Source organism: Mauremys reevesii, linkage group 5 (assembly GCF_016161935.1).
Source record: "Mauremys reevesii isolate NIE-2019 linkage group 5, ASM1616193v1, whole genome shotgun sequence".
NCBI classification, from domain to species: Eukaryota; Metazoa; Chordata; order Testudines; family Geoemydidae; genus Mauremys; species Mauremys reevesii.
In genome coordinates this window covers 44,558,829-44,694,250 of record NC_052627.1, presented here as the reverse complement: position 1 = coordinate 44,694,250, position 135,422 = coordinate 44,558,829, and the positions used below count along the sequence as shown (strand labels likewise).

Sequence of the window (135,422 nt, the reverse complement as noted above, 5' to 3'; positions counted from 1 at the left end):
ATTTATTGCAACATAATATAATTTATATAACAATCCAGTATAATTACTGTTAATTATTCATCTAAGTATGATTAATGTGATTTTATGTGTCATCATTAATTATGATTAATATATAGGTTCGTACTACATAGCCACCTTTCATCTGAAGATTTCAAAGTGTTTATCCAATGTCAATTCGGTTTAGATTCGCAACACCTTTGCAAAGTACAATAGGTAAGTATTTAGTCCCTACTTTACCCATGAGACACAGAGAAGTTATGTGCCCAAACCTGTAAGGTACTGAGCATCTCCTGTAAGATTTAGAGCATTCTCATCTCCAACCAAAGCCAATGAGACTTTAGGAATCTCAGCACATTTCACGATGGGGTGCGTCGGGCTGTAGCTCTCTCTGATTGAGAAAAGCACTTAAGCATGTCTGTAAATGCTTTGCTGAATCAGGGCCTAATTCCCGCTCACCTTACTCATATAAGTGACTCACTGTCTTCAGTTAATCTGTTTGTGAAAGAAAAGCAGGGAAGCCCAATTTAGCTCTTAGAGAGATAGCACCATGCGGTCAGCAGCTGCAACCAATTTAAAATTCATATGCATTGGTTCATATGTTGCATAAACCACCACTTCTGCTAGCATCATATAGAAGCCCATCATGTGTATGTGTATAATCACTGTATAGATATATATGTCCACTAATGTGCCTCAATGCTGTCTGCAGGAATCCTCATTTCCATAAATATTTGTTTAGTTGTTCATTTTGTTCAGACTTCAAACAATTCACTCCATTTTAGTGATGGTTTTGTGATCTGTGCTATCAAATCATATCATGTTTGGCCACTAACTTTACTTGCTCATTAAACTTAGTCATATAACACCACATTTTGGTCAGTGTGCCTGACAATTATGGAAAACTATTTGCAGTCTGGAAGCATTTCAATGCCCAAATTGTTACCTCCTTTGTTGTTTTCCTTTTCTATATAGGGAGTGGGAGACTGCATATCCATATAATGGGTACCCTTTTATGTTTTTTCTGGGATTACTTCAGTTGTGCAGGGCAATTCCAAATCCTGCAAATTTTATTTATAGGATGGTAAAGTCCATAAATATCTTTCAGGTCCTGAAAAATGTCACCTCCTTCTGACATAAAAACCATTATGATATTTTGACACAATGTGATGTTTCAATGTGACACTATGATGCGCAAGTTTGTCCTACTAGAAAACCTCCAAATAAATAGAAACAACTTTGTGTCCCAGTCAGTGATTTGATTATCCTTCCCCACCGACCCTTGCCCATCTTCCTCTGCTTTATATCCCACCTGTGTTCTGCACCACAATCTGTGTCCTCCTGGTCAAGGAGGACTGGATACCAATTATTTTTTAACCCTTCAGTATGTCGCCATAAGCAATCAGAGCTCACTGTTGGGCTTAAGCTAGTATGGTGTCACTGCTCAAGTAAAACAAGCTGCTGCTTTTGGCTAGCTTCAGCAATTCATGGCCCAATTTCCCTTTCTGACAGCAGGATCAGACATCTCTAGCAGCTAGACTGAAAGGGGAGGCTATTCACAGTTCAGTTTCTCCTTCTGGCTGCTTTAGGCCTGAGAAATCGTAGGATTGGTCCTGAATGACTCAAGAAACTGCTGCTGTGCATAAAACCTCTGCAGTACTCCCAATTGGCTGCCTACACAAGGCTTGGGAAACTGAGGCCAAAATCAAACCCAAGTCTTCTGTGTAGCAGTCCACAGCCTGCTATTAGGCCAACGCCAGAGGGAACCATGCAGCCTGGCAGAAGGGAGTCAGGCATCACTGCAGACAGGGGCGGCTCTAGACATTTCGCCGCCTCAAGCATGGCGGCATGTCGCGGGGGGCGCTCTGCAGGTTGCCGGTCCCGCGGCTCCGGTGGACCTCCTGCAGGCATGCCTGCGGAGGGTCCGCTGGTCCTGCGGCTCCGGGCACGCCTGCGGGAGGTCCACCGGAGCCGCGGGACCAGCAGACCCTCCGCAGGCATGCTGCTGAAGGCTGGCTGCCTGCTGCCCTCCCGGCGATTGGCAGAGCACCCCCCGCGGCATGCCGCCCCAAGCACGCACTTGGTGTGCTGGGGCCTGGAGCCACCCCTGATTGCAGAGGTGTAAGCACATGACACTTGTAGCTTCCTTTCTCCATGGATCCTCAGGGCAAAACTATCCCAATGTCTTCTGACCTGTCAAAAAACTACCTAGCACACTCTTGGTTCTCTCTCTATACGCACAAAATATCAATATAATTAATAACCTGACCCTCAGAGTCTCTAAGACTGATGAAAGATGATCTTACTGCAGAGAAATTAGAATGGTTTGGATAGACAGTGAAAGTTGCTGGTTTTGAATCACCGTATGATTAATGTAAAAGTGAATTTATAGTGTTTTATTCTGAGAATGCTAATAAGAATGCCATTTAAGATTGGGTTGGGGGTGCAGGAGAGGGTGAGGGGTGCAGGGTCTGGGATGGAGTTTGGGTGCAGGGTGGGGGTGTAGGTTCTGGGGGGGGGTGCAGTGCTTACCTGGGCCCCTAGGCAGGGCAGGGCAGGCCATGCCAGGGGGCCTCCGTGCGCTGCTACTCCCAGGCACTGCCCCCACAGCTTCCTATTGGCAGCAAGGGCACTTGGGGCAGGAGCAGCACGTTTGAAATTGCCTGTTGAGTTGGGGTGCAGGGCTTCCCCAGGAGCCCCACCTGTAGGGGCTTGCAGTGGGAAACGCAGTGTGAAAAGGGGATGCTGAATACTCCAAGGTCAGACCCAGGAAGGTTGAAGCTGTGTAAGCGTCTTGCCCTAGAGACAGTATACTCAAAGAGAAGAGACATGCTCCCCCAGAGTCCTGACTGGCTTCGTATGGAGTAGTTTCAGAGCATCGCCCGGTGACTCCATGACAACTGGTGGTAAAGGTGGGATCAAACTGCACCCCGTGGACAGAGCATCCTGAAGTGACAGGGGAGCAGTAAAACAAAGGGGGATTAGCGAGAGATGGGCATGCTGGAGGCTCCGAGAGATGCAATTCCAGGAGGCAGAGGAGCCTATGGCTTAACCCCCAAAAGAGAGTGGACCCCCAAGAAGGGCTGTTGCACTGAAGGGGTTCCTTCCAGGGATTGTGGGGAGCTGTGTGCGCACAGGCCTGTGAGTCCAGGACCCCTTGGGAACAGCATGGAGGTGGCCTATAACCATCTCCTTAAGAAGGACATTGTAGAGCTGTGCAGAGAGAGAGAGAGAGGGCTGTGCATTGGAAAAATTCACCAAGGCGCAGCTGATTGCCCAGTTGGAAGAGCATGATCGCTCTAAGGAGCCAGTTCCTGAGCCAGCTGGGGCCATGAGAGAGGCCCGGAGCAGCCAAGCAGCACCAGGGTTCCTCCAAGCCACTGACCCAACTGGGAATGTGAGAGGGGCTGAAAGCAGCCAGGCAGCCCCAGGATCCACCTACCCAACCAGCAGGGGATCTTCCTGACTGAGTTCCCCATTGGTGGAGCTGAGACAGTTGGAAATGGGACTGAAACTGAAAGAGTTGGAGGACTGTGAGAAGGAACAGCAGGACCGTGAGAGACAGAGGCAGCATGAACTGGTGATGGTGGAGCTGAGAAGCAGAGAGACCCCTACCCTGGGCACAGAGTGGCTAAGCCCACAGGGAACTCTGATATCAAAGTGCTGCCTCAGTTTAAGGAAGGGGATGATACAGATACCTTCCTTGCTTCCTTTGAGAAGGCCTGCAATGTGCACCAGGTTGACCCTGCAGACAGGCTTTGGCATCTCACCCCCTTACTGAGTCCCAAAGACCATAGAGATGTTCAACCAGATGGATGAGATGGAAGCAGGGGACTATGAAGAGTTCAAACAAGCCCTGCTGTGCAAGTTTGAGCTGACCCCTGAGGCATATAGGAAAAGGTTCCAGAGTGTGCAGAAGACCCAGGGGGATGACCTATCTGGAACTGGTCATGCTGATGGGGGAAATACACCCGCAAGTGGCTGAATGGGGCCTCCCCCGATGGAAAAATCAGAGCTGGAATATGTACCGACTTTATGGGAAAAGCTTGCTGGGCTCATGGACTTGGCTGAGGAGAATTTAGCCAGGGCCCAAGCAGGGGCGGCTCTACATATTCGGCCGCCCCAAGCAGTCATGCGCGGGAGACGCCCCGGAGCCCCGGGAGCAGCGGACCTCCCGCGGGCATGACTGCGGAGGGTCCACTGCTCGCGCAGCTCAGCTGGACCTCCCGCAGCTGCGGACGGTTGGCTGGTCCGGCGGCTCCAGTGGAGCTTCCGCAGTCATGCCTGCGGGAGGTCCAGCCGAGCCGCGGGACCAGCGAACCGTCCGCAGTCATGCCTGCGGAAGGTCCGGTCGTCCCGGGGTTCCGGTGGACCTCCCGCAGGCATGACTGCGGCAGGTCCACCGGCCCAGCCTGCTGCCCCTGCCGGCAAATACCGCCCCACGCGCGTGCTTGCCGTGCTGGGGTCTGGAGCCGGCCCTGGGCCCAAGGGAAGCAAAAGGTCTGGTACAACCACTCAGAACGTGCCCACTCCTAAGCTACCAGGGACCAGGTGATTGTTCTTTCTCATGAGAATGAGAACAGACTACAGGTTGCCTGGGATGGGCCCTTTAAGGTCATCAAGCAGCTGAAGGAGGTAAACTATGTAGTGAAACCCTTGCGGCCAGAGTCGGGCACTGGTACAATGAGAGTCCATGAAAATGTTACATTTCTTCTGGGACGATTAGAGCCTCAATAGCTGAACACATCTTTATGAAACTTATTCGACATAAGAATGGCCATTCTGGGTCAGACCAAAGATCCATCTAGCCCAGTACCCTGTCTTCCAACAGTGGCAAATGCCAGCTGCTTCAGAGGGAATGAACAGAATAGGGAATCACCACATGATCCACCCCATCGCCCATTCCCAGCTTCGGGCAAACAGAGGCTAGGGACACCATCCCTCTTTCCAACAGATTTTGCCATTTAAAGCGGATTCACCCAGTCCTTTAACTGTCATCATAAAGACATGTACATATGCTGGACATGGACATTAAAGAAGCAATCTGCTACAAATAAGTGGAACAACTTTTACATTTCTACCTTTCTTGTATGACTCTCAGGGCCAAATGTTTAACAGACCTCCTTAAAGGCTTTCTCAACATTTGTAGGCAGTTTTATTTGCATGGCAAATTGGTCAGTTACATGTAGTTTCTGGATTTGCATAAGACTTTGTGCAAATGCCAAGGTTTGGCCCTAAAAGATTTGTTAGCTAGCATGCAAACAGGAAACTAAAACCTACTTCTAAAGCAGATAGGCAATTTATTTACTGGCTTTGAAATATTGGCTGAATCTCTTCAGTATCTACTGCCTGTCCATTAGTCCTTCCCAGAAGGTCAGTAACAATAATATCTACTTTTATAAATAAAATATTTGCATGCCAAGAAGGGACACCATCAAGGTGAGTTGTCCTAACTCCCTACAACAAGTTGAGAGGAAAATAATCGGTAAAGAAAGTTTTGTTTTATACTTCCAGGTATTAACAACAGAAGAGGGAAACAACTCCCCTGCCCAATCCAGATGAAGCCCTGGCTGCAGAGATACATGCCTTTACCTTCCACTCTACTACTTCACTCAGCCCAGTCTAGACGAAGCTTCAACTGGTCCAGCATGCTGGAACAACTCCTGACAGCATCACCTTGGCTACAGCTTATTATACCATGTTCAATGCACTGCAGTGTCTCCCCAGTGCAGGATTTGCTTTGAGGTCCTATCCCTAATCTATAAAGCCCCAATAATGTGAGCTAGATCCAGTTCTGGCTTTAAGGCGATTCAGCTGATTCCCTGGAATCAGGCCCCACGCCCCTAATAGGGCCCCGCAATGTCCCGAAGGAGCTGCTGCTGAAGTCCCGCCACTGTCTTTGGCGACAGCTCAATCACTGCTGCGGAGGAAGGACCCTCCGCCAAAATGCCGCCAGAGGCACTGGCAGCAGATTGAGCTACCGCCAAAGCCCAGGCACTGTCGGCGGCAGCAGCTCAATCGTTGCCACTGTCTTTGGTGGCATTCCGGCGGAGAGTCCTTCCTCCATGGCAGCGATTGAGCTGCCGCCGAAGACAATGGTGGGACTTTGGTGGCAGCTCCTTCAAATTGGGTTCTGTGGTGTCTAAAGCTGGCCCTGGCTAGATCAGGGGCTCTGTGCAACCCTTCAAGAATACAAGGAATATGGCTGACAGAGCTGGGGAAGAGAAGAGGGGAGGGGGGACAAAAAACACCACACTCACTGCTCAAGTTATAGTTCCCTCTGGAGCTGAGAGCCCTTGCCTGTGGAGCATCCCTCTGATGGAGATCAGGAAAAGCCCATATATTTTACAAAATAAAATGCTGGAACATCCTTGAAGGCCTGCCCCCAATAGAGGACAATGGGGCAAACTTCAAAATGTGTCCCATTCCATAAATACACTACATACCATAGGGCTCATTTTCTATACACCAATGAACAATTTTTTTTTAAATAATGGTGTTAGCCACCTATATAAAGTACTACTGTGATGGTTGTTTTACTCATGGCTAGGGTAGCTACATACTCTGCAGCAGTTGGACACAGCCTCAGCTGCACAATTACCTACCTAGTCTTCTATTTTGTGAATTAGACTGGGGGGGGATGTGATCCTTTATTTGGGTTTATTTTCTTGTTTGGGGAATCACGGCTTGCTATGCCAGTGAGCAAATGAGTCAGGTGATCTCAGGTTCCTGTGTGTGTATGGAATAGGTACATGCATGTATACAAATGAACTGATGTTTGCATGGATATGTTCTGCTTCACTCCACTCCACTCCTACTTTTTGGCTGTCCAACATCTTGATACTTAGCATCTTGAGAGTGACAAACACACAAGCAATCCTGAACCATGCAGGTCATGACCTCAGTCAGGTAGCAAGCTGGTGAAAAAGGAGTACAAGAAAGCATATCATTACAGGGAAATTTAAATTACACAGTTTTTGGAGGGAGTAGCTAAATCGGGGCTAATGAAACTGAGTCATTTAGACATACATGTGTACCTGGTTGGATGGTCTCCCCACTATGCTATTTAAGACCCTCTAGCAAGACTTCCCAGGTATAAATGCCAAGCTCTGGAAAGAGGAAGAGTTCGGATCTTAGGTTGAAATAATCTTGGGAAATGTAGTTCAGCAAGTGACTACAATCATTTTGATTAGCTGAATTGCAGCATCAAGTCTTCTATTATCCTGAGCTACGTCTCAGAACTACTCTACCCACACATTCCTTCTGCCTTTGAAGAACACAATTAGGGCACCGACAAACACTTAGCATCAGATTTTCAAAAGGCTAGAATGGTAGGGGCTGGCAGGTATGAAGCACTTTTGAAAGTCTGGCCACTTCACTAAAGCACCCAAATGGGAACTGAACTCTTGAAAATGTGGCAACAAGGCATCAATTCTGCTATAGCACTCACTTTTAGTATCTTATTAGTAAAGTTTCCCATGGAAATCAGGGGGACAACTCATGGAATAAAAGTACTGCTCAGTGAAAGTAAAGGAGAGAGGAAGCCAGCCCTTAATGCACGGAATGTGCCTTTTCTAGTTTAGAGTTTAATTTGTTGTTCCAAGGAGGCACAATCTATGTAGAACAAAAAACCCCCACAAAAACAAAAACAAAACAAAAAAAAAAACCCCACACAAACAAACACACACAGCCCAATTTGGGCAAGGCCAGAAGCTAAGTAAATTCAAATCTTAGCAGCACAATTAGTTCAATGACTTACCAGCAATACTTATCCCATCCAAAAAAGAAGTTGTAAGAAATCTTTGATTTCATTTTGTATGACATTTCTTCCAAAGGAATTATGGAATATGGAAGTAAAGATCTCAAAAGCAAGTGCAATCTGGAGTGATTCCCCCACTCCCTTAACCTTGTGTCCAATATGGACAAAGTAAACCACTTCATGTTAATTTGCTGCGGAAAGAATCCCTTCTGCAGATAGGGGGTCTGGCAGCACACGTTTTCACGCAATATAAGAGTGGCCAAGGACAGTCATTCATTTACTGTTTGCCAAAGGTGCTATCATCAGTGAGACTGCCTTTGAAGGAAGAAGGAGCTGGATGTAGACTAGGACTGAGATACAGTGCCTGCCATAAGGTGTAGGAAAAGAGAGCGTGAACAAGGAAAACTACAAAAATATAGTTTCAGACATGCTGCAGTTAAAGTAATGTAAGGAAAAACATTGTAACTGTATACTCACCACTATGCACTTCCTCATGGCCAGACATGACATCACAGTGTCCTTATGGGTAGCAGCCCTTGTCAACAGTCACTCTGGGGCTGTGGTGGTTTCTTTCAGATAACTCATCCCTCCAGCCAGGGTACAGTCTTTAGTTTGGATAGATGACCCTGGAAGGAATGGGCTAGAGTTCAAAGCTATCTTAGCAGAAATAAAAAGCTTCCACCTTCTCCACAGCTCTTCTTCAGCAAGATCACATTCAGCCTTCAGTCCCACTCGCTGGGGTCAGCTGCCCTTGTACACTACTTCCTTGGGGCTGGTAGGGGAATCCAGTCCCAACCTCAGTTCTGGGTTACAGCCCAGGGTCTGTACTGTACAGCTAAGTCAAATCCTCTACCCATATTGCAGTTTTCCCTGCACTATTTCCTTCCTCACCTCTTTACTTCCCTTCTAGGTCTCCCAATCTGTTCCCTGGCTATTCAGGGTGCCTCCCTGCTCACTCGAGACCCTGAAGGCACCTTTTGACTCCCTGCATTCTCTTTCCTCCAGCCCTTCCTCAACTGGTCCCATTCAATAGTTAAACCTGGAATCACCTAATTTCTCTCAGGTGGGGCCCATTCTGTAATCAGGGCTGGCTTAGTCAATCATCCCTGTGGCAGGGCAAAGACACACCAGCACAGCACCTCCTGCTGGTTGTCTCGGGAATTAGCTCTTTCCAGCCCAGAGCACCCTTTGCAGGCCAGTGACTCACCTGCTGCTGGCACTCCATGTCCCTCCCAGACTCTGGTGTCCTTTGTTCAGGGATTCTGCCCACTGCAGTACCCCCTCTCTCTGGGTCTCCCCTCCCCAGGGAACCCCCAACCCCTTATCCCCACCTTGCCTCAGTGGCTACTCTCAGTCATTGTCTAGCCCCTGCTTTCTGGGGCAGACTGCTGTCTATAAACCACTCATCATTGGCAAGGGAGGTTGGACCAGCGGCCTCTGCCTATATCTGGGAGGCTCCTCTGCAGCCCTAGTACCCTCTTGTGGGCCCTTAGCTTGGCCTGCAGCTTTGCTAGGCTGGAGATCCCCAGCTCCCTCTGCCCTTCCCCAGCTCTGCTCCAGCCTTGGTACCCTCCTCAGCTTCCCGGGCAGCCAGGTCCTCCTCTCCCTGAAAGAAAGAAAGAGAGAGAGAGAATGTGTCCTAGTCTCTGGCCTTCAGCCCTCTGATAGGACCAGTTGTGGCCTGATTGGGGCATGGCCTCATCTGTGACTGCTTCCCCCAATCAGCCTAGCTTTTCCCCCACCACAGCCCTCTGCAGGGCAGTTTTTGACCCCTTCAGGGCTGGAACGGGGTGACCACCCCGCTACACATCCTCCCCCTTAAGAGCTCCCACCGGGGGGGTTTCTACCTGCCCAGTTTCTCCCTCAGCTGGGCCAGCAGGACATCCCTTTCCTGCCACAGGTTCTCCAGTGTGAGGAGCAACCGACCTCCCTCCTGAAGGGTTTGGGTGCCCACTGTAACCTGCTCAGCTCCCACGTGGGTTTCCCTTCCTGTCTGGGTCTCACCCATGGCCTGTCTCACCCCCACGTGGATTCCCCTTTTGATCTGGGGCCCCTCTGCCTCAGACCCTCTGCCTTCTGGAGCCTTGGTCCTTACCACCCCCTCCTTCGGGGCAGTTTCAGACCCAGCCTGATCTTCTGGCCTCTCCCTCCTTCTCTGGGGGCAGTGCCTTTTTAAATGCCCCTTGGTGTGGCAGTGGAAGCACCTCCTGTGCCTTCCCTTTGCCATGGCCCTCCCACAGTTTGTTGCAGGCTTAGCCCTTCCTTCAGGGCTAGCCTCAGCCCTGCAAGTCCCCTGCGGGCACTCTTTCCTTATGTGCCCGGGCTCCTTACAGGCCCAACATGTTTGAGCCCCCCTGTTGCCCTCACAGGGGGTGTTTTCTGGGTGGGGCCTCCTTGCTCCATCCTAGTAGGGACACTTCCTCTTGTAGTGGCCCAGTCACCCATAGGAGAAACAGTTTTTAGGCCCCCGCACTGGCCTCCAGTCCCTTGATGAGGTCCATGTGCCCTCCCCCACAGCAGCTGAAGCAGTTCCACTTGCTGCTTAGCGAGACAGGCCACACAGGCTCTCCAACCGTAGTCCACCATTTTCTCCACCTTCAAGTCCTCCATTCTCAGATGTAGTGGCCCGGTCACCCATAGGTGAAACAGTTTTTAGGCTCCCGCACTGGCCTCCAGTCCCTTGATGAGGTCCATGTGCCCTCCCCCACAGCAGCTGAAGCAGTTCCACTTGCTGCTTAGCGAGACGGGCCACACAGGCTCTCCAATAGTAGTCCACCATTTTCTCCACCTTCAAGTCCTCCATTCTCAGATCTGGGCAACAGTCCCACAGTCCTTGCCCTGCCCCTTGTATCAGGGGAGGACATGTGCCCACATTCTCCACCACTTGTGGCAGGGTGAAGACTTACCGGTGCAGGGCCTCCCGCTGTTCATCTCGGGAATTAGCTCTTTCCAGCCCAGATCATCTTCTGCAGGCCGATGGCTCACATGCTGCTGGCCCCTCGTGTCCCTTCCAGACCCCGGTGCCCTTTTCTCAGGGATTCTGCCCACTACAGTACCCCCTCTCTCTGGGTCTCCTCTCCCCAGGGAACCCCCGACCCCCTATCCTCACCTTGCCTCAGTGGCTCCTCTCAGTCATTGTCTAGCCCCTGCTTTCTGGGTCAGACTGCAGTCTATAAACCATCATTGGCAAGGGAGGTTGGACCAGCGGCCTCTGCCTATATCTGGGCTGCCCCTCTGCAGCCCTAGTACCCTCTTGTGGGCCCTTAGCTTGACCTGCAGCCTGAGGCTTTGCTAAGCTGGAGCTCCCAAGCTCCCTCTGCCCTTCCCCAGCGCTGCTACACCCTAGGTACCCTCCTCAGCTTCCCAGGCAGCCAGGTCCTTCTGTCTCTGACAGCTAGAGAACAAATGTGTGTCCTAGTCTCTGGCCTTCAGCCCTCTTATAGGGCTAGCTATGGCCTGTTTGGGGCATGGCCCCAGCTGTGGCTGCTTCCCCCAATCAGCCTAGCTTTTCCCCGCCACAGCCCTCTTTAGGGCCGGAGCGCGGTGACTACCCCGCTGCAACCCCACTAGATATAAAATTGTTCTTTTGTGAAAGGTGTTGTGCTGAAGGGTGCCACGTTGTCAGAAGTTCAGACAAATATACTGAATAGCAAAAGTCCCAGTACAGATCCATGAGGGGATCCCACCATTTACTTCTGTCCACTGTGAAAAATGACCATTTATTCCTACCCTTTGTTTCCTATTTTTTAACCAGTAATTGATCCATGAAAGCACCTTCTTTCTTATTCCATGACTGCTTACTTTGCTTAAGAGCCTTTGGTGAGGGACCTTATCCAAGGCTTTCTGAAAGTGCTCATATACTACAGCCACTGGATTACCCTTGTCCACATGCTTGTTGACACTCTCAGAGAATTCTAATAGATTGGTGAGGCATGATTTCCCTTTACAAAGACCATCTTGACTCCTTCCCAACAGATATGTTTGATTGGTTTATCTTTCTCATATAGTGAGGACTGACATCTGAATTTATCTTTGTTGCTTGACTTTTGTTTTAAATTAGTGTTGAAAGCATGAAGTGCCTTGGATAAGTGCCTTTTTACTTTTTTTGTACATCTAAATAAGTAAATAAAATAGATGACTATGCCACAAATTTTCAAGTTTCAGCATAAAAAAAGAGTACTTCTTAAAACTGTTGCTTTTCTTTTTTAGAAAGGAGAAAAGCCATACAAAATTTTAGCAGATTGTAAGATTTGATTCTTGAAGTCTGAGATCTGAGTCTGCATATGACCTATGAACATTTTCAATATATATTTTAGGAAATGACTTTACCTTGGGTTGTAGTCTTAGTAAAGACTTCTGGCAAAGTCCTTTACCTTGCAACCTTCATACTAAGGAGGGGTCCACCATTCTTATATTTGCATGTGTATGTAATATGTTACTACAGCAGGATTTCAACAGAAACCCAGCTTTGTGAGAGATTATCATTATGACAATCTGGTTTATTTGATTTTGCCATTTCCAATCATTCACATGAGCAGTTTCTCTTCTTACTACTATGACAGTTCTTATTTCATCATCCCTGAATCAATTTTCTTTGCCTGCAGCTCCACTGGGAAGAACTGGTTGTACCTTGTAATTCACAGCTATGGCATCATTTTACATATATTCTATTGTTTAAAATTCCAATGGTATTTGGAACATGCCATATGTAACTATATTGCATCAAAAGCAAATCAACTCTGTCTGATTCACCTGTGCGTAGGTTTCTGAAAGGAAAAGATAGAGGCAAAGTGCAGTAGAAAAGTGATATGCTTGTGGCGACATTTGTCTGGGAGGCAACCATGTTTTCCCAAAGACATTGCTGCAATTATCACAGAAAGTAGAATAGTGCTAGTTTACTTAGAAGGAAATATATTATCTCTACAAATCCCTGCTTTTGGTCACATTCTGTATCATGTACATTCAAAACCACAAAAATTCATAAAGCTTATTACTGGAGCAGATACAATTTTACATATGTTTCCTTTCCTTTTAAAGAAAAAGTGTAATTCAGTGCAAAAAGTGATCTTGTTAATGCAGTGTTATAGATGGGTGAGATTCATCCCTACCGAGGCAGAAAGGTGCAATATAAAAGGACTTATAGTATTTCCAATTGACAAACTGAAGTCAATGGGATTATCCATATCTTAAAGTTAGGCATGCACAGAAGTGCTTTATGGCACCAGGCCATACAGTCAGACATTAAGTATAATGCCATGTACAGTCATACATAATAAAACCATGTGCAAGAGGGAGTTACACTTGAAGAGTATCAGAGGGGTAGCCGTGTTAGTCTGGATCTGTAAAAGCAGCAAAGAGTTATAGACTAACAGACGTATTGGAGCATGAGCTTTCGTGGGTGAATACTGCATGCATCCGACGAAGTAGGTATTCACCCATGAAAGCTCATGCTCCAATACATCTGTTAGTCTATAAGGTGCCACAGGACTCTTTGCTACTTTTACACTTGAAGAAATAATTATAACTTTCAATTTCTAGATTTCTTTGCATTCAAATTGTAAATCATAATATTGTATTAACATATTTTGAATTGACTCAGTTGTAGTCTGATGCTGCTGTTTGCTGCTGCTAAAGAAAGCCTAATAACTACATGGACAAAATTCTTTTCATGAGCTTCAAAATAAACACTTTTGCCCAGATCATCTTCTGAGGATTCACACGCAGAGAGGTCATCTGGGTGGGACTTCCTCCTTTTCACATGGAAGAGGAGACATCCCATTCCCTCCCTGGCCCTTCACAGAGACTCCTACTCAGGAGCTTTAGGGATTTTTGGGGTGTGAGGCACTGGAGCAAGGGAGGAGGTGCTCTCTACAGCAAGCTTCTCTCCGCTCTATGCTCAGATTTCCATGTGGAAGTCACAGTCAGATTACCTATGAGATCAACCCCCTTCTCATTAGTCCTACATGAAACTTCAGTTGAGCAGCAATTGGATCTAGATCAGAGATTATTTAAAAAAAATTAAACAGTAAAAGAGATCCAACCTTTCCTGGTGTTTTTCTAAAAGTTAATGGGCTCATTTCGTCCTCACCATCTCACAGATATAATTTGCATTCCCCTGCACCACTGGAAAAACTCACCCAGAAGAGAAGGGCAGATTTAAGGGCAACACTGCCCTTCACCAAGGAAGGGCAGATTTCAATTCTTTCAGAAGCTGTACAGAAAGATGCTGTAGTTTGCCCAGGAGAATTAACAGACACATCTTCTGTATGTCTCGCCACAACCCATCCCAGAAAGCTGTGCCCCCTTTGTGAGCTGTGCCAGCCAGCTCTGACACACGGGAGAGTATCAGATGTAAAGCTATTAGCACTGTTGCAAACCTACTCCTCCCTTGGCATTCTTTCCTTCATTGGAGGCCTACAAGCAGAACCAGGGAGGCAACAAAGCTCATTAAATGTAGCATTTAATTGCATCCGACGAAGTGGGTATTCACCCACAAAAGCTCCTGCTCCAAAACGTCCGTTAGTCTATAAGGTGCCACAAGACTCTTTGCTGCTTTTACAGATCCAGACTAACACGGCTACCTCTCTGACATTTAATCGCAGTAATTATTCTTTGATGACAGAGGGGCATCCTGAAATATCTATATTTCATAGGTGATTATCTTTTTTGTGTATCATGCATGTTTTATTTCTCATTATAAAAATTGAAAGTTCAGTATTTTAAACAAAAGAGCACAATATGCACAATGATTTGGGGGAAAACAAATAACTCTTCAGTTTTTATTACAGCATTAACAGCACAATAGTGAACTACTAACATGTCATCCAAATGATGAGACTTATATCATTATATGTTATACAGGCAAAATAGATTCTTATCCATTATTTTAGTCAGATGATGAACTCTTTGAAATATCCAAATTGAAAAGTTCCTTAATTTTGTCATAAAGCACCAGCACTAATGCACCTCCAGTTCCACGAAGGACATTGGAGAAGGCTCCCCGAAAGAAAGCTTTAAGTCCCTCTTGTTTGTATATCTTGAAAAAGCAGTCAATAGTTCCTTTATATTGACGTTCAACTTCTCCACTCTGAATGCAAATAATAAAAACAAAACATTCATGCAATACAGTGAGGAAAATGTATATGCTTAGCACACTGCAAATGTGTTTTTTTCTTCCCTTGCTAGTAATGAACATTTAAGTATGATAGTTTGGGAACACCTTTTCCTCAGTTTGCATCCTGTCAAATGTGAGAACTTGAATTACTAAATACTTCTTTGATTTAGTGCTCATTTAGCTAGTTCTCAACAGCTACATTTAGAAAGGCTGCAATCTTTCTTGTGATGCTTCATTTCAGGTTTAGTAGGCAAGTGGCTAGCTTAGGAGTTAAATGAGGTCACTCCTATCCTAAGGGTGCCTTGAACCACTCTGATGCTATCAAAACTTCTGCATCACATCTTTTTTTTTCTCCTTTAGTGCCACTGATTTATTGTATAGCAAGAAGATCTCAATTCTCTATCAATTAACAGAGTTCATTCAGTGTATATATATTTACACATAATTCCTTTAAAAGAGTGCTAAGGTTCTGACTTACACAAAAACCCAGAACCACAGGGCAGATGACGAGGAGTGGAATCCTGCTCCTGTGGCTCTGGCTGTCAAAGGGTGGAGGATTGAGTCAATATATGCCCATTCTCCAACCCTACAAAAATCCCTCTACACAAACTCAATATGATCAGGCTCTCATGAGCTTCATGGGGTGAGGGCATGGGTGGTGGAGACAGAAAACAGCTGATTCAGTATCCCCTGAAAAACCACAGGGATTTACTGGCCTAAGGGATAGACCCTGTAGAGGGACAGACCTGGAAAAGTGTAATCTAAACATGAGTCATGCAGTACAGCTTGCTTCTCTTCATATAGGTGCCGTAACATATGAAAGTGACGCATAAAGGAAGACTTGTTAAAGGTTTCCAGAGGCCCCAGTGCCACCTTCACTGGAGCTAGTTACAAGTGCTTACAGCTGAAGGAAAAAGCCTCTGAGCAGAGAGAGATCACATAAATTTGTCCACCTGCTTGTTCACCTGTAAGTAGTGACATGCATAACTCTCCCTGTATCTTCCCTAAGTGTCATCATAATAGAAAATCATAGAAGTTTACTGATCAAGAAAGCATACCATGCAGATGTTGTGCTTCTCCATCTGATGGGAATGTTAATATAAGTTGTGGACTGGCTGCAATATAATAGATGTAGCAGGAGGTACAATAGACTAGCAAACACTGTTGAACTATTTGTACAGGATCTGAATCTACTGCAATACATTTAAAGGATGTTGTTGGAGGATATTGCTGTTGAGGTAAGAATTCTTCTAATTTTTAATAAAAGAACTAACTCGCATTGGAAGCAGTAATAGTACTGTCCCCTAGTCCCCTCCAGGAAGTTGCCTTCAGAGCCAAATTTATTATTGGCTGGAGAAACAGAAAGTGTTGTATCAAATGCTTGGCATCAAATTCTGCATGCATGTTGTTAATTTCACTATCACAAAAATCATCCATAGCAGCAACTGTACTTGTAGCTGTATCTGCAAAACCACATTAACTTTTTCTAAAAAAAGAACAACCACCACCACCACCACCACCACCGAAGGACACCATAAGTAGAATATCTTCTAGTCCAATAGTTTTATGCACAGCAAGTGCATAGATTCTTCCGAATTACATTACTTGATCTCTGTTTCTTCTGTGTCAGTAAAATCACTGGATGATTCTTCTGCTGGTCCTCTTTGGCAGTGCGCATTTCCTTGTGGGTGGAATTACCATTCCTACCATCATACTCATCATTTTTTAAACTACCTACATTATCTTGAATATTTCTATAGCTACTAAGAACCACTTGGCCCCTACCTTTTGCCCTAATGGTAGGAGTTACTGAATTACAACCAATAATTGTCATTCTTGGTGAGAACAACCTCAATAAGCACAAGTACATATTAGCAAAGACAGCATAAATAATAAGCTTATATGACAATCAGGCATGTTAAGCAGGATCTGAAGACATGGCAAGCATGTGACCAGGGGCGGCTCTAGACATTTCGCCTCCCCAAGCATGGCGGCATGCCGCGGGGGGCGCTCTGCCAGTCGCCGATCCCGCGGCTCCGGTGGACCTCCCGCAGGCGTGCCTGCGGAGTGTCCGCTGGTCACGCGGCTCCACTGAAGCCGCGGGACCAGCAGACCCTCCGCAGGCATGCCTGCAGGAGGTCCACCGGAGCCGCAGGACCAGCGGAACCTCCGCAGACAGGCCGCCAAAGGCGGAGTGCCTCCTGCGGCATGCCGCCCCAAGCACGCGCTTGGTGTGCTGGGGCCTGGAGCCGCCCCTGCATGTGACAGTCCAAAAGGGAGAGGTTAGCATTGATAGGGGATGCTATCTACTCCACACCTCAGGAATTTCTGGTGACTGAAGGCTAGATTTTCAGAGATGCAGAGAAGTTATTAGTGGGATGTTCTGAAGTGCCCAAGCAGGTTAGGTGCCTAACTCCCATTGATTTTTGATGCATCAAAAGTTTTCTTTGATGCTATGAAAAGAGTAAGTACTCTTTAAATGAAATTTACGGAAACCTTTTTGGAACTGCCATCTTCTGTTCTAATACCAGATGGTCAAAGCTTCCCCAAAGATCTAGGGAAAGAATTCCTGTTTTGTCAGGAGCATATTTAAGGTTTTTACTTTTTGGTTGAGGATAATTCCTGATAGTGAGGATTTGTTCTCTGAAGCATCCTTAAGAATTTACTTCAATGTCTTAAAACACCTGGGCTCCAAGGAGGAAAGAGAACCAAGTTTACTAGAAAAACTTTAACCATGGTCTGCACCAAACTATCTCGAATTATAATATATTTTGCCTGGGTAATCACAAATACTTTGAAGGAATCAATCACTACATCTCAGGTATGTTAGGTCAGTAAGAGGGAGTAGTCAAACTTTTTCTTCAGTTCTCTGTGAGCTGTCTCATTGACTGCAGCTGATAAGAGATTTTTTACCTCAGATGAAGAGTGTGATAAAGTCATGTAATAGTGACATACCAGATTCTTTTAATCCAACATGATTTTCAAAAAAAGAATAGCAAAATATATTGCTTACCTGCATCATCATGCGTCTTCTGACAGTGTCAAAGGGATAAGACAGTATCCCAGAGAATGTAGTCACAGCTTGGGCAATGAAAAAGGACAAAATGAATGGTGTTTGTTTTGGATTTGGCAATAGCCCCTATAAAGAGAAAGCCAACAGATGACCCTGTCATTTCTGATCATCTAAAGTTAATGTCAAAATCAGGAGGTGCAAAGTGTCATTTTCCTAGCTTTCTTTTGTAATTACCAGAGAAAGATTATTTGAAATTTTATACTTCCTTTGTAATTAAAAAAATATATACTTTTGAGTATTTAAAATTAAAGACAAAGAAAAAATTAACATTTTTATTAATTCCTGATGAATACTTAAAATATCTGATAAGCATGTGCTTTTATCCACAAGAGTTACCTTAATGGTGTCATAACATCCAAAATAGGAAGCTCGGTACACAATGATTCCCTGTACTGAAACACTAAACCCCTGGTACAGGCCAACAAGTCCGTCTGACCTTGCAATTTTAATAATACAGTCACCCAGGCCTTTGAACTGTCGCTCAGCAAGACCTAATATAAAAGAAGTTTTCTATTAAACAACATGCATATTTGTGTCTTTGTCAGCACTGCTTTAAAAGAATAAAATTTGCATCATTTTGGGCCAAAAGACATTGCTATACAGGAGAATCCATTAAATTTCTCTTACACACAGTAGAAGAACAGAGTGCTGACAGGACAGGAGAAGGAAAAAGTACTCTTCCTCTGCCGATATTCATCACTATCTAGAAAATGGCACAATAATATCTTCAAAGTTATCCAAACTTCCCAATCATTAATTAAAGTTAGCTGATTCTAACTGTTTCGTCCACAAATTCAATATTTGATCAGGGCACACAGGAGAATGAAACAGACCCAGGGATAGATTTAAAGCAGCAGGCAACAACTTTATTACATTTTAAATTTAATGGGAAGAGGGCTACCCCTCCTCTCCAAAAAAATCAGCCACTGACTTGTGTTAAATGGGCTTCATGCCAAATACTCAATATTCAAGGTTGGCCCTTTTCAGGCTAACCCTAGGATTCAGCCCACTCTGAATCCTCTTGCCCTTTCCCTGCTGGTGGCTGTTGCCCTGTGAAGTCTATGCCATTAGAGTCATATGATTACAATTAAAAATAAGATCCTACAATTGTTGGCATTTATATCTGGCAAAATCTAGTGGAGTAGCTTAATGTAAATGTGAAAAATTAAGCTATATATATGAAGAAATGTAAGAATTATGCTCTGTAGTTGTCTCCAAAGATTTCCATCTCCACACACTTTCTTTCTCTCATTTTTAATAAAGATCATACTATCCTTAAATATATTTTTATGACTTTTTAACTGCTTGGGGCATTTTTCTAAGTAACGCAAAGAACTCTAATGCACATAGCTGAGTATTGATTTGGTTGTAATATACGGATATATATAAATAATCTGAAACACATCTAGGGAAAAATTAGAAGGGTAATTTAAGAGACTTCACTACCTTTCCCAATGTCAGCAGCTAATCGAGTTCGTGCAAAGTCTAGTGGATATACTACACACAAAGATGTTGCTCCAGCCGCTCCACCAGAAGCTAGGTTTGCAAAAAACCATTTCCAGAACTGAAATACAAAAATTACTTTATACAGTTATGAAAATATAGAATTACAACCCCATCATACTGATCTCCCCTACGGTTATTTAAAGAATTAATGAAAATTATTAGGGCTGTCAATTAATTGCAGTTAACTTATGCGAATAACTCAAAAAATGAATTGTGATTAATCGCACTTATAGCAATAGACTACCAATTGAAATTTATTAAATATTTTTGGATGTTTTTCTACATTTTCAATATTGATTTCAATTACAACACAGAATACAAAGTGCACAATGCTCACTTTATATTATTATTTTTTATTACAAATATATGCTCTGTAAAAATGATAAACAAAAGAAATAGTATTTTTTCAATTCACCTTTACAAGTTCTGAAGTGCAATCTCTTTATCGTGAAAGTGTAACTTACAAATCCAGATCTTTTCTGGTTACATAACTGCACTCAAAAACAAAACAGTGTAAAACTTAAGAGCCTAGAAATCCACTCAGTCCTACTTCTTATTCTGCCAATTGCTAAGACAAACAAGTTTGTTTACATTACAGGAGATACTGCTGTCTGCTTATTTACAATGTCACCTGAAAGTGAAAACAGGCATTTGCATGGCAATTTTTTTGCAGCCGGTGTTGCAAGGTATTTACATGCCAGATATGCTAAACATTCATATGCCCCTTCCATGCTTCAGCCACCATTCCAGAGGACATGCTTCCATGCTGATGAGGCTCATTAAAATAATAATGCATCAATTAAATTTGTGACTGTACTCCTTGGGGGGAGAATTGTATGTCTCCTTCTCTGTTTTACCTGCATTCTGCATATATTTCATCTGATAGCAGTCTCGGATGATGACCCCTCACATGTTGTTTGATTTAAGAACACTTTCACAGCAGATTTGACCAAATGCAAAGAAGGTACTGATGTGAGATTTCTAAAAATAGCTACAGCACTTGACCCAAGGTTTAAGAATCTGAAGTGCCATTCAAAATGTGAGAGGGATGAGGTGTGGAGCATGCTTTTAGAAGTCTTAAAGGAGCAACACTCTGATTTGGAAACTATGGAACCCAAACCACCAAAATAGAAAATGAATCTTCTGCTGGTGGCATTTGACTCAGATGATGAAAATAAACATGTGTCAATCCGCACTGCTTTGGATCATTAACAAACAGAACCATCATCAGCATGGAAGCATGTCCTCTAGAATGGTGGTTGAAGCATGAAGGGACATATGAATCTTCAACACATCTGGCACATACAAATCTTGCAACCCCAGCTACAACAGTGCCATGTGAATGCCTGTTCTCACTTTCAGGGTGACATCGTAAACAAGAAACAGGCAGCATTATCTTCTGCAAATTGTAATCAACCTTGTTTGTCTGAGTGATTGGCTGACCAAGAAGTAGGACTGAGTGGACTTGTAGACTCTATAGTTTTACATTGTTTTATTTTTGAATGCAGTTTTTTTTGTACATAATTGTACATTTGTAAGTTCAGCTTTCATGAAAGAGATTGCACTACAGTACTTGTATGAGGTGAACTGAAAAATATATATTTTTTGTTTTTTACAGGGTAAATATTTATAATTAAAAATAAATATAAAGTTAGCACTGTACATTTTGTATTTTGTGTTGCAATTGAAATTAATATATTTGAAAATGCAGTAAACATCCAAAAATATTTAAAATAAATCATATTCTATTGTTGTTTAACAGCATGATTAATCGTGATTAAGTTTTTTAATTGCGCAATTAATCATGATTAATTTTTTTAATTGCTTGACAGCCCTAAAAATTATCTAAAGAATCAGATAATGTTACAAATTAACATATAATAAATGTTCATGCAAGGCTCAGAGAGTATGTGTAGTAGTATTTCATCCATATCTATTTGACAAGATTCCCTTTCTGTCCTAAGATTCACTACAAAACATTTGTCAGGCCTTCCCCTACTCTATTTTTAAATTATAAAGAGCTTTTGTAATTCTCAAGAGCAAGCAAAAAACACTTTATAATACATTAGAATATGGCTCTAGTCAATGATTCTCCAAACCCACATTACTGCTGGCCTGTTGGGACTTTTTGATGATGTTACAACTGTGCACCAACTCCAGTGGTGTTCAGTTGGCACTACAACAGAAAAAAAGTCCCTATGTCTCATGGACCAAAGCCAATGGACTTACATCGATGATGGATTTGGCTCAGAGTGTTTAAGAGGCGCAAGGAAAAAGCAAACAGGAGGGGAACAGATTAAAACATTTTGCGTCAGATTCCCAGCCGGTGAAATTGGCTTAATTCCATTGATTTCTATGGAGCTACAGCTAACGATCTAGCACTTTAATTCCCACAACCTCTTTTATTGCTTTTAATTGATATATACATATTTTAGCAGGTTTTAGCTAGCAAGGGAACTATAGCTTGTAACCTCATTCCTCTTTAGATTTTCCGACAACACAAAACATATACAAGGGCATCCCAATGGACTGAGCTTCAAAAAAAGAACAAACTGATTGTTTAAAAATGTCCTAATTTTTAGAGAATTGAATCCTGAGCATTGTTTCATTTATAGAACATTTGTAAAATTTGAGTCCCAAAAACATGCAAATACATCCCAGCTGGGTACATTTTTATGAGAAGGAAAAGAGATTTAAAGAACTGTGAATTCAATTCCAAGAATAGCCCATTTTTTCCATTGTAAAAAGGTGAACTTGAAAAGTGAAATTGCTTAAATATATATTTATTTTGAACAAAAGGGACCAGATTAAGAATTAGCATGCAATACAAAGAGACGAATCAGAGAATAGTGAATGTCAGGGTTCTTTCGGGTCAGTACCAACAGGAAAGCCTGAAGCAGTAGGACATATATATCTTCCTACTGTATTTTCCACTACATGCATCTGATGAAGTGAGCTGTAGCCCACGAAAGCTTATGCTCAAATACGTTTGTTAGTCTCTAAGGTGCCACAAGTACTCCTGTTCTTCTTCCTGGAAGCTTTTTCTTCAGTGCCAGCAACAATTCCTGCTTCAGGCTTTCCTGTTGGTACTGACCCGAAAGAACCCTGACATTCACTCTCTCTCTCTATATATATAACAATGGGTGTTACCATACACACTCTAACTAGAGTGATCAGTTAAGGTGAGCTATTACCAGCAGGAGAGAAAAAAACATTTTGTAGTGGTAATCAAAATGGTCCATTTGCAGCAGTTGACAAGAAGTTGTGAGGAACAGTAGTGGGGGGGAATAAACATGGGGAAATAGTTTTGCGGATACAGACTAACGGCTGCTACTCTGAAACCTTCCAGGAAGAGAAGCAGAGAACACCACATTCTTTTGAAATTACAGCAACCCACCACAGAAATCCTAAAAAGATAATGTAAGACAGATATAGATAAAGGGATAATTTCTTGTCAAACATTTTGATTTAATCAAATCAGCATTCTCCACTGGAAAATTTTCAACTCGCACTAGCCCATACCAAAACAAGTTTACTTATTAAAGTGATCAAATCTGCTAGAGCACATTCACCTGTTTGTCTTTATCCACTCCAGACATGAAAATCTGTTTGTATTTGTCCTTAAAAGCAAAGTTTAGAGCCTGTGTTGGAAAATATCGGATAACATTTGCCAAATTGCCACGCCAGAAGCTCAAAAATCCTGTAGGAGAAAACAGATTATTAAATTACATTTACAATGTTTGTATTATATTACCCTGAAGTTTATATTACATTACTGTTGTTTCTAGTTTATGATGAGTTGTAAAAGTGGCCAAAAAAATTCCTATGGCACTGGAAATCTGAATTTTTTTTCTAACACTAACCAACAGATGTCTGTATTAGTATCCAACAATGAGAAATCTCAACTCTTGAGACCATAAGAGAAATGACAGTAACTCTCAGAAATGGTGAAGGTTCCTAACTTCCTTACCTCTTAAATAAAGTTTGTGATACATGTTTTTAATGTATGTGAAAAAATCTCCTAACTCTTCACTGGGATATATATAGCAATCATGTTCTTTATCTCATTTAAGTGTGGCTGCACATGTATTTTAATCACTACAGAAGGAGCTCAGGCTTTCTATACATAAAATGATGAAATGTTTATGAAACATAGTGGGAACTCAGCATGTACAATGACCTTTTATCATTAGATTCTTGTATACATTAAAAAATATCCCTTTGGACAATATAATTAAGTTGTTAAGGAGACAGGCGAGTGTGTCAACTTACAGCACCATCAAGGTGCAAATTCCATCTGTATGTATGGAATTCTATTTGATATGTGGAGAAGTTTGCATGGAGTCCATTTGTACAATGAGTTTCTCTAACCAGTGCTGTTAGTTTTCTCAGGGCAATACTGCCAAAATGACTCCCCAATATCAAGATAGTGTCCAGCAGAATGAAGCCACAATATTCACTGAGGCTTTTGGGAGCTACTGTAATACAAATAAAATAATGATAACAATAGCAATAACCTTCTTGATAAGAAGGCATGTAAATAACCTACTGGTGGGTTTTTGTGGTAGCAGGATCACTCTGGGTGAGCTTCCTAACAAAAACTCCTGTAACACCAAAATTTTTTCTGGGAAGGCTGTCAGTGGAGCCCATCCCATAGCAAGAATATACATGTGCACTTTAGCTACCTAACTGGTGGGCACAAAATCAACTGACTTACTTAAGGCTGATGAATGGGAAGCTGTCTCTGGTAAGGGAGGGACATAATCCTCCATTTCTGCAGCATTTAAGCCGTAACTTTACGTTTCTAACTTTCCAATTGTGAACTAAATGTCATTATTGTCTTGCTGATAACCTGGATTACTCCTGACTGTTGCAGTTCCACAGAACACTTTAGGGTGGAATGGGACAAGCCATCATATTACCAGCTTCAAGCATTCAAAAATCATGAGTCAGGCCCCAAAACTTCATGAGATTGGCTTAAAAATCATGAGAAAGAGACAGGGAGAGGGGAAAGACCCCCCCACTGCTTGTCCCTCGCAGCCGCCACCTTTCCACTACCTTCAGTGGCCCACAGCTCCCAAAGAGGCTCCAAGCAGGTGTGAAGCAGAGTGAATGTAATGTCTGGAAACTGGGCTGTTAGTGAAGACAGCTTGTATCTGAATGTAATGATTTTAATACACTGTAATTCATGATAATGTAACGATGTAGTTCATTATTATTTTAATGATGATGTTAAGATACCAATGATAGACACACATTCAATAAGTAGAATATGAAAAGTGCATAAATATGCTGAAAATTGCCAGATGGTGGGAGCTGAGCCCCCCCCAAACACACACACACCTCGACCTTAAGGCAGGAGGGGTCAGAAAGGAGTGAGTGGGAGGCCCTCAGGGGAGGGGATTTAGGGAGAGGGGGCAAGAAGGGGTGGGGTGGAGTGGGGCCAGAGCCCTGGGGAAGAGGGCAGAGCCGGGATGGGGCACCCACTGGCAAAACCAAAAGTCAGCACCTATGATGGGATGGGGAAGAGAAGGGTATAGGGGAAGTGGGGGCCCAGCATGTGGATCCCCTTGGCAGCAGCTGGGGCTCCCCTGCTAAGCAGACCCATCAAACCCTCACCCTGACAAGCCCCATCTCCCCTGCATCTGTACCACCCTGATGAGCCCCCTCAGACACCCTCCCCACTGAGCCGCAGCCAACTACCCCTCCCCCCAAGCTCCAACCACTTTCACTTGGTCCCCCGTGTAGAATCCCATTGCCCCTGCACCTGGAACCTCCCTGTGCATCCAGATCCCCCACTGAGCTGCCTGCACTCAGTCTGCCCCACACAGAACCCTCTTACCCCCATCGGGATCCCCGCACACTAAGTCCCTCTGGATCTTGCTGTCAGGCTGAGCCTCCCTGCCCACATCTGGTGTGCCTGGCGCAAAAGGGACAGGGCCCCAGTGTGTTTCTGTGGCAGGCACGGCCCTTGTGCTGTGTCAGGTCAGGTTCAGCCTCACTGCCACAGGGGGGTGGGAGAGACTGTAGGGTATTCTCCCACCTCAGTGGCCTGTGCTCCCCACTGCCATGGTGGAGCTTCCACATTTATTTATTGTAAAAAAAAATTTGCAGAATTTTAAAATATTATGCACAGAATTTGAGCAGAATTCCCTCAGGAATATGGGGCGCTGGACAGCTGTGATGGTGGGACTGTGAAGGGAGTGCTGGACAGTAGGGGATCTGTGGGTGGGGAGCTGGGCAGGGGGTATAGTGTGCAGGGTGCTGTGCAGTTGTGGTGGGAGGTCAGCAGGGGGTGTCTCTGGGCAGGGGGTGCTGGGCATAGGGATCTGTGGGGGAGTCTCTGGGTGAAGGGGCAACCCATAAATATGTGAACACACACTTTTGCCAGTACAGCATGTGAAGACGTGTCTGTAGATTAAACAAAGTGTCACTTCTGATTTTCTATTATTTTTTGATTTATAAAATACACTCAATTAAAATTGCTGAGCGTATGTACATAATTTTGTACACAACAGTGTTTCCTCAGAAAAATGTAATAGTAGTAATCAATTGAAAAAGGACAGTCAGTGAGGGAATCCTCAACTTCATTCCAGCAAGAAAAACAGAAGTCAAAGTAGGACATGTTGAACTGAGGCCTGCTGGAAAAGGAAGAGTGTGTGGGGGGCAACAAGATGTGGGTGGGTTTGGTGAAGAGGTGCTTGGAGTGAGGGGACTGGTGGTGAAGTGGGTGAGGTGGACCCTGGAGCAGCAGGGAAGGACTGTCAGTGCTCTCTTCTGACCTTGTATTGTGGCTGCTGCCTGCTCCTTTAAGGGAGCAGAGGAAGAGAAGGCAGCCTGCACACCAGGCATCACATCCTCATCTAGTGTCAGGAGGCTGAGCTACCAGGGAACCCCTGCCAAATATCTTCAACTACACCTCTACCTCGATATAACGCGACCCGATATAACATGAATTCGGATATAATGCAGTAAAGCAGCGCTCTGGGAAGGTGGGGCTGCGCGCTCCGGCGGATCAAAGCAAGTTTGATGTAACGTGGTTTCACTTATAACGCGGTAAGATTTTTTGGCTCCCAATGACAGCGTTATAGCAAGGTAGAGGTGTATGCTGGATGTATGAAATGCCAGTAGAAATAATTGCATGACATGAGTGATAAATGCAGGAGTGTAATGCGAGATGCATGACTCCTGGAAACCCTAGAATTGGAAGAGGGTGTGGATAGAACAAAATTGTGTGTGGGGAACGTATGTGGTGCTCTATGTAGATGCACACAAAGTAAAGCGTTATGAGGAGGGGGGGGGTTACATACCCTGCTCATTGGGGATGTGCATGAAGCAGGGGGGCAGAGGTTGCTGGGGGTCCAATCCTGCTCGTTGTGGATGCGCATGAAGCAGGGGGAAGGGGTTGCCGGGGGTCCATACCCTACTCTTTGAGGATGCGCACGAAGCAGGGGACAGGGGTTGCCGGGAGTCCATACCCTGCTCCTTGGGGATGCGCACGAAGCGGGGGGCAGGGGGCGCCGGGGGTCCATCCCCTGCTCCTTGGGGATGCGCACGAAGCGGGGGCAGGGGGCGCTGGGGGTCCATACCCTGCTCCTTGGGGATGCGCACGAAGCGGGGGCAGGGGGCGCTGGGGGTCCATACCCTGCTCCTTGGGGATGCGCACGAAGCAGTCTATCATGCCCTTGTACTGCTGGTCAGCACGGATCTGCTTGGATGAGGCCTGCACCTGCAGCAGCAGCTTCACCCGCTCGATGGGCGCAACCGTGGTCTTGGAGACGGCGGCCGCGATGCCCCCAGCCATCAGGTCGGCCCCGAAGGAGATGGGGTCGAAGAGCTGCTGGTTCTCCGAGGCCTGCATGGCGCGGAGAGGAGAGAGCAATGGCACTGGCTGGGATGGGGCAGGAGCTCCAGGCAGCAGGCTCCTCCCTGGCCAACTGCCACTGCTCAGAACCCGCCCCTGCAGGTCACATGAGCTAACCACACTGCAGCCAGCGGCCTAGGGCTGGAAAGGGAGCCAGGGAGAGGGGCTGGAGCTAGGTGGCTGGGCCTGAGACCTGGAGCCTGGATGGGAGGAATTGGAGTTGGGTTGGCCGCAGGCTGGAGCTAGGCAACAAGGACTGAGGAACCAGGGCTGGGGAGCTCCTGAAATGATCAAAGTCGTGCTGGGAAAACCTTTTCCTGCCCAGCAGAGAAAGTGTCAACCAATGATCAAGGGTTCCCTGGACAGCACAATGCTTCTCATGTGAAGCTGCAGGAGCCAGGCATCATGTTAACTCAGAGATTTACAAAGATCCAGCACCCAAAGAACCTTATCTCTGCTCCTGAATTTGTGTTCCTGTTTTACTGCCTGATCCAATTCCCATGAAAATCAATGACTTTGACTTTACACTGCAGCAGTGTTTTTGTGGAGTACTCTGGAGCCTGCTGTGATAGTACAATGATCTCACCAGATTAATAGAAAAGCTCAGAAATAGATGGAGTGTAGGGAATTTGTCACCCTTTAAAAAAGTTCTTAAATGCAGCAGAAGTGGAATGTGAAGCAGATTAAAGGCAATTTCTAAATCTTGGGCAGGAATCAATTGCAATTTGGGTGCCTATCTATGGGCTCAAGTGGACGTTGAACACACAGGAATTTTCAAAGCTGGTGTTTGTCTGCATCCATGTTGCCTGAGCAGAAGGGACTAGATTTTTAAAGGCCCCCTAAACGTGCTGCTTTTGAAAACCCCATTAGGCACTTGTGTGCATCTTTAGGCACCTACATACCTTTTACAAATCTGTCCCCTTGTGCTCAGTGGGATTTTCAGAAGCACCCATGCAAATTTCCTAGATGCTCTGAGCTGAGGAGCAATGCCAATTAGGTGCATTTTAGCATAGGTAAAATAGCACTTTTCATATGCTAATTACACATGGGTGCCCCATAGTGAAAAGTGTAAAAGCAGGCTATTTTCAGACACTACTGGGATGTGAGCAAAGTCACCTTGTGAATATCAAACATAATAATAATAATAGGCTGCCATTGGAGTCAGGATACTGGACAAGCTGGTCAGAATCCATTATGTTTGTATCACATGCTATTCTGAAAGCTCAAGATCACTTTCTTAATGATCCCTAGGTTTTAGGCTTTTCAGATATGATTGTCTCTATACCGACATGAAACCATAATCCTTTCGTAGTGTTACAATTTTGCTCCTGAAAGGGCCTGTTTGTAAGGTACTTTCCTTGTGTTTCAAACGATAATTGGTTTGCTGCATTTTCATTACAAGTCTCTGAATATGGGGCAGTTTGGGCGGCTTTATGTCATTCCTGAGGTGTATGATCCATTTCTATTTTGCTGTCAGTTGGTTATAACTATGAAACTTCTTAGTACACATAAGCCTATCATTTGCATAGCTTGTGCAATAGAAACTAAGCAACATTCTTAATGTTCTGAGACTTTTCACGGAGGTATCCCTGGGAGCTTTGAAGTTTATGACTGGACTAGAAAAAACACATCCTAATTCACTGATTAAAATTTGCATTAACTGGATACACCCATGTTATGAATTGTCATTTTCCATAGATTAGAATTGGTATACCACTATATTATTCAATGAGCTTTAATTAACTAAGCCTTATATTCTTGCTTACAACAGTCTCAAATAGCATTAACATATACTTATATGCCTTCATATTTATAACTTCCAATAGTGTATGCTTCATAAGTTCTATGAAATATTGCAGGTGCAGCACTGACACCAAATGATAATTTGTGAGAGGAAAAAACTTCATCAAATGGTATTTTGAATGTGTAAATCTTGACCCTTTGATTATTGAGCTTCAACTGCTAAAGCCACACAATGTCTCTCTTTCAAAAGTAACAAGCACCTGCCATTTCATTCACTAGCAGTATGTCTTTTATTGTCTCTACAGCATGGCATGCTTTACAGACAAATAAGGCAGATATGTACCCCAAGCAATTTGCAGTACAAAAGCAACTCCAGCAAGGGATTGAAATGTGGAAGTTGCACAGTAGTTACTGGGAGTTCCTGTGTGGAAGCTTTGCAGAAGCAGGCATCCCATCAGACAGCAAGGACTACCACAGTAAAAGACTCTATGTGTCATGCTCCTGTTACTAATGCACCTTGATACCTTGTGTGTGTGTAAAGAATATTTAGCTACGGTAGTTTGAAACGTTAATATGTTTGTAGAAGGATTGAAGTCCAGCAAGAGGGTGGGAATGGGCAACAGGTCAGCAATGGAAAGTGAGTCTTGTGGATGGTGGAGAGTGAGGTTATATGGTACATAGGATGAGGATATGGTTAGCCCTGCACCTTAGGATCTTGGGTATGTACATGAGCAGCTGCTGTGGCCTCACTGCTATCGTTACTCACTCTAGCTTTGATAGCTCAGGTATGGCTATACAGACTGCAATCATGCCCCTTGATTGCTATGCAGACATACCCTATCTCTGCTCTTCTCCTTGCTGACTCTATGTGCTGACAATGTGACAGAAGACAAAGAAAATGGGCTGTGTCTCCCATCATGCCTCTGACCTGCTTGAAGTGAGAGTGGTGAAGTAAGTAAATCCATTTATTCATGTCTGAACATTGGTGACATAACAGAATTTAACATTTAGCCTCTGTTCTGCCATAGTTCTCATGGGAGAAAAGTACAGAGGGTGGTTGCCTATTGCCTTCCTCCGGTTGGTGGCTGCTGTGTGGTAGATCTATGATTTAACTCTTTTGCCATTTGATAGCATTTCCTCCATCAAGGGTTCCACTACCCTTCTCATCTTCCCAAAGCCATTGGCACTTCCTGAGGTTTGCCAAGTTACTTGAACACCACTCAGCCAGTTGCAGGTGCTACCATCTACTGCTATTATGGTAGCAGGCTTAAATTCAGCCTACCCTGATATGGGGAAAGAGGATGCCAAATCCCCTGCTTGGTGGGAGAGAGAAGACATGGACACACTGCTGCATTTCCTCTCCTCCTTCCTCATAATAGCACAAAAGGTTGGTAGTGAAGAGAAGAGAGGTAGATAGGCAGGCTTGGCAACAGGGTCAAGGGAACTGGAAAACCAGTATGTCGCGGCCCACTAATCTCTGCAGCAGAACTCTGCCCTATGAAGCATGCAAGAAAGAGAGACTGCAGTTGGGAACCTCAAGATATAATGGAACAGGGAACAATGCAATGCTGTGTGTATTGATCCACTAACAAATAATGCTGGGCTGAATAACATGGAAGAAAGGCTGTTAAATCTCTACCCCCATTCTGGGCTAGCCTATAATCATTTTAATCAGCAAGTGGACTTCCCAGCAACTCTCTGAAAGCTGTTGAAAGCTGTCTACCTCCTGCTACCAGAAAGCAGGGAGTAACAGCTCAGAAAACCAATGTTGCTGTCTGAGCTGTTTGTCAGGTTCTTTCACACTTTCACAACCAGCTGCTCATATAAACATTGCTTCACTTATATCTATTTCAATTTACAAGCCTGACATATCTAGTCCGCTTAGGTTTACTATTCGTAAAGCAAGATTTTTAAAAGTGATTTTTACTACCTTTTCCCCCAAGTTCCTGAAACTATTCTGGCTGATGAATGTATCAACCAAAGGGGAACCACCATGCTTTTTTTTTTTTTTTTTTAAACAGTCAAACATTTTGCTTGTTTATGGATTTAAATACTATTTCTAAATTCTGACTCTTTCTTTTCTACTTCCTATATTTTCTTGAAATTTAATCATTTAAACCCTGGCACTGCACCAAATGGTTGCATACCTGCTCCCCTGTAAAGATTTCTATAAGAAATTGTATAAAGGCAATGAGGGAGGATCACATTTCTATTGTGGCATGAAACTTGAGTTCTGACTCCTTTAGTAGCTGCTTTCCATTTCTTTTCCTTTTGTCATCAACTTCATGTACCCTGATTCATAGCTAGAAATTTCCCCACAGTTACAAAAGTCAAGAGCTGCACTGAATATATCTGATAAAGATCTTCCCTGCTGTGTTCTATAGGAAATTATATCTTCCCCTCCTTTAGGGCCCTCCTTAAAACATGCTTCTAAAAATCTACAAAACCTAGTTCTGTACTTAGAGCAGTATTAACAAATAAGCAATAAAAACTCTCTAACAAAAAATGAGAATTTAACAAGTTCCATACTAATTTCAGCACTCAATCACATACTTGCTGTTGCATTCCACCTCCTTGTCCCCCTTGTCTGCACAAGGTCTGTTTAGATTGCACACTCTTCAGAGCAGAGACTTTGTCTGAGTCTTCTAGAGCACTTAGCACGCTTTGGGTGCTATGAAACCCCATCCTTCATAAGGGAGAAATATGATGTAAATATCAGCAACAATTCCCTTGTTTAACTGCCATTTTCAGCTTTTCTGAGTGTGCAGATGACTGAAAATGCCTTTTAACTTGTGAGTGTACACAGGATGCTGGTTTTAATTTGTCATATTCTTCACTAGTCCTGGAATAGGTAGAGATTAACTATTTGGTTCCGGTATGTTATCTAGGTAAACTATACTATTATCACCCTTACTTCTTTGCTGCAGAGACAAAGCTGAGTATTATCTACTGCAACATAGGGGGCACATCTATTCTTTAACTGGAATGTTGTGGCTAGGATTTTTCCATACTATTTCTTTTTGAATTTATCTAATTAGTTTGTAGGAAATGCCTATAACTGACTGGTATTTTCAGCAGGATAGACATTTTACATCAACAATTTACACCAATAGTTTAGGGGTATCATAGTGCAGTTAATTATTATACAATTATTAAAACAGTCCAGAGCTCCATATGGCTTTCACTTCCATCTCCAACAGATACCAAAGGTGATACATATGCCAACTTAAGCAAACTTTCATTCTAACACAAAATCTTAACAAGTATTAAAGCAAAGTAACTTCTAAAATGCATGGAATGTGAAAAGCATCTGAGGTCACAGTTAAGGTTCCGCATTACAGTGCATGGTTGCTGAAGCTGGGGTATTTACTGCCTAGAGGTATCTGCTGGGGAAGGAAGTGAAAGCTTTATGGAACACTGGAGTTCGGTATTGACAGTGCTGTAGCTAATATGAAGGTAGAAAGGAATGCAGCGGTCTCTCTTTAACTTATTTCCATGCTTTTAAACGTTTTCAAGATGGCCACTTTCACAAGTATCACTTACATCTAGCAAAGACATGCTTCTGTTTGTACCCCTTTTATTTCAGCATACAAGTGCCTTATCTTGCCTAATATGAATCGATTTAGTTAAATTGGTACAATTTTCATAAGCAGACAAGACCTAAGAAATATATTTGAAAGTGACAGTCAACTGCAATTACCTTTGATTTCTTCAACATTTTTCTTCAGCTTGAGTTATCCAACCATACAGCTTAAAATGCAACTTTAAGTTTAATCATGCACTTTAATAGCTTGCATTCTCTTGCTGGGCAAACCAAGAAAAGCAACCAACGATGACAGAACCAGAAAGAACAGTTCAACTGTTGACATGGAATGTGATGAGATGCTCCCCAAGAAGCCAGCACCAAGTGTTTGGGTTGGGGGCGGGGCGGGGAGACAAGGGGACTAAAAATATACATTCTAAATAACACCGCTTTTAAGAAAGATGTTGAAAATAGCAGGCCCGTGGATTACAAAACTTCCAACAGTTTGTAGGAAAGATGGACTTTGTAGAAGACACCTTGATTTTGCAAGTGTTTTGTTTCCATTTGCCTCATATGAATTTTTTTATAGGATAGGTATATGACGAAAAATATCTTACTGTAAACCATAACAAGGCTAACCAAACTAATACTGCCTAATGTGGCAAACCAGAAAATAGATGAGTGTGTACAAAAAATATAGAAGGCACAGTTTTCCCCCTACAAATATACAAATTTCTTTATTATAACAGCATCAACATCATATAAAAATATTTATGTTCGTGCCTAGCTTTCAGAAACAAAACTGCCAGTTAAAGCCTTTTTTCACATACTTTCATACCTATTATACTTTCATAAAGATCAAAATTACTCTATAACAAATATAGTACTTTGTTATTTACAATGCTATTCATGAAATCTATTAAAATATCATTATTATAGCCCTTGGCTGCATGAAAGATCACAATGGATAAAAAAGATAACATGCTAATTGTGTGCATTTTGTAGCCCCTAATCCAGATGCTGTTGGTTTTCCTTTCATTTTGATTAACAGAGGAGTACTAAAACCATCCACCAATTGTTCATGCCTTCAGAGCTTCATGTGCTCAATTACCAGGGAAAGTTATGTTTTTTCCACTGCTGACTGCCATACTGTCTAGATATTTATCAAGTGTAATATCTTGCACTTGATATTAAACATTGGACATTACTGGAATGTACATGTTATGCTAATATTTTATGTAGTAAAGCTACACTCAGGGTAAATAATTCCATCTTTTTATTCATCATGATCCATTTGACTGTATCTAAAATTAGTGTTTTTTGCTTCTCCCAAAAACATCATCTCTCGTAGGTAGCTGATGATGTAGTAAATCAGCAATAACGTGTTACTTCAGTGTTTAACTGAGCTAGTTCACAAGGCAGAATTTTGTTTTAAAGCACTTCAAAAGAACATACAGAAGGATGTCACAATTTACTCAGTTTCTGTTTATATTTAAGTGCTTTAGATGGATTCCAGCACTGTTCAGGACTGCTGCTTAGTCAGGAAGCACATCTATGTAGCTAAGCCAAAGGACAGTTTAAAAGCCAGTTCAACAGCAACTTCTGTGACTGAATCATGAAAACAGACATAAAACTCCTGAGGTTTTGGATGTAGGAAGAGTCTCCTGGAGAAAAACAAGAATCCAGTGTCAGAGAGAGGCGGTCACCATTCTAGAAATTCTATTTGTGTTTTACAAGATTTCAATAGCAAGTTAAAAGTATTTGCAAACCAAGACTAATAGCAGATTTCCACAGTTCTGGAAATCTTTTAGTTCCCATTTATTGGATATTTAAAACAATTTAAATGTCACCTCTACTCAGTTTTCTTCAAGACTCTATAGGGCAAAAGTTCTTCATGTTCTCAATATTCATTCCCATGAAACTGGGTACTCTGCAGTATTTCAAATCTCTGTGCTCTCAAGCTACACTCACAAGAGTGCTTGAGAAGAAAACTATATAGTATTCACATCCTTTTAAATGTAATATTGTTTTTTTTCAGCAGGTACATTCCTACATGTCAGCTCTCTGGTTGCCTACCAGGTGGGAACCAAAACCATTAAGTTATTAATATCTGAGCACAGTAGTTTTCTCCACAAGTGGTGCTGAGTTTCACCTGATGTCACACATTGAGCATGCTGAGACTGGAAAACTGAAGATTTTCATAACAGGGCCAGTAACAGTTTAAACAGTACCCAGGATTTTAACCTTTTTGATCTTAATAGCATTATAGCATTATAGATGCTCACACAAAGTAGTTACATACACTTATTTGACTTTAGCTTTATATAGGAACTTTTTTTTTTAAATATTTGAGTTGAAGGGAAATTGGCAGTACTATAATCGACATACTTTGTAATAGAGATGAGAGTGGTTCAGGTGATCATAAGAATTTCTAAAATTATGATTCCAGACCAAATCCATTATTTATTAATTATTATTAGGTTATATTCACTCTAAATGCTTTAGAAACAAGAGTTTGTGCCACATACTGAAATGCGGTGTTGGGAAGATTATTCAATGGTAAGTCCATTTGTGGTCGTCTTCTCTCAAGTTAGCTGGGCAAAAGCCTTTACTATTGGCTTTATAGCTCCAAAATTGAGGACACAACTTCAATGAATCAATCACTTACAGTAAATAAACTCGAAGCCAGCCCCCTGCCCTTAATAATTTGCTGCTGGCACATTGAAATTATGGTTCAATGGGAACCTCAGTCTTCCTTCTTTTTCTGTCCTTCTAAGAAGGACACCAAAAATAGAATGAAAGAGACAAAGAAGGAAAATTACTGTTGTTGATTAACAGATCGTGAGCCTACTTTCTGATTACTGAAGCTATAATGCTGACAGTAAAGGCTGTGGCCTGCTAGGGTGGGAGAAGAAGGATGTAGACAAGTGGTGGTTATAGAATATGGCCTAATGCTGAGGACCTAAACAGTTATAAAATTTGCTACAGTCATAACTGTTCAAGTTACACTATAATTATCTTCCCACTATAGAGTAGGTTTGATGTTTAATATTTACTTCTCAAACTCTAGCATTGTGTGATGCCAGGCTATACAAAAAAGCATGTGTCGGTTGTGCAATAAGGACCATACCCACCCAGAACCCAACTGAAGATCAATTTGAAGATCACTTAAGAAAAAATAATTAACACTTAATATAACCAACAGAAAAGTAATTATAATCCATTTACAATGATAATGGCAGAGTTTAATTTCACGTGTTTGTATTTGAAAGCACATTGAAATAAAGACTGCTTTACAAAATGTTGCAAGTGGATTGGTAGTATAATATCTCAAATATGTTCTCCCCAATAGTAGTTAAATTTGTTCACTTCTCTTTTCATCCCCTCTGAATTTTATGCATTTCTATCGTTCATTTCCCCATACCACTGAATAAGAGTTGTGTGCTGGAAGAGCAGCACAGGTATGAATCACTTGCAAAGTGGGGACAGTGCAGAGGTCTGAGAGGTTAGAAGGAGAACAAAGTAAACACAAGACAGTGCAAGATACCAGAATATCAACACATAGCTACGATAGTGGTGGCTGCTATAGAAAACTCTATGATAGATAATACATCTGAATTTAAACCTGAGTAAGTTTCTTTCTACTTACCCTACCACCCAGTAAGTCATAGTTGGTGGTGGTTTCTTCTGGTCAGTCCAGTTATCAGGGGAACACTCAAACAAAACCCCATGTTCTCTCACTAGATTGAGGTCAGAACTTGCTTTTCTGGAATCTAAATTGCTCCTACTGTCTGCATTTTTCTTTTTCTGTAAAATAGCAAATTAAATGTTAATATAGCGTGAAGTATTTTTTCTGCATAAACAGAAGGCTAATGAACTGCAGTGTGATTCATTTGGGAGGAACAGGGAAGTTGCTGGTTCTGTGTGGGAGGATCTTGATATCACAATTACTATGTCCTGTAAAACAAGATTTGGAAGGTAAAATTAATTTCCTAATGTGTAGTTTTATTTTCTCCAAGTGGCTACACACAGTTCTGTTAGTTTGATAGAGATGGTCTTTCAGAGTTTGTTCCACATATTGGAGAAGGATACAAGCTCTCTTTTGTGATTGTTTTTCCTCTCCAAACTGAATGCTCAGTCTCCCTGCTAACACATATGAGGTAACACAGCCACACTGAGAAGCAAAGCATGCTGCCATAGCTAAGGAGAAGCAAGAACAAAAAAAATGTGACAAAACAAATAATAAAAGTTAACGTTGACCAGAAAGGGATATTGGAATGAACTTGCTTAGACAGGAGTTTCTTTTTTAAATAAACAATTGAAATAGGCAGCAGTTTTAATAGGCAGCAAGTTTAAAACAAACAGGAAGTATTTTTTCCACACAGTGCACAGTCAACGTGTGGAACTCCTTGCCAGAGGATGTTATGAAGGCCAAGACTATAACAGAGTTCAAAAAAGAACTAGATAAATTCATGGAGGATAGGTCCATCAATGCCAGAAGCTGGGAATGGACGACAGGGGATGGATCACTTGATGATTACCTGTTCTGTTCATTCCCTCTGGGGCACCTGGCATTAGCCACTGTCAGAAGACAAGTATCAGAGGGGTAGCCGTATTAGTCTGGATATGTAAAAGCAGCAAAGAATCCTGTGGCACCTTATAGACTAACAGACGTTTTGGAGCATGAGCTTTCGTGGGTGAATACCCACTTCGTCGGATGCAAGTAGTGGAAATTTCCAGGGACAGGTATATATATGCAAGCAAGAAGCAAGCTAGAGATAACGAGTTTAGATCAATCAGGGAGGATGAGGCCCTGTTCTAGCAGTTGAGGTGTGAAAACCAAGGGAGGAGAAATTGGTTCTGTAGTTGGCAAGCCATTCACAGTCTTTGTTTAATCCTGAGCTGATGGTGTCAAATTTGCAGATGAACTGAAGCTCAGCAGTTTCTCTTTGAAGTCTGGTCCTGACATTTTTTTGCTGCAGGTTGGCCACCTTAAGATCTGCTATTGTGTGGCCAGGGAGGTTGAAGTGTTCTCCTACAGGTTTTTGTATATTGCCATTCCTAATATCTGATTTGTGTCCATTTATCCTTTTCCTTAGAGACTGTCCAGTTTGGCCGATGTACATAGCAGAGGGGCATTGCTGGCATATGATGGCATATATTACATTGGTGGACGTGAGGTGAATGAACCGGTGATGGTGTGGCTGATCTGGTTAGGTCCTGTGATGGTGTCGCTGCTGTAGATATGTGGGCAGAGTTGGCATCGAGGTTTGTTGCATGGATTGGTTCCTGAGCTACAGTTACTATGGTGCGGTGTGCAGTTACTGGTGAGAATATGCTTCAGGTTGGCAGGTTGTCTGTGGGCGAGGACTGGCCTGCCACCCAAGGCCTGTGAAAGTGTGGGATCATTGTCCAGGATGGGTTGTAGATCCCTGATGATGCGTTGTAGGGGTTTTAGCTGGGGACTGTATGTGATGGCCAGTGGAGTCCTGTTGGTTTCTTTCTTGGGTTTGTCTTGCAGTAGGAGGCTTCTGGGTACACGTCTGGCTCTGTTGATCTGTTTCCTTATTTCCTCATGTGGGTACTGTAGTTTTGAGAATGCTTGGTGGAGATTTGTAGGTGTTGGTCTCTGTCTGAGGGGTTAGAGCAGATGCGGTTGTACCTCAGAGCTTGGCTGTAGACAATGGATCTTGTGGTGTGCCCGGGATGGAAGTTGGAGGCATGAAGGTAGGCATAGCGGTCGGTAGGTTTTCGGTATAGGGTGGTGTTAATGTGACCATCACTTATTTGCACTGTGTTGTCTAGGAAGTGGACCTCTCGTGTAGATTGGTCCAGGCTGAGGTTGATGGTGGGGTGGAAGCTGTTGAAATCATGGTGGAATTTTTCCAGAGTCTCCTTCCCATGGGTCCAGATGATGAAGATGTCATCAATGTAGCGTAGGTAGAGAAGGGGCGTGAGTGGACGGGAGCTGAGGAAGCGTTGTTCCAGGTCGGCCATGAAAATATTGGCATATTGTGGGGCCATGCGGGTGCCCATAGAGGTACCACTGATCTGAAGATATATATTGTCATCAAATTTGAAATAGTTGTGTGTGAGGATAAAGGCACAGAGCTCAGCAACCAGTTGTGCTGTGGCATCATCAGGGATACTGTTCCTGACAGCTTATATTCCATCAGTGTGTGGGATGTTTGTGTAGAGAGCCTCTACATCCATGGTGGCTAAGATGGTGTTTTCTGGAAGGTCACCAATGCATTGTAGTTTCCTCAGGAAATCAATGGTGTCATGGAGGTAGCTGGGAGTGCTGGTGGCATAGGGTCTGAGTAGAGAGTCCACATATCCAGACAGTCCTTCAGTGAGAGTGCCAATGCCCGAGATGATGGGGCGTCCAGGATTTCCGGGTTTGTGGATCTTGGGTAGTAGTAGAATAACCCTGGTCGGGGCTCTAAGGGTATGTTGATTTGTTCCGGTGTTAGTGTAGGGAGTATCCTGAGTAGAGGTTCAGTTTCTTAGTGTATTCCTCAGTGGGATCTGAGGGATGTGGCCTGTAGAATTTGGTATTGGAGAGTTGTCTGGTGGCCTCCTTTTGGTAGTCAGACCTGTTCATTATGACAACAGCACCTCCTTTATCAGCCTCTTTGATTATAATGTCAGGATGGTTTCTGAGGCTGTAGATTGCATTGCGTTCTGCACGAAACTGCGTTCTAGCAGTTGAGGTGTGAAAACCAAGGGAGGAGAAACTGCTCTTGTAGTTGGCTAGCCATTCACAGTCTTTGTTTAATCCTGAGCTGATGGTGTCAAATTTGCAGATGAACTGGAGCTCAGCAGTTTCTCTTCGAAGTCCGGTCCTTCTCTTTGAAGTCTGAAGGACCAGAAATAGTCCAAACTTGTCTTCCCGAGAACATAGCTTTCCAAATGCCAAGCAGACAGCTACAGCATATGTTGCTGGACCAAATGCACAAAAACTGTCTGTAAATTTTCTCACAGGAATAGTCTGGTTATCCAGTCCCAAAATGTTATAAAACTTGTTTACACATGTGTGCCTGATTCTCCTCAACAAGAAAATCTTTGTTCTCCATAGTATATTCATCAGTTCTTTTTGACCTACAGGGCATTGTGAGCTCAGCTGGCATCCACTGTAATGATATGTGGCTGAAACAGGCACAAAGGGTGCATGCTGATGTGGCTGTGGCCATTACAGATGTTTTCACTTTCAGACGTATGTATCCAATTTTTATTGGTTACACCTGGAAATGCCTACGCATGTGTCAGTGGTTTCTTTATTCAAGTACTTTTGGTGTAAACTAAAAATTGGAAACCTGATGTACTTGTTAGTTGTGACCAAAGGCAATCTGAACTTAAAAGAAAAGGTTTTTTAACTTGTGTTATTTTAACTGCTTATATGCAAAACCAAAATTCTCCTTTTTTCAGCTTTTGGATTTCTATACCTCCCTATAGGAGTACTAAAGGTATAAACTAATTTGCAGCCAAGATTCCAGTGAACAGAGCCTCAATTTATGTAGAGTTGATGAAAAAATTCTCACTATTTGGTATTTTTCTAAGTATTAAGCAATCCTAACAGATTTATGTCTGGAGTAACAGTCCAATCTAAAAAGACCTCTTAGGTACACACGCCTCACACCTCCAAACTACCAACAAACTTGAAGGAAGACTTCACTGCTGTTTGCAAACTGCATTCATTCAATCTGTACCAGTGCTTTCCATTCCTCACCATTTGAGAGAATTAAAGTACAGTTTTGCCTACAGGCTGCAGGGTGAGGGAATGCCACCTGGTCAATAGCTGGGAATTACTTCCTTCTCACTAACTGCTCTGTCTGCTACTTCTAAGATCTTAAAAAAATGGTATACAACATCCACAGATATTTATGACAAAATGTAAAGTTTTTGCCCCCAAAAGAGTTGGAAAGTTCAAGGAATTAGTCATGGATTATCAGCTATTTGGTTCAAGTCAGTAATGACTAGCAGTTGCTACAAACAAACCAGGACTGTAGAAAAAAATTGTATTGGACACACATCAGTGGATCTATTTAAAATCCAAGTCTCTAAAGATGTGACATTCATTTATTTAGGGTTTTTTTGTGTATGCATCTACTATTATCTTGCATCTAGATGAATTACATACAAAGTAAAACTAGGGCTGTCAAGCGACTAAAAAAATGAATTGTTAAAGAAGAGAATGCCATTTATTTTAAATATTTTTGGATGTTTACTAAATTTTCCAATATGTTAATTTCAATTACAACACAAAATACAAAGTGTACAGTGCTCACTTTATTTTTTATTACAAATATTTGCACTGTAAAAAACAAAAGAATTAGTATTTTTCAATTTACCTCATACAAGTACTGTAGTTCAGTGACAAATTTAATTAACACATTTTTTTAAATGAGCGTCATCAGCATGGAAGCATGTCTTCTGGAATGGTGGCTGAAGCATGAAGGGGCACACAAATGTTTAGTATATCTGGCACATAAATACCTTGCAATGCTGGCTACAAAAATGCCATGCAAATTCCTGTTCTCACTTTCAGGTGACATTGTAAATAAGAAGCGGGCAGTAGTATCTCCCATAAATGTAAACAAACTTGTTTGTCTTAGTGGTTGGCTGAACAAGAAGTAGAACTGAGTGGACTTGTAGGCTGTACAGTTTTACTTTTATTGTTTTATTGTTTGAGGGCAGTTATGTAAAAAAACCCACTACATTTGCAAGTTGCACATGCACGATAAAGAGATTGCACTTCAGTACTTGTACGAGGTGAACTGAAAAATACTATTTATTTTTCATTTTTACAGTGCAAATATTTGTAATAAAAATAATCATATAAAGTGAGCACTGTACCCTTTGTATTCTGTGTTGTAATTGAAATCAGTATATTTGAAAATGTAAAAAAGCATCCAACATATTTAATAAATTGCAATTGGTATTCTATTGTTTAACAGCGTGATTAATTGTGATTAATCTTTTTGAGTTAATCGTGTGCATTAACCGTGATTAATTGACAGCCCTAAGTAAAACAAATTTTCGATAAAATACTAAGCACACCCAGAAATTCTTAAAACGTAATATCCTCAAAAACCTTGCCAACCCTCCTGGTTTCACTGGGAGTCTCCTGGAATTACGCCCTATCTCTAAGGTTACTGCAGCCAAACCGGTAGATTTTAGGGGCTGAAAGTCTGGTGTTACAGTGGGGCTAAGGCAGGCTTCCTGCTTGCCCTGGAACTGTGCTGCTCCCAGAAGCGGGTGGCTCGTTCCTACAGGAACTGCAACCAATGGGGGGCGGTACTTGCGGGCACGGGAAGTGTGCGGAGCCTCCTCCACGCCAGGGGCCGCCGGGATGAGCCAGCTGCTTCTGGAAGTGGCGCGGGGCCAGGGAAGGCAGGGAGCCTGCCTTAGCCCCACTGCACTGCTGCCTTGGAGACGCCTGAGGTCAGTGCCTCCCAGCTGGAATCTGCACCCCACAACCCTCCTGCACCCCAACCCTCTACTCCAGCCCAGAGCTCCCTCCTGCAGCCAAACTCCCTCCCAAAGCTTGAACCCATCACCCCTCCCACACTCAAGCCCCCTCCAGCACCCATACTCCCTCCCAGAGCTCACACCCTGCACCCACTCCTGCACCCCAATCCCCTGCCCCAGGCTCAGCCCGGAGCTCCCCCCCACTCCAAACCCCTCGGCCCCATCCCCCAGAAGAGAGCCCACACTCCCTTCTGCACGCCAACCCCGTCCCAGCCTGGTGAAAGTGAATGAGGGTGGGGAAGAACGAGCAACAGAGGAAGGGGGGATGGAGTGAGGGGAGCGGGGCCTCAGAGAAGGGGCGGGGCAAAGGTGTTTGGGTTTGTGTGATTAAACAGTTGGCAACCCTGATCTTCTCCATGACTCACCGTCCAAACTTCCCACTAATCCACCACCACCAGAAAAAAGACTGGGAGAACAGGAATGTTTTGCAGCTTATCCTGATAGCCACAAAGTACAAATTCTGATGATTTAAGAGCTCATGTGATTTTCACAACCAAGGATCTGTTGCTAAAAAACACCCTGGCACCAGATTCCACCCAGATAAAGCTTGAAGTGACTCAGATAATCACAACTGCCATGATTTCACATGGCAGAGAGACAGTGTCTCAAGTGGACGAGGCCCATATGCACACAATATGATCAATGACAATTGGTGCAATGATATATAAATCTCTAGGAGTGTGTTAACAGAAAGTCTCATGAAGGGAAAAAAATCCTATTAGATATCATAATAAATGCTGCTTGCAAGAAATTGGAAGAATGTACACCTCGTGTGCCTGTCTCACACAGAGCCCTGGTCTACACTATGAAGTTAGGTTGAACTTAGCCACGTTAGGTCGATTTTATAAGCAATGCGGCTACACAACCAACCCTGTTCCGTCAACCTACTGTACTCCTCCCCGGCGAGGGGAGTAGCGCTAAAATCAACCTTCTTGGTTCGAATTTGGGGTAGTGCAGATGCAGCGTACTGCAATTCGATGGTATTAGCCTCTGGGAGCTATCCCAGAGTGCTCCAATGTGATCACTCTGGACAGCACTTTCAACTCCGATGCACTAGCCAGATACACAGGAAAAGCCCTGGGAACTTTTGAATTTCATTTCCTGTTTGGTCAGTGTGACGAGCACAGCAGCACAGGTGACCATGCAGACCCAGAATCGCAAATGAGCTCCAGCATGGAGCGAATGGGAGACACTCGATCTGATTGCTGTATAGGGAGAAGAATCTGTCCAGGCAGAACTCCGATCAAAAAGAAGAAATGCTGATATATATGCCAAAAATCACACAGGGCATGGTGGAGAGAGGCTACACTAGGGACATACAGCAGTGCTGCATGAAAGTCAAGGAGCTAAGGCAAGCCTACCACAAGACAAAGGAGGCAAACGGTCACTCCGGGTCAGAGAGCCCCATACATGCTGTTTCTATGATCAACTGCATGGCATTCTAGGGGGGGACCCTACCAGTCCCCCACCATTGTGCATAGACACCTGCAAGGGGGGAGTTTTACAGGGGGAGGGATAGCTCAGTGGTTTGAGCATTGGCCTGCTAAACCCAGGGTTGTAAGTTCAATCCTTGAGGGGGCAATTTAGGGAACTGGGGTAGAAAAAAAAAAGGAAAAAAAATCACACCTGTCCTGCCTTGAGCAGGGGGTTGGACTAGATGATCTCCTGAGGTCCCTTCCAACTCTGATATTCTATGATAACACGGAGGAGGATTTTGTGGAAGAGGACAACAACAAGAATGCACAGCAGGCAAGCGGAAAATCCATTCTCCTCAGCAGCCAGGACCCTTTCATCACCCTGGAGCCAATACCCTCCCAAGGCAGGTTCCCAGGCAGAGAAGGCACCTCTGGTGAGGGCACATTTGTAACTACACTAGAGCAGTTAAAAGCAATTGTTTAATGTTTGATTTTCCCTGAAGAATTGGGATGCATTCACAGTCAGTACAGCTATTGGAAAAGTCTGTCAACATGTCTGGGGAAGGAGCGGGAATCCTCCTGGGACATCTCCATGAAGCTCTCCTGGAGGTACTCTGAAAATCTTTGCAGAAGGTTTCTGGGGAGGGCTGCCTTATTTCATCCTCCACGGTAGGACACTTTACCACATCAAGCCAGTAGCAAGTAGCCTGAAATCATTGCAGCACAAAGCATGGCAGCGAATGGTCCTGGGTTTTGGTTGCATTCATGCAACGTTCGGTCTTTATCTTTCTGTGTCAGCCTCAGGAGAGTGATATCATTCATGGTCACCTGGTTGAAATAGGGGAATTTTTGTAAGGGAACAGTAAAAGGACCCCATTCATGCTGGGCTGTTTGCGCTTGGCTAAAAGGGATCATCCCGGAGAATAGCCACGTGGTGGGAGGAGGGGTGTGCTGCACATCCAACCCCAAACCGCAGCCCCCTCCTTTTAAATGGCAAACCCAACCGGCATTGCTTGCTATGGGAAAGGAGGGTGCTGCAGTTTGGAAACATTCCCACATGTTATGAAGGCGGAAGACGCCAACCCCGTGTACCCTTTGGCTTACCATGGCTGCCTGGAAACCAAATTCTGTTGCCCAGCCGTGTGTGATGTGTGATCATACCAGCAGGCGCTCAATACAAAAGGCAAAATGCGACCTTGTACGTAAAGCACATGTTCTGTCTGCTGTGAATTGCTTGGTTCACTGTGAAAGAGTCTCCCTTTTGTTCTCAGAAATGTATCTTCTTAAAATTTTACTCTCTCATTTTATCCCCCCTGCAGGTGCAAATGCTTCTATGCTCTCCATATCATCTCCGCCCCTGAGGTTATCGCAGATTAGAAGGTGGAAAAAAAAGCACTTGTGATGACATGTTTTCAGAGCTCATGCAGTCCTCCTGCACTGATAGAGCACAGATGAATGCATGGAGGCATTCGGTGGCAGAGGCCAGGAAAGCATTAAGTAAGTGTGATCAGAACACGCGGGAGCAGATGTTAAGGCTAATGGGGGAGCAAATGAACATGATCAGGCATCTGGTGCAGCTGCAGGAAAGGCAGCTAGAGCACAAATTGCCACTGCATCCACTGTACAACCGCCTGCTCTCCTCCCCAAATTCCATATCCTCCTCACCCAAATGCCCAAGAATGCAGAGGGGAGGCTCCGAGCACCCAGCCACTCCAGAGGATGGCCCAAGCAACAGAAGGCTGTCACTCAAACAGTTTTGATTTGTAGTGTGGCTACAATAAGCAATGTGGCCTTGTCCTTCCCTCCTCCCCCATCCCACCTGGGCTACCTTGTCAGTTATCTCACTTTTTAAAAAAAATTATTAATAAAGAATACATGGACTCAAAACAATAGGGACTTTATTTCCTTTGCCAGCTGTGGTCGAACGTGGGAGGGGGATTGGCTTACAGTGAAGTAAATTCAACAAAAGGGGCAGTTTTGCATCAAGGAGAAACACACACAACTGTCACACTGTAGCTTGGCCAGTCATGAAACTGTTTTTCAAAGCCTTTCTGATGCGCAGCGCGCCTAGCTGTGCTCTTCTAATTGCCCTGGTGTCTGGCTGTTCAAAATTGGCCACCAGGCGATTTGCCTCAACTTCTCCCCCGTACTCTCACAGATATTATGGAGCACACAGCAAGCAGCAATAACAATAGGTATATTGGTTTCACTGAGGTCTAATCTAGTCAGCAAACAGCGCCAGTGAGCTTTTAAACATCCAAAGGCACATTCTAGCACCATGCTGCACTTGCTCAGCCTATAGTTGAACTGCTCCTTACTACTGTCCAGGCTTCCTGTGTATGGCTTCATAAGTCATGGGACGAAGGGGTAGGCTGGATCCCCAATGATAACTATTTGCATTTCAACATCTCCAATGGTAATTTTCTGGTCTGGGAAGTAAGTCCCTTCTTGCAGTTGTTCAAATAGCCTGGAGTTCCTAAAGATGTGAGCGTCATGCACCTTTCCCGGCCATCCCACATTGATGTCGGTGAAACATCCCTTTTGATGAACCAGTGCTTGCAGCATCACTGAAAAGTACCCCTTGCGGTTTACATACTGGTTGGCAAGGTGGTCTGGTGCCAAGATAGGTTCCATCTATCCCCTCATCACACTTAGGGAAACCCACTGCAGCAAAGCCATCCACTATTACCTGTACATTTCCCAGAGTCACTACCCTTGATAGCAAAAGGTTAGTGATTGCATTGGCTACTTAGATCACAACAGCCCCCATGGTAGATTTGCCCACTCCAAATTGATTCTCGATTGACCGGTAGCAGTCAGGCATTGCAAGCTTCCACAGGGCTATTGCCACTCGCTTCACAGCTGTCAGGACAGGTCTCATCTTGGTATTCCTGCGCTTCAGGGCAAGGGAGAGCAACTCACACAGTTCCACATGGGAAAGTTGAGCAGCAACTAGGAATCATCCCAGACCTGCAACACTATGCCATCCCACCAGTCTGTGCTTGTTTGCTGGGCCCAGAATCGGCGTTCCACCGTATCAGCCTGCCCCACTGCCACCATGCTGTCCCAATTGCAACATCCCATGCTTTCAGGAATATCTGTGTCCATGTCTTCCTCACAATCGTCCTCGTGCTGGCGTTTCATAGCCAGGTTCTGCGCATACTGCAGGATAATGTGTGAGGTGTTTACAATGCTCACAACAGCAGCAGAGAGCTGAGCGGGCTTCATGCTTGCTGTGCTATGGCGTCTGCACAGGTAACCCAGGAAAAAAAGGCATGAAATGATTGTTTGCCGTTGCTTTCAAGGAGGGAAGGAGAACGAAAGGGAGGGGAATCTGATGACATGTACCCAAAAAGCACCCACAAAAATGTTTTTGCCCCATCAGGCATTGGGAGCTTAACCAGAATTCCAATGGGCAGTTGGGACTGTGGGATAACTACCTACAGTGCACCACTCCATGAGTCAATGCTAGCCACAGTATAGAGGACGCACTCCGCCGACCTACTGCGCTTATTGGGGACATACACGATCGACTGTATAAAATCATTTTTTAAAGATCAAATTCTATAAATTCGATCTAATTTCCTAGTGTAGACATAGCCCCAGAAGAGATTACTTGGCAACATGCTTGAAAGGAGTTGGTAGTTGCAATGTGTTTTTTACTGGACAGATGTCCACATTAAAAAACCCACCATTACAAACATTAGTGGTTGGCCAATTTGTTGGCAGTTTTAGCAGGGAGGCTAAAGAGACTGAGAATGAGCTACCTTCTCACCTTCAAAGATAGTCTCTTCAGATCAGGGTTGAAACGCAATAGCAGGGGGGTGGGGGGAAGCTTAAACTGTCACTGCACATGCCATACACTTTCTGTGAAGAAACAGAGAACTTAAATCTCCTGTGTTGTCAAGCTAGCATCTTTCAAAAGCACTAAATTAACAATCAAAAAAACAAAACAAACCTGTTTTTGTAGAAGGCAGGAGAGGGTAAATGATTTTAGTTCCTCTCTTGCCATTCTCTCCTAGAGGCCTTCTGTGAAACTCTTTACTAAATTATGGACAGGAGTCATAACACCACATTCCACAAAACAATCTAATTCTCTGATTCTCAGAGCACTCTCTTGGGGAGGTGAAGCTCTTTTAACATGCATGTTTGGCTGGACTGCCTGTCAGAGAGGCAGTCTGCCCATATAAGTAAAACATTTAGTAAATTAAAAAGAACGCTCACAAAGAATCTTCTACTGGGGGACTATTTAAATGCTGAAGTAATAGTTTTGAAAATATTAACTAGGAGATTTAAGTAAAGAAAAAAGTACAAAGCACAAAAAGTATAAATAAGAAGTACAGAAAAGTACAAGAAAACAATTGTGTTAGACAAAGTTTCTTACTTCTTTCATCACGGCCTGCTGGAAAATGGAGCGAATTGAAAGACAGCAACGATGAAAATTCTTGATTAGCTGAGGGTGGATGGATCCACTGAGCTGTTGTACTTCTTTGTGCGTAGGAGTAATAAAGATTCCTTGCATTGTTTCTAAAGAAATATAGTGGAAGAGGGTGTTCTCAGGACCAGACATCAACCTTCAAAAATTAGAGAGTAAGTGATTTTGAATGAAACCTTGGCTAGACAACATACTCTCTTACACTTGATTGCTTTCTGTTCGTGGTAACGTGGTAGGAAAATGGAACCAGACGTTGTCACGATTTTCCTATTTCTACACAAGATACATTTCCTTCTAATTAAAACTGTTAACACTGATTATTTTAAAAAACAGTGATCATGGAGGTAACTGGGAGTTGCTGCCCTACTCCAAAGAGGTAGTATTATCCAAAACAAAAGAGAAAGCATAAATAACTAGCTCACTCAAAATAGAAAAGATGTTTAAGAGTGACATATTAGTCACAAAGTCACCTCTGTGCTGTGGGTTATAAAGAACAAAGCTGTTCTTTAAACCAAACTACTGTTCTTTTTCTGTTTTTATAGCTTGAAGACAACTGCACTTCTAATGTTATTTCATAATATCACTTTAAAAATATCTCCCCCGGCACCCACCCAACTGAGAGGATGAGGCTGAATTTCCAGACAGAAGGCCAGATCTTCAGTTGACATAAACTGATGTAAATCCACTAACGTGAATAAGAGCTACATTGATTTATGCCAACAGGGAATATGACACAGAGATTCAGTTATAGTTACACTGTTAATTAGTAAAAGTACACACACTATTTAAATTATTATATACACTTGGCCAAATTCTCTAAGCACATACACAAAATTGAAAATTGTGTTAAACATACTGATTCATATTTACATTAAAATGAAAAAGATTATTTTAGATGCAAAACATCACTTATGACTTTTTTGTTTTTTAAAGACTACATTTTCCTGATCTCTCTTTTTCACCAGGACACTCCTAGGGCCAAAATCATAGTACTAATGATATAGCATGGAGTAAAAAATCATTGGAAGATGAGTAAATGGAATGTACACACTTCCTCGCAAATTTACATTTTACTGCTGGACCTTTTTAACTAGAGTGGCAGAAGAGAGAAGCTACCTGCAGTTTGGAATTTGGATTCATCTATGGAATGGAATAATCATCACGGGTGAAATTAGTCTCTGTGGAGAAGGCCAGCGAAAAGCCAGTGCGCCACTTAAGTTCTATTTTTGAGGGTTGATGTGAGACTTAAGTGGGATACTGGCATTGTCTTGGGCCTCTGCACAGAGGTGAAATTCACTCTAATAAAGGCTAGTATTCAGACTGTAAAAAATTAATGGAAGAGGTGTGGCTAAATCTCCTGCACTGCTTTGAAAACTGGGGAGGGCTATAATGAAATACCCAAAAATTCAGAGATTCACAGAGTTTAAGGCTCTACACTAGTCTGATCTCCTGCATATCACAGGAGATTTAATTTAATCCAGCAACCCCTGCACTGAGCCCAGTAATTTGTGTTTAAGTGAACTCAGGCTTGTTTGTTCCACAGGCTCAATTTTTTTTGAGAATCTGTGCCAAATACCTGCATACAGTAAGTAGCCCACTATTAATTTTGAAACATTCCTCTAGTGTGACAACTTGATTAGACGACTCCAAAATCCTTCACAATAAGAATGCACTCCTCAATTCCGCAGCTTCAGCGGTGGAGGTGGCTTTGTCTGGGCCAGCAGGGAAAAGAAAACCTGTCCCCCTCTCTAGTGAGAGCTCAGTTTCCTTGTCAGTTTGAGGAGCAGGAGTGTGGAGGGATAAAGGGAGCGTCCTAGCTCACTGCCTGGATTGAAGGGTGCAGCAGGATTAGGGGAGGGTATCACCCAGAGAAGATGGGGAGCTGGGCTGCAGTGCCTAATGTCTGGTAGGGGCAACACCTCTCCTCCCATATCCTTAACCCTCAGATGAGGGAAGGGCAGTGGGGTCACAGCAATGGTGTTGGGACCAGTTTAAAGTGTGGAAGGGAGTGTTAGGTCAGCCTTCCCCAAGATGGCAGGAATTACAGAAGGAAGAACAACCAGCACTAGATAAATTATAGCCAGGTAATTTCTCAGATATGTTAATAAAGTTGCAGCCTAGTTATCTCTCTATGTGTGGTGTTCAGAATAATGCATTATGGGAGTGGTAGTGTTCATCACTAAGCATATTTAGATATTTTGTAGGGAGTAAGGAAAACTGGGTATACAATAATGTAAAAAAACTCCAACTGTTTTCCTGCTTGACCACAGTGACTGTGTCTTCTCTGTGACACAGATACTTTGCTTTTGCAGAAGCCTTGCATTGGAAACTTTTGGCTGGTGTTATGAGCTCAAATTAAGTCAACTACACAGAACTAAGGCTACAAGTATGTCATGGAGGTTGCGTAAGTCATGGATTCTGTGACTTTCTGCAATCATCATGCTATTGGGGTTCCGCAGCAGCCCGGCTGCTGTAGCAGTGGGGGACCCCTCCGGTACCTCCCAGACACTCCGGTGCCCCCTTCCCCACTCCCAGCCCTGCAGGGTGGTAGGGGATCCCCCAGAGCTTTCCAGCTGGCAGCAGCTGTGGGGACCCCGCAGATCCCAGCCCTACTGGGTGGCAGGGGATCCACAGTTCCCAGTCGTCACAGGCAGTGGGGGCACCCTCTCCCCAGCTCCCATCCCTGCAAGGCAGCAGGGGATCCCCCAGCATCTAGCCTTGTGGTCAGGGGTCCCTCTCAACTCCCTGCCGCTGCATGCAGTGGGGCAGGTTGCTGGACCCTCCTTTCTCCCCATTTTGTCAGGGATGTTTTCAGTAAAAGTCAGGGATAGGTCAAGGCTTCTGTGAATTTTTGGTCATTGCCCGTGACCTGTTCATGACTTTTACTAAGAATATCCATGACAAAATCATAGCCTTTGGTGATTTGCATGTGTCTTTGGACAAAAATGGTGAATTTTGGTGTCTGAAAAATAAAATATTTAACAAAACCAATAATCTCTTACTTGACAGCATTATAGAGTTCCGTATCTTTCTCTGAAAGATTCTTTTTCAGGTTTCCTAAATGAAAAGGATTTGGAAGGGTATGTTTCTTTTTAGTGACCTAAAAAACAAATGGCACAGTAAACTAACAGAATAAGGACATCTAAATCAAGGACCAAAATCCAGCCAACGACATCATTTACTTAAAATGGAAGTATTAAAAAAATTAAATAGTTTCAGCAATTTTTAGAATGTATTTTATAGTGTAAAGTCTATTCCAGGCTAAAACAAACTGGTAGCATTGTTCAATTCTCCAATTACTTTTGTAGTTTTCAACACAGCTGTGCCCAATTTAATCATCAGAAGGCCAAATATTTAGAAGTGATGATGATCAAATGAAAGAAACAGGTGCTAGTTGTGGTCCTAATCCAAAGCTCACTGAAGTCAAGGAGAGTCTTTCAACTGACTTCAGTGTGCATAAGCAGCTGACTAATTTTATACATATGAGTAGTCTCACTGATAGTTTTAGTTAAGAACAGAAATTATCCTAATGAAACTCAGCAAAACCAATACTGACTTCTTAAGCAGCAGGAGTTGCATTATATAAATCCAAAACAAATAAATACATAATTATAGCACTAAACTAGCTTAAAAATAATCAAGCACAATTTGTAAAAAATAAAAAGAATTATCCTGTTTCCATTTATACAGAAAAATAATTCCCAATGAAGGAGTGGAATGCATCAGTTTTTCATAGCTGTCTCCACGGTCATAGAATGCAACTAGAATCCGCAACCTTACCGCACATTTCGTAGGCTATGTCTACACTATGCACCTTTTAGTGACACAGCTGTGCCACTACAGCCATGCCGCTAAAAGGCGTGCAGTGTAGCTGCTGTTTTTTCTCAGTGAATATCAGTCTACCTCACATTTATTAAAACATTTACCATAAGAAAAGAGGCAAACATCCAGAATAGTATTGATTAATTTCTGAACATTCCCTTGGCTGTACCTACCTTCAAAAGTTAAACAGTTTAATAAATAATACATTGTAATAACAATAATACCTTGAACAAGCTACCACTTCCCTCAGACCCGCCAAAACTTTGGGATTCTTTTCGTTCGTGCTTTCGGACCTGATCTACTGTAGCAAGTAGGTTAAGGCCTCCACCTTCTTCAGGACCTTCACTGCCATTGTCAGATCCTCCACTGCTCCTTGAGGGACTGGGCTTACGTGTCCTTAAGGAGGAGTCAGTGAAGAGTGTTCTCTTGCTTGTTGGAGATGCTGTGGTTTTGGAAGTATTTTGCAGTTTACTGAGGATTGGTGAGGTTGTAAAGCTTTCCAGTTTGTCACGTGATGCAGGAAGGAACCAGTCAGCACAAGACAGACATGGAATGGCGGGAGCTTCTAATCTTTCCTCTATGCTGGAATCTATTCCTTCCAACTGAAGTATAGTTGCTTTGACCTGATCAACATATATACAGTCCGGTCCTGGATTCCCAATGGCTTTGGAAGTGCAGCCCCCGGTCTCCAGCAAAACACACAGCATAAAGTGTCTCTGTAAAACAAATGGGTATAAAAGATTAATCTTTGATTTAAAATATTGCATATTGTAGAATCCATTCTATATTGCACTCCTTATCAAATCTAATATGGTATCTCAGCAAATTACAAAGATTTGCAAAACTGGACACATCCCCTGCCCTCCAACACGAGCCACTTTATGTCAAAATCATTCCTTAGGGTTTTTTTTTGGCCCTATTACAATCCTCATGCAAGTGAATGTTTATTTAATCACAAGTTATGAAAATTAAGTTCTGTGCATATGAGAAACTGCCTCTTAAATAGTCATTTGCTGGTTATTTTTCTGCTCAAAATGGATGAAGTATCTGACAAAAATTTCAACTGACATGAATAAAAGAGCATCAAAACCATGAAAATTTGTATTTATGCTTACTTTTATAAGCTTTCTGAATATTAATCAATTTTATTCCCCAGCTGAAAAATTCTACACCAAGCCACAGCTGCAGTAAGGATGTTTTTTAAATGATGAGATCAGTGTATGCTTAGTATTGGAAATATGTAATCACATTTAACAATGTAAAGGCAACAGCAGAACTGACAATCATAACCATGGGTGCTCTGGAAATTGTAACTTACCAAACCAACTATTAGTAAAAAGTATCTTGCTTCAGGCTCCCTGTATCCTGTAACACCTGAAGCTTCACTTGGTTGGAGGTGATGGTGTGGAAATACTTCTCGCCATATCACTAACTGACCAATCCTCTGTTCTGCTGCCAAGGGTAACAGGCAATAGTGTCGACTATATAAAGCTATATCAATAAGATCCTCCTTTGGTAAGTGATTGCCAATCAAATAGCCCTTAATTAAAGCACAAAAAAGAATGCACATTCAATAAAAATAACCATACTTTTCACTTTATAGTGTCTTTAATCTAAAGATCTCAGTGTTTTACATATTAAAATCATGAGCTCATTGGGGCAGGTAGTGGGGACTATCGTGTGTGTGTGTGTGTGTGTGGTATAGCACAATGGGATCCTGGTCCACGACTGGGGTTTTTAGGTGCTATGATAAAACAAAAACAAACAAACAAGTTATTATTCCAGTTTTACAGAGGTGTAAAACTGAGGCATACAGAAGTTAAGTGGCTTGCCAAACACCTAGTTGCAGAATCAGTAATTAACCAAAACATTTTAATTCCCAGTCCTCTGTGTAACTACCACAAAACATAGCTCTTTGACTGGAATTAATAGGTTTCCCAGACAAGGACAAGGACAGAATATACCAAAACAAGGATTTAAAATATGACCTTCATAATTGTACATCATAAAAATTACATTGTATTAATAAAGTCCTGCTATATTTCCCTTTAGATTGAACAACAGCTTAAAAGAATTGCTGCCTGAAGGCTTTATTCTGCTAGCTGCTGAGCACTCACTGCAAGGTACCGAATATCTCAACTCCTAGGTGCCCAACACCTCATAAGATTGGGACTGGAGTTTGATGGTCACTAGCTTCTCACCCAAAACAGAACTGAGATTTGTTGGCAGGTGAAGTTTTCTGCTAACACTGCCCTTTCTGTACCTCTTTTGATTTTTCACATTACATTAAAAAACACACACAGAGGAGACCAGCTGCATGAGTTTTTCTAGAGCAGGTCTAGATGACATGATGGTAACAATGCCTGTGGATGGTCTGCACTAGAGTTTGCATTATTGCTAGCATTTTGCTGGCATTGCATTGTTACACCAATCTCAGTGTAGACAGGCTTGATCCTTGTACCTTAGTCATGTGAGTAGACCTAACCCATGGGACTACCTGCATAAGTAAGGACTGGATGACTGAGACCTTAGAACATAAGCTCTGTAAAGCAGGAGTTGTATATTACTCTTTGTTTTGTATGGTTTTGAATATACTGACAATGCTCAATAAATAACATGTTTACAAATACCAGAGGCCAAGCGGAACGAAAGTTATTGATTCAGTTTTTCAAGTCTTATCTATCTGGGATAACAGTTACAATCAGAGGCCTTCAGTTAGTGACAGGGATGGGCAAAGAACAAAGCTATCAGAATACCTCACAGTAATTCTCTTATCAATTAATATGGTAATTTATCACTGACTACTGTACCTCTTCATTCATCTCTTCACACACACTTTGCAAGACTGTTGTTGTTACTGGTTTCATAAAGATATTTTGGGGCTACATATCGTACAGTAAGAATTGTTTTAAGACTTTAAATATTTTATTTGCATCTGTGAAGTTAATGGTTTTGTTCTATTCTGTGAGTTCAATTATGTCTGTAAGAAGTGTTAAACAGACAAAATATCCACACATTGTTCATATTTGTCAAGCTCAAGCAAGTGTCAATCCATGCTTGGCTTATGTTTCTGCTTGGTGCATTTTTAAAAACTCCATGCTTCACTCAAACAGTCTCACCTTATAGAAGAGACAAGAGCCCAGAATCATATACAACCGTCTTATGTCATAGTAATCTTCAGACTGCAAACAAAAATATAGTACATTTATAACTCCTGATTGTTACATGACTGAGTAAAGGCAAGTAAAACTAATTCCAATAAATGACAGTCAGTGTTATTTAATATTTCAATTATTCAGAGTGCCTTCTTTAAATATTAATTTATTAGCAGCTGAGCATCAGAGAGGTGAAGTTAGAACAAACAGCTAAATCAAATATGACACTTAGACTTTATTGTTGGTTTTCAAGTCACTGCAGTCATTTTTATAGTTATTTCCAGCACAGCATAAAAGGTACTCAGATTTCCTACTCAGTTCTAATCTATCTGTAAAGCAGATGGCTTTTTTATAGTGTTCTCTAAGGGTACGTCTTCACTACCTGCCGTATCGGCGGGTAGCAATCGATTTCTCAGGGATCGATATATCGTGTCTCATCTAGACGTGATATATCGATCCCCGAACGCGCTCATGTCGACTCCATAACTCCACCAACGTGAACGGCAGTAGCGGAGTCGACATGGGGAGCCACGGACGTCGATCCCGCGCCGTGAGAACGGTAAGTAATTCGATATCAGATACTTTGACTTCAGCTACGTTATTCACATAGCTGAAGTTGCGTATCTTATATCGATTTTCCCCCATAGTGTAGACCTGCCCTAAGTTTCACAGGTCATAACAGCCAGCTAGCTGTTGCATAGCTCTTGCCACCAGAGGGACCTCCTACAGCAAATCTAGGAAGAGATAGCAGTCTCTGTTCAGAGTACCCGGAAATATGTTACCCAACATTAACTCATTCGTTTACCTTTAAATTTAATAGACAAATGCTCTCACAATCAACACAGATCTCAACTGGGCAGCTTTAATTTTAAATGTAGTGGATACATATAGCTCTGCTCAAAAAACCAGTATTTATAAATATAATTTTCAATAATCATTAGGAAATTATTTTATTTAGGAAACAAATGGTTTGGTTCCTATTAGACACAAACAGTAAAGTTTAACAAGAAGTGGGACTAAAGACATCCATCTGCCTTGTATTTACAGTCCCAGACATTTTATTAATTTTAAAAAAAGAAAAGACAGAAGCCCAAAAATGTTCAGTGGTACATATATTCAATAATATTTTCTTTACATGTAGGCATAACAGATCCATCTATAACTTCATTTTAAAATAAATTCTTGCTCCAGAAGAAACTTTAAGAGGGACTTTCATACTGAGGAGAAAACTTTCATAAGTATAAACATATTTATCTCTCACCATTTGATATGTAGTAAAGGAAGCATACAAAAAATGATGCTTGAATGACTTGCTTCTTTCAAGTTTGTTCCAAGATAAAAATTCTTGAAAACTGTGAATGTGTATAATTGTACTGTGTAGAGAAAAGCAGCCAGTTCTGTGTACACACACACAAGCACAATTTTATGCCAATGATATATATCATCATTCTCGAACAAGTATTAGGCTTACATCATTAAGGTGTTAACAAAAATGTGGTAAGAACAATGTCTTATATTGCACCACATAGCCTTCTAGCCTTTCTGTTACTGAGACTTTTAGTTGCTTTCTTAAGATTGGTGAGTTTTGTTCTTAACGCTGTACAGCAATTTTAAGGGCTATCCATAACTACTTGAAAGAGAGAAGTTGATTTTTACTATTAACTGAAAAAGAAAATATCCCTGTTGTGGCAAAGAATGGCTTTTTAGCTGAGCTAAGCATCAGTCAAGCTTGCAATTATATCAGATCTAGTTTCCACTCAGTGTCCCTGTAGTTACTGGTGTAACTACAGAGAGAAATTCATGAAGTAAAAAGGGAAAGTTCTTTAAACTTTTACTACAAATCAAGAAAAAATATGGATGACTGTTACACCATTGTGACATAGCTTGCTTTGACTTTCAGTTGGTTAAGAAAACTAACGGGCTTTGATCCAAGGTTTCTTCAAGCTACTGAATGTGAACAGCACAAATCGCCTGCCCTATAAAAACATGCTCCTTACCAGCTCTGCAAAATCAGCTGCCTCCAAATCACTCAGTGCTGTGTCAATTTCCATCTGAAATATTGAAATGGTAGATACAAACATATTTTTCCAACAAATATACTGACAATTACAATAACGTATATGACATAGTACGGGTAGTCTCACAAGATTAAGAGTCATTATTCATTACTTTATAGGGAAATGGTAAAAAAATTGTCCATACTTTTTGCATTAATAATATCAAAGATCAAGAACATCTGAATTCTCCAAAAGATTAAAGAAAAATCTTTTCCAATTTCTGCATATTTCCCTCTTCTTGGAATGATGGAAAAAAATCACTCTGTCTGTCTGTCTCCTGAACCCACTGTTTTATATAAAGGAGATGTCAATCTTACTTTCCTCATGGACTAAAACTTGAAGGCAGGAGGCTCCCCTGAAAGCTGGCAAAGCTTTAGTATCCAACTGAGTTATTAGAAAAATCTTTTTCACTTTGGATTTACTTTTTGTCTCTATGGAAATTTCCAAAACTTTCTCACACGTTACCTTTGTTCTACTCAAACAGCAATAAGCTTGCATATTGTTTAGTTTCAGGAGCTGTTGATTAATATAAATTTTACTAAAAATACTTTTAAAGAACATAATAGCAACAACCCAGGTTCATGACAAATATGCTACTTAATGAAAAGAATTTTAAAAAAGCCATGGCACCCCTTTTGGGTTCTGTAAACAAGCTGTCTCTTACTGAGATATAGTAAGTTTTTCAGATTTATAGAAATGTCAACCATGCTGTTGGCAGTCACAAATAATCATGCCTCTCGACTTCTCTCTTGGTTTAGAACTAAATTATACATCTATCCCACATAGAACTGATATTCTTATTTTTATTATTAAGGAGGATTGCCAATCCTTCCCTAATTAAGGCGGAAACTAGCTTCCAAATATAAACCCAATTTTTAACTCACTCTCAACTTCACCAAAACCAATCCCCCAGGAATTTCAACTTGTTACACAGTATAACTTTTCTGAAAAATGTGGGCACAAAGAATTTCAGAAACATAGGGGTTTAAAAATGTCCTTATATATTTTTCCAAGATTTTCCTACTACTTTCTTGGCTTTCTCTCGCCAAAACAGAGTCAGACAGAAAGTTCAAATTTCACTTCCCCAAGAGTGTCAAACTCACAGAAATGCCTTTCATATATTTTCTTCAGGGGGACAGATGTCAGAATTAGAGATTAACATGAGAATTAAAAAAAACCCACAACTACATATACAGTGCTTGAAAAGTCTGTGGTAAGTAGCAAGCTTTCCCAAATAAGCGCCTTCATTTCTGAAGAATCCAAGCTTTTATTTAAAATAAAATAAAGCCCCAAACACACACAAATTTCTAGCCCTTACAGTTGCAAAGATAACCTTCCAAAAATGAACTGAAAGTAAGTACTGCTGTCTTCCTTAATTTTCAGACAGAAAACTACAATATGTCTGTTGCTAGTCAGAGGTTTCACAAGTTGCAGGAGAAGGAAACCTAACCAGTATATTGCCAGTTTTCACTACTGCTAATGGGAACCCAACTGGCAGCGGTGAAATTGGGAAGAATCAGGTCAGGTAAATTTCATTCTGTTGCTGCAGAGGCTGGCACTGAGCAGCAGTCAGGACTAGCAGAAACATCCCACCTTGGCTGCAGCCAGAAGGCTCTTGTGTGGGAGGGGGCAGATAGAGACTTCTCCTCCCTTTCAGAACCCCTGGAGTCTTAGGTAGGAATTCCAGCAACTGGGAAGTGGCAGAGATTGGCTTCTTAGTTAAATGTTGCTCCTGGATGGTGGATCCTCCTATGCTTTTATCAGTCTTAATTAGTAGGTTTAGTCCTCTGAGTTTTAGATGTCTGATATATTTCCAACCCTTATGTATTTCTAAGGGGGTGGTTGAGAGAGTTGATGCAGGTGTGTGTATGGGTTACGAGGATGGGAGAGAGAGACAGACTGATGGGAGACATGAGGAAAGAAGCAGGGAAGAGAGATTTTTCCAAAGACTCTGAGAGAACCTCAGAGGATTTGGAGCAATCAAATTTTTCAATTGCTCCGCTGCAGCTCTGGGCACAAACCTACTGCTCTGCGTTCCAGCTCCGGGCTCCACTCCAAAGCCCTGTACAGGGGAAAAAACCCCTCAGACCATACACCCCTCATTGTCACCTACCACTCACACTGGAACCCATATGTATCATTAAACAGTTACAACCCACACTCAGTGGAGAGCACATCTTTCCTGAACCCCTTTTTCTGGTCTTCAAACAACCCCTCCAAACTCTTTAAGCTCATTGTCAGAAGCAAGCTGCTCACAGGCCAGGAAACACCAACTCAAAGAGGCTCCAGCTCCTACCAGAACAACAGATGCAAAACCTGCAGACATATCTTCAGTGCTATGATGCTCAATACCCACCCCAACATACCCTTCAAGATCCATGGATTCTACATATGCCTATCACAACATGGGGTGCATGTCATATGGTGCACTAATTGACAACTATGTGGGTAAAACAGAACAGTCACTACATTTTTGAATGAACTCATACAAAAAAATGATAAAAGACAAAGACCACCATATCACACATGGTTTTCATCTTGCAACACCCACCCTTGTATTTAGTTGTGACACTTCTGAGTGCCTTTCCCAGACCTGAACAAGAGCTTTGTGTAAGCTTGAATGATTGTGTCTTTCACCAACAGAAACTGGTTCAATAAAAAGACATTACCTCACCCACCTTGTCTCTCTAATATCCTGGGACCAACAGGGCTACAACAACACTGCAAATAACCATTATTTATTATAGAAAAGAAAGAAAAAGTAGTGCGAAGCCTGGAAAGCAAAGGTTATAAAAACAAAAGAGATGCAATAAATTACATTTCAAAAAGTGTATTAGGTCGCTGATTGACCATGTGCTAGAACTGAATATACTACACTGGCCAGCATGTATCTATTTTTTCCCTTTAAATTACAGGGGCAGTCTTTCGGAAGTGGGCAAAGGTGTGTAGCAGCACATGTATTTTTCATTCTGGCTAACACTTATAGTTCTTGGTGTTGAACATGTCAGATAAATTTTTCACAACCTGTATATATACATACTTCAAAAGATATCTCTGTATATATTATGTGAAGTGAAATGAACAAAAAACAGGGAGAGGAATCAAATAGGTCCACTAAGCCTTACAGCTGTGCTTGGCTCATGGTATCAGACACTTCTTAAATCAAAATACAATTAAAAATTATTACAGCATACCAAATCCAGTAAAATGTGCACACTGACGAAGGTTATTTCAAGATTTTTTTCAACTAGAAATTGAACAGAGATGATAATTTCTCTACTAGCCGTAAAAAGACTGCTCCAAATTCCAGTTGTTTTACTTAAAAATTGTGCCTGTCTTTTAAAAAAACATTTATTTAATAGCCAGCTGCTTATATGGCCATATTTTTGACTCCCTGGGTCTTGACATACTTCCTACCAAAACAAAACCTACAAAGTTTGCTTGTAAAAGTGAAGAATCTTTAAATTAGTGCTATTAGGGCATGAGTGGGCTAGAAATATGCCCTGTTGTAAATATCAGAATAGGAGTTTTATTGAATTCATGCAATAAAAACCAAAACCAACAATCTTGATCTTTTGAAGTCAAAATGTCATTTTCCAAGGTAGCAAGCACCCTTCATTCTCCATTACAAAGGCTCTGTTTTGTCAAGCTGATTCAGTGAAAGCTGCTGATTTCTTGTGAATCCTACCTGGATTCAGTGTCTTTAGAGCTTCATCCTAGAACTACAGTATATACTCACATTTAAGCCTTCAATTCATTTCCCTAACAACATTTTTGGAAATTAGTGTCCAGTTGTATAAACTGAATCCCCCGGCTCCAAGTGCACAGAAGATTGTGGCTGGTACATATTTTACCTATTAGATCTGCTCATAGATAAGTTCAAGTCATAATAGATTTTAAAGCCAGAAGGGACTATTATGAACGAATGCAGTATATAGTGGTAATATCTCCATATTTCTACTTCATATTCCCCTGCTTATCCACCCACAGATCACATTTTATTTCTTAGCCACTGCATCGTACAGGTAGTGCATATTTGGCTGGTTATTCATCATGATTAAGGTCTCTGATTTCAAAAATACAGTCCCCATCCTATAAGTGTGACCTGCATTCTTGGTTCCTGGATGAACAACCTTGTAGTTAACTGTATTAAAGTACATGTTGTTCCAATGAGCCTAGATCATGTGATCCAGATCACTCTGTAGAACAGATATGTCCTAATTAACTCTACCAAAGTTGGTAGCACTGGCAAAATACCAGTAAAGATTTTTTGTTTCCTTACTGATAACTGATAAAGATTTTGATATTGCATTTGTTCAAGAACAGATTCCTGTAGGATCCCATCAGAAATGCCCCACAGTATGACGATTTTCTATTTACAATTACTTTGAGATCTATCAGTTAACTAAGTTTGACTTCATTTTATATGAAGTATACTGATTTTTTGTAGTCATAGCTTTTTAATCAGAATTTTGTGTGGGACTAAATCTTATGAACAGCACAGACTACAAGATGCACCATAAAGTCAGCCTCTTTAGTCTATGTCCCAGGCAGTGACTTATGGACCTGCTTCTTGACGCAGGTAGGGACTGACAACTCCTCTCTTCCTTCTCAACCAGGGAACTTAAGCACGTGTCCTGGTGGATGGGGATAAAAGACTGGCAGCTCTCAGCCTCATTTGTACACTGACCCCCTGACTCCAACAAAAAAGCTGCCTTTAAATTTTGGCATAAGTTCAACTGCACATAAACAAGAAAGTGGTATAGCCTTATTATTTTTCATATATCTCAGTCAAATTTTCCCTACTACTTTTTCCTGTGTTTTCATAAGCCTATGGCTAAGTGGTAAAAGAATATGCTTAATGGTTCCTGACATGTGTACTGAGTTAATGGCATGGTCCAGAACCTGTCAGCTAATCAGATTCTCCTTTAATCTAGGTTATTTTAGAAATGTTTATTATATATATGGTAGATAGTGGAAATAATTGTTGAATAAGACATCTTGGAAGCCATAATCAAGGGTTTTAATACTATAATTCCATTGATCTGACATCAGACTGGATTATAATTTTTTTAAACTGAGTAGGATTTTCAAAATCAAAAAAATTAAAAGTCATAGTAATAATAATGCTCATCATGATCAAGAATAAAGCCACTGAATGCATGAGTGTGTTAGTAAAGCTACATGTCTGGTACAGTACTCCTGCAGCCCTCATTGTTCAACTAAAAAGACATTTGTTCAGTTTACCAATTCAGATAAAATGTTAAAATACTAAATTAGATAAAGTGCTGTTAAAATTAATGAGTTTCCCTGCTGTCAGGGATACTGCTGTATAGGCTAGCAATGTTATAGATGACACAGGAACCGAGATGCTTCAAGAAATTATATGGTATAGTATGCAATTTTCACAGGTTTAAACAAGACTAAATTTATTGCTAAAAGTATCTGTGTCATTTGGCATCATTATACTAAAAGAGAATCCGTATACTTCATTCACCAACCCATACAATCCCCACAGCACAGGGGGGTTGTAAGCATCCTTATCAGAAGTTAGAGGTTAATGACTTGTGTAGAGCAGGACTGTCTTATTGACAAAAAGTAGGGTCATTTTAGATCATCTCCAATACAAGAAAAGTCCCTGTAGGTGGCAATGTACAAACACAAACAAGATCTGCTTCTTCCCACTCGCATTCACAATTTGATAACTGCCCAAAAATAGCCTCCTTTTGGTCAGGTAATAAGAATCTTTTAAAGTGTTTGATTATGTATTACTGTATAATGAGTTTCTTCATATTTAAATGATATACAGTCTAAACTGGCTTTATTTGGAAGATGCAAGTTATTTGACTGAAAATTTAGTAAATATTACATATGCAAAAATCAGTGAAACAAGATATTTTAAACTAAAGTGGAGACAGCCTCTTCTGTAAAGCAAATGTTTTGGTTTGTATTAAATTGTATGAATTCTTTTAAATACTTTAGTTCATAGATAGTAGTGTGATAGGAGCGCAGAGGAAAGAGGCTATGGCCAGCAGAATATAAGCATATATTGCAATTACAGCACACCTTTTTGATTGGATGCAAAAGCTTTACATATTTAAAAATAAACATTTCCTACTTCACATAACTAGGTATTCGTTATTCAGGCTCTGATTTGGTAGATATTTGTAGTTCATCTATACAATACTGGATTTTTTCTTCTTACAATTGGAATCTTTCCTTTGCATAACAGAACACAAAAAAATGGACAAAATATGGGAAAAAAATGCAGCAGGCTGATGGGGGACAGAACATGACATATCTCTTCAGGGAGAGAGGCTGTGATTAGTGCTGGCAGGGAAAATGCAGTAGCTGTGCCTGTTAACTATGTGGAACCAAAGGATTCAAGGGAAATCTTGTCACCAACCTCACAGATGCTGGGGCATTATACGCAGTGTGCTAGCCCCTTGCACATTGTCCGGATCTCCCTCTAGTCCTATGGTAGCATGATTGGCTCTATGGACATGGTCACATTGGTTCTTTGTCTGCTGATACATACTATCACCTATCCCTTTTTGCTGGGAGTAGAAACCACACATTGCAAATTTATGCTACAAGGAGCAGATTTAACTCAATGGGGACATCGATAGATTTCCAAGGGGAGCATGTGGTCTCTAGAGTAACTGTTCTTCAGCTCTGGCAGGCCAGCCCATCCCTGCCATTGAATCATGTGTAATCTGCAATATGTTGTGGTCATGGAGAGAAACTGCTGCCATTCCAGGAGCAAGGAGAAGAATGACGTATGGGCTTGTATTTTCCGTTATTGTTGCTCCGTTGGCTTTTCTCCTCACTAGGCCTGGGCTTTGGGTAGAGCCCCCCTTTGGGGAGGCTAGCCCCTGACCCCGCCCCTTCCACCCACACTCTCCCCATGGCCCCCCGACCCGGAGTGCCCCCCTTGGGCCACAGGAGCCCCGGGCTGGCCAAAGCCCTGAGTGCTCTCCACTTGGCTGGAGAAGCCCCGGGCCAGCCACAGCCCGGAGCGCCCACCCCCCCTTGGCTGGCCAAAGTCCTGAGCCTCGCCAGGAGCCCCGGAGTGGCTGAAGCCTGCCATGCCTCCCCTCCCCTCCCCGAACCCAACCCACCCAGGGGAAAAAGCTTCTGTTACCTAAAAGATGCTTTTGATATGCCCCATGCAGGTTCCGCGGCAGCTGAGGAAGCAGTATGTGCCTCCTCAGGCACCTTGGAACCTGCATGGGGCATAATAAAACACAAACTTCACTGCCAAACCCCTCAACTGAGGCTCTGGGTGCTGCGGCAGCGCCGGGGAAGGCAAAACCTTCCCTGGCCTATTATACCCACCGCCCATGTCACTAACCATGAGAGGCCCTCTATTTATAAGTAATATATTCTATTGATGCCTTTTTTCTCTGCTTGTTAAATTTAACCCTGTCCCCTGCCCACATCTGTAGAATCAACAAGGCACAGTAGTGAATGTCTTCCAGCAGAAGCACTGCAGTCTGCATTGCATAGGTGCTAGAACTAGAGGTGCTACTGCACCTCTTCTTGAAGTGGTTTCTATCATATACAGGTTTTAGTTTAATTCAATGGCTCTCAGCACCTCCACTATGCAAATTGTTCCAGCACCCAGCTACACTGACTTGCTAAGGTAACAGGGGAAAAAAGTAGAACATAGCCATGATCTTGGGCCTCTGCTCCAAGCAGAAACTAACAAGAATTCCTGGAGTTATGATTCTTAAAGTCACTGAGACTGATTCCCAGCAGGGAGTACAACATATCACCCATACCGTGAAACTACAAGGATCTCTTACCATCAGCTTCTTTTGAGTGAATATACAGAAGTACAGCCAAATCAAGCTTTACAACTCCGTGAGGTAATTAGGTGGGTAAGCATAGATCTGTAATTAAATACCTTCACGGGAGAAGATTGATAAGGGATTTTTTTTTCCAAATATGTAGTCAACATATAGTCAAGCTCACTACTGTAGCAGGGAAGAGTGTATACAGTTGGAAGTCAGAATACCTGTGTTCCATACCCAACTTTACCACTTAGGTGCTATATAACCATTGGGCATTCACTTAACCTCTCTCTGTTTCCATGTTCCCATTTACAGATTGGGTATAATCATGCTTACCCATCTTTCAAAAAATCATTTTGAGGTCTGTGGAAGAAGAGAGGCATGTGCAAAATATTTTATTATTTATTATCTTCACAATGCTTCCCCAAGCTGATTAGCAACACAACCATTTTATCCAGATTAATTTTAAACCATCTGTTTTAGGGCTTGCCTACAGGATGGCGGCAAAGTGCATTAGAGGGGTGTGATTTGTAAAGTGCTCTAACTGGCCCATGTAGACTCTGTTGGCACATTCTAAAATGTGTCAACAGGACAATTAGAGTGCAACATGTTAGTGTGTGTTACAAATCACACCCTTCTGGCATGCTTAGATAAGGCCATAGAGTCAAAAGCTCCAGGGATGCTGCTATGCAGAAGAGGAGCAGATACTAAGAAAAACCTTTGAAGAAGGCAGAAAGAAGCAGCTATTGAGCCTGTAAAGTGAAGTAACTTGCATTGGAGCTAAAACATAATTAGAAAAAAACAGTACAAACTCTAAAGGAAGGAAAAATAGGAAGCATCATCAAAAACACCGACCTAGCCTAAGAAGGAAAAAAGATGCCCATGGGCCGTAGAATTAGGGCATTTTCTGTAACACCAATAAGCCACATTTAGGGTATGTCTACATTGCAATGTAAGCCTGGGCTCAGACTCAGGCTCAAGACTTAAACCTCTTCTGTCTAAATACAAATCTCTCAGACTCAGGCTTGCACTGAGGGTTCTAGGGCCTCACAGAGGTGGAAGGTCTGAGCCCAAGTCCAGCCAGTACCCCAGGTTCAAGCCCTACTGTTTTGCAGTGTGGATGCAGCCACATTGGACTTGGGCCCTGGGAATCTGCCATTGCTGTCCCACGATCCCACGGGATGGTGTTCTTTGTCCTTTCTATCCCACTTCCTAGTCCAAGAAATGCAGACAACCTGCCTTTGCTCAACTACAGCTCAGTGTTTAGGCACTTCCATTTTATTCTGGCAGCTGAGCTGCAAACATTTTGAAGTCTGTGAAAGAAGAAAGGCATGTGCAAAACATTTTATTATTTATTATCCTCAGAATGCCGCTCTATGTCAATTAGCAACACAGCCATTTTATCCAGATTAATTTTAAACTGACTGTTTTAGGGTTTGTCTGAACCTTTTCCTGAGTTTGCAATGGCCACCGACCAGAAGTCCTTTGCCAAGCATGCGGCTTCCTGGTTGAGGGAGCATAGTCAGGTTTTGGTGAATCTCTGGTGTAAGGTGAGCAAAACATTTGATATTAGTAAGAGTGCTGTGAATGATTATGCTTACCAGCAAATAGTAGAGCCCCCACAGAGCACTGGAAATTTACCAGACTAGTGACCAGTGCAGGGAGTAATTAAGTGGCTCAAGATAGAAAGCTGCAAAGCCAGGGACCAGAATTGCATTTCTGAGAAATTTATCATCTTGCCAGTTTTACAAGGACTTTGGCAGTGCTGGGTACTGCATCTCACATGGAGCCAACAGTGGTGTATGATGACCTAGTCAGCTGTGATGGTGACCTGCTGACCCCAGAATCTAACATGGGAAGAGATGGGAGCCAACAGCAAGAGCCGGATGAGGCCATCAAAGTGACTCTGGTGATGAAACTGGTCCCTGAGGAGGCTTTGCTGCAGGAACAGCTAGCTGCAGCACATCCTGGGGCCATACTTGAAGGAACTTTCTGATGGCTCACTGGAAGAGCAATGCACCATGGAACTGGCAGCAGAAAAGGAAGAGGCAGAAGTTCCCCTGGATCTGGTAAGTTTTTGGATTTATTAATATAGTTATAGTTACAGCACAATTTTTAGCAAGGAGATTCCGGATTGTTAAAAATAAGAACCTTATATTGCCTTCCCTGTTAGCATGGTGCTCCGTACCTACTCAATGGTGTAATACACCACCTGCAAACAGTCAACTGGGGGAAGGAGGGAGGTTGAAATGTAGTCCATTTATAACGATACAGTAGGTCCATTTCAGTAGTCCATGTGGTTGATGTGTGATGAAATTGTTTGTCTGAAATACACCTGGGGGTTTGAATGCAGTCCAGCAATGTGCCAGAAATGGGGGTTTGGGTGGGGGGTGAGGAAGGCATTTAAAAATTCACAACCTAGGGTCAGCAATCAGTGTAGACACTTAAGCCCTGGGTTCTCAAACCCAAGGTTTGCTGACTCAAGTTCCACTAATCCTGGGCTTTCTTTGCAGTGTAGATGTACCCTTAGACTCTTGCTTTAGTGCTTTGTCAAAGAACTTCTTGTGGCTGCCCTTCAGAACAGGAACACAGCAGTGTCTGGCCACAGTTACTGATGTTCATTTGACAGAATATGCCTTATCAGGACCTTAGGGTTGTAGGCCTGATAGATAGCAGCTATGGAAGATTAAGTCCAACAGTCACAGCGTATATTATATACTACAATATGTTTTGATCTTTATGTGCTGTGTACATTTTTTTTTTCTTGACTGACATATACATTGAGTTTATATATATATATATATATATATATATATATATATATAAAATCAATGGATATGTCAGTCAAGAAAATCCAAATGTACACAGCACATAAAGATCAAAACATATTGTAGTACTGCCTGTGATGGGTTACTTAGACTTCTGTAAGGCATTTGACTTAGTATCGCATAACATTTTGATTAAAAAAATAGTATGATATAGAATTAACAGGGCACACCTAAAATGGATTTAAAGCTGGCTAGCTGATAGGTCTCAACATGTAATTGCAAATGGGAAATCATCATTGAGTGTTTACTTGTGGATTCCCGCAGGAATCTGTTCTTGGTCCTATGCTATTTAAATTTTTACCAGTGACCTGGAAGAAAACATAAAATCATCACTGATAAAGTCTGCAGATGACAACAAAACTGGGGAATGGTAAATAATGAAGATGACAAGTTACTAAAGCGCAGCGATCTGGATTGCTTGCTAAACTGGGAGCTAGCAAACAATATGCAGTTTATTATAGCTAAATGTAAATGTTTACATCTAGGAACAAAGATTGTAGGCCCTATTTACAGGATGGGAGACTCTATCCTGGGAAACAGCGACTTTGAAAAAGATTTGGAGGTTGTGGTGGATAATCAGCTGAACATAAGCTCCCAATGTGATGCTGTGGCCAAAAGGGATAATGTGAACCTTGGATGCATATAGAGGAAAATCTCAAGCAGAAGTAGAGAAATTATTTTACCTCTGTATTTGGTACTGGTGCCTCTGCTGCTGGAATGCTGTGTCCAGTTTTGGTGCCCACAATTAAATAAGGATGTTGATAAATTGGAAAGGGTTCAGAGAAGAGCCACAAGAATGATTAAAGGATTAGAAAATTGAATTTATGGGACCTCAATCTGTTTAGCTTAACACAGAGAAGATTAAGGGGTGACTTGATTATAGTCTGTAAGTACCTACCTAGGAAACAAATAATTTAATAATGGGCTTTTCAATCTAGAAGAGAAAGGTATAACATAATCCAATGACTGGAAGTTGAAGCTAGACAAATTTAAACTGGAAATAAGTCGTACATTTTTAACAGTGAGAGTAATTAACCATTGGAACAACTGATCTAGGGTTGTGGTGGATTCTCTATCACTAACAATTTTTAAATGAAGATTAGATGTTTTTCTAAAAGATATTCTTTAGGAGTTATTTTGGGGAAGTTCTATGGCCTGTGCTATGCAAGAGATCAGACTAGATGATCACAATGTTTCCTTCTGGCCTTGGAATCTACAAAACCAAATGAAGATGAAGGAGGAAAAGATGGAAAGTGGTAGCCTGATTAAGGAATTTTATTTTATTATTTTGTAAAGACCCACTCTACTGTGTTCTTTTAACAAATATTTTTATTTTGCACCCTAATTAGTCAGACACTGGCCTGCTTTTAGAGGCCTAAAGATTGCTCATAACAAAGGAAATTGGTCTTTTACTTTTAGAGAGAAAATGTAATAAAATGTATACTGCCATCAAACAGGGGTTATTTCATGTGTATTTAGTGCTCAGATATAAAGTTGGGCTTCTTGACGTCTAAAATCAAATTAGAATGTTTCTCTCCTTCCTTAGTTACAGTTTCATAGTTAACAGCAGACACAAGATGAGGTAAAACACAAACAAGTTAGTCAGGCTAATGTAAAACTATGAGCTAAGTTTATATAAAAACAAGTGTTTATTAAAAAACCAAAACAAGAGCTGACCTATACACACACAATATAAAGAAAAATAAATAAATTTTGCAACCAAAACACGACTAGCCTTTACTCTTACTGCATTTCCATAAAATGTCTTCCCAAAACACTCTCCATATATTAGGTTCTTTCTACACTGCAAAATTTACTATGATGGGGCAATGTATTACAATATGATTGTGTGCCAACTACATTAATTTACAGCACAGTTCGGACCGCATATGTGGGAAGAACCAAATCATGCTGGGACCATTCTACAGAACCTGCGCCCCCACAAAGGCGCGACAATGCTGTATTATAAAATGGTTGTGTCCCTGCTGTATTATAACACATTGCTCCAGCACAGTAAATTCTGCAGTGTAGACAGGAGGTAAGCCATAGAAAAGGTGATGGTAGGGTTTATGGAAATAGATTAAGGTTTAGTAATTGGCTTCTTTTTCTTTACAGGATTTTCCTTCGGTTTTGGGGGAATTTCCAATATCCCCCATTTAAGTCTTTCAGATCATTTCAGGAAGAAGAGGTTTAGATGCAACACTCCAAGCTCTGTAAGATATTCAGAATATTTCACCTTTTCTCTTCAAACCCTCCACCACCTTGCAGTTTAGTGCAGAAAACCAAACATCCTTTTGGTGTAGCTCTCGGCTCCTGCCTGAATCTGAGGGGAATTAGATACAGAAAAATGATGCATTGAAGCTGCACCAGTGTGTTGCCACACAAACGTCATGTGGCCATACCTCCAGATTCTATAGCAGCTGGCTGCAACTCTCCTGCAACGCAAGCTGCTCAAATAAAAATATGACATTAAAGATTAGAAGACTGCCTACTGGAAAAATATTTAAATGGTCAGAACGAAACAAACATGTACCATCAATTGTTTTTTCTATTATATTTGCTACATATTGGGGATGTTTTTGTTAAACAAGGTCTTAACTCCTTTTTAGTTCATCTTCTCTTCCTACCTGATTCTTGAGTGAAGACACTAAGCTGTGTTTACAGCAGCATGCTGTTGCTTATGGAAATATATGTGGGGTTCCAAATTCAGCATTACTGCTCCATAGAAGGATCTGGTAGAAAGAAAAGATTGCCTGAGATAGGGGAAGCCCTTGTTTAAATTACACCTTAGAAACAACAGCAAAAGCTACCTTGGAAAGAAACAGAAAATGGTGTGGTAAGTAAACTGCTTTCGTCAAATGTTTGCCCTGTCATGTAAAAGTCCTTCTTAAGAGATTTGTAAAGGAGATTACCTTGATTTCTTGAGCCAGCGTTAGCCAGCGTACCCCTGGGAGATTGTCTAAAAACAATGCACTGCAGCTATCATAGTGCTGAGCACTGGGGCTGGCGTTCGAGCTGAGTCTGGCAGGCTGAATTGCTCGCTGGAAGAACAGGTTGAAAAAATGATCCAAGCGGGAAACGTTTTCCACCTGGCAAAAAGCACTGAACAAACATGAAATGGAAGTTAAAATAACATTTCAAGACTGGTACCTTGTTTGTATAATCCTCTATGCTATAGTAGATGCTATAAAGCAGGATACTCCATTTGGATTAAAACAAAAAACAAACAAAAAACCCCACTCGGTGTTAAAAAACAAAAAAACACAGGGTTGTTACCCAGAATAAAAAATAGGTTTGCTAGGAAAACAACTGGTACTTCGTAATACCAATAGTTCTGCAGTTTACCTCTTACAGCAAATTGCAGATTTTGAAATAAGGCTCTAAATGGCATTCATCTCTTTGGTGGCCTGGATGACTCTACCTGCTCCTTTTCTTTAGGACATTTAATGACTTTTTAACATACCTGCCATTGTTGACTATTGTTTAACTGATGTCAACCAAAACAATTTTAAATAAAGATTATACTATAGCATGCTCTTCATATTACCTTCAGAAAATGAGAACAAAATTCTACTATTCCAAATGTCTCCTAAAGTTGTACCAAAATAAATTGATTTATCCATCTTATTCAGTGTTTGATTCTTTTCTGAGATATACTGACAGCTGTGTACATGTATCTGAACACTGCCCATGTATAAGAAGTGGTGTGTGCATACTTATTACAGTAAACATGAGCCCTGATGTCATTTGTTCTAGGCAGAATAACTTGATAACATATTTTTTTTGCTATTTAACACAGGAATAGAAATAACTATTATGATTTTCACACTGAAATTATACTAACATTGGCCCTTGTCATTATTATTGAAAATTGCAGTAGCACTCCAAATGTGCTAGGTGATTTCTGAACACAGAGGAAGACAGTCCCTCCCTCAAATAAAGTTAAAATTATGGATTGTACATTTTAGTAAATATCTAATAATCTGATCCACCTAAAAGTCTACAAGAATAGGTCCCAGTGGCTTCAATGGACCTTCTGACATGCCTAAAGTTAAGCACACAAGTAAGTCTTTGCATGATCAGGACCAAAGCGATTTAAAAAATAAACAACAATAATAAAAAAAATATATCTCTACCCCGATATAACATGGTCCTCAGAAGCCAAAAAAATCTCACTGCCTTATAGGTGAGACCACGTTATATCGGGTTCGGTCTGGTATAGCACAGCGTACTGGCAAGAGCCGGTACGCTGTGCCAGACTGGACCGGACTCCCCTGTGGTGATTTAAAGGGCCCGAGGCTCCACACAAATTCTGATATAACACGGCAAAGCAGCAGGTCTCGGGTGGCGCTTTAAAGGGCCCAGGGCTCCCCGCTGCTTTACCATGTTATATCTGAATTAGTGTCATATCGGGTCGCGGTCTATTGGGGTAGAGGTGTGCTGCTTATCAAAGAAGGTTAAAAGAATTTTATTAGTGTAAGGTTGGAACAAAAACAGACAACAACATACAGACATTAGGCTTCCCGTGCTATAGAATCCAGTGCAAAGCCACGTAAATACAAAAAAGCAAAACACTTGGTATAGACGCTTGCTCTGTCTGAGAGTTAACCTCAAAATTAGTTAATAAAAACATATCCTTTGGAAGCACTTACCTGTCCAAAGAACCATACATAAATTTTAAGGTTCTGACAACATCTGTAATCATGTTCCTTAGCTGAGAAAGAGGCACACTAGCAAAACAAAACAAAATTAAAAAAAACAAACACTTTAAACTGTGTTTACAATATGGTGAAATGCATCACGGATCAAGAGAGGGTGAATTTCGTTATTGCTGCTGGCCTCACTGATTCACAAAATTAGAACATCCTGTCTCCACTTCATAGAAACTAAGAACGGAATAGCTCTATTAGGTCATTCAATGTATTTCACTGCTGATGCTATGTTCTTGACAATACATTTTCTAGTGTCTTGTCTGGTCTAGTTTTAAAAACCCCAAGAGACTGAGCTTCTATCACTTCCTTTTGGAAAATACTCCAACACTTCTCAGCAACTATTTAATACCAAAGCGCTGTACTGAGATCCCTTATTTTTTGACAATTCATTTTTAAAATAGACCCCAAACTATTTTACTAGTATAGCCTGATGTGTTATAATAAGTAAAAAAATAATACAATTGTCAAAAGGAAAGGCATATTTGAATCAGGTTTATTTGCTTACTAACCTGCAAAGTTCAGTCCTTTATAATAAGTAGTGTTGATAAGCAGGGTCCTACAATAACAGTAAAACTTAGCATTTCATAGAGTTTGTAAAACAATTATGCCTCAGAACATTCCTGCCAGATGGGACTTCCTCTTCCCCTGCAGGGTCTGCTCCGGGAGCAGGGTCAGATCCACCTCTGGGAACTTCTCCTGGTTGCAGGGAGTTCTGTGGCTGCTGGCTGGGACAGACTCTGACCCTGGTGGGAGACTGCAGCCCCAACTGTCACCTCCCTCCCCAACACATGGAGAGGCTGCGGCCCCAGCTGTCAGCCCCTGACCTGGGTGGAGAGGCTGCGACCCAAACTATCACCCCTCCCTCCAATGCACAGAGGCTGCAGCTTGAGCTGTCATCCCCTCCCCCACACAGAGAGGCTGTGACTTGAGCTGTCACCCCTTCCCCCCGTGGAGAGATTATGGCTCAAGCTGTCACTCCTCCTTGCGGAGAAGCTGCAGCTCAAGCTGTCACCCCCCACTGCAGAGAGGCTGCAGACCAGGGCAGCCCAGAGGATTCAGGGGGCCTCGGGCAAAGCGGGGGAGTTGCGGCACTTGTACTCACCAGCAGCGGTCCGGTCTTTGGCAGCATTTCAGCAGCGGGGGGCCCTTCAGTCGCTCCGTGTCTTTGGCAGCACTGAAGGGCCCCCCCACCGCCGAAATGCCACTGAAGACCCAGACTGCTGCTGGGCCAGGGCTCGCGGGGCCCGGGGCAAATTGCCCCACTTCCCCCCCCACTCTGGGTGGCCCTGCTGCAGACCCAGCTGTTAGTCCCCGACCCAAGCTGGAAGCTGCCGGGAAAACATGGACGTATGGTAACCCACCTTCCCATCCCTGTGACCTTCACTTCTGTGCAGCTGCTGGTGGTGGCGCTGAGTTTAAAGCTTGGCGCCCGGCCAGCAGCTGCTGCTCTCTGGCTGCCCAGCTCTGAAGGCAGCGCCCTTGCCAGCAGCAGCACAGAAGTAAGGGTGGCAATCCCACAATCCCCTACAATAACCTTATAACCCCCACAAAACCCTCTTTTGGGTCAGGACCCGCATGATTACAATAGTGTGAAATTTCAGATGTAAACATCTGAAACTGTGAAACGGACTATTTTTAAAATCCTATGACCGTGAAATTGACCAAAATGGACTGTGAATTTGGTAGGGCCCTACACATACACTACATACTGTGACAAAGCTCTGTCCTTGTCTCTGTGGGTCCCGCACTTCCTGGCAGATTTCACTAGCCTCAAAGGCTCACTGTGACCCTCCACGTAGCCCTTTTCTCTCTAGAGACAAGGGTCACAGCTTACTGAGCCATTTTCATCATAAGCCAGCAAGGGAGGTGAGGAGAAGCTACCCCCCCTTGCACAGTCTCTGTCGTCTCCCAGTCTCAGTGATTAATTTGAGAGTAGGGAAGGGGGGAGCCCAGGTCCGCCCTCTACTGCGGGCTCCAGCCCAGGGACCCTAATAGTATCAGCTATGGTATCTGACTTTTTGGAAACAGGATGCGTACAATTCCCTGGACCACTTTCCACAGCAGCCCCAGCTCCTTAATATCTACTTCACCCTTACCTGAGGGCCTCCCTCCTTGTGCCTGAGATGGTTTGTACTGCTCAGTTCCTCCAACAGCGCAGCTTCCTCCTACAGCTCCTGACACCCACGCACACCTGACTAACTGGGAGGCTTTTAACTACGTTCAGCCAGCCCCTGACTGGCGTCAAGTGTATCAATCAACCCACTGTCTTCCCTGCCTTCTGGAAAGATCTTAATTAGCCCCAGGTGTCTTAATTGACCTGGAGTAGCTGCCATTTGCTTATCCTGGTAGCAAGAATTTGTTTAGCCTGTGGCTAATATATCTGTCTCCTACTACTTTACTATAGCCATCTGGCCTTGCCCTGTCACAATACTTAAATAGTAATATACAGTAACTCCTCACTTAACATTGTAGTTATGTTCCTGAAAAATGTGACTAAGCAAAACGCTGTTAAGCGAATTCAGTTTCTCCATAAGAATTAATGTAAATGAGGGGGTTAGGTTCCAGGAAAAAATTTTTCACCAGACAAAAGAATACACACACACACACACACACACACACAGTGTACGTTTTAAACAAACAATTTAATACTGGTACACAGTGATGATGATTGTGAAGCTTGGTTGAGGTGGAGGAGTCAGAGGGTGGGATATTTCCCAGGAAATGCCTTACTGCTAAATGATGAACTAGCAATTAGCTGAGCCCTCGAGGGTTAACTCTCACACTCTACAAGGCAGCAGAAATGGAGGGAGGGGAGCCAGCATCACAGACTGAGACAGTGTGTGTGAGTGTGTGAGATGCGCATTTCCCATTAGTACACTGCTTTGTTAATTAGATCAGCTTGCTGAGACTGCAGCTGCTGACAGCAAGCTCCCTCCGTCCTTAGCCCTGTCTTGTGTCCCCCCTCCTCTGTGGAAGATAGGGTAAGCGGGGTGCAGGAGCAGGGGGACACCCTGACATTATCCCCACCTCTTTCTCCCCCCTCCCCCCGCACACAGCAAGCAGGAGTCTTGGGGAGCAGCTCCAAGGCAGAGGGTAGGAACAGCACATGGCAGTGGAGGGAGGGACAGCTGAAATTGCTAGCCTGCTGGACAGCTGCTGCACAGGGAACTTAGGGGAGCGGGGAGCTGATAGGGGGAGCTGATGGGGGGCTGCCAGTCCACCCTGGTTCCAAACCCCCACCAGCTAGCTGCAACGGGCTGCTCTTCCTGCAAGCAGTGGACAAAGCAGGCAGCTGCCAAACAGCGTTAGAAGGGAGCATTGCACAACTTTAAATGAGCCTGTTCCCTAATTGATCAGCAATGTAACAATGAAACAACGTTAACCAGGACGACTTTAAGTGAGGAGTTACTGTACAATAGTTTTCCTTTAAGTGACTTACTTATGGTCACACAGAGATCAGTGGTAGAACTGGGAAAAAGAACTTGGGAGTTCCTGCCTCCCTGACCATGCACTGACTATTACTGTTATTTGTATGGCAGTAGCACCTACAGAGCCCAAATCAGGACTGCAGCCCCGTTGTGCTAAACTCTGTATACTCAGATAAAGAATAGAGTCCCTGCTGCAGAGAGATTACAATCCAAATCAGATACATCACATTAACTATAACTTTCCACACAAATAGCAGTTTTTGTTCAGGGCATTTAAAGTATTTATAAAAGTCACTATTTTTTTCAGTGACAAACTAGTTCTGTCAAGTTCTTGGCAGTGATTTTCCATACACCGAAAGCTGAATAATTCCTACATAGATGCAGAGTTACCAGCCATACAACTGAAAACATAGCTCTATACATATATTAAATTGACATAAGAAAGTTACTATTCCCAGGTCTTTGCACATTTCAATCATCTTCTAAAAAATAAACATGCTATGCTTAACACTCACCTTTCTGCAGGAAGGCCAATCACAAGCAACTTGTCAGATTCTTTCCAGTAAACCACCTGAACCAGTTTCCCACATAAAAAAAGGGATGAGCTAGAAAAATAAAGCCAGAAGAAAATGTTTACTGAGGGTTTATATGAAGGGTCATCATTTATTCTGAATGTTAATATATAAAGCTTCATGCTCACTTAAATAGTGAGTATTTAGCTGGGTCATACAATTGCATTTATAATTATGGAATTTGAAGTGCATACTCTACAAGTTATTTGTAAGGTAATCATCTACTGCACAGTAGATTTTTTAAACAAATTGGTAGGGATAATGGGAAAACATAACAATAAGATCTATTTCTTAACATTTCCACAAACGGTTACCAAAAAAACTACTAGATATCTTTCCTTTTTTTTCTAACTACAGCAGAATACTGGAACACACTAAAGAAAAGGCAAAGAAAAAAATTTCTGGAGACTGCAAACAAATTTGAAATATTGTCCAGTTTTAAATTCAGATGGATTTATACCAATGATTTTTTCAAAACACACCCAAGTTAGTTCAGTGGGCACTGGGGACAGTCAAAATTCTCTACTACGTGGGAGCTCCAAAAGGCTCTGTTCCCTCTCAGGCTAGAAAAATGCCTTCTGGAGCTACAAGGACAGCAGCCACTGAACCACTTTTTAACAGCTCTCCTCTGGTCCTTGCCTCCTCATTGCCTCTTCCTGATTTCTCTGGAGTGGCTATTGATAAGAGGGATGCTAGCTTTGTACTGCTAAACTGGGCCAGGAATAGACCACCAGATCTGGCACCAGAAGTATAAATATCTGAAGAAAATGTGTAACTGCACAGTAACATGCAGAGCATGCTGTTAATAGTAATGAGCTTATAGACAAGCAACACTTCACATCCAACATATCTTACACACTACTATATAAACTGTAACTTTGTATGAGCTGTATGTACAGGGATTGGTTCTTCAACCACTGAAATGCAGTCATTTGTATTTAATGGTACAAAGCAGTACTATTGTACATAAAAGAGTTTCAGATAAGAAATACAGAATACTTTTTCCAGTGGAAACTACAGGGAGAATTTAGCCAGGCCAAGTATAATGACCAAGACACCAGGGTTAAAGCCCCTATTGTTACAAAATGGGCCTTGGGACAAACTACCACAAATGGCGAGGACTTGCTTTATGTTCCAACCAAAAGACTCCTGAAGTAACTCCATGCCCCATGTGGGAACCAAGTACTATGTCAGAGATGAATGCCATTATCTCTTTCTGAGCCATTAAGGTATTCTTTAGAGGTCTTTCACTTAGCTTACAAAATTAACAGGATTTCAGCAGAAAGTGGTACGGCTATAGACTCTGGCCAACATTTTCAGTGGTCAAAACCTTGGTTATAGTCTCATCTGAGAGACCCCACAAGTGATTTTGGCTCTCAGTCTCTTTTGAAACAAGACTTCAGTACTTCAAAAAAATTTTTTACCTGAAATAATGACAGAGGTAAGCCTGAACTGTTACAGTATCAGTGTATTAATCATAGAAATACACCTCTACCTCGATATAACACTGTCCTTGGGAGCCAAAAAAATCTTACCACGTTATAGGTGAAACCATGTTATATTGAACTTGCTTTGATCCACCAGAGCACGCAGCCCCGCGCCCCCCCCCGGAGCACTGCTTTACCGTGTTGTATCCGAATTGGTGTTATATCGAGTAGCGTTATATTGGGGTAGAGGTATATATGGAGAATGTACATATTTTAAATGGAGAGCGAAGTGGGACAAAAAAGAGAGTTGGAATCCAATAATCTAATTACCAGATTATTATCAGATTAAATATAACCAACAGTTGAGTTTGTTGGTTGCTGCTAAACTTCAAGATGTTTTAGAAGACTGTAAATACTCTTTGCCTAAATCAAAAAGACGGAGAAGGTAGTCTTTGTGATTAAAGTACTGTATTGGGACGCAAGAGGTCTGGGTTCAATTTCTGGCTCTGCCACAGACTTGCTGTGCAACTTTGAGCAAATTACTTAATCTCCCTCTGCCTCAGTTCCTGATCTGTAAAATTTGAGTAACAATATTTTCTAAATCACGCAATTGCTGTGACGATTAATTCATTAATGTTTATGAGATGCCGAAATACTACCCTGATGGGGGACATGAAACCATAGACAGACTTAGTGGATGTAACATCCTACAGTCATAATGGTACTGAAATTTTCACAGACCCCAGGATTTCCAACAAGTATTACTTTCCTCACCATTCCTATTACAGCCTTAGACATTTTAAATAGCAAATTAAGATATCACTGTATCAAACTGAAATAAAGTCATAAAGAGTTTAGTTTAAAAACTTAACTGAAATTATTTGGTTGTGGTTTTTTTTCGGGCTGTCTCTCCATGATTAAATCACTCTAGTTTGATCCAATATTTATATTATAGAATAGTGAATTACCGAATTAAAGATCATTGCCATTCACCAGCACAAGAGTGACCACCTTAGTCTTCTCCAGCTTAAGATATTCTAATGTTCTTTACAAACAAAAAGTTAGATACTAGTAGTGCAGTAAATATTTATAGAAAATAGAAAACACAGCAATTCATTATATACTCAGCAACAACTCATACATGAACAGAGGTGAAAATCAAAAGCTACTTTTCTGACTAAGGAAATGTTGGACAAAATACTGGTATTTTCTATTTCATTTTTAAACAATATGTAACAGCCTCTAGAAGCCATCAGAAATGATTTTACACTTTAGTTTTTCCTTTAAAATTTGGAAATATAGTTCTTTACCAGCAAAAGTCAGTCTAAGTTTTTATGGATTTTGTAACCTTTTCTTGAATACAAGAATAGAGAATGTGTAGGACTTCTAGAAATAGGTTGCCTTGTTTTATGATGTTTATAGACAGTTTGGAGCTGTCAGAAAATGCCTCTGTGGGAGAATCTCCATCCAGCATCCATAAGGATTTACAAGAAAATCATATAATTACTGGCTATGACTGATGAAGTGTAAGTCAAAGTACTGATACCTATATAAGATGTAAGAGGATGCAAGGGAGAACATATGTGCAAGTGCAAGAATTAGTGGTAAGCGTCTGATGCCTAAAATATGCAGACTAAGTATATGCTAATGGTTTGTGAATAAATGAAGCAAGAAATCAATGTACACTAGAAAAGGGAAGCTACAGTAAAGGAAGAAGCATTTTCACAACTGTTATAGGCTAGACTGTTATATCATGGTTAGAGCAGGAGGCTGCAATTCCTAAACCCAAGGGCAGAACACCCAGTTGTGTCAAGGAAGCAAGATCGGAACTGAAAAAAAACCAAAAAACCGAGGAGTACTTGTGGCACCTTAGAGACTAAATAGCTTTCATGGGCTAAAACCCACTTTTAGCATGCAATGGAAAATACAGTAGGAAGATCTGTATACACAGAGAACATGAAAAATAAATTTGTTAGTCTCTAAGGTGCCACAAGTACGCCTCGTTCTTTTTGCTGATATAGACTAACATGGCTACCACTCTGAAACCTGGGGGGGAGGGGGAAGCAATTACTGAATCAATCAAAACTAGCAAATGTTAACTGTTTTGTAAGCCCAAAGTGCCAGAAGCACTTCAACAATATAAGATAGGAGGAAAACTTAACCTAGATGTGCTGAGATTGCCTAAAAAGGAGAAAGAGGTTTTCATTATTATTTATCGCTTGTAGTGTGCTAGTGCTAGACAGAAACACAGAACAAAAAGACTGTTCCTGCCCCAAAGAGCTTACATTGCAGGCCATAATCTTCATGTTGCTTTAAAAAACAAAAAGAACTCTCCTCCTCCCTTAACTCCAACCAAATTAACTTTAAAGAAATGCTGTTAAGTAAATTAAGATTTTAAGTGGAGGACTTAGTCTCAGTCTGGCACATGCTGCTGGTGTTCAGCCTGAATAAACTATACTTCAGTTGAATCAATAATTGCCAGAGCATTAGAATGCATTCACACAGTGTAGGGAGACAGAAAGAAGAGGCAAGGAAGATGACAAAATAACATAAAAATATTAAAAACAATGCTAGATTTTCTCAGCAGTTTAATGTTTTGATGCTTAAAAAAAAAAAAAGCAACACCATAGCATCTATCTAAAATGCTTAGAGCAAAATGGAAGGGTACAGTGCCCAATATCTTTACTATTTACACTACATCAACAACAAAGTGATGGCTGTAGTCAATGTATTTACATTTTTATATGTGTACATAAACACAAATACAAAGCACCAGTAGTGGCTCCAAAGATAAGGCTTACAGCACAATTTATTTTTATATCTATTTTCTATGAAGAAGATTTTTTATATGAATAAGTCACCTATTTTAGTATCAGGTCAATACAGAAACTAATGCTTTCCACAATTTTTCTAACAATGACCCATGACAACCTGATAAAATATAAACCAATATTTAAATAAAGTAAAAATGAAGAAGGGCAATTAGCATTATGTTAAATGCTCCATCTTAGGTACTGAAGTTCACGCCTCATTGAAGAAGCAGAATTCAGACCTTTATTTCTAATTTTTGGCAGGAGTCAGTTTTCTGTAAGACTTAACAAGGCATCAGCATATCTATTGTTAGGTAGCTGTGCCTAGTCTACTGAAAAAAGTAGAAACCTACATTGTTTATTAAATGAAATCTTAAAAATTTTCAGAATGTAGTAAACACTTTGGAGTCCCTATAAAATCACTAGTTCTACCAGTTTTGTGCTTCAACAAAAACAAGAACAACAAGACTTTCTCCTTCTGATGCTAAGGGCAGGTGGTGTGTTGTTGTTGTGATTTTTGAGCACTCCGTTGTGGGTTTTCAGTTAGGCCTTTACAGTCTTCACCATGGAAGATGTTCCAGAAGTGACTTGAGACTAACAGCCCACTATCCGTGTCCAGCTCTATATATTGAGAGAGCTGTAGTCCGCATCTGTCAAACTGGGCAAGGGGATATACACTGCGTAGTCAGAAATGAATTATTTTTGGACACTTCCCCCTTCTTAAAAATAAAAATCACCCTTTAGCGTAGACCAAGCATAGAACATTTCAACCCAAAGGGAGAATTTTTCAGAATTCAGAGTGACCGCAGTCACAGAGGATGCTCCCTCACCCTGGATTTCTCTTTGCAAGTAGACTTCACACCCTCTTACCTAAGTTCACCATAATGTACTTTATTTACAAAGATGTATGCAGCTTCATTTCCCATCACCATAAGATTTTCCCCAAACTTCAGTGTAGCTCTAGGCACAGGGGGAGAGAGATCTCAGCCTCTCTGAAATCATAGGTTTCTTGGCCTTTCCTTCCAGCCTTCCCTTCTCCCTTCCTATCTTCCATTTAACAGTCCGCAGCTGATGAGCTGAATCTCCTTGTTAACTGGTTAATCACCCAGTCCTAATCAATTATCTTCCAGTTTGGCCCATGCGGGGACACTTACAAAGTGCAAAGAGTGATGAGCTAGCCCTAAGCTACTCCAACTCTGTCACACCCTCACTTAGGTACATCAAGCATCTGACATGGACATCCAATGTCAGGAAGGCGACTGTACATGATGCATACCTCTTAAAACTGGCTCTCTTTGGATTCCCTATGAAACTGGTAGATGAGTTTAACTGCTAAGCATACCAAATCCTAAACAATTAGATAGCATAATTAGAATAAAATTATCTATACTAACTACATTACTTGTTAAACTAAGGCACTCAATATTTATTTTGAGAGAAGGATCCGGAGAGGTTCACATCCGTGTACTGCAGCAGATGGAAGGAACTAAGGTGGCAGAGGGCCCCACGCCCCCTTTAATAGCTTTGCCCTCATAATGTTGGGAACTCTGAGGAAAGAGGTAAGTGCAACAGTGCTCTAATGGGCACTGTTATGAGACGGTTCCAACATCTAGTGCTTCCCAGGAGTGGGAATATGCAGAGGATACTCAAAAGATGTAATAACGAGTTGCATAAACTGGAAAAGGCCATAGCCTTTCCATCACACTTAGGTCTTATCTACATAGGAAAGATTTTTCTGTGTTGCATCAAGTGTAAATTTCAACAAATGTAGTTACACTAGCATAACCCTCCTCCCCCATGTAGATACTTTTATTTTGGTACAACAGTGCCCTTTTTCAATTTAGCTTATGTTGCTTTGGAAGCGATTTAACTTGAACTAGAAAAAGGCAATAACACCAGAATAAGAGTGTCCATACTGGGGATTATACGACTATAACTATATAACCGTATAGCTGGTAAAACTTTCCAATGCTTCCTTAGAAAATGGCTGACAACAGCAGTTCTTGTGCTAAATGCTTTTTTGTGCACACATGACTATATTGTACCAGCCAGTATATATTCACATTATAGAGCAGGAACATCAGTCATTGACAATTACCACTTATAACCAGTTCACTGTGACAGGCTTGATACTTAGACACTTATGGACTGATGTGACTGGCACAGAATATATAAATCAGGGGTCAAGAGGGAGTAACATGAACTAAAAATGGAACTTACTTCTAGTTTGTGAAGATGGCTGATTCTCATTATTCCTCTTTTTCCTTCACTGGCTTCCTATTCCCAAAGATTTCTTCTTCCCATTTTTATACAGCTTTATTAACTTCTCTCTACCTTACATATAACCAGGGTCCCATGTATTCTCTGGCCACATCTACATTTGGAGGTAGGGGTGTGATTCCCAGCTCATGTAGACATACTTTCACTAGCTCTCATTGAAGTAGTGCGATAACAATAATAGTGCAGTCATGGTAGTAGCATTGGCAGCATTTGCATGGGCCAGCCACCCTGTGTATGTACCCAAGGAGTCCAGGCTGGTTTGTACGTAGGGTACCTAGCTCATGCTGCCGCTTGCCATGGCCTGTGCTACCATGACTATACTACTATTTTTAGCTATGCGAGCTAGTGTGAGTATGTCTATGTGAGCCAGGAATCACACCCCCAGTTCTAAGTGTAGACATACTCTCAGATTCTAAGGCTGTGGAATTTGCCAAGCAAATGTGTTCTACGGTTTAAGCTTTCAGTTTTTAAAACTATTATGCCCCAGATTTTATAGCTGAGAAGAAAATCTTGAACTTGAAATGTGAACTAAGTTTAAAACTGTTGCAATCTCATTTTTTTGAGTCTGCAAACAGTCTTAAAAAAAAACAGGTGAGATTCTGTGCTGCACCTTTAAAGATGATGCAGTTACGTGCTGAGATCGTTGACAAATCAAAAATAAAAACTCATGAAATAAAATTAATTTAATACCAAAGTTAATAAATAGGAGTTACTGTACTGACTATCACTCATTTTCATATGTAACTGAGTTAAAATCTTAGTTTTTTAATTTAAATTAAGCTGCTACAGAATGCCCATTCTACCTTGCTAAAATGATACAGAATCCAGGAATCTTGCTAAAGAATTTAGATCAAGGTTGACTGGGAGTTCATAGATCAGATCCTGTGATACGTTACATATTATACTACATTTCTAGCCACCGAGACCTAAAGCAAAGAAACAGCCCAATAACACATAACCATTCACAGTACAGCCACATTAGGCAGATCAACTTCAAGCAGGCTATACCATATAAAACATTACAGATTAGAAGGTAAACTCATTTTTGTTTTGACTAGGCATAATAACAAAGCCTGATGTACAGATATTTTCTTCAGTATAAATAAAAAGAAAGGGAAGTTAAAAAATAAACAAAAAGGTTTTGTATTAAGTTGAAAATACTGTTACCTGATAATGTGGGCTCCAGTCACATTTTCCAGCATATCACAGAGAGTGAGAAATATTCCTCTCACACTTTTCAGCTTTTGGGATGCTTCTGATATGGGGTATTGGTAAAGAATTTCTTGCTGTCAGGATATCAAATTATCAGTTAGTTAAGCAAAGGAAAAGATTGCTAAGGAAAAAAGTATATCCGCAACATCAGTTATTTTGGACTTGAAAACTTTTATCAGACACCTCCCCAGCATGTTATCTAGCACTGGTTTGTTGGGGGATTTCCAGACCTTGCTACAAATTTGCAAAGTTCTTAAGCATGTGCATATATATACACAAGGTCAGCTCCAGGCAACAGCATAGGAAGCATGTGCCTGGGGCGGCACATGCTAAGGGGCAGCATTCCATCCATTCTTCGGGCGGCACAGTCGGAGCGCTTTTTTTTTTTTTTGTGTGCGCTTCGGCAGTTCTTTTGCTTGGGGCGGCAAAAATGGTAGAGCCGACCGTGTGTGTGTGTGTGTGTGTGTGTGTGTGTGTTTGTAAAAAAAGACTTGTAAATCTTTACTATGAGGGCAAATATATACAAAAATATATACATTTGTTCATGTTTGTACAGCACGCTGAACATGTGATCTAGCTCTTAAATGGAAATCTGTGAACCCCTTACTCACAACGGCGAGCATTTATTCACACTAACAAAACCAGAGCCTTCTTCATTTTTCAATTATGAGTTGTCGGTTTACAGCTCCCCCCTAAAGATCAGGCCCTAAACTACAACATAAATACACAGCCTTTCTACACATACATCACTGATGATATAGTTACATATAAAGCAAGATATTAGTAGGTACATATACTGACAAAATTCATAGGTCATTAACAAATACGGTGCCGAGCATGCAATTGTTTACACGTGGTTGCACAGGAACAGAAGTCTGCCTAAGGGCAAAAAATTGCAGAATCAGTAACTGTAGGGGTAATAAATCTTTAGGTAAATGATTTTACCTGATTCTTTCCAGTCTTTTAAATTTCTAGGTTCTTAAAGGGAAATGCTGTCGTTACCTATTTTACATAACAGTTATATTAATTACTTCAGAAACCTTTAACTAAAGCACTTTTGTGTGGGAATAATAAACGAAAGGGTAATAATGCCCACATACTTGGTGTAGTTTGTCACCCATGAAAATGTACAGAGCTAATAACTGATACCTATAGAGATACTGAAATCCTATACAGTGTTTTCAATCTTTATTAGATGGCCTGGAAATAATCTAATTCAAATATCAAGTCTACCCAAGATAGAGAGGCCAGGAGATACTATTAAAAATGAAATTATCTTTCTTAACAAATAAAAGCAACAGTGACTGTGCCAAAATTTTGTTGGGAAATTTTCTTTTCAATCAGATTAAAAGAATTTCAAGTCTCGCTATTGAGAGAATTGGCAAGCTCTGCCACTCTCATTCAATTTAATTAGCTCTATTTTTAAATACCTTGTTTGCAACAAGGATTTTCTGCATCGACCTCTCATCAAGAAAAAAAGCCTTTTCTAATTACAGCATTGCAATGGGTTAGAAAAAAAAAATCTTTTCTTTCCCAATGAACAGGGACCTTTACACTGTTCATTTGAGAAATAACTATACACTTTCCCAGGGAAAGAAAAGACAAACATAACAAAAGATCCCAGCAGCACCATCTATATATTTATGAGTTAGTAAGGTTTAGTATCTATCACCACACAAGCAGATCAGTTGTCTTCCAAGCAAGTTGAAAAGTGTCATTTTGTCTAAATGGTGCAAAGGCCAAGGCCAATTGAATTAATAAATGACAAAGTAGTTAATCTTAAAATAATACAATATTTTCTGAACAGAACACTAAAATATTGCTTGGAAATATTCTTTTGTCAGTAAATCCCACCTCTTCTATTTCCATTATCCTCACTTCTCATGTAATGAACTGCAAAGAAACAGTTTGCTTTAATCAGAACAGTCTTGGCACCAGGAAAGATGGCTGAAAGGACTCCTGTCAAAATAGAGAGGACCAGCTAAAAACCTCCCACAACCTTCAAACACAGGACACTGACAAAGGATGTTTTAAGTTGTCCTTACACCGCAGTGAAAGGAGACAATAGTCTGCTGCTTTGCTGTACACAAGAAGACTGTGAGCGCTGCAAGATTCATTCAAAAGCTATTAAAACAGGAACTATTACTGCAGAATTTATATGGTAAGTATTTGTAAAAGCCAACAGGGTCTCATTAGTTGCTCAGTAATGCTTGCTTTACATAGAAACTAAACAAATTCTTCCAATACTGATATCAATCATTTAGAAAAGACATGAATAACATTATTCTCTTAAAACATGAAATCACTGGAAGACTGTCCAAGTACAGAAATCTGTTACAATGGAATGAAATATTTACTTTGTTCTAAAAAGCCCAACTGAGACCCAGCCTACTAGCTGAATCTGTGATTACATGGAAGACTAATTTCCTTATAGGCAGATGACTTTTACATTATGATACAACAGCCAGAGCTCTGTGAGGATTAGGATTCTTTAATTCTGCTTTTGAGTGCCCAGGGCTCATAAGTGGGAGAAACTAGTATAAATTGCCATTATTTACTAATGAGGCTAAGATGTGATCTGCACACCAAATCAGCCACAAGATAGAGATAAAAAGCCCAATAAAGGATCACTTATAGAAGACAGATAGATACGTTTCTTCATTTCTAATCCAAACTACTGTAAACTCTGGAATCTGGAACAGCATATCCTTATTCATTCACTGTTAATAGGATAACATTAAAGGACAATTTTCTCCAAAAGGCATGGCGTTCTTTTGGTAAAATGTATGTTTTTAAGAGCTCAATTGTGCCATTTAGGCACAAGACAGCATTAGTGGCTGTTTAAGATTGCACCACCTCTGGGGTTGCTCAGAGAAGAATTTATCCCTGGAATGTAGGGGGAGCAGGCCAGCTGCAACCGCTTTTTCAAGGGTGTAGTGTACTACTCCTTATGATGTTCCAGTCCTGTATCACAGAAAAGTGTGGAGAAGGGATAGGACAATGGGTGCCATGTGGGGTAGCGATAGGATGACCAGATAGTGTGAAAAATTGGGACGGGGTGGAGGGTAATAGGAGCCCATATAAAAAAAAGCCCCACATATCAGGACTGTCCCTATAAAATTGGGACATCTGGTCACCCTAGGTACTGAGGGAGTGGCCCTCGCATACCCAAGTGCAGGGACTGTACCTGTGCCACATCTAACTACCTCCTAATAAGGAAACTAGTAGCTCTGAAACCAGATAAGCCTTGGTTATTCTTGTATTTTTTCACTCTTTTAGTAATATTAAGTTTATATGTTTCACCAGGACAATGCTGTCTCTTTCTTTATAAGACAACTGTCTCTAGCTTTACAATATAGTCCATATTGGATGAATGGGGACAAGGAGCTGCAGCATAAGATTTTAAAAAGAAAAACTAATCATTCGCAACATATTGTAAGCAGGGGCAGCTCTACCTTTTTGGCCGCCCCAAGCAGTCATGCGCGGGAGGCGCCGCGGGAGCAGCAGACCTCCCGCGGGCATGACTGCGGAGGGTCCGCTGGTCGCGCGGCTCGGCTGGACCTCCCGCAGCTGCAGACGGTTTGCAGGTCCGGCGGCTCTGCTTGAGTTGCCGCAGTCATGCCTGTGGGACGTCCAGCTGAGCCACGGGACCAGCGCCCCCTCCGCAGTCGTCCCGGGGCTCCGGTGGACCTCCCGCAGGCATCACTGCGGCAGATCCGCCGACCCAGCTTGCCGCCCCCCCGAGAAAGGGCTGCCCCAAGCATGTGCTTGCCACGCTGGGGTCTGGAGCCGGCCCTGATTGTAAGTGAACTTTGATTAAGCTTCTTATATTTATTCCATTGCCAGTTGAGAATACCTTATACATTCTTATTGTGGGAAAATACCAAAGTGAGAAATGTTCTGAGATTTTCTCTACATTAATGGGAGAAGTCTTAGGTTGCAAAAAACAGCAGAAAGTGAACCAGAGTGGCCCTGAAGGATTTATAAAAGATATTTGTATAAACTACTTTGTACCATGGCCACCTCTGATCATGAAAGTGTAGTCTCCTAAATGATATGAGAGAGGCTTGAAAAGCAAAGCTTACAGCAGGGGCCCTCGAACGTCATTGCACCTCCTTCTGACAAAGTTACTACATGACCTGGGTGGGGGGAGCACATTGGAGCTTGAGCCATGCCGCTGTGGGTGGGGAGAAATGGGGCCGCAGGCCAAGCCCTGCCATCCCTGGTGGGAGGAGAGGGGGCTGTATCCTGATACCCATTGCCCCAGCTGGGGGTGGAGCTCAGGCTTCAGCTTCAGCCCTGGGTCCCAGCAAGTCTAATGCTGGCCCTAGCGACCCAATTAAAATGGGGTCATGACCCACTTTGGGATCCTGACCCACAGTTTGAGAACTGCTGGCTTACAGTATTATAATGTAGCCTTTATCCCAATGGGGGGTGGAAGGGTAAGAGTGTGTTTGTTTTTAAAGAACATTACTAGGTTTGAAAAGTTAGGAAATGCCAGATTTATAGTTGCTTGTGTAGCGTTAATTCTGCCCCCCTGTCTGTCCATCCTATACACTGACTGAAGCAGGAGTCCTGCAGAAAAAAAATAACATGCCACAGTATCATAAGGCATACACACAAGGGGCTGAATTAAGTAGTTGTAAATCTGACATATCCTTACTTTCAAGAGTTTGATTTTGCAAACTAAACAGGTTTTTTTTTTTTTTAATGAAGGGGAAGGAACAGGGGTTAAAGTAATTTCTTAGGTTACCCTCCTCTCCCTCACAAAGGAAAACGGTAAAAACAAATTCCTTTATGTGCATCTGTAACACTCTCCACTCCATAATGCATTTTCAGAAGAGTTTAAACCCTAACCATTATCACTGCAGTGAAGACATCTGCCACTTAAACTAAGGACAAATTGCATTAATTGGCAACTGGAGAAAGATGTTATCCCAGCAGAGGGATGGACCACTAGAGATTAGTCAGCAGCAGGAGAGGAAAAAGCCTGGCCCAGCTTTTTCCTCTCACCTGCTACCCTGGGAGTTTGGAAAGCTCCTGCTCTATATAGTGCTCCAAAGTGAGGGGAAATGGGCTCCTGGGACCAAGTGCTGAGTCCAGGGGCAATTTAGGGTAGGGAGCCTGGTTGCTGCCCCATGTGATGCTCCTAAAGCAGCCCTGGTCATGTTGGGTCAAGGGCAGAGATAGTTGAGCTGGGCTGGGCTTCTCTCTCTCCCTACCTGCCACAGCTGTTCTGATAATTCCCAGTCATTTCTCGTACAGTGTGTACTGCTTCTGCTTTGTCAACGGAATGAACCCAACCTCAGAATGTTCATGTGTTCATGTTGTACTTGCACTCTGAAAACATTTTCCTGACAAACATAAGTAAGAGAAAGGAAATAGCAATTCTCAACAGTTTATATCTCAGCAAAAACTGAATGGAATTTCATAGGACAAAGAAAGGGCGTTTCTGGAGCATGAGGGTGTTGTTCGTGCCTAATATCAATGGCCTGCTACAAACAATGAAAATGTTAATGTTTCTCAAAGAAAAGGTCCCATGAATCCTTTATAATGGAAAGTGATAAGCAACTTATATATAGGGTTTTCTACCAGCTTCTCTCATAAAAAAAATTCTGATGAGTTAGGATGCTTTGTACTTGTATAGTGCTTTACATTTATAAAGCAATGTTCAAAAGCAGCAGGATAAGAATGTGGTAGCTAATTGTAAAAACCTGAAGATATTCCTTCTCACTTTATTTCTAAGGACCTATGGTAATGTACTTTATCGAGGGACCTTCAGCAGTGCTTCAAAATTCAATTAAAGATTGTAAGCTGGACTCCTAACTTTTTCCTGGAATTTCAGGCCTGATTTCTATAATAGACATAATAACTTTGCAGACACTTTGACCATAAGATGGAATCACTTAGAAAAGGATTAGTAAACATGAGGTACCTTTATTTAAAGTCACAACAATTGATATTATAATTAGACTCAGCAGAATCTGATTTTTAATTTTTTGCAATTTTTAACTTTTTATTTTTTAAACTATTTTAATTTTTAGTTGCAGGAAATTAAGCTGAGGTACGGTAGAGGTTAGGACAGCACTGAGAGTGGGTGTGCAGGGGGCTCTCTCAGCAAAGCAGAGACCCCTAGCCAGAGCTGCAAGGAGGAGGAAGAGCCAGCACTTGGGGAGGCCACCTTGTTACTGAACAGTTCCTGCACAGGACAGACCCATTCAGCAGTGGGGTGGCCTCCCCTGCAACTGGGAACTTGTCCTCCTCCTCCTCGCAGGCCTGGCTAGGAGTCTTCTGCTCTACCCCACCAGAACTGCAGCCTTCCCAGCACCCACATGGATCCAGAATCTGTGTCTCTATGGCTGCGCCCTCTGTGGTTCCACTGTCACAGCCCACCTCACTCATTCACTCCTTGACACCACGGTTGCAGAGGGCTTTCTGCACTGCTACAGGGCTGGTGACACTACACCCTTGCAGGTGTGTCACCTGAAATCAACATTTACTGACATCTATTGATTTAAATTGAATCCTGCCTGTCTTTTGCTTCATTTGGTTGATCACATACCTCATCCTTAGATGTTTCAGAGTCCAGTTTAAGCGTGAGGTACATAACAATATGAGGCATGCCTTGGATAGCCAGCTGAAGGTCCATATTATCTTCTCTCCACAGAAGCTTGACGAGATTGTTCATAGCGGACTGTGCCTGTTTATACCTTTGCTGAGATGTTCCTTCATGCTCAAAGACTGAAGTTTCAAATGTAAGTTTCACCTATTAAAATAATTAAATATATTATAAAAATGGGGCTATACTTAAAATCATGTTCAATGTCAAATAAATAAAAATATATTTTGCCTTTAAGAAGAGCTGTAATTTCTTCTATCTTTTTACGGTAGAGAAAGTTCTCTACAAAGAAATTTTGAAACACATATAAAAGACATAAGCATTGAAAAATCCCTGTGGTTTGAAGAAAGCCACTTATACATTCAATGTTATATAACCATGTATTACCAATGACAAAGCCAGCTATTACATGTTTTATCAACCATGTGAACTAGGCATGTGGCTTGATATGTTTTCATACTTGTTTTTTATGGTTTTAAAAACAGAAAAACACACTTCCTGTTCTGGATTTATTTGAACACACAATCTAGCACCACCATTTTGAAACATTATTACATAAGACTTGTTTCAAAATGGCATTATTTACACATTTACATGTTCTTAAGGTTCTTTTTCAGAAGTATTTCCTTAACATTTTAAACTCATCAGTTTAGAAAGGTATATTAGTGCAATGTAACCTACTTAAGTTGGACCACAAACCACCACCAACCTTTTAGTAAATTTTTAGAACTCAGTGGCCATTGAATTCTTCACCACAAACTAACTTTCCAGTACATTTTCATTGTTCCTTACCATATCAATTTTTTTAAAAAATTAAGCAGGAAAAGAAGTGCTGTGCTGATTTATGATTGGACATTAACAACTATCTCTTATATACCATCAGTAGCAAGCACAAACATTTGTTGTGTTACCTGCTGTCCCAATTCTTCTAACAAGCAAAGTGTGACAATCATTTATAAAAAGACAATGATTAAATCCATTTTACAAAAAATCGTACAGCTGACAACTATTTTATATTACTTTCTTTAAAAATAAGTATAATTTTTAGCTTTGGGTATATACATTGGAATTTTAAACAACATAAAAACAAGTATAAATTTGGTTTGGAACTGGATTCTTCATTTTTCAAAATGTGTTTTTAAATCTGCATTTTATGTACAGTAGGCTTATGAAAGTAATTTAAAAATGATTAAATTAATTAATAAAATTCTTACTTTTAATGAAAACTACACAGTAAATACGGGAGCGGGAAAACAAAGGAATTTTTATTTCTTGTTTGAGCCTAAAATTGTATCTCTCAGAAAGGGGAAATAAAAGGTTTTACCTTCTACATGCTAAAATGCTGTCTCCATTTAAAGCCAATGGGAGCTTTGTCACTGACTTTACTGGAACCTTGATTCTGTCCAGTGAACTAGGGTAACTGATGTGAGAAAAAAAAATGGTCATGCTTCCTCAATAGCAATTAAGCTTAAGAAGCCTGAACAAAAGCAAGTAGTGTGTGTGAAAAAAAAATATTTCAAAGAAAATCTAGCAAGCGATATGGACAGTATACAATATTCATGCTTGTCAAGAAAGAGCAAAAAGACTACCATGTACTGCAACCATTTTGACATCTGACCCTCCACTTCCCCATCTCCCCTTCCCACTGATGGCCTTGAGCTTCTCCTCTCCCATTCCTGCCACTTCCAACCTCTTCCCCCTTGCCCTTTCTCCTCTTTTAAGCAGCACTGCATTCAACTCTTCTGCCCTCTCCCCCTCCATGTTGGTGTCATTTCCTACTCACCCAGCTCCTCCCCATCACTCTTCCTTTCTCTCTGATTTCAACTCATGGCTCTCCCTCTTCCTCTCATCACACTCTCCCATCGATATCTTCAGTGGCTTCAAACTTCCATTTTGATGATCCACACACCCTTTAGCCACCCATCTTCTCACCCTTACCTCCTCATTTGACCTACAGCCTTGGTTCAACTCATCCACTCACCAAATGGACATTCACTTGAGATGATCTTCATCAAGCACTGCTTTCAACTCTGATCCATCACTGAGTTCCCCCTCTCTGAGCATCATCTGGTCTCTTTCAGCATCACTCATCTGCCCCCTCCCTCTCACAGACCCTTCAGTGACTTCTAGTACAGGAATGGTGATGACTTCTCTTCTGTTCTCTATGTCTCTTCCCTTTCTCCTATTGATATCATTGTTGATCTTCTCCATGCTTAACTATCCTTCACCTTTACCTCTTTTGCACCTCTATTCTGTCACTGCCACCCACAGCTCTGGCTCACCCCCAATACCTGCTTCCTTCACTCCTGCTAAGTGTGTCTGGTGGAAAACCTGTGCCCATGCTGACAACCTTCACAACATATATGTTCTCTCCTCCTTCAGTTCTTCTATTTTCCAAGCCAAGGGATACTCCCACCCTTCCTATCCTCTCTCAAACACTGAGATATTGACTCGCACCTCCACTCTGCCAGCGATGCCAGCCTCCATCAATCATTTGGTATATTTTCAAATAACATTGCGATTTCTCCTTTGCTGCCCCTCATACATGTGAGCGCCTCATAAACATCCACAAAACCACCTCATTGTCTTTCTTCAAATCTCCCATTTAAAACTCCCTTTTGCTGTGAGGTCTACAAAAAACTTGATAACAGAGATGCAGCTGATGTGCTGTGACCACAGTCTATCAGGCTCTCATTGTTTCTTTAGACTCCCCCATTTGCCTGTATCTACCTCTCATCTCTTATCATACATGGAATGTACATTCTTTGGGGGCATGGACAATTTTTTTGTTCAGCATCTAGCACAATGGGGCCCTCATTCATGACTGGGGCTCCTAGATGCTACAAGTAATACAAAAACAACATGGAGTCTGGAGACAGGACAAAATGATGCCACAGAGTTGGTGGTTGTGCATGATCTCCCCATCCTTCCATATGGGAAAGGGGAAAATCCTCTAAGACAATCTTGTATCTTCCACTCTTGGGCATTCCCTTTTCCAGCTTCAGGAGAGTTTCTGGTTAAAGACGACACAGCTGACAGGAAATCATATTAAGAAAAGGATAATCTAAATACCAAGAAAGCCAAATATCCAAAAAGATGGCTTTTATTATGTGCAGAGATGGCAGTGTCGCCTATTTAAAGTTGCCTGGCACCTCCCTGTTATAAAACCCTGTTTTCAAACCCTGTTTTCAGTAGCTTATAACTTGCCAAACTAACTATTCAGGCTGAAATTTTCCATGCCAGGTGTCTGCCTTCGACTGAACATTTTTGGAAAGTTCCAACTAAAATGGTTCAGTGATTTACAAGAATGCAGTTAGGGAAAAATATGTTGTTTTGCCCACTTTAAAAATTCATACAACCATTTCATTGAGAAACTCTAGAATCTCTATTCTGTTGGAGCATTGACTATGCCTTTTGCTTTCCTCATGAAAAGTCATCCAAATTTAGCCAAGTTATAAGACTCTGAAAATCACAATTTGCACAAAGTAGAAGTTTAATAGACGCTGGCAATATTCTCCAAAGATTCCATCTGTACTGAGCATGCACCACCCCAAGGATACAGGCATTGAGTAGAATGTTCCCTATAATTGCTCCACCTAGCTCCCAGGGGCTGCTGTGGAGCTGGGCAGCGGAATTGAGGGAGACAATCTTTTTTTGTGCTCTCAGTGCTCCTGCTGCTGGCATCCAAGCAGCATGGAGGAGGAGGATGAAGACCTCTAACTCAAATGCAGAGGGGTGAGGTGCAGAAACAAGGATAGGAACGCAATCCAGACAGAGCAGGTTAATGGGAGCAAAGGGGGCAGGGAGAGAAGGATTCAAAATCACTACAGCACCACTCCACTCCAGAACTGAACTTAGGATTCCTAAGACTTAGGAAATATGAATTCATCCATCTCATTCAGTGAGCATCATTCATCCTGTGCACTGAATGAGGCAAGAGTCCTGTGGAAAAATAGTATGTGATCAATTACAGCCTTTATCAAAATGCACAGGGGGAACCACATTAAAGTTGCACAGGCAACCTGCATTCTGGCCTTGACTTTACAACCTAAACAACACTTTTCCCACATAGTTTATTTGTATGTAATATCTACATATGGTGATAATCACTTACTTTGAAATCATTTATATATACAGTACTCTAAGCTGCTGGTAGTACCATGCATCCAAAATTCTGCATCATCAATTCTATATACCAGTTACAGGGACAAATTCACTGCTGGTGTACACAGGTGTGTTGTATTCTTTTGTGAGAACATGGCTGTAAGCCTCAGGGTCATGGCTAAATTCTGACATTCTGTCTACTTAAGATTTCTCTGTCATTTCAAATATTTAAAAATAGTCTTAACTTTCTCCTGAGTGGAGGAAAGCTGCCACCTTTACCTTAGAAGTGGTTACTTTTCAGTGATACATGACATGATCTCTAGAAGTGGTGAAATGACTGGTTGACCCTTACCTCCACAAGCACAACTTCAAACTGGCCATCCTCTACACAAGCTGGAAGTGACTTTCTTCCCATGTCTAGAACCACCTTTTGTCATCTACAATTGCCCCTTTTACCTTCAATCATTCGCTTCCCTATCATCCTGTCATCTGGGAATGGGGAGCAGACTAGAAGTTTAGCTGCTCCCAACTCTGGGCTTTAAGGACAGAGGTAATCCAAAAGCAGACCTGGAACATGTGGGACTACAACATCAGTGCTGTGGGTTACAGGCAGCTCATGGAATCATCCATTTAAAAAAAAAAGGTCATTTTAATGGTCACTCATTTAATAAAAAAGAACAACACTTTTCCTTACTTCCCCCACTTAACATAAATCAGGGTGAAGGAAGCCCAAAGTCCATATATATATTCTGTAAAGTTTGCCAAGTGCTTTGGGATCTTTGGCTGAAAGACAATCCAGAAATGTCAGTTACATTCATTTAACTGAATGTTTTCAAAGTATTTGGTTAAAATAGATCCTGGAGAAAGTCAGAGATTTTCTTCTTCTTGATACCCTTATGACTAGGGTATGGTAGAGCCTGTGTGTCTTGCAATAATTTCATGGGACATAAAGAAACACAGTCAGCCAAGCTGAATTAAATTAAGTAAATCACTGTATTTACTTAAGCCTGTTCTAATATAGGGTCTGGTTTTCTTTTCTAAACAGTGGTAAAAGAAAAGAAATCTTGGGTTCAGACTCATCAATATTCTTATGAGCAAAGCTAAGCAGAAGTGGGTCAACAGTAGCAGTGATCTGTGTCAAATTAAGTAGCAGCTGGTTTGGTTACAGCGAGTTAAAATGTAGGTCCTGTATGAAACTAACAGTGTAAATATTCAGGATTCTCTCAGATCTTTCTGAGGCTGGGGTACTCTGTAGTCTCTAGATCATGTTCAAAGACTGCTGTAAAACCTTCAGATATTCAGTGAAAATCTGGTTTGTTAAAATAAGGATATTTTGTTTCATTTTTTATTTACTTCTGTATCTACCTATCTATTGTATTATTTGCATTGTGGTAGTACCCAAACGTCTCAGAATCAGGGCATGATTGTGCTAGGTAGATGTGGTCCTTGCCTTGAAAAAAAATACAGTCTGATGTAGCAACTGTTTGTGGTGCTGGGTGGGCATAATTTACAAATATGATAAACTGGGCGTTATCTATCCAAAATTGATATTTGTGTAAGATAAACACAATCCTAGAAGTACTGCTCATGGGCAAGATAAACTATATTCACATTCACTGGGGCTAAGAGAAGTTAGAGATTTTTTTTCTGAAAAGGCAGATAGCAAAAAGTTATGTATAAGTTATGTATACTCACAAAAGAGCTGTGACAACTTATGGAAATAACTGATTTAGAACATTACAGTTTGTCTTATGCAGCTGCAACCGTCTTATATCCAATGTCTTTTGCAATGCATAGCGAATGATAATACACTAACCACTCAGTTTGTGAACACGCAATCTTTTTTACTAAAGCTTGCAAGCAACAAAACTTATTTCTGCTGCAGCATGAACAGAATGTTTTCAATTGCAAAAAAACAGAACTATATATTAAAATTCTCCAACAGTCTATTTAGGTAATCACTCTTCTGGCTTGACTTAAGCTGGTTCAGTTACTGGGAAATAATTGCACTTTAATAAAAGGTTTTGGAAAGCCAGCATGAGAAACAGTTATACATTTCAAGCAATCACTATCTGCTTGACAGATTTACTGACAATGGAAATGTTAAGGCTGCATTAACATTAACTACTATAAAAAAGTTTACATGGGATGTTTAAGCAACAATATATATGCTCTAATTTAACAAGGATACAATTAATTAAGCAACATTGTCTGCTTTTCATTCAGTAAACAATAGTAGCTACAGCAACTACCTATTTTGTCAAAGGCAGGATGCGACAGGATTCTTCTACAGTGGAGTTCTGCCAATACTTTACCACAACTTCACTAGTTTAGTCAAGCTCCATGGTGTCAAATATCTTGGAAACCTTCCTAAACTGACACACTAGCACTTAGACTTATGCAACTGCAGATGTACAACCTACAAACACTAGCACCAACTTTGCTGTAAATGGCAGTGTGGTCATCTGAGTGTAATGACCTAGAAATAAAAAATTCTAGTTGCTGTTCACCTTCTGAATGGTATACATATCTTCACTATTATTACTTATTTTTGTATACCATTAGAAGAAAACAGTCAGGTTCCCAATACACTAGACAAGTTTATTTTATAGGAAATGTTTATCTGTAGGAATTGGATTAAATCTTGAACTATTTGATCAGCATTAAGAATAGTGTACACACACTGGGACATACTGTGATGAGAAAGAAGTTTAGTTTTTAATTTCCATCTCTCATTATAAATCTGTACAATGTCCCTGGTGAGGTAGATTTAACAAAGTAACTTGAAATATTTAATTATCTGGAACATGGGTAGCATGAAAATTAACAATTTCTAAGATTAAATAATTGTTTTAATAGTATATACGTTTGAATCTGCTCGGCGGCTCCTAGAAATATGGTCAGTTTCAACAGTCTCAGAAGTAATGCATACTGCTTGTTTTGGGGAAGCCTATCTTTGTCAAAACAGCATGGGGGCTTCATCACACATTAGAGAATTACAGTGTGCACATGTAACTAGGGTGCTATTCACTGCTGTAAACCCTAACTAGCTATAGTGTGTAAGACAAGAATTATAGTTTACAATTTGAAAATAAACACTAATGTTAACGTTAAAAAATTAACCTTAAAATGAAAAAAATAAGCCTTGCAATATTGTTGTGAGAAAGATTTATAAAAACAAATAAATACAGATCAATGCATCCAGTGTACAACATTAAAAGGGAAATGCAAACTGCAGTGTGACAACAGCACTTCACCACAATATTACATTCTAAGTACAAGAAACTGGTTCAGCTTCCTGAAGAAAAGTTACTACCACAATTCTGTAAACGGTTTCCTTTTAAAAAGTTGCTCAGTGTACAATCACCAAGTTCATCCCCCTCTTATTTTTAAGTGCCTACTCTGAAAGCTGTGAGACTACAGCAAAATTTTGTTAGCTGTGGATAAAAGCTTCTGAAGGTATGTCTACCTTGCAAAAAACAAACAAACAAAACTGGGTCTACAGACTTGGGCTTGTGCTACAGAGCTAAAAACAGCCATGTACATATTCCAGCTCAAGCTGGTGCTGGGGCTCTGAAGCCTAGGACGCAGCTAGGCCAACTTTCTAATTGCACAAAACTGAACACCCTTGCCCCATCCCCTTCCCCACCTCTTCCCTGAGGCCCCACCCTACTCCGCCCCTTCTCCAAGGCTCCGCCTCATTCGCACGCCTTCTCCCCTCCCTCCATCACTTGCTTTCCCCCACTCTCCCTCACTTTCACTGGGATAGGGCAGGGAGTTGGGGTGTGGGAGGGGGTGAGGGCTCCGGCTGTGGCTGTGGATGAGGGGTTCAAGGTGCAGGAGCGGGCTCCGGGCTGGGGACAAGGGGTTCAGAATGCAGAAGGGGGCTCAGGGCTGTGGCAGGGATTGGGGTGCAGGAGGGAGTGTGGGCTCTGGCTGAGGGTGTGGGCTCTGAGGTGGGGTCAGATGAGGGGTTTGGGGTGTGGGAGATGTGCGGGCTGCGGGCTCCAGGAGGGAGTTACTTTGCAGGACAGGGTTCCGACATGGGGCAGGTGTTGGGGTGTGGGAGGTGGTGAGGGCTGCAGGCTTTGGGGGACACTTACCTCAGGCGGCTCCCAGAAGTGACCGGCATGTCCGGCTCGTAGGCAAAGGGGCGGCCAGGGGGATCTGCATGTTGCCCACACCTGCAGGTGCCACCCCCACAGCTCCCATTGGCTGCGGTTCCCAAACAATGGGAGCTGTGGAACCAGTACTCAGCACGGGGGCATATGGAGTCCCCATGGCCGCTCCTGTGTCTAGGACCCAGACATGCCAGCTGCTTCCGGGAACTGCGTGGAACCAGGACAGGTAGGGAGCCTGCCTTAGCCCTGCTGCGCACCATCTGGACTTTTAGCATCTCGGTCAGCAGTGCTGACCGAAGCCGCCAGGGTCCCTTTTCGACCAGGTGCTCCAGTCAAAAACCAGACGCCTGGCAACCCTAGTGCGCTTCAGAGCCTGAGCTCCAGCCTGAGCCAGAAATCTATATGGCTAATTTTAATGCTGCAGTGTGAGCCCCACAAGCCCAAATCTGTAGCCCTACGCTCTGAGACTCTCTGCCATGGTTTTTTGTTTTGCAGTGTACATAAGAACATAAGAATGGCCATACTGGGTCAGACCAAAGGTCCCATCCAGCCCAATACCCTGTCTGCCAACAGTGGCCAATGCCAGGTGCCCCAGAGGGAGTGAACCTAACAGGTAATGATCAAGTGATCTCTCTCCTGCCATCCATCTCCACCCTCTGACAAACAGAGGCTAGGGACACCATTCCTTACCCATCCTGGCTAATAGCCATTAATGGACAGAACATCCAGGAATTTATCTAGTTCTCTTTTAAACCCTGTTATAGTCCTAGCCTTCACAACCGCCTCAGGCAAGGAGTTCCACAGGTTGACTGTGCTGTGTGAAGAATTTCCTTTTATTTGTTTTAAACCTGCTGCCCATTAAATTTCATTTGGTGGCCCCTAGTTCTTATATTATGGGAACTAGTAAATAACTTTTCCTTATTCACTTTCTCCACACCACTCATGATTTTATAGACCTCTATCATATCCCCCCTTAGTCTCCTCTTTTCCAAGCTGAAAAGTCCTCGTCTCTTTAATCTCTCCTCATATGAGACCCGTTCCAAACCTCTAATAATTTTAGTTGCCCTTTTCTGAACCTTTTCTAATGCCGGTATATCTTTTTTGAGACGAGGAGACCACATCTGTACCCAGTATTCAAGATGTGGGTGTACCATGGATTTATATAAGGGCAATAAGGTATTCTCTGTCTTATTCTCTATCCCTTTTTTAATGATTCCTAACATCCTGTTTGCTTTTTTGACTGCCGCTGCACACTGCATGGACATCTTCAGAGAACTATCCACGATGACTCCAATATCTCTTTCCTGATTAGTTGTAGCTAAATTAGGGTTATTTTTTCCCCAATGTGCATTACTTTACATTTATCCACATTAAATTTCATTTGCCATTTTGTTGCCCAATCGCTTAGTTTTGTGAAACCTTTTTGAAGTTCTTCACAGTCTGCTTTGGTCTTAACTATCTTGAGCAATTTAGTATCATCTGCAAACTTTGTCACCTCACTGTTTATGCCCTTATCCAGATCATTTATGAATAAGTTGAATAGGATTGGTCCTAGGACTGACCCTTGGGGAACACCACTAGTTACCCCTCTCCATTCTGAAAATTTACCATTTATTCCTACCCTTTGTTCCTTGTCTTTTAACCAGTTCTCAATCCATGAAAGGATCTTCCCTCTTATCCCATGACAACTTAATTTACATAAGAGCCTTTGGTGAGGGACCTTGTCAAAGGTTTTCTGGAAATCTAGTGTAGACATATCCTTAGCCTCAAACATAAGGCCAGATTATCTGTGCTTTGTACCACACCTCCAACATAGTCGGGCCTAAAACTAGCATAAGGAGCCCAAGGAAGATTACCCAGAACGAAGGTAATCCCCGATGACAGAGCTGATATACGGGCTCTCATGCCACCTTCTCTCCCTGTTGCTGGTATAATAGGGAAAAGAGGCATGGCTAGGGTGTCCCTAAATCATGCTGGTCCTTAGTTGTAGTTTCAGCCCCTGAGGGGGCATCTGCAGAGAACATAAATTTAAGTAATCCTTGGAAAACTCTAATTCAGTACAAAGGGGATGGCACTGGGATCATGGAAATGCATATGTGAACTTTAAGCCACCTTTTTACCATTCCTAAATGTGCTGGTCAGTCACACTCCAGAAACTGGCCCCAAGTCTGTATGAAGCCACTCACTTAACCACTGATTTAAAAATAGAGATACAGAGCACATGGAATCCAATGTTTATAGAGATTTTCCAGCAGCAGAACAGAGCGCCATAAGGGAATAGAAATAAACCATAATAGACCACATATGTAACATTACAGTATGTAAGCAAACTACAGAAATGTAACAGACACATAATAAATAACATTGGTTCAGGAAAGGAATATCAGCAAAGTCTGAGAGGTTTTCCAGAGCTCTCACTGCCTCAATCTTGTCTAACTATTTACAGATACAGTAATTTTTATTCTACTCAAACCTTAACTTCACTGAGTAAAGGAAGATGCTTTCATATCGTTCGTTACGAACTCTTTTTTCAGTGGAAGCAGAATGTATCCGCTTACTAGAGGAAAACAGACCCAGATTGGGAAAGATATAATTGAACTGTTATGTCTATATATCTCCACTGCAGGCAGCATAGAGGCTGTATGTCAGAGGTCAAAAAGTCTACTTGCTGTTTTCCCAGTGCCAGAATCTATAAACTTGTTATCTTGACTCCAGGATCCTTGTTCAGCTAGAAGAGCAGGTATGTGGGAAAAGGATGAAATCCTCCATCTCAATCAGGATTAATATCTTTAATATATATTTTAAACAAAAAGTTGTTGGATTTGTCATGTGTGCCTTCTGGGAGTCCAAGATCTCAATTTGGTTTAGCAGAGATCTCAACAGCGTACCATCTAAATGCTCTTATGGTTAACAGGCAAGTTGTTTTTCCCTGGATGTGACTTTGTGGCCATCATTTATATTGACAACAATTATTTTAAATTATCTATCTAGATATGTACATGATTCCCATTACCACAATAAAGAGCATCTTGCCAAGACAGCCTATAATTGAAAAATCCTCTTGCACTCACTCTTCATCATATATATCCCAAATGTGGATTACAAACTAACAAACTTCCCATTATTCACCCACCACTTCTGACCAACAGTGTACTTGTCCATTATTATTAGCAAGACAGTGCTATTTTGCCTCAGACCTAACATCTACAGACCAGACATTCAACCTTCCCCATCGCATCTAGCCAGTATGATCAAGACACCACAACATTTCATATATTATCCTCTATTTACACAGATCGTAGTGTTCAAAGCTGCAATTTTCACAGCAACTATAACTTGGCTCTTTGCATACAGGTAATATTTATTGGGCAGTGGTAAATATATCAAAAACACAGTATACATTTCTATCAAAAGTACAATACCTGCATAGGGCCCGGAATGCAAGACAAAACCCTTTCTATATTCTCAGCATTCACATCAACATCATTTACAGCAACAAGGGCATCTCCTGGAGATAAAAACAAACAAAAAAGGAACAAATAAATACAGGGTGTATGCAAACACCATACAAAATTCAACAGTAGGTTCTCTTCAAATTTAAAATATCATGCAGTACACTCAGATGATTTTCCTTAAATATAAGTAGGCTCCTCTTAAATACATCATTTACACAAGAGAAAATCCAAAGATTAATAGCCTGACCCTCTAAGCCTTTAACTTGTTAGTCGCTAAGGTGCCACAAGTACTCCTGTTCTTTTTACTGCATATTGATGTCACTTTTCAAAGACAACAAAGTGTAAGCATGTAACTTGGGGCTGTGGATTGCACGGGGTGGCATGACCTCTAAAAGTTAGGCATTGCAACACCTAATTCTCTTTGCAGATTTAGTCCTTTGTCTGACCACTTCTATAATAGAGGCTACTGAACTGCAACGAGTAATTCCAGCACTGAACCCTATAATTTGTGGCTGAAATAGATCTCTTTGGGCAAGATATGCTTGATTTAAAATTAGCTTCTCTATTTAAAGCCTTCAAGTGATGGGGAATCCTCTACATGCTGTTCCACTGGCTAATTATCCTCCCTTAAAAATCTGTGCTTTCTTTTCAGTTTGAATTTTTCAGGCTACAGCTTTGATAACACTTTCTTTCTACAGACAGGAAAAATAGCTCAATTAGTTGTCACTTGCATGGTTGTCTATGCTTTCTGTCTATAGAAAATGAAGGCAAGCTAAGATGAAAAAATGAGTTTCTCATTTAATTTTCAAAGTGATTAGTTGCATGGCCATTCTTATTTCTTGTGGGAGTGAGTTGAAACTCCTAAATTCTGCACTTAATAATCAAGTTGAAAAGCAACAGAAATTTACTTGTGACTTGTGTAGACCTTTATGATATACAAAGACTATCTCAAAAAAGTTCACACAAACCACCTGCAAAAATGAACTGCTGCCAAGCCAAAGTCAATGGAGAGAGCATGTCTATTATTGATCAGAATGGTCTTTGAGACAGTAAGTTGCCTAGCAAGAGGTAATTAGATCTTCTTTACAGAGAAGAGGAACTGGTTTACAAATCAGCCAGTTTTAAAAGTAAGCATTTTCTTCTGAGCACATTTGAGGCAGATAAGCTCATGCTTAATAGGTCAAATCTTCTCATTAGCATTCTCAATTTTTGTTCTGTCTTTAATTTTCCCTTGTATTTATTTTATTGAGAAGAAAAGAGTAAATCAATGTCAATGATAGTGACAACGTCTACTTTTGAGGCTCTTTATCAGTAAACAAACTCTGATTCTCTAGAGTAGCTGCATTCTTTATTTTTTGGGAGGAGCTGGGCAAATTTTCATCTCAAGAGCTTCCTCGGTCTCTAATAGGGTTCAGTCTTCACAACCCTCCTATTAAGGGCACATGCAAACTGTCTAGGGAGATTGTGAGATGTTTTGAGCTAGGCAACTCCTCAAGATACTAATGATATTCAACTTTACTTCTCCTTTCCACATAGCTAATAAGAGAGCAGAATCTGGGTTAACAGAGATAGCAGTTCTCCCATAATGCTGGGTTCATATCAGTCCAAAGAAGGCTGAAATAATTTTGGTAGGAAGTGGAATAAATTTGGAGAGGATTGTGAATGTACTCACAGTGGTCGGGTATTTCTACCTTCAGTTCAGTGGTTGAAAGATCTTGGAATCTGATTGAAACCCTTCCCCTTTGTCAGTGGCAGGCTTAAGCGTATCTTTTATCATTTTTGGCTAGATGTTTATTTAAAGTAATTGAAAATAAAACAGAAAGGGACTGAAGATTATATAAAAGATTGTCTTTATGCAATAGAACAGGGACCTGAAACTTTCTTGGTAACACCTGACATTAGATTTTGAAGCACAGTCCTGTCTAATTATTAATACCCCCCAAAAAGGAAGTGTGTTACAAACAACAGCACTGATAAAATCCCTTATTATAATAGCAAAATATCATGGGTTTCCTTAGGATAACATCCCGTAGAAAACCTTTCCTTTCAAATAATGGTAGATCTCTCTACCATTCTCTCTCCAGTTTGTATTTTTTCTGATTTACACCACAGGAAAGGCTTTGGCTTGTTTAGGCCTTGGCATGAGCATCACTTCTTCCCAATGAACAAAAAAATCTCTCCCACACATTCAGGCTGCAACATATGGTCTCTTAGTTTTGTCCCCTTCTAACTCTATAGGTTCATCTCACCTACCCATTTAACGTGAAGCACATATGGACTTTTCTTTTATGAGATTTAGTGATTATACCAGCTGTGCACTATTGGGCTCTGGTATGCAGAATTGGACTTTAGCCAATCACAGCTTAATTTTCCAGAGGTGTTCAGTACTTGCAGCTGCCCCTGAAGTCAATGGAACCTGTGGGTATTCAGCAGTTCCATAAAACCCACCCAACAGTTTCTAGGGGCAGAAGTAATTACATTTATTTCACATTTTGAATATTTTAAAAATACATAAGATGTCCTCATCAGCCCCATAGGTATTGTAGATATTACCCCTCTTTTAAGGATGAGGAAACTGAGGCAGAGTTAAATGGCTTGCCCAAAGCAACCAAGGGGAATCCATACCAGCGCAACAGGAATCATGGGTTCCTGATTCCGTATGTGGTGTCCACACTATGATAATACAGACAGATCACAAACATTGTATGTTAAGAGGTTATGTTATCAAGAATTTTTTTATGTATGAACATAGTTGATAGAATAGAATTAGCGAAGTGCCATACTATGCAATACTTTAGTACAGGTTGTTTAAGACTATCATTTAGAAGGGATGCTCAAACTGGGGGTCGTGACCCCTCAGGGGGTCGCGAGGTTATTGCAGGGGAGGTGGGGGTCATGAGCTGTCAGCCTCCACCCCCCCAAGCCCCACTTCGCCTCCAGCATTTATAATGGTGTTAAATATATAAAAACGTGTTTTTAATTTATAATGGGGGGGAGAGGGAGTCGCACTCAAGAGGCTTGCTGTGTGAACGGGGTTACCAGTACAAAAGTTTGAGAACCCCTGAATTTTACAGGCACTAGAAGAAATATAAAAAGTTGTTCCAGATTACTGGCATTGCTTAATAAAACAAATTTGTTTACTAGGGAATTCAAAATTTTTAGACCACTGTCTGCACAACAGTAATAGTTTAATCCTCTGCCAAGTTCAAACCAGCTGCACACATTTTAGTGGGAACGTAAACACCTTAATATTTTTAAGTAAAAGGAAGACTTTCATACTTCCCATGTGATGTTTCAATTTCCTGAAGCGGAAAATTTTCAACTGCCTTTTAAAAGCAGTATTTACGCTGTATGTACTCAAAGTGTTTTATCATTTGATGCCTACCAGTTCATGTATTTAAAAACTTCCATTCTTGCAGTAAATATTTATTCTATTAAATTTATAAAAATGTAAGCATACACTATAAATAAATCAGCTTTTCAGAGACTCCAAGCAATCCTACAGGTGTTTCCCATTTTTCAAAAATGCCTTATTTTTTATAGGTCACTCATGGTATAGTTGAGAAAAGCTACATTTATCAGAGTGATCCTCTGAGGCTATATGGAAAGAATAGGAGCAACCAAGTGTGTAGAGAACGTTAATCCAGTAAAGGAAAATAATAATCATTGGGGGAGAAGAAAAAAAAGCCTAATAGAACAGTTCTGCTGGACTGATAACATAGGAACTAAAGGAAAAAATAATCAGGTAAATGTATTTAAATCTGTTTCACCAGTTCAGATGCGTGAGATTTTGAAAAGCAGTACATAAATCCCTAGGATAAGTTTAAGGTCCAGTTGGCACCTGATGCACAGTACCTTCCCCACTACCTGTATTAGTAGTACTGTATATAGAACGGAGATGGCTTCTTTGCAAATCTCTAATGAAGTTACCTCTTAGTCAAAGATGAAAGCTATTACTCAGACAGTATTTTTTTTTTAAAACTCTTGGGACTTTTGGCATTAAGCTACATTACTTTCATACCTTCCTTCATCCATGTATAAATGGGACCACCTTCCTATGTTCCAAAGCACAAGTCAGTCTAACATTCTGAAAATGTCTGCCCTCTGAAAAGATACATCTTCAGGCCCAGAGCCTCAAAAAGGTATTTAATTTCCATTGAAAAAATCAGGGGAAGTTAGGAGCCTAAATACCTTTGAGGATCTAGGCCTCAGTGCCCTTATCCTTACTAACTAGGGTTCAGGCCACAGATAAGTGAATATCATGTTCTGGTTGAAATGGAAAGTGTATGTCACCTTAAACATGGAGAGTGATCTACTTCAGCACCTTGATGGGAGAGGAAATAGATAACCTTTACATGAAATCTTGACATTCACCACCTTCTCTAATTCCACTAAGTCACTAGGAAAAAATACTTTTAAGGGTTAATATTCCCATACGCCTTTCAAAAAAAACCCTACACATTCCACTGATGACAGATCAACTAATTGCTACATAAATTAGAGGGAACTTTTATCCCAAAGTAATGCTGCTATGTTTCAAGAGGAGGCTCAAACATAAGCTGCAACTCAGACTCTATAATGAAAATAGAGACATGGCAATGCTTATGCAAATAACATATCGCTAGCTCTGGCTTCTAACTTTTTTCTAGTTTACATAACCCTTTCACTGAGTACAATCTCTCTTGGGAACAAAAAAACCAAACAGATCCCTTAAAGTACTTTGGAGCTCTCAAAGGAACTCTTTTATTGACAGGAATCCTAGCTGTGGGTACGTCTACACTACGGGATTATTCCGATTTTAAATAAACCGGTTTAGTAAAACAGATTGTGTAAAGTCGAGTGCACGCGGCCACACTAAGCACATTAATTCGGTGGTGTGTGTCCACGGTCCGAGGCTAGCATCGATTTCTGGAGCGTTGCACTGTGGGTAGCTATTCTGTAGCTATCCCATAGTTCCCGCAGTCTCCCTCGCCCCTTGGAATTCTGGGGTGAGATCCCAGTGCCTGATGGGGCAAAAATCATTGTCGCGGGTGGTTCTGGGTAAATGTTGTCAGTCACTCCTTCCTCTGGGAAAGCAACGGCAGACAATCATTTTGCGCCCTTTTTCCCTTGATTGCCCTGGCAGACGCCATAGCATGGCAACCATGGAGCCTGTTTTGCCTTTTGTCACTGTCACCATATGTGTACTAGATGCTGCTGACAGAGGCGATTCAGCAGCGCTACACAGCAGCATTCATTTGCTTTTGCATGATAGCAGAGATGGTTATCAGCCATTCTGTACCATCTGCTTCCATTGTAAATTAGCAATGAGATGACAGTTACCAGTCCTTCTGTACTGTACTGTCTGCTGCTGTCATGGGTGCCCCTGGCTGAGGTCGATCAGGGGCGCAAAAGACAAAAATGGGAATGACTCCCTGAGTCAATCCCTCCTTTATGGTATCCAAAAATAGAATCAGTCCTGCCTAGAATATGGGGCAAGTGTACTAGAGAACCAGTGTATCAGAGAACCAGAGAGCACAGCCGCTCCGTGTCAAATCCCGCAGAAACGATGAGCTGCATGCCATTCACAAGGGGTGCCCCTGCAACAACCCCACCTGTTGCTTCCCTCCTCCCCCAGCCTTCCTGGGCTACCGTTGCAGTGTCCCCCCATTTGTGTGATGAAGCAATAAAGAATGCAGGAATAAGAAACAGTGACTTGTTAGTGAGATAAAATGAGGGGAAGGCAGCCTCCAGCTGCTATGATAGTCCAGACAGGACAGAATCTTTTCTTTACACGTGAAGGGCAGGGGCTGATGGAGCTCAGCCCCCTGTTGCTATGATGAAGACGGTTACCAGCCGTTCTGTACCATCTACTGGGAATGACCGGGAGGCCAGCCAGGAGCACTCATGGGCTGATGATGAGGACGGATACCAGTCCTTCTGTACTGCACCATCTGCCACCAGGTTGATGATGACGATGGATAGCAGTCATATTGCACCATCAGCCACCAAGGAGGGGGGGGCGAGGATGTTGCAGTTCACTGCTGCAGCATTGCGTCTACCAGCAGCATTCAGTAGACATAGGGTGACATTTAAGAGTCAAGAGACAATTTTTTTCCCCTTTTCCTTCTGGGGGTGGGTGAGGGGGGTAAATTGACGAGCTATGCCCTGAACCACCCCGGACAATATGTTTGACCCTACAGGCACTGGGAGCTCAGCCAAGAATGCAAATAATTTTCAGAGACTGCAGGAACTGTGGGATAGCTTGAGTCCTCAGTCCCCCCTCCCTCCCTCCCTGAGCGTCCATTTGATTCTTTGGCTTTCTGTTACGCTTGTCACGGAGCAGTATGCTGAGTCCCTGCTTTGGCCTCTGTCTGGAGATTTTTTAAAAATGCTTTGGAATTTCATCTTCTGTAACGGAGCTCTGATAGAACAGATTTGTCTGCCCATACAGCGATCACATCTGTACGGTCCATGCTGGAGCTTTTTTTGGATTTGGGACTGATCGGAGCTTCATGCTGGGCAAGCAGGAAATGATATTCAAAAGTTCGCGGGGCTTTTCCTGTCTACCTGGCCACTGCATCCGAGTTCTGATTGCTGTCCAGAGCGGTCACAGTGGTGCACTGTGGGATACCACCCAGAGGCCAATACTGTCAATTTGTGGCCACACTAACCCTAATCCGCTATGGTAATACCGATATTAGCGCTACTCCTCTCGTTGGGGAGCAGTACAGAAACCGGTTTAAAGAATCCTTTATATTGATATAAAGGGCTTCTTAGTGTGGACGGGTGCGGCGTTAAATCGGTTTAACGCTCCTAAAATCGGTTTAAACACATAGTGTAGACCAGGCCTGTGTGTTAGTTCCATTGACAGACACAGATAGCTGCCTTGCAGGTATGTGCCTCTGAGTCACCTGTCTTTATGCAATGGTTACTGTTTGACAACTAGTGAAAGTTAGGCAGATTCCATGTCTGGTATTATCCACTGGTATAGCCCAATCTCTTTCAATAACTGTCCATACCCATGGACTGGTGTCGTTTTAGGATTGTATATTTATTTTTAAAATATTACACATAAAACTTGACATGAGGGTCTCCACCACTGAGGTTTGATGTTCTTATTAGGGCTGTCAAATTATTAAAAAACAATCATGAGATTAAATAATTGCAATTAATTGCAGTTTTAATTGCACTGCAATTATTAAACAATAAAACATTTAAACATTTTTTATGTTTTCTACATTTTCAAATATATTGATTTTAATTAGAACAGAATAAAAAGTGTACAGCCCTCATTTTTATATTGTTATAACAAATTTTTGCACTGTAAAAAAGAAATAGTATTTTTCAATTCACCTCATACAAGTTTTGTAGTGTAATTTCTTTATCGTGAAAGCACAACTTAAAAATGTAGTTTTCTTTACATAATTGCACTCAAAACAAAACAATATAAAACTTTAGAGCCTACAACTCCACTGTCTTACTTCCTTTTCAGCTAATCACTAAGACAAACATGTTTCTTTACATTTACAAGAGATAATGCTGTCCGCTTATTTACAACATCACCTGAAAGTGTGAACAGGCGTTCCCATGGCACTCTTGTAGTCTGCATTGCAAGGTATTTTTGTGCCAGATATGTTAAACATTTGTATGCCGCTTTGACCACCATTCCACTGTACACTTTGAATTCTGTATTGTAATTGACATAAATATATTTGAAAATGTAGAAAAACATCCACAAATATTTATAATAAATTTAAATAGGTAGTCTATTGTTTAACAGTGCAATTAAAATGACAATTTTTTAAATTGAGTTAATTTGTTGAGTTAACCATTAACTGTAATTAATTAACAGGCCTAGCTTTTATTGTTCAAATGCAGGAGAAAGTGAATTGTTTCATAAGCATGAGGGACCATATTTTCTCTACAATAGAAATCTTCTCTGCAAGAAAACCAACACCATCCTTCATTGATTCCTTGGGAGCGAAAAGTGGAAATGAGATGAAGTTTCCCTTTCTTAGAGGACAAAACCTTAAAGATCAATTTGCCATTAAAAGAGGATGCGGGATTGTCTTCCAGCGTAGCTGATAGGTGTTCATTCTGGCTTGGACAGGGACTGAGCATCTGCAATGTTACATGCAACAGATACTTATGCCCCAGCTTTGCACTCTTTAGAATTACGGTAATCCTGAATGTACTTAGGCTATGTCTACACAACAGCCATGCCGCTAAAAGGCATGCAGCATAGCCGTTGTTTGTCAGCAGGAGGGAGCTCTCCTGCCAACAAAAAACCTTCCACCCCCAACGAGCAGCGTTTGCTTTGTCAGCAGGAGAGCGTGCCATACCGGCGCTTGTTGTTGGCAAAACTTTTGTCTGTTGGTTTTTGTTTTTTAAAAAACACCTCTGAAACACAAAGTTGTGTCATTCAGTTGCCAATGTAGACATAGCCTTAGTCTCTCTTGAGTTCTTATATCATGTTAGGAGACAAAAAGTACCTTTGTGTTCTCTGAGGGAGTAAAGGAAGCCATGAATGGCAATCAGATACCACGGTGAGTGCAGTAACAGAACAAATGGAAGCCAATAGGTGGGTCAATATGGGAATGATTGTGTAGCTATAGCACACAAGGCACTGTGTAGTATTAAAACACAGGATGCCACAGTGTTAACCTTTCAGTCTCTGCAAGGATTTTCCTCCCCTTCTAACATTTGGGCCATTGTGAGACTTCCAGTAGCATCGCTTAAGTAACACCCTTCCCATAAGACAGGGGGACCCAGTTCTCCCCTCTCCCTAATTAACTCAATTAGAAGAGAAGGAACCAATCATACTAGCATCTCTTATCACAAGCCTCTTCTGTCTTTAGAAGCCATTTTTTTCTTGGGCTCGTTTTGGTGGGCCTTTTTATCTTTATGAGCTCTTTCACCAGAACAGAAAAAACTGGAAGGAGAAAAATTCAGCACTGGGAAAAAAAAGAGAACAATGTACAGTTTTATAAAATTAAATGAATAATTAGACCACTTATAAAAATTTTCTGATAAAATACTAAACATGTTCAAAGTTCCAAGTTTTGATCATCTTTACTAGAATTTTTGCAGGATCACCTCAACGTACAAAAGTCTATTTTAAAATAAGCTCTGCTTTGAAAGTTCAGATTTGCATCTGCACCTCACTGACCTGCTCAAAACAAAAAGCTGAGTGTATGAGGTTTCCTTTTGTATCTTGAGAAAAGTGAAAGATTGAGACTCAGTAACAAACAGACGTTTCAACCAGCATCTCTGGTAGAAAAGGAGAATCTTTCCCTTATACGGTATCTCTACTTTCTTTATACATGCAACAATAGGCATCCTAGACACAGAAATTAAGGAATTATGAGTTAGGCAGCAACTATTAAGTATGTATGAGAAGTGGCATCAAACGCACTTACTCCATTACCCCCATCTAATACTAGAGAAGACCTATACTCATAAATCTTAACTAGGCTAGCAAAGAATAGGGAAATGTTAGCCTAAGAGTGACACTGAACAGACACTAATGGAGAATATAGTTAATAGTTTCTTGGAATGACTGATAAAGCAGCAACAGTAAAACAAGGTTATTCATGATCCTTAAGAATGAAGCTGGGCAAGCAAAAGTGGTTTTGCAAAAATACAAAAGGACTTACATTTGCAAAGAGGATCTGAAATAAGAGCCATTACAAAACACAATAGGTCTAGCTACTTGTGACTTTTTATTTTTCTGCTCAAAGAACATTCGGAGCAACAATGGAAAAAAAACCCACAACTTTTTTGGACTAATGAAGACCTGAGGGGTGAGTTTGTTTTAATTCTGTCTGAGATGGTGAACTATGATGGACCTCTGTGACGATTTGGGGACTTGTCTTTACAATTAGCAAATTCTGTGTGAGATTATAAACTTTGTATGTATCCTTATCAAGTTGCAAATTCAATTTTTAGTGTAGAAACTAGTTGCTTTCTCGATGTGCTTTGGTATTTCAGTCCAGCCTGGAGGCAAAAGGGCAAACCAAAAAGAGTTTGGTTTGCCAAATGTCAATTACAATACAGAATTCACTTGACTTAAGTGCTCCATCATTGTTGTGTAACAGCTGTAGACAAGAGTGACTCCCAGCCAGGATAATTCGTTTGTCAGGGGAAGGTGGTCTGACAATGAAGTCACTGCATAGGACTCAGTGGTCACCTGTTGAGGCTGACTAGGAAGTCATCTGACAGAGGAGACAGGAAGGCTATAATGGGGGGGCAGAAACTACTCTATTCCTCTCTCTTTGGCCACTTTTCACCAACTCAAGATGAAAGAAGCTGCTGCGGGAGATGGATGAGACAGAAGGGTGGACCCTACGTACCTGAACACAGATTGTCCCCCACAGACTGCCAAGGTGAGGGGAAATGCATGTAGTTTTTTTAAATGGATGGTGTGTATTTCCTATGTTATTAAATAAAGAGCAAAGTGTCACAGAACAAAAAGTGTCTGTTATATGCTACACCTACCACGTGTGTCTTGAGAGAATCTGCAGCCCAGAAAGATCAGACCTTTGGTGGGATTCTAGGATTATATAAACTCCTGGGGTATCCTGGGAGTGCTGGAAATGGGGGCCTATACAGGTAGCTTGATGGGCTCCATTTCCATGAGAGAGTAACAGAGTTAGTGCCCCAGAAATATGCCAGGCAGAGCACAAGGGAAGAAACACTACTGTAGCCTGGTAAGACCCAAGACGACTTAAAACACTTGGCCACTGTGAAAAAAGAGAACAAATGTACAGTTTTATAAATCTCCCAAGAGAAGACTACTCAACTGGAGCTGTCACAATATACAGAAAGATTTAGTTTTAGAGCATCTTTGTAGTAAACAGTTTAACAGACCTCGCTAAAGTATTTTTGTTTTGTTTTTGAAAACACACAGGGCTATTAGACAGCAAATTTTTGGTACCAGAACTGGTTTATTTCTTCTCAGAATATAAAAAGGGGTAGGGATAGCTCAGTGGTTTGAGCTGTGGCCTGCTAAACCCAGGGTTGTGAGTTCAATCCTTGAGGGGCCACTTAGGGATCTGGGGCAAAATCAGTACTTGGTCCTGCTAGTGAAGGCAGGGGGCTGGACTCAATGACTCTTCAGGGTCCCTTCCAGTTCTAGGAGATAATTAAGGGAGATATACCTATTATTATTAAAACGTAACCATGATTCTGACCATCTATATGGTTAAGTATTGCAAGAGAATATATTACTTCCATATGCAATTTTTTATGTTTTTGAAATGTGTGGTGCACAAATAGATGTTCAATCTTAAGTGTTAAGCTATAGGGATACAAATTTCAGAATTAATTGGACAAGATACCTTAAGGCACTATTTTAAGGAACTATGAACAAAAATTTCCATTAAAAATGTCAAGTAACTGCCTTGTCCATCTTTCTTGGAAGTCCATTTGGTTGTAAAAAGAAAGTGCTTAATCTGCATTATTAAAACTTTGACCGCTATTAAAGTAGCTACCATACTTCTCATTGAGATTACAATCTCAGAGCTGTATGAGATTACTTGAAAAAGTCAGGTATTCTGTCTGCCAGGGATACAAAACTAAAATCTACAGAGTTCTGATTTAGAAATCAAATTAGAAAGTTAAATTAGATATGCCAAGTGTCCCAAGACTAATATAGTCAAAGAACAGCACTTCAAAATGTTCATACTCAGAGGGAAAAGTTGTTTAATGCCTGGTTCTCAAGGTTATGATGAGCAGTGAGATCACAGATTGCCTATATGCATTTGTTACTCTGGAAAACAAAGTAGTGTATTGTTCTGCAGGCCCTTATTGGTAAGAGATGAGAGAAGTAGAGTTCTAGCAACGTTGGTTAGCCTGAACCATACCATTTTGATAAGCTTAACAACTGATAAACTAGTAATTCTCATGAGTATTTAGATCAACTTAAACTTGAAGTACATTTTAATAAAGAACTGATCAATTCAGGGCAGGATTCTTGAATCTCATCTTAAGCTTTTTCTTTTAAGTTATATTTTAGATCATAATAAACTTGTATTTTTCTATTCTCTTCATGTTAGTACCATGTATGTATCTAAAATTAAACAGGAGGGTCAGCCTGCAGAACTGCACTTCTGGTTTTAACCAGAGTTTGGGTGTACACTCATAAGGACCTGGCTATCTTGCCTTCTGATATACAATACAGCAATGCTAAACCAGAAGGGTTTCTGACTGGAACAAACTAAATTAAATGTGGTTTACAAAAAAAAAAAAAAATTAAGTGTTTGGGTTTTTAATTGTACATCCCTTATGCCAACTGCATTAAAATCCAAGCATTTAGTTTATGCAAAATGTCCCTGGTGCTAGATACCATATATAGATTTCAGAGTACCCAATGTTCACTGCACATGTATAATTTAGAGTATTTTTATATGGAAATTATACTTTTATGCCACTTGGCATAGGAGGCAGCACATTTTCCCTGTTCGAAGCTGAATGATGGTAGTATGCTTTAAAGTATTTTGTTTCCAACATGTAAAAATAAGGTTGTTGGTAGCTCAGGACATGTAATAAGCTACCAACCTCTGAGGTTTAAGTAAATGTCCCCATTTAAAACAAAACAAAGATTTCATTTCTCCCTCTTAACATGCTTAACATGCTTTTACCTCCTTAGCTCTGTTAAGGATAAATGCAATACTGACATACCTGCCATGGAAACAGAAACAGTTGAGGAGTTAATCTCATCTCCTAGGCCAGGTACTTGTCATAGTGATCTGCCTGTATGCCTACTCTTGTAGACAAAAATCAGGAGAGAAGAGAATACTACTTTAACTCAGGACTTGTGTGACCAGAAGTCCCAATTTTATAGACAGTCCTGATATTCAGGGTTTGTGTCTCATATAGGTGCCTATAACTCTTGCCGCCTGTCCCACTTTTCCACACTTGCTGTCTGGTCACCTTAAGTGTGTCCCAAGCGAAGGTATTACATTGTTAGTGTGATGGTAGGCAGTTACAAACTGTTGGTTAATGAAATGTATGCATATAAACCAGAGCCCCCGAGTCTCCCTCCAACCTTATTTATATATTAGCCCTTTCCTATTTTATGGCACAACTTGACGGGTTATTCATTTTTTTTTAAACAAGGGAATATTCTTTAATACTCTTATCCAAAACATGCACTATTGAATCAAAGGTGGAATTTTCAAGAGTGCTTATGTGATTTGACTTTCAAATGGGACTTGTGCTCCTAAATTATTTAAGAGTTTTTGAAAATCCCATCCAGAGTATACATCTTCACTCCTTTCTCTCCAGAGAACAATTTGAAGGCTAATATCACCAGTCCTTTACAGATGAACAGGTAGAGGTTTTGTGCAACATGTATCTGTACTCACAATCCATGTAGACCTTTATACTTACAGATTGTTTCCTCTTGAGCATTTAAGGTAATTGCAGAGTTTCTACCAAGACCCTGTAAAATGGTGGCCTAGGACTTTCATTCCCTGCCCACATGCTTCCCTTACCCAACATGCTTCCCTCCCATACTTTAATTTAGTTTCAGAATACACACATATACATACATTTCAAAGCTTCATACTTTTGATCATACAGTGATTGTCTTATTGGATTACCCCAAAATTGCTACAGGGATAACTGCATCTCTGATCCCTTTGTAGTCTCCTTGAGGGCACTCCTACTCAGATCTCAGGCCTCTAGCTATCACCATTCTCAGGGTAGGAATTCAAGTCTCTCTCCCTCCAGACTAGGGATTTGGGCTGTAATTTCCTTGCAAGTTACAGTTAGGATTGCCAGCTCTCCGGGAATGTCCTGAAGTCTCCAAGAATAAAAGATTAATCTTTAATTAAAGATTATGTCATGTGATGAAAGCTCCAAGAATACATCCAACCAAATTGGGAACCCTAGTTACAGTGCTTCTCCAAGCAAATCTCACTTTAGTAGAACTGCAGGTGCTGGACTATCTACCAGGAACTATGACAGGTTTACCAGTGACCAATCAATTTTCACACACCGCAGTACATTTAGGACAAACATTTCAGAGAAAAATGTATTACAAAACCAAAAAAGTCTACATGCAGGCTAATCTCACCAGGCACTACTTATCATCTGCATGGGATTCTCATAGGCCCACACGCTAGTGTATCAGTTCTTTGTTCCACAGTGCCTCACACACTGAATCAGCTCAGGCTCACCCTTTACACAGTTTGGAGCCTTTGTTTGCTGCTCCTCTTGAACCCAGTCAATACTAGTGTATGCAGTCCCACTTGCCTTGTCCTCCTCTCCAGCCATGGTACTCCTACAGACTTCAACTGCCTAATTGCATTAATTGCCCCCAGTGATCCAAGACCCAACAGAAAACCGACTCAGCATGCCAGGAGCACAAAAACACATTCATTGCTTATTGGTAATAGTCTATGAATAGCCTATGTGCCTATAGCTCAGTGTGGATAAAAATTGATTTTGTAAATAAAAATATGGGATTTTTTTTAAATCCAATTTTTTTATTCCAATTACAATGTTTTTCTTTTAGAAGATAATAAACCTGTTTAAAATGAAATCCGAATTTAGTATCAAACATCTTGAGGCCTAAACTTATTATAAGATAGCTGTAAATGTGGATCATATTTTGATAAGAGAAGTTTATGTATCCAAAACATATGGCTGTTTTGTTTAATAAAAATAAGTTATATATGCTGTTTTGTGTTCAACTAAATTCCAGTTACAGTAGAACCTCAGAGTTATTAGCTGATATATACTATGAGCTCAAATATACTTAAAATCTCAGAAATATTTAAGTTATCCTTTACGTCTACTGAAAATGCTTAGTAGTCTAGATTTTGCTGCAATTTGAAGAGTAAATTAGCATTGGTTTTGATCGGAGCAAGCACATGTCAGTGTTCATTGGGTTACTTACCAATCAGGATTTGACCTGTTTTTATGGCTGAGCTGCCTGGGATCAAGCCATGAACTACAAGCTTCTCTTCATTGATCCCTTTGTTGCTTCTGTCTTGTTCTCCTTGCTTTTCAGCTCTTTTGCTGCTCCATGAAGACTGATGAACAATCCCTACCAATGCCTCCAGAAGCTTGAGGTTTTCCCCTGCTCCGTCGTTGGGTAGTCTTTTTGGATTTACGTAAACACATACATCTTTGTACCGTTGCTGGACTACGACTCCCACCTTCTGAGTGGATTGGTGTTTCAGTATGGAAGTTGGGCCAGAAGGATGCCCATCACTACCACCAGTTCCTTTCTTACCAGAATGCTTTGGTAAAAGGCTTTTCTTTTTTAAAATTTTTGTGATTTTTTTCAGTCTGGGTTCATACTTTCTTTCTTTTCGCGATCCCTCTTGAATAACCTCAGCTTCATTTTCACGGAACCTGACATGATTCACTGCAGGCACCTCCGAAGAGCTGTCTTGAAGAAGAGTTTCTTCTTCACCTTCACTCAGTTCTAGATAAAATAATTCCCCATTTTTCTGCACACTGTCCAACCATTCAGGCTCAAGGTCGCTGAGAGAGAGAGAGAGAGAGAGAGAGAGAATGAATTAAATGCTAATACAGACAAAGAAGATAGTAATACCAACTACATTTGTTTACTTTGGGTAGGGGATGAGAAAAAAAGTCTCCCTCTTGAAATTCTATAGCCTTGGTGCTCTAGGTCATGTTGAATATAAAAATCCTTACAGGGAGAAAAGAAAAAAAAAAAAAAAAAGCAGTGGGAGAACCACAACTGCCCTTCCAGAGTCTGAAGTAGCTTTTTATAGTGTCTTACTATTCATCCATTGCAAAAGCATCATTCACAGAAGCCAATTTCATTGAACCGTTCCTTTCACAGCCATGTCTGAATAAGTAACCATTATCTATCAGAGTGAGGGGTTTTCTTTTAGTCAAACAAGAATGACATCCTGTCCATTCTCTCCCATGTTTCTCCCTTAAGCCATCGAAAGAACAGTTGTATTGTTAGCATTTATGAACAGCATACAAATAAAAACTGAGTTAGCAGTGTACTTTAGCAATAAAAGATAACAGACTATCAATGCTTTGTTTATGGGAAGATTTCCACCTCCCTTCCCTATCCCAACTGGGTTTATTTTTAAGTATCAATAAAATAAGCTTCCATTTAGAACTGATAACAGTACAATATTAGTTCCCCGTAGTCAGTCTAAATTAAGAGTACTCTTATGGTAATATAGGTTTCCATGGGTTTAGGTGAGTAAAGCATATTATATACAGTCAGCTATATAACTGAAGATCTAAGGGACAATTGAGGTGACTCCAACTGGACAGATTTCTGATGGAATGTTTATGAAGGAATTCCATGATATTGTTTTTCCTTCCTGAGGCCCCATGAGAGCCCTTCTGAGGGAGATCCACAGTTTTGGTTACTTAGATTGTAACATCTTGGAATCAGGGAATATATTTTTTCTGTGTTTGTACAGCACCTACCATAATGTGGCCCTAGCCCACACCTGGACTCCTAATTGCTAAGATAATATAAATAACTTGGTGGCAAAAGGAGTCATTCTGCACAGCATTCTCCATCTGCAGACAAACATCTGCACACAAGTTCATGCTGCTTGGGGGAAAATTAAATGAGTCTCTATGTCTCTCCCATCCTCATGCCCATTATCCATCCTCCAGCTTCCACAGGAGTACTGCAGCTGGGGAGGGAGGAGCAAGCAGCATAGAGGGATCAAAATTTGTGCAGGCCTGGGAGTTTCCTTCCCCATGGATCTACAAGATAGTGAGGCCACAATACCTATACAGCCTCACCCAGCCACTAAAGCTCTTCCTGGGTAAAGATTTGAAAGAAACTGTTTACGTTGAACATCGGAAGTCATTCTTCCTCCCCCTCAATACAATATGGCCTCAAGACATGAAATGTGTTAGAGAAGTAGGCATGAGCAGGAATGACCTTGGTTCATTAGTAGGGATTCTGACACTTAAGTAGTTGGGACAATATACTGATTAGAGCAGGATATCAGTTTTCATATAGATTTACTCTTTGAAACCTATGAATTACATCCAAACTAGCATTGCTGTGCTTTCAGAGTCAGCTACAAAACATCCGTGCAGGTTTCTTGGTAAAAATGTGAATAAAGATGTACTGGAATGGAAGGATGTATAAGCTGTGTTCTGATCTTACAAACAAAAAGCTTCAAAAGCAAGAGGCAGACAGAAATATTACTGCTTTTAAAAATTACAAATTAAGAACATAGGTCATCTATGGAACACAGTGAAGTACTTCAACCTCCAACAATTAGGCCACATGATACTGTGCAAAAACTAAGTTTATCTTCACTAGTTGTTCTCCTCTCCCTCTGCTGAAACCAAATCTAAAATTATTAGAGTATTATAGAAATATTTGCAATAATTGTCTAACCTCACACACATTTGTTACTTTCTAAATAAAAATAAATCTGTACTAAAGGATTAAGTTTTTAATAGAATTTTAACCACACAATGACAAATGGGGAAAGGAGAAAAGAGGTCCCATAGGTTTTTAGTGCATATGAATCACATCCAAAACATGGCAACTACAGCTGGTATGGAATTTTCTGATGAAACAGGTTTTTGGCAGAAAATGCCAATTTGTTGAAATGTTTTGGGGAAAATATGTTGTTTTTGACAAACTTCTGATGAAACCTTGCCTGTTTCATAAGAACCCTGCCTGGTTTCTGCCAGCTTGCCTAGTGGGCTGCTGAGGAGACCACACCCAGGGCTGTTAGGATCTATGTGGAAGAGCTGGGGAGCCCTGGCTCTGCAGCAGGAAGCCTGGAAGCAGAGATGAAAGTAAGCCAGTATGGTCCAGTATGGTGTACCGGCAAGAGCCAGTACATCGTTCCGAGGCCACGCCTCTTCCGGTTGAGGCCACGCCCCCTCAGGACTCCAGCAGTACCAGTAAATCCTGTAAATTACTTTCACCCCTGCCTGGAAGCCCCAAGAACTCCAGCTTGAAAAAGGCTCACAGTGTTTCCAAGCTGATTGGAAGCCAGAGCTCACGGCTCAGTGGCAAACTCTGAGGCAATGGTTCAGCCTCTTCCGGAGGTGGATTAACTAAGCTGATGGGAGAATCTCGCTCCTGTTGGCTTAGAGCAGCGGTGGGCTGTGTGAGGGCCGCAGATTGCGCACCACTGGCTTAGAGCATCTCCACTAAAGTGCTACAGGGGCATAACTGCATCAGTGAAGCTGTGCGCATTTTAAGCTTAGACCTGCCCTTAGTTACAAGATGGTCATCTGCAGGGAACAGGATTTGCCTTCAGAAGCATACACTGCTTCTGTGCATCTCATTAGAGTGTTAACTGTGAACCTTACTGGTGTTTCTGGAAGAGAAGAATTCCTACGCACACTTCTAGACCTTACTGTAGTAGCAGAGCTATTCTGAGGCTGCTACTCCAGCCTTAAGCTAAAATAGTCACTCCAACAGAGGCTGAAGTAGCATAATCAAAAGGAAGGTTAGACAACAGTAGCAACATTAGACAACAGTAGCCAGGGCCGGCTCCAGACCCCAGCGCGCGCTTGGGGCGGCATTTTGCCGGGAGGGCGGTAGGCGGCTCCGGCGGACCTTCCGCAGTCATGCCTGCGGGAGGTCCACCGGAGCCACGGGACCAGCGGACCTCCCGCAGGCATGACTGCAGAGGGTCCGCTGGTCCCGCGGGTTGGGTGGACCTCCCGCAGGCATTACTGCGGATGCTCCACCGGAGCCGTGGGACCAGCAGACCCTCCGCAGGCACGTCTGCAAGAGGTCCCCCGGAGCCGCGGGACCGGCGACCGCCAGCGCGCCGCCTGCGGCGTGCCGCCGTGCTTGGGGCGGCCAAATTCCTAGAGCCACCCCTGACAGTAGCAAGGTTATTTCAGGATTCTGATCTCAGGGAAAGGATCAGGCAGTAGGTTAGCTGTAAAGAAGTAGCAGTTTTCTGGAGGTTTCAAGGTGTTTGCTACTTCTGTGGGCTGAGGCCCTTACTCATTCCACCAAACATAGCAAGGAGCCACAGAAAACTCAAGCCACATTTACACTATGGAACTGTACTGGCACAGCTCTGGCACCACAGGGTAGACTCGGTCCGTGTCTACACTACAAATTTATGTTGACCTAGCTTATGTCAGCATACAGCCATCACAGTTATTAAATCGCTTGTGTGTGTGCACACTTGGCTCCTTGTGCTCGTGGCGTGCATCCTCACCAGAAGCACTTGTATTGATTGTACTATCAGTGTGGGACATTGTGAGGTGGCTCCTCAAAGCTGCATGTACACTGGGGTTAGGCCAGCATAGCTACAGAGTTCAGGCATGTGGATTTTTCACATATCTGTGATGTATCTATGTCAACCTAAATTTTAAGTGTAGGGGAGGCTTTAGCCTACAACCAGCACAAAATGAACAATGTTCTGGAAACAAACAGAACAAAACAGTTTTCCACCCAGAACTTGGGGAAGTGGGGAAATCAACTTGGTTTTTGTTTTAGCTAGGAGAAGGAACAACAGTGTAACCCTAAAACAACAAAAGCTGTAGCCATTTGAAATCAACAGAAGCTCTTAAGAGCAAATCAAACCACTTATCTAGGTATCTAAATACGGATTTAAGAGCTTAACTTTAGGTTTTCAGATCCCAGCTGCCACAATCTGCAGAAATGCATAATACTTGGCACATAAAATAACTATTCATGCATAAATATGTATTAGTGATAAACTGTTACAAACATTACTTTTAAACAGCCAAGTCCCCTTCTGGGAGCTATTTAAACAATTTATAAGACTAACAAAACTGATTAACTGAACCTCCCTATATTGATTCAAATATAAGGGCTACGTGAGGCCATTTCCCCCTTTACAGTACCTTCCGCCCAAGAATCTCAAAGCACCTTCTGCAGTGCAGGGAGCCCTTCCTACCCCTTTTTTATGGTGGGAAACAGAGGCTCAGAGCGTGAAGCTGTTTGCTCGAGTTCTCACAACTGAAGAGTGGAAAAGGGGAGCATGAAATCCAAGCTCTTCTGAATGGAGCTGGGTGGCAGGAGCCTCGGGATGCCGAGGTGCGCTCTCACACCTGGTGCCCTGGAAGCCAGCCAGCCTGGGAGCGAAGGCTGCAGCGCCTGACCCCAGGGGACAGAGCCGAGCACCCTGGCCAGAACTGAGTCCTTCCCTCCCGCTAGCGAGGGCCAGAAAACACGGCCACTCTCTGCCCCAGACCCACGGGGTGGGGGCGCCCTTACTCAGAGCCCCCGGAGAACGATGCAGAGCAGGAGCCGGTCTCGCTGCTTTCGTCGCCGCCCGCAGCTTCTTCCTCCTGCCGCGGCGCCGGCTCCCGGGGCATCTCGAGCGACGGCGGCTCTTCCATGCCAGGGGAGGAGGGTGTCACCCTCCACTACGGAGCCCAGCAGCCCCCAGCCGCCATGACACCAACACCCGGAAGCACGAGGGCGACATGTGATGCCTGTCTCGCCCTTCTATTGGTGCCGCCGGCCGGGTGCCATGGAGACGGGAGAAGCCCTGTTGAGCGAGATCGGCCGGTGGGGGCGAGGCAGCTCCTGCTGCTGCAGCAGCGACCGGGTAGCGCCGTCGGGCTCGGGCTCCCCCCTGTCTGAGCCCCCCCACGCGGCACAGGGTCCGGGCCGGCGGAACAGCGCCGGGGCCTCCCCGCTAGGCGCGGGCTCTGGCCCGGCCTCAGCCCCCAAGCGCTCCCGCCAGCCGCGGTGCGGTCAGTAGAGAGACAAGGGCAGCCGGGCCGGAGCAACAGACACGGCGCCTGTGGCCGCATGCCCGGGCGAGGGGACCGATTCCCATCCCACGTCTCAGCCTGAACAGCGGACTGCGCCTTCTTTTGCGAGGGGTCAGGCAGAAAAGCGTGGGATAGACCCTGGCACCAGCCGTGGAAAGACTCAGGGCTTAGGCGTATTTCACACCATAATAAGCCCCTCTACTCTTATTCAAGGCTTTTCATCATTCGCTCTCCTAAAGGAGTCAGTATTGTCATCCCCACTTTACTGGTAGGGAAACTGAGGTACGGTGAGGTAGAGTGATTTTCCTAAAGTCACCCAGCAGACCTGGTGACCCAGCCAAGGACAGAACCTAGGTGTTTTGAGTCTCTGCTCACTTTCTATCCACCAGGCCCCACTCCCTTCCTCAGAACGGAACTAAGGTAAAATAGAAACTGAACATAAACTTCTGGGCTTATTTCCCCTTACACATGCTATCCTGAAAGCAAGCATGTGTTCAAATACAACCACTATTTGGAATAAACTGATGGCTTGCTTATTGCTAGAAGGCACATACATAGGCGGCAGGTTTGTATAATTTTTGGTGCGGCCCAAAATGGTGGTGCCCCCCCGCTCCCGCCCTGTAAGCCGATATAAAATGAAGCTACAACGCGTCAGTGCCACAAGATTACAAGGTTGGAGAAGGGGTAGGGGGTTCCAGGGGCCAGTCAAGGGACAAGGAGCAGGGGGGGGGGTTGGATGGGGCAAAGGTTCGGAGGGGCAGTCGGGACAGGCAGCAATTGGATAGGCATGGGAGTCCAGGGGGTTTATCAGGGGCCAGGTAGGGGGTGGAGTACTGGGGGGAAGTTGGGTGGGGTCTCAGGAGGGGGCAGTTGGGGACAAGGAGAAGGGAGGCTTAGATAGGGGCTGGAGTCCCAAGGGGCAGTTATCTCGGGAGTGGGTAATCGGGGACAAGGACCAGTGGTGCTTAGATAGGGGTGGGGTCCTGGGAAGCAGTTGGGGCGGGGGTGGGGGGTGGGGGCAATCAGCGGCCAGGGGCTGGGATTCAATGGCTCTGAGCTGCTGGCAACCATGGGGAGCCCTGAGCCTTTTAAATCCCAGCTGCCACGGCGGGCATTCAAAGGGCTCTGGGCTCTCTGCCTCTGATTCCCAGCCGCGGCTGAGATTTGCAGGCAGCAGCCGCGGCTGGGACCAGCTGCGGCTGAGATTTAAAGGGCTCTGGGCTCCCGCGGTTGCAGGCAGCCCAGAGCCTCTGATGGCTCTGGGCTCCCGCGGTTGCAGGCAGCCCAGAGCCCTCTGATGCTCTGGGCTCCTGCCGCAGCAGGCAGCCCAGAGCCCTCTGATTCCCGGCTGGGATCTCTGGGCTCCCGCGGTTGCAGGCAGCCCAGAGCCCTCTGATTCCCGGCCACGGCTCTGGGCTCCCGCGGTTGCAGGCAGCCCAGAGCCCTCTGATGCTGGGATTTAAAGGCTCTGGCTCCCGCTGCTGCCGGCAGCCCAGAGCCCTCTGACTCCCAGCTGCGGCTGGGATTTAAAGGGGCGAAACCTAGCTCCAAATATTGGTGGAGCAGAGCCCCTGATTGTGAATATTCCTGGGACTTTAGCTCCACGAGCCCATATAAGTTGGCGCCCATGGGCACATAATCCATCAATATGATTGACTCAACAGAAGTAAATGTTTCCATGGAATCATCTTTAATTTTACTAACTGCTTCATGTGAAATTATAGTTTTCAAAACGGACAAACAAAACGAAAAAGGTCACTTCGGAAAGTTCATGTGGCCTGTAACAATTTTCAAACATTTTGGAATCCAGCTAATTTTTACGACACTCTAAACCTTTCCCAAACCATAGATCTTGTTCCAGTAATAAAAAAAAGCAGAAGTTAAAATCCTGAAATTCTTTTCAATTCAAATCTAACGAAATTACTAGTTAATAATGTATTTTAAAGTCCTTCCACACTACAGCTTTGATTTGTGTTTGTAACACATTACTGGTATGGGGAGTCCAGTGGCACTTTAAAGACTAACAGATTTATTTGGGCATAAGCTTTCATGGGTAAAAAACTGACATCTTCAGATGTGGCATCTGAAGAAATGGGTTTTTTACCCACGAAAGCGTATGCCCAAATAAATCTGTTAGTCTTTAAGGTGCCACCGGACTCTTCATTGTTTTTGTGGATACAGACTAACATGGCTACCCCTCTGATTACTGGTATGGTTAGCTGTAAACATGGTTCAGGTCTACAACTACAAGGTTAAAGCTTATTGATTAGTTGTCACAACAGCACTTTAACCTATGCCAGAGGCTTTGGCTGGTTTATGGTTGTTTTTCATTATGGCCTTATCTAGCTTAGAATTTAAGATGCGTAGACAAAACTACTGCCTTTAACCTGCTAAACTGGCTGAGCTGAAGCCTTGGGAAATCCTAGGCTATGAACTGACTGATTTAGCACACGTTAAAAGCAGTGTGCCATTACACTATACTGAAAATGTGCTAGTTAGACAGTGAAAGTCAACATGTTAATATCACAACTTTAAATCCCAGTCCAGAAAATGCCTGAGGGGGAGGAAGGTGTTTTTAACATGTTAGCTAATTGTTGAAATTCCAGTGCAGACAAGGCAAGTTGTAGTTTTAACATGTTATCTGGCTGAGTTTCTGTAATCTCCTAAAATTCTCTGAACATATCAATATAGTAGTGAATAAAGGAGAACCAGTTGACAATTTATTGAGAATTCCAAAAGGCCTTTGACAGGACCGTCCAAAAGGTCCTGCACAAGAGGCTCCTAAAGAAGCAAAGTAGCCCCTGGGTGAGAAGCAAAAATATCATATCACAAAAACTGGCTTGGAGACAGAAAGCGTGGGATTAAATGGACAGTTTTCACCTTGGCAAAAAAAGGTTAACAGCAGAGTGCCTCAAGGTTTCATACATTTGTTAAATGATCTGAAAGGCGAGTGATTAGTGAAGTAGCAAGTTTGCACATGACACAAAGTTATTTAGGTTAGTCTGAACCACAGAGGAGTGAAGAACTTCAGAGACCTAAATGAGCAACACATTGGTAAATGAAATTCAGTGTCAAATAATGCAGAATAATACACATCCGAGGAAAAAATTAAGGTATCCAACAAAAACTGGGTGTCACAGTAAACAGTTCAATGAAAACCTATGCTGGATGCGCAGCTGCAGTCAATAACCACAACAAGATGTTAGGGTGCATACAGAATGGGATGGAATATATTTGTTGGAACATTTCTAAAAGTGTGGAATTGATCTATGTTCTGAAGATCTAGACGTTACACTGCTGGAGCTTGTTGCAGTAGGTGTAAGATTCTAGTGTGAAACTTCTGTACTTGAGACAGTCTCACAGAAAATGTTAACTAGTGAACAGAGGATTCCAAGTGAATTAACAGACAAAGGAGTGCTTTGGACACATATCCTTCTTAGCTACACAACTAACTTTTCAACTGGAACTGTTACAGAAAGCTCAGACTAGAACAGTGGTCCCCAACCTTTTCGTCTGGCAGGCGCCAGACGAAGAAGAACCGTGGCGGCGGTCGAGCATCCACCGAAATACCGCCAAAATTCAGCAGCATTTCAGCAACAATGCCTCTCGATGACGTCACTTGTCAGTGGCAAGCGGTGTCATCGAGAGGCGTCGCCGAAATGCCACCGAATATTGGCAGCATTTCGGCGGATGCTCAACCGCCGGCCAGGACACGGGTGCATTTAGATGGCCCCGTGGGCGCCATGGCACCCATGGGCACCGCATTGGGGACCCCTGGACTAGAAGTAGGCTCTAGGCAAGACTTGTGCTTTTGCTCCTAAAAAGTAAAAGCCTGTCATCTATGAATGCAAGTATATAGGCTTAGTCATACAACTCCATCCACATATAGGGAAGGATACGTGTATATATGCTCTTCTTATGGAAGAAAATAAAAGAAAATTAAGAAAACATGTAGTAGTACAAAAAAAACCCTAACTGTTCAGTTCAGCTTCAGGATTGGAAATAATAGGCAGGGTTTAAGCTTTTCCTATCTTAGGTGACATAAAAATTTCACTCAAAGTGTACCAGTCTTAATGGTGGAGAATTCTTAAACAAATTCAGACCTATGACTTCTATTTTAGACTAGCACATGGTAATTTTAAGGTATGGCATAAAGGCAAGATAAAAGAAGGCAACTTCTCAAGCAATTCTCCTCCTCAAAACAAAACATTTTGGATAAACAGGAGACACATGAACTCCTCCAAATTACCCAGTGTCTGGTGATTTTCTAAATGGAATATTACACAATAAATCAGGATTTTAATAAAGAGTTGGAGGTGAGATATTCAATCCCTCCCTGCTTAATTCCATTTATATTTGCTAGCACCTTTAATGCAGCACATGAAAATGTCTCTGTTGAGAAGTGATGGGACCATCTGGCATAGACTGTTATGTTAAATTTCACTGGGTTCAAGGGTTGGTTAATTGTTTCCAGTTGTTAGTTCAATAAGTGAGAAGTACAGACTTCCCTCCCCAAAAGAAGAAAAGCCCATGTACTGCTGTTTTCAAGGATAACCGTATTAGGGAGCAAAGCACCATAGAACATCGGTTTACTGAAAGCAGTAGTGGCAAAAAGTATGTTTTCTGAAACATTTATGATTTTTGCTGGTGTGGAAACAACCAAACAAAGGCACTGTCTCTCCCAGCAGGATGTTATTTGAATAGAGACAGAATTTCCCATAAGATCTCTGTAGAAGGGAAAACCCTGACACCATTCCCTATACAGAAAAATTATAAGCAGCTTTGAAATAATCATTCATATGGAAGACCCTTTATATTTAACATGATTAGCTGGACTGGTACTCTTGACTTAGAAGTCTAGTGAACCTTCTCTCCGATCCTTCCTGCATTAACAAACTGATGCCAAGAGTTCTGCCACAGGCTATCGTTGGCACTATCTCCTATTAGACAACTGGTTAATTCATTACTTTATATAAATGAAAATAGAGATAGTTATTGACTAAATTGAAAATTAAACTATTGCTTTTGAGTATTATTTTCTCCACTGTTATTCACTGGTAATTGGCTTTTCCAATGGGAAGTTGCAAAAGGAAGGTCTGGCATTTGGAGAAAATGTGTTCTCTTTTGTGGTAGAAGGATAAAGAATGGTTGCTTTGCTTTTATAAATATGGAAGTGCCCTTACTCTCTTATAGCACAGTCTGGTCTTGTTGTGTCAATAGGCCCAATCTTAACACCTTACCTAGGAACCATGATTAAACATAATTTCCTAGAAAGATGCCAGCATGATTTCTTTGCCTAGTGTAGACAGCATATAGCCCTGGGTCTTGGATGTGGCTGAATTCCCCTCCATGCAGGACTGAAAGTGATGGCATGGTGACTGCATGCCACCTTTGCACCTCCTGTATTTGGGCCAGCCAGGGTTGCTAGTCTCTAAGGTGCCACAAGTACTCCTGTTCTTTTTAAAGAATACAGTGATTCTTTGCAGTCAGTCAAAATGCAAATGTAAGTACAAATAGTACTCCAGTGCATGGAAAGTAAATTCAAATAAGAAATACTACTGGGCAACATTTTGCTACTGTGACTTAAAGAAACCCACAACACCCACTTAACTTTACAGTCACTGACAAATGCATCCATACTGTTCAGATTTCAGAGGGTCCCCAGTCACATATGGGAACATTTATCTGTAATTCAGATAAAAGTTGCTTCACAATGCGATATGAGGGCAGATCTATTCCAGAATTCCCTATCTACTTATTTCCAGGGTAGTATTTGTCTCTATTTTCATAGGACTACAATTTTGTAGATACTGATTTTAAACTTTTTTCAGTTGCAGCTGTGTTAATAATTAAGTTTCATTTTCAGTAGCTATATCTATTTGGAGCTGGCACTGACATGACAGATTGCAGCATTTCATTTGCAATAGTAAATAAAATCATTTAGCAGAAAGTGTGTTTTGAGAAACAGATGCTCTATTACACACAGCTACTTATGAGCTTTTATTAAATACTGCTCAATAGAATCATTTTCGTATTGTAACGTGTGGTTTAGTCATGAGCCTTTTCTAGTTAGTGCTGGGAAATTGTCTTTGGGATCCCTTTTAGCATCCTTTCTTTACTAGCCCCTTTGATAAGGTCTCATTGTGAGTGCTTCTTTGGGGAAAACTGTGGAAAATTGCATGTTAGGGATGGTGAGGGCGGCGAAGGGGGGAAAAGAAGCAATTGTTTTCAGCGTTCCTCTTGCACTCTCAAAGGTGCAGACGATTTCCCATCTGGCATAGCTTTGTGCTTTAAAAGCAGAAAAATTCAAGATGATCATGTAAGTGATTCCTTTTGTCCCCCTCCCCCTCACATTTCTATTAAGTGTAAGCCTGTATATTGCCCCGAAACTCCTCATATTGTATTGCTTAGATTTTTATAGTGCCCTTACAAAGTATCAATACAGCGTTCCTTCCCTCTCTATGTGGCAACTACAGGAAATGCCAGTACACTTAAAACAGGGAGTTAAGCAAGAGAATTATCAATTATTCTAAAATCAGCCAGCCCTTTTATTTAGTCTTAGCATTAAAGAGGTAAAAATTCTTCCCATCCTCTTGGTTACCCGATACAAACAGCCCCGGCTCAATATTCTCTCCATCCAATCCATTTTACCCCCATGCCTCCGAATCGTACATCTCCTTTAATGCCTTGAAAGTTTGGTTTTTTTATTGAGCATGCTTCTTTTGTATGCCAGACATTAAACATTTCCCCATCCTCGACTGAATAACAGAAAAAAGGGGAAACAGCACATTCTCATTTCCTGTCTGAACAACAAAAGACTCTCTGCCCACTAATCACCCTCCTGGAGAAAGCGGAAAGTTAATAACTGCGTCTCCCAGTTTTAATTTTTAACTTGTTCTGAGAGCGGTAGTAGTTACTGCACTGAACTGCTGCTTCTTGTAAGTATCATGTGTCTGTTACAGCACAGCCAAAGCGTGTCAAGCACAGGAGCAGGGTCTATAAACTAAGCAACGAGCACAGCGAGAGATGATCTCTTTATTTACCTTTCTCTATAACGGAAGCTGATTGCTCAGTGGCTGAAGGTGTCACACAGTAGTTCTTAGCCCTTCCAGGTTTTTGTTTATTTGTTTGTTTGTTTTTTAAGTTTAACAATACACCCCTTTCTGGGGTGCCTAGAGAGAAGGGGTTTACCGTAGCATATTAGTGGAATTACAGGAGTGCGGGGATCAGAGGGGACTTCAGATCCGACTGCTCCTGTCCCAGAGGAAGCAGCTAGAAAGAAGTGTAAAACAAGAATTGCCAATGCCTTTCAGTTACATTAAAAAAAAATCTAAAACAGTTCTTCACCAGTCTGAACTGAGCGCCTGGTGGGAAACGGAAGGTTGTGAGCTCCCTCTCTTGCCTTTCAGCTCCCCTCCCCCTCACACTAACCTGTGCAGTAGGATACTTTGCACTGAGTCCAGATCCTCCAGATTCCTGGTGACAGGTCTCGGGATGCTGTACCTGCCAACGCTGAACATGCTGCACAGGAGAGGCCACTTCATTGCAGACACAGAACTGCTCGCCAGGTTTCACGCAAGCCCCTCTCCCCAAGTTCTAGAGATCAGCTGCGTGACTACACCGGGGTGGGTTAGCTATTTCAGAGCAACGAGCAAGCTTGTCATTTCAGGAGAAGTGGAGAGGAAGGATTGAATGTGCCCTCAGAGCAATTCTTCTGTGATCCAAAGAAAACATGAATCGAACAGTTTCTGGCTCCAGAGAGCAGGAGAATCTCTTCCTTCCTCCAAAAGCCGACGCCTGCAGATACCAGCCCTCACTCAAGAGCTTTCCTGAATGTCTACCCGAAGAAGGAGAGAATCGCTTGCTACTGCTCCAAACTCCAAGGCAAACTTCTAATCTGCAGATGAAACTTTTGAAAGCAATTCAAACCGAGCAGGTGGGAGCTGTTCAACTCTCCTGCTTCCTCCCGGACTTCCCCTGGTCCTAAAGTCCTCCACGCATCGTCTGCTAGGGATAAAGGTAACTTTGGGGGTGGAAGTCCCAAACGGCTGGCCTGGAATCAACTATTTGTTCCATGAAAAAACAGGTACTAACTTTTCTGGTTCTAAGGAACTAATGATCTCTTATCTTCTGAATCCTGTGAATGTAAACGGAACTGAAATTATGAACTGCTTCACGGTCTGTTGTCAGCTGGCCTGCCTTGTACTGTAGTAAGGAACTTAAGAATGCTGTTAATATGGTATGATGTTGCTGTCAGTCTATCCCTCCACCACAAAAAAATAGATATGGGCCTGTAGAAATGAACTCAAGTTTTGTATAAAGTAAAACAATTATTTACTGGCAGCTCTAGATCCTTCAGGTAACAACTTCTTCCACTCAGCCAGGGCTCCTGCAATGTCAGAAAATCTTTTTTTGACATATTTTACTAGCAGTTGCAATAGTGAATACTCTTGCATCCGCCAGTTTTATTTTTCGTTATTACAAATGTATATGAAAAATGAAAAATAATAGAACATACAGAATCTCATCCAACCTAGGGTGTTGTTGGGTGTGTTGTGAATACAAAAACAAACAAACAAATAAAAAACTGAACACTCCTCATCAAAGAATCTAGTTGCTTTTAAATGGTTATTGAATCACAGGAGGCAATGCTTCCTTTACATCAAACACAGCTCCATTTAAGTAAATGGTGTAAATCTGGTTTGAGTACTCTGCCATTCTCATTTCCTATTTATAAATTATAGTCTTTCATATGATGGAAGCCAGGTTTTTCTTCTGCTTAATTCTTTGTGAAATGCCCTCATGAGGAGATGAGTTTTGCATCATTTCCAGAACTTCACAAGACTTGGGTTCCCGATTTCCAGTGATAGGTAGTCCCACAGTTTGGGACTGTGAGCTGATAAGATCCTTGCTATTGTCTCCCTAGTCTCTCTCAGCCATAGTATGCAAGATAATCATAGTAAATACAGCACAGCAATGAAAAAAGGAGTGGTTCCTAACAAGGGCGGCTCTACAAATCACGCTGCCCCAAGCAGCGCGGAGCGCTGCGCCGCCCTTCCCCGGTCCCGCGGCGGGTCCCCTCTTCCCGCGGCTCCGGTTGAGCTCCTGCCGGCATGCCTGCGGCAGGTCCACCGGAGCCAAATGCCGCCCCCCCGGGAAACGGCCGCCCCAAGCGCCTGCTTGGTGCGCTGGGGTCTAGAGCCGCCCCTGGTTCCTAAGACAGTCCAATAAGGTCCTTAAAGATCTGGACCACTACCACTAAACAGATCTGATAATGAACAGGAACTAGGTGAAAGTTGTGGAGAACTGATGTTAGCTGCTCTGCTCTCTTTAACATGACTGCTTGGGAGGAAGGCCACCATGGAGTGGAAAAGCTGCACCTTTCTTGGAGTCTTGTTTTCAGCTCCAGACTGATTGAGTAGCAATAGTCCAGCCTGGAGGTGATGAATGCAGAATCACTATTGCTAGGTGGTTAGAGTTAATGTCATATTAATTCTGAATGAGATGTCTCTAATGTCTGAGTGCCTAACTTCTTTCTCTGGTAAGGGTCAGAAATTCTGACAGAGAGACAGTCTCCTCACAATTCTACTATTACAAAGTATGTTATTAGATATTTTTGTATACATATCTTTCATCTTCATGCCCACGAAGGCTTTATTGTGATCTTTAAAGCCAGGTCTGTATTGCTAGCGAGGTGGAGGCTTATGCAGAAGTGTGGTGCCCAAATAGCAGTTGCTGGAGGCATTATGAATGTATGGTACTAACTTCTAGGGCCACTTAGCTGAGCATGCTTAGAGGAGGCTCTTGCACTCCCCACCGCACTGGCTTTGGAAGGTGTACAGGGCAGAGCACTGGTCACATCCTCATCTTACTAAGACACACCCACTTTAAGGTGTAGCACACCTGGTTGCACTATGGTGCCCCCAGCACTAGGTGTGAATCAAGGCAAAAAAGAAAGGTCATGAGTTTTGTTCCCCTCTTTCATGTAGCTGCTTCAGTATCCTTACAAAATATTTGCCACAGCCAAGGGGCTGTTCAGAAAGAGAGAGTAGGGAGGAGTTGGGAAATAGCTGTTCTAAGTGGTACATTCCATCTCCTATGTGGATTACAATGGACAGAAAAACTAGAGATTAGCTAATACTACTCAGAGCAGCATCAACTAATCCTAAAACATTTTGTTACTCTCCTTGGAGGAGTCACAGAGCACAACCAGCACTCAGTTGCCAATGGCAGCAGGAGCCAGCAGTGCTGCCTTGTATGTATGAGCTCTGAGGAGCGCTGAGGGAATAGTCCCTTCATAAGCCAAGATAGGATCTGAAAAGTTTAGAATAGGATATCTTTTGGATTCTCAGCTTCAGCAGTTTATCTGGCCTTGCCTCCAGTCTGCCCTCCCTACATTCCTACTGGCCTTGCAAAGTGGAGGTATGAGAACAATACTGCATAATAGCAACACACAAAAAGCAGTTGTATTATTTTGTTCCCTTCAATTTTTTATGCTTTACGGAAACATAGGCGTTACAGTCATTTTGGACTCAGAGGGCTGTGTATTTTCCCAATTTAATTAGGACAATGTAAAACCTAGTTCTGGTACTAGCGTTTGCTGGTGAAGCACAACAGTAGAATGACACATTGAACATTAAAATCAGATTGTGTTGCCAGTAGACTGTCCATGCAACTTGTTAGCTTTTCTCCATCCTTCAGCTACTTCTCCCAAGAGACCATTTATTGCTTTTCCTGTAGTTATGCACCTAATTCTATTTTTAATGATATTATCTGCTGTGAGCAATATTACATTTTGTTAGGAGTGTGATCAAAATGTATGTGAAAAATCTTTAGAATCTTTTATGCCTCAAGAGAAAAAGAGCTTGTAAAATAAATTAAAAAATGTTAAAGCCCCCCAAGCTTGCCAAAATGTGAAAATGTAAAATATTTAGTTTAGGATTACTTCGGTTTATGAAGTACAATAACAAAAGATCCAACAGGGCCTTGCTGTTGACAAACTGATAAAATCACAAAGTTTAAAGTCCAATAAAATATATCGCTGCACACTAATTTGTACATTTTCCAAGGTCACTGCACCTCAGATCAGTACGTCCAGATAACAGAAGTGACAAAAAGAAAGAAGAGGAACAATCCAAACGTGATGCAGTGAATACATTCAAGAAAGTATATTTTCTTTCCTGGATCTATTTATGTTCCTACAGCTGTAGACAAGTTCCTCACAGCTAAGGAAAAAGCTCCAAGCAAGCAGGACTAATCCTCAAACATGATTTCTGCAAATCCGTAACCTTTGACATTTACAATAATTATTTTAGTTGAGTCTTGAGCATGTAAGTTTGAGATCACTAAACTACAGAGATTACAAAATTACTATTTTATTGTAATTTTTTTCAGGATTTTAGAGAGTACCCCAGAAGTAGCTATTTATATATGTTAGGGAGGAAAGGATGTTAGGGATCACTATATTTGAAATCTGTCCACTTTTATTACTTAGCTCTTATTACAAGAAACAGTTTTGGGAGGGATGGGGGGAGGGGAATCCAGGATGTATCTTTAACCTATTGAAATGCATTGGACTAGAGAGAGTTTATGGAAAAAGAGAAATGTAACATTAAAAAATTAAGGGAATGAAGAAAAAGAAACAAACTCTTTAAAGTGGCACCCAGCCTGCCAGAAACATTCTAGTGCATCTGGTCCCACTCTCCACCTAAAAAGCTTTACTATCAGACCCTTTAAAAGGGCTCCCTACTTTTGACTGTGTTGATTATTGTTTATAATGTAAGAAAAATTGGGAAGGATTGTGATGTTTATGAAATAAATTTTTGCCTAACACTGCACACTATGTAAGGTTATTAGCACTTGTCCTTGGCCTGACACTCTAACCTGGCCTCTGTGGTACTATCCAGTTGGCCCTCTGAAGTGTGTGATCCAGTGGAGCTAGGGAGTAATATCATGAGGAGATTTTCAAACCCAAACCTCTGAAGGAAATATTGATGACTTCTTTTAAAGACACAGTTGTTAGGCCCTTGCTCAAGAAACTCTCTTGTGACAGTGTTTCTATAATCTTCCTTTCTGGAGGGATTAGGAAGAAGGTAGTATTGAATCAACTTTTGCTATATCTTGAATATTCAGTTTTCCTTGACTGTGGCTGGTTGGGTTTTAGGCCTGGATAGGCCTGGATGATCTTCTGGCAATGGATAAAAATCAAGTGATCATTCTTTTAGATCCATCATTTGCCACTGATACCATTAACCACAAGGTATTAATACTATTACAGATTTTGGTAGGGATAAATGAAGTCATACTGAAGCGGCTCTGTTCTTGTCTTTCAATGAGTACCCAAAGGGAAATGTAGGATAATTGCTTATTGGCCATAAGT

At 41.8% G+C, this 135,422-nt stretch overlaps 2 protein-coding genes and 1 long non-coding RNA gene across 11 annotated transcripts; 1 reads left to right on the top strand and 2 right to left on the bottom strand.

The window, feature by feature from the left end:
* Nucleotides 1-14,515: 14,515 nt before the first annotated feature.
* On the bottom strand, nucleotides 14,516-27,373 carry SLC25A31 (solute carrier family 25 member 31). 2 transcript variants are annotated; one of them, XM_039541147.1, is made up of 6 exons: nucleotides 27,094-27,373; nucleotides 23,022-23,149; nucleotides 19,390-19,507; nucleotides 18,280-18,434; nucleotides 17,884-18,009; nucleotides 14,516-14,843 (listed from the first exon to the last, which is right to left on the bottom strand). In XM_039541147.1, exons 1-6 carry the CDS (start codon nucleotides 27,308-27,310, stop codon nucleotides 14,643-14,645), a joined length of 945 nt encoding a protein of 314 aa, XP_039397081.1. In that variant the 5' UTR covers nucleotides 27,311-27,373; the 3' UTR covers nucleotides 14,516-14,642. The 2 variants fall into 2 exon arrangements, with proteins under 2 accessions (XP_039397081.1, XP_039397082.1); XM_039541148.1 differs by lacking the exon at nucleotides 18,280-18,434 and having other exon boundaries at nucleotides 17,884-17,951.
* Nucleotides 27,374-32,624: 5,251 nt separating this feature from the next.
* INTU (inturned planar cell polarity protein) lies at nucleotides 32,625-130,722 on the bottom strand. 7 transcript variants are annotated; one of them, XM_039540576.1, is made up of 16 exons: nucleotides 122,538-122,726; nucleotides 117,246-117,838; nucleotides 102,326-102,411; nucleotides 90,622-90,825; nucleotides 84,015-84,133; nucleotides 76,274-76,363; nucleotides 72,271-72,348; nucleotides 70,531-70,720; nucleotides 56,935-56,988; nucleotides 54,902-54,964; nucleotides 53,101-53,322; nucleotides 52,076-52,498; nucleotides 50,963-51,060; nucleotides 47,910-48,099; nucleotides 36,229-36,386; nucleotides 32,625-34,243 (listed from the first exon to the last, which is right to left on the bottom strand). In XM_039540576.1, exons 1-16 carry the CDS (start codon nucleotides 122,660-122,662, stop codon nucleotides 34,132-34,134), a joined length of 2,805 nt encoding a protein of 934 aa, XP_039396510.1. In that variant the 5' UTR covers nucleotides 122,663-122,726; the 3' UTR covers nucleotides 32,625-34,131. The 7 variants fall into 7 exon arrangements, with proteins under 7 accessions (XP_039396510.1, XP_039396509.1, XP_039396508.1 ...); XM_039540575.1 differs by lacking the exon at nucleotides 122,538-122,726 and adding an exon at nucleotides 130,475-130,722 and having other exon boundaries at nucleotides 32,627-34,243; nucleotides 52,007-52,498; XM_039540574.1 differs by having other exon boundaries at nucleotides 32,627-34,243; nucleotides 52,007-52,498.
* LOC120406176 lies at nucleotides 122,808-130,838 on the top strand. Of its 2 annotated transcripts, none has more exons than XR_005599120.1 (3): nucleotides 122,808-123,463; nucleotides 129,298-129,362; nucleotides 130,713-130,838. It is a non-coding gene; the product is annotated as an uncharacterized LOC120406176 (long non-coding RNA). The 2 variants fall into 2 exon arrangements; XR_005599121.1 differs by lacking the exon at nucleotides 130,713-130,838 and adding an exon at nucleotides 130,453-130,561.
* Nucleotides 130,839-135,422: the final 4,584 nt, after the last annotated feature.

Coding starts and splice junctions, on each gene's coding strand:
- SLC25A31 (XM_039541147.1), bottom strand. CDS start 27,310: ATGCAGGCCTCGGAGAACCAGCAGCTCTTCGACCCCATCTCCTTCGGG. Junction 18,435..19,389: donor AGCTGCTGACATTGGGAAAG/GTAGTGAAGTCT, acceptor CTTTTATATTAG/GTCTTGCTGAGCGACAGTTC. Junction 18,010..18,279: donor GATGTTATGACACCATTAAG/GTAACTCTTGTG, acceptor TTCTCTTTATAG/GGGCTATTGCCAAATCCAAA.
- INTU (XM_039540574.1), bottom strand. CDS start 122,662: ATGGAAGAGCCGCCGTCGCTCGAGATGCCCCGGGAGCCGGCGCCGCGG. Junction 72,349..76,273: donor ATTGGCCTTCCTGCAGAAAG/GTGAGTGTTAAG, acceptor TTGTTTTGCTAG/TGTGCCTCTTTCTCAGCTAA. Junction 51,061..52,006: donor GAAGTGGTAGCTTGTTCAAG/GTATTATTGTTA, acceptor TTTGTTTTTTAG/GTCACTAAAAAGAAACATAC.